Consider the following 123,560-nt stretch of genomic DNA (forward strand, 5'->3'; position numbering starts at 1 on the left):
TCCGATTTTGAGTCGCTTCCTTTACTATAACCCAAAATCAACAGGACGTGAACCGTAAATGCCCCGAACGATTTTGTTGGAATATTAATGGCAGGTTTTGTATCAAAATTTGATCAAAAATGTGTCTGTTTTTGAGTTATTTGCTTTTCGGATAACCCTAAAGCAACAGGAAGTAAACCCTAAATGCCCTGAACGATTCCATTAGAGTAGCAAGGGCAAGTTTTTGGGCATAAAAATAAATAAATAAATAAAAAGACCACCAATGGGAATGCGTTCTTTTTGGTCAAAAATGTGTCCGATTTTGGGTCGCTTCCTTTTCAGTAACTCATAATCAACAGGGAGTGAACCGTAAATACCCTGAACGATTCCGTTGTAATATTAATGGCAGCCTTTTGGGCAAAAACAACGACCACAAATTGGAATGTGTTCTTTTTGGTAAAAAAAAACAGTGACCGTTTGGTCAAGAATGTGTCCGTTTTTTTAGTCGCTTCCTTTTCAATAACCCAAAATCAACAAGAAGTGAACCGTAGTGGCTCTGAATGATTCTGTTGGAATATTAATGGCAGGTTTTCGATCAAAATTTGATCAAAAATGTGTCTGTTTTTGATTCCTTTCTTTTTCGAATAACCCAAAATCAACAGGAAGAAAACCATAAATTCCCTGAACGATTACATTGGACTAGTAAGGACAGGTTTTTGGGCAAAAAAAATTAGAATGCCTCCTTTTTGGTAAAAAAAAACAGTGACCGTTTGGTCAAGAATGTGTCCGATTTTGAGTCGCTTCCTTTTCAACAATCCAAAATCAACAGGACACGAACCGTAAATTCCCTGAACGATTCGGTTGGAATATCAGTGGCAGATTTTAGATCAAAATTTGATCAAAAATGCATCTGTTTTTGAGTCATTTGGTTTTCGAATAACCCAAAATCAACAGGAAGTAAACCGCAAATGCCCTGAACGTTTCCATTAGAATAATAATGGCAGGTTTTGGGACAAAATCAATGACCGCCAGTTGGAATATGTGCTTTTTGGTCAAAAAAATAGTGACTGTTTGGTCAAAAATGCGCCCGTTTTTGAGTTGGAAAATATTTGGCAGGTTTTTGGACAGAAAATTGACCGCCAATTGGAATATGTGCTTTTTGAGTTGCTTCAACAGTTATTTTCAACCAGATTTTGTTCAAAATTTGATCAAAAATGCATCTGTTTTTGAGTCATTTCCTTTTTGAATAACCCAAAATCAACAGGAAGCAAACCTTAAATGCCCTGAACATTTCCATTAGAATAATAATGGCAGGTTTTTGGGCAAAAAAAACGACCACCAATTGGCACGCACGCTTTTTGGTCAAAAAAATACTGACCGTTTGGTCAAAAATTTGTCCGATTTGAAGTCTCTTACTTTTCAATAACCTAAAATAAACAGGAGGTGAACCTTAAATGCCCTGAACGAATATTAATGGCAGGTTTTTGATCAAAATTTGATTAAAAATGTGTCCATTTTTGAGTCATTTCCTTTTCGAATAACCTAAAATCAACAGGAAGTAATCCATAAATGACCTAAACGATTCCATTGGACTAGTAAGGGCAGTTTTTTTGGCAAAAAAAAAACCCACCACCAATTGGAATGTGTTCTTTTTGGTCAAAAATTTGTCCAATTTTGAGTCGCTTCCTATTCAATAACCCAAAATCAACAGGGAGTGAACTGTAAATGCCCTGAACGATTCCGTTGGACTATTAATGGCAGGTTTTTGATCAAAATTTGAAAAAAATAGTAACCGTTTGGTCAAAAATTTGCCCGTTTTTTAATCATTTCCTTTTCGAATAACCTAAAATCAACAGGAAGTAATCCATAAATGACCTAAACGATTCCATTGGACTAGTAAGGGCAGTTTTTTTGGCAAAAAAAAACCCCACCACCAATTGGAATGTGTTCTTTTTGGTCAAAAATTTGTCCAATTTTGAGTCGCTTCCTATTCAATAACCCAAAATCAACAGGGAGTGAACTGTAAATGCCCTGAACGATTCCGTTGGACTATTAATGGCAGGTTTTTGATCAAAATTTGAAAAAAATAGTGACCGTTTGGTCAAAAATTTGCCCGTTTTTTAATCATTTCCTTTTCGAATAACCTAAAATCAACAGGAAGTAATCCATAAATGACCTAAACGATTCCATTGGACTAGTAAGGGCAGTTTTTTGGCAAAAAAACCCCACCACCAATTGGAATGTGTTCTTTTTGGTCAAAAATGTGTCTGATTTTGAGTTGCTTCCTATTCAATAACCCAAAATCAACAGGGAGTGAACTGTAAATAACCTGAACGATTCCATTTGTATAGTTATGTCAGGTTTTGGGGCAAAAACAATGACCGCCAATTGGAATATGTTTTTTGGTCAAAAAAAATAGTGACCGTTTGGTCAAAAATGTGCCCGTTTTTGAGTTTCTTCCTTTTCAACAACCCAAATTCAACAGTACATGAACCGTAAATGCCCTGAACGATTGCTGAAATATGAATGGCAGGTTTTTGATCAAAATTTGATTAAAAATGTGTTTTTGAGCCATTTTCTTTTCGAATAACCCAAAATCAACAGGAAGTAAATTGTAAATGCCCTGAATGTTTTCATTAAAATAATAATGGCAGGTTTTGGGGCAAAAACAACGACCGCCAATTGGCTTGCGTGCCTTTTGGTCAACAACAACAAAAAAGTGACAATTTAATCAAAAATGTGCCTTTTTTTTTTAACACTTCCTTTTCAATAACTCAAAATCAACAGGCTAAAGTAAACCATAAATGTGCTGAATGATTCCATTGGACTAGTAAGGGCAGGTTTTTGGGCAAAACGCTAAAGTACCATGTAAAAAAACGCTCGTTTTAAAAGCAACTCTGCTCCGTCTACCGTCAATGGCGAGCCAACGTGTAACAAAAGAAGTGATGACCGTGCAGGAGGGAAAGTCAACCGAGCGGAATGATCTTGCGCTTCAACAAGTGGCCGACTAAAACTCATTCAAGGATGCGGTTTGGGGAAGAAAACCGGAGAAGTTGTAAAACCAGACCCTAGAAAATAAACTACTCCGATTGAGGCCGAGTTAATGTCAAATGCTATATTTTCCGGATTTTCACCGAACGACAACCGAGGCCGTCACCGAAGGCTTTCCCGCTGTAGTCAGCCGAGTCGACGTGAAAAGAAACTGCATGTGATTGGAGACAACAGGGCCGTTGTACGCGAGCCTGTCACTCCAACTGAGGTTAATCAAGTTGCTTCCGAAGCGAAGAGGCGGCTTAAAAGGACACACAAACATAAAGTGCTTTCAACGTGGGGACCGAGTCGGAGATGGATGGGAAATCACCGTGCGCTTGACGCCGAAATAACAAAAACATCCAGGGGAGGAAGCTTCGCATCCCTCCACATGCGTTCCTGGCTAAATCTAACTCATTCACTGCGATTGACAGCGATAGACGTCGAATTGAACGAGTGTGTTTCAGCTCTGTTGACGGGGATAGTCAAAACCAAGGGCGTAGGTTTGGACTTAATATTGGTAGGGACGATATAAAGGTGTAACCTGAATGTACACTTTTTGCTCAGGATAGGACATTAACAAGGGTCAAGGCTACATTTTTCACCAATTTGAACCTAATTAATTGATATGCTAAATAAGGGGTGCTCGTTAGGTCAATCACGATCGACCATTCGACTGCAACGCTAGTGTGAGTAGCTCGCGGCATCCCCAAAAATAAACAAAAAAAAAACACAAAAAATGTTTAAAGTACATAGTAGGGCTGTAGTTATCAATTATTTTAGTAGTCAATTAATCAATCAACTAATTAGTTTGAATAATCGAGTAATCGGATAAGGAACGTGGAAAATTGAAATACCTGAACAGAGCCTCAAACGGTATAAAAAAAAATAATAAATGAGGATATAAGTACAACAAAAGACCAATTGGCTAACTTACATAGCAAAGGTCCGCTAGCTTAAACGCTATAAAATGCTAACGTGGTTTAAACACATATTCCAGCAAAAAATGGCAAAATATACCAATAAACTAAATTATGAATGCATTAAAAAAATATCAGCTCAAACAAAAACTCAGCTTATGTTGGTCTTAACAGGGAGCAGCTGGATTCAGCCATGTGAAATAAAACGAGCCACTGGACTTATCCACTCAACTCAATAAATAAATGAGGATCTAAGTACAGTACATCAAAAGAACAATTGGCTAACTTACATTGCAAAGGTCCGCTAGCTTAAATGCTATAAAATGCTAACGTGGTTTAAACACATATTCCACCAAAAAACAGCAAAATATACCAATGAACTAAATTACGAATGCATTAAAAATAAATTAGCTCAAACAAAAACTTATGTTGGTCTTAACAGGGAGCAGCTGGATTCAGCCATATGAAATGAACTCAAAACTAAATGAAAACACTTTCAAACTATTACAACGCCACTTTAATTAAACCAATACTCCAAGCAGCAAAATTTAATTTGAATCTTTTATCTAATCGAATTACTCGAGTTAATCGATTAATCGTCGCAGCACTAGTACATAGTTAATTATGATTATATTGTGTGAAAAACTTATATTTTCCTAGTTCTATAGTTTCCAGGAGTGTTTACTACGTTTCTCACAGTTTAATGAACCTTAACAGCAGAAAACACAAACAGAAGGTCACTTCTAAGAAGCTTCCTACTCGAGTTTTGCAGGTTAGCAAGTTAATGCAGTTTAATGTTATGCTAACTCTGATGCAGGTCGGACATTCAGTTGCAAAATTAGTAGTGTGTTTACCCTCCTCCACAGCATTGCTGTATTTTTTAAATTACCGTAATTTTCAGACTATAAGCTGTTACTTTTTTCCTTCATTTTGAATCCTGCGGCCTACAGTCCAGTGTGGCTTATTTGTTGATTTATTTGGGTTAATACGTAACACTTCATTTGACAACGGCGTCATAAGACTGTCATAAGACTGTTATAATTATGACATGACACTATCATGGGCATTACTGAATGCTTATGACAGATGTTATTTCGCGTTATCCGGCAAGTTATGTCACTAACTCCATTTATGTCCAGCTCGGCTCTTTTACATCCATTCAAAAGTGAGATAATTTAAATATATATTTATATATATGATTCGAACATAGGGCCTAAAAGATAGACGATGCCTTCTTATCACGGAAGCCTAACGTGTGCGTCATGAGAAAGATTGACGCACCAACTCTCGCAATCAGTTCTCCCGGCAGGACGCTCTGTACCAAAACAAGGAGCACCGGAGAACACCCGATATCCAACTGACAACACGACTGACAAGACTCCAAGAGCCCCTTTGACGCTGAGGTGGCAAAATCCACAACCCTCGTTGCCCGGACAACAGGAACTCCCGAATCCTCCTGTCCAAACCCCAAACAGACAATAATCCCAAACACACCCTTCTTCCTGCCCACGGCCCGCCCCACGAGAACCTTCAAAAGACTGAATTTTTAATCAAGCGTCATTTTTTTGCCGTATGATATGGTGACCTTAGAACAATTTTGCCACCTCGCCTGAGTCTGTTTCGCTGTCTGTCTGTTAGTGCTCAGACCATACGCCGCACTCTACATCAAATTGGTGTGCATGGCTGTCACCCCAGGAGGAAGCCTCTTCTGAAGACGGTACACAAGAAGATACCATAACTAGTAATTAATGAAACAACTGGAACAGTAACTGAAGAATTACCACAGAACATGGATTTTCATTATTTACATCCGTAGCGCTGCAATGCATGCTAGGAGGCATGTTGGACAGCAACAGTGTTGACAGCAGAGGTTGAAAACAGGGCTGGCCAAATGAAGCTTCTTGAAGTAATAAAGCTTTGTAGTTAATTGGTTCAAATCTTCATGGTGGTTCATTTGGTCTTATGACAGTCATATGATGCCGCTCTCAAATAGTGTTACCGTTTAATATCTTTCGGTGTAAATATCCCATAATACAATTAGGACAGCTATGGCTCATTGTCCAGTGAAGCTTATCTATGAACAAATGCCGTTTTCGTGCCAAATTTGGTGGGTGGCGGCTTATAGTCAGATGCAAATTACGGTATATTTTAGTCCTGACTTTCGACAGCCATTCCTGATAGCTAGCTAACAATGTTCTTCAGAGCATTGCAACATGAGTTGCTGGTAATGATGTGGCTTAATTCTAAACATTAACCGTATTTTCTAATTAACCTTTCAGTTACGACATACAGTATTGTCCAACGTTGCGCCCTTCGGTATACTTGAGTGGCATGTCCCCGACTGGAAGTACCCCCTCCGCCATTTCCTGAGGTGTGCCGCCTGCAGCAAACAACCAGCAGCAGCTAACATTACTGTTTACATTAAATGCCGCTGGGCTGCTACTGAGGCGTATAAACCCAGTACAGTGTATCACAAAAGTGAGTACACCCCTCGCATATCTGCAGATATTTACAGATATCTTTTCATGGGACAACACTGACAAAATGACACTTTGACACAATGAAAAGTAGTCAGTGTCCAGCTTATATAATAGACGATTTATTTACCCCTCAAAATAACTAGAAATCTAGCCATTAATATCTAAACCCCTGGCAACAAAAGTGAGTACACTCCTTATAAACTACATCCCTAAATGTCCAAATTGAGTACTGCTTGTGATTTTTCCTCCGAAATGTCATATCGCTCGTTACAGGAGTGCTGTCAGCATTGCTGCAGATATTGAAGAGGTGGGGGGTCAGCCTGTTAGTCCTCATACCATACGCCGCACTCTACATCAAATTGATGTGCATGGCTGTCACCCCAGGAGGAAGCCTTTTCTGAAGACGGTACACAAGAAAGCCCGCCCGTCTCATCAGACCATAGGACAGGGGTGGGCAACCAGTCCTCGAGGACCGCAGTGGGTCCTGGTCTTTGTTCAAACTAATTAAGCACAGATAGTTTAACCAATGAGGTTTCAGCGGAAACAAGAAGCACTACAATGAACTGATTGCATTTGTAAAAAATCAGATTGGTGAAAGGCTGTCCTCATGATGGGTATGAACAACAACCTGCACCCACTGCGACCGTTTGTGGAATAGTTTGCCCAACCCTGCCATAGGACATGGTTCCAGTAATCCATGTGCTTTGTTGACATGTCTTCAGCAAACTGTTTGCGGGCTTTCTTGTGTACCGTCTTCAGAAGAGGCTTCCTCCTGGGGTGACAGCCATGCACACCAATTTGATGTAGAGTGCGGCGTATGGTCTGAGCAATAACAGACTGACCCCCCACCTCTTCAATCTCCGCAGAAATGCTGACAGCACTCCTGTAACGAGTCTAGTGCTGCAACGATTAATCGATTAACTCGAGTATTCGATTAGAAAAAAAGATTCGAATTAAATTTTGCTGCTTCGAGTATTCGTTTAATTAAAGTGGCGTTGTAATGGTTTATTTTGAAAGTGTTTGCATTTAGTTTTATTGATTTGGGTGGATACACTGCCCTCTAATCTGCCTAATTTCAGATGGTTTTATCCATCTGCTCCCTGTTAAGACCAACATAAGCTAAGATTTTGTTCGACCCTGTCTTTTTTTCATGCATTTGTAATTTATTTTATAGGTATATTTAGCCGTTTTTTGTGGGAATATGTTTCTGAACCATTTGTTAAGAGCATTGTTAAAAAAAAAAAAAAAAGCATTTAATAGCATTTAAGCTAGCAGAATTTTGCTAAGTTAGCCAATTGTTCTTTTGTTATACATAGATCCATACATAGTATTTTAATTTTTCATGTTCCTTATCCGATTACTCAATTATTCGAACTAACTAGTTCATCGATTAATCGACTACTAAAATAATCGATAGCTGCAGCCCTACACGAGTCACATGACATTTTGGAGGGAAAATGACAAGCATTACTCAATTTGGACATTGAGGGATGTAGTTTCTAAGGGGTATACTGTACTCTCTTTTGTTGCCAGGGGTTTAGATATTAATGGCTATATTTTGAGTTATTTTGAGGGGAAAATAAATTAAGCTCCACACAGACTGCTTTTCATTGTGTCATTTTGTCAGTGTTGTCTCACTTTTGTGATTCACTGTCAATGGCATAAAACTCGGATTAGTCAATATGTATTAAGGAACAACTCATCAGCAAGCTATCCAATAGCCTGATAATGATTCCAGTTATTTGATTTAGGTGTGTTGGAGGAGGGAGACTTGGAAACCAGACTGCCCTCGAGGACTGGAGTTGGTGACCCCTGCTCCCGGAAGTCTTTTCTGCTGATAATAATGTATTTCATTTACATTTGTTTCTTAAATGTGCACCCCAATTTCATGAAACTATTTTGCACTGTAGTTCATCATGCTACAACATAGCACTCCTGGAAAATGGACCGGCACATTCAGCAAGTGAAAAGGGGTAAATGTACAACTAAGTTTGAATATAATATAAATAATTTACTTAATAATGATATGGTCAATTCTATCCTTACATCATATGACCTAAATATGCTTTGCTTAAAGGTTAGCGGGGACAATTTGAGCATCCTGAAAAGTTGCTAGTGTTATGTCCCTACCATCCCTATGCAAACCTACGCCCTTAGTCAAAACGTCTATCCCCGTCAATGGCGGGAAATGTGTCATTTATGAAATATCATCCATTATAACAGTAGAAAGGTTGACGTTTCAGCGTTTTAACTGTAAACGACCTAAAGTTACTGCAAAGTCTAAAAACAGCAAATTTTTCGAGTGACTCTGGTCCGTCTATCGCCGCCGCTAGGAGCCAACGAGCTAAAAAGTCACGAATTCACTTAAGGAAAACTGGATTTTTCCCCAAATCTCTGAGTATTTTTTTGGCGAATTTACAGGCCGGAGACCGGAAGCGTTGAGTCGGGCGGCCGTAAAGAAACTATCAGAGCTAGAGCTACCACAGAATTAGTTCACGCACAAACACGGGCAAATCAAGAACCACAAACATATTTAAATAACATATTTAAATGCTACACGTTTTTTTTTTTCTAGCGCGGGCTGCGTTCGGAATCATTCGCAAATTCACAACTCTTTTCATAAAATCGTGTGTTTTTATACGCTAGCTTGATAAAATAAGCTAGGAATTCATTGTTTATGATTTGCCACCGGCTAGTAGTTCGCCTCTGAATTTTTTTTTTTTTTCATTTTCTCGACAATATCAACGATTTCGGACACAGCCCGGGTGTTTCGCAGCACGAGAAGCACTGTTCTGGCTCTCATTCGGACACTCACCTCACACGCAAAGGACAAAAGCATATAAAAACGGCAGTCTTTTACGCGCGATACCCGCGGTATCGATTTTAGGAAACCGTTTTCTTGCCGCCGAGGTCGGCCTCCTTCCGGTCCATCCTCATGTACGGCTCGAAGGCCGAGGAGCCGCAACCGTAGGCCGAGGTCAGCTCGTGGTGCGCGCCGCCCAGCAGAGGCACGGAGAAGCAGAGGGAGTGCGGCGGCGGAACGGCCAGCCGGGGGGACGTCGGAGTGCCGCCTAACGCGGGCAGAGGCAGCCCGAACGCGGCCCCGGACAGAGAGCCGGGAGGGGTGACGCCGCCGCCCAGACCGGGGGAGCCGGAGGAGCCGCCCCCGGGGCTGCTCAGCGGCGGAGGGGCCAGGAGGGGGTTCGGGGCAGGGGGCGCCGGGCCGGACAGGAGCCGTCCCTGCTCCAGGAGACGCAGGATGTTGCAGGTGGCCAAAGACTCCGAAGACGATGACGTACGCTTATCTGAATCCTTGCTGGTGTCCTTCTTCTGTTTGGTTCGACGGTTTTGGAACCATACCTTCACCTGCGGTAACAGACAAACAAACGGGTGGTGGTGAACACACGCTACAGTGTTAGTCTCTGGTTTGATTCCGGCTTCTATTGGACTGTGTTCGCCATGTGAGTCAAACTCTAAAGACAAACTGACCATTTGTCCTTTATGGATCGCAGCTGTATCTCAAGCCCCTTATGGACTTATATCCCTCTAAATTCCTTTGTAAGATGATGCGGGATTTACCCATGTCATGGCTTTCAGACATGGGAAGATGTACCAGGAATTACCCGGGTTGGAAACTTTCAGACTTGTGTTGGGGACTCGGTGCTCTCTGTGCGAGGAGATTTTATAAATCTCTAAAACCTTTGTCCTATTTCTACCTAAATCCGGCGTTAGAACCCAGCGTGTTTGAGTTTGTCACAGTGAATAGTGAAAGCCACCTCAACGCTCCAGGAAGACTTGGCGCAAAGTCTCTCAGTCTTGTCAATTGATGGTGGAGTCTATGCAGCTTGCTACACAAGTTTTACAGGTTAGCAAGTTCACACAGTTTAATTTTATGCCAACTCTGATGCAGGTCGGACTTTTAGTAGCAAAATTAGTAGTGTGTTTCCCACCTCCACAACATTGGCGTCTTTTTAAATTACTCACAGTGGCTGCTGCTGGCCGGAAAAAAAACGGCATCAGCAACAAATTAACCACACATTTCCATAGAAATAACAGACTGTCTCTTCCTCGGTTCTAAGATCCAGTAGCAACTTAATTTCGTGATATTTCCAGTTTAATTTGCGCTGCGACCCGGGAATTAAACGGCTGCTTTCACACATGCCACATCCCGAGTAAATCCCGGACATTACACTACGACGCAACCCGGTGTCATCGCTAAAACCTTCGTCCTATTTCCACCTAAATCCGGCGTTAGAACACAGCATGTTTGAGTTTATCACAGTGAATAGTGAAAGCCACCGCAACGCTCGATAGGTCGGCCCCCTAAGGGAAAGCGTGGCGCAAACTCTGTGGGATTTGTCTTGTCAACTCATGGTTGGGTCTATGCAGCTTCCTACTCGAGTTTTACAGGTTAGCAAGTTCACACAGTTTAATGTTATGCCAACTCTGATGCAGGTCGGACTTTCATTAGTGTGTTTCCCACCTCCACAACATTGCATCTTTTTAAATTACTTACAGTGGCTGCTGCTGGCCGAAAAAAAAACATCTAATATCCCCTTCTTCGAAGAGGGCGGAGGACAACAAATTTCCATAGATGTAAGATGGACTGTCTCCTTCTCAGTTCTAAGATCCAGTAGCAACTGGCTACTATTTATACTACAACGCTACCCAGTGTCATCTCTAAAACCTATGTCCTATTTCAACCTAAATCTGGCGTTAGAACGCAGCGTGTTTGAGTTCTATCACAGCGAATAGCCAAAGCCACCTCAAACCTCTATAGGTCAGTCCCCTACGGGAAGGCGTGGCGCAAAGTCTGTGGGAGTTGTCTTGTCAACTCATAGTGGAGTCTATGCAGCTTCCTACTCGAGTTTTGCAGGTTAGCAAGTTCACACAGTTTAATGTTATGCCAATTCTGATGCAGGTCAGACTTTCAGTAGCAAAATTAGTAGTGTGTTTCCCACCTCCACAACACTGGCGTCTTTTTGAATTACTTACAGTGGCTGCTGCTGGCCGAAAAAAAGGCATCGGCAACAAATTAACCACACATTTCCATAGATGTACAATAGACTGTTTTCCGAAATTTCCAGGTGAGTGGGAAGCCGGCAACACTCCGGCAGAGCGGCAAAGGAACAAAGCCAGGCGATCTGTACGTGACCCCTGGCGGACTTCCTTTGCCGCTCTGCCGGAGTGTTGCTGGCTTCCCACTCATTTGTCACGGTAAGCGATTTTCATTGCTAGGGGACACTTGGTTGTGCTGTAACGTAGCGCGGGGATTCTGGGGTTGACAAACTCAAATCTAGCGTCATCGTTGACATTTGTTATGCTTGTTTTTGATACTTGTTGCTTGCTCTTGTGGGATTGTAATCAATGAATATCATTTATTCTACATTTTCTAATCAATAAACATCGTCTATTGATCAAAAGTGTGCCTGTTACTGATTCAGCGCGAACCTGGAAATTTCAGAAAACAGACTGTCTCGTCCTCGGTTCTTAGATCGAGTAGCAACTTAATTTCGTTATGTTTCCAGTTTAATTTGTGCTGTGACCCGGTAAATAAACGGCTGCTTTCACACATGCCACGTTCCGAGGAAATCCCAGACATTATACTGCAACGATGGGAGCAGAACATGTTGATGACCCTGAAACGCAGTGTCAGCAAAAAAATTAACTTACAGGAATATTTATAATAATAATTTGACAATGACCGTTTTTTTTTGTTTCCCGTCATTCTTGAGGGAAATTCTAAATCAGGCTGCTTAGGCAATACTTTTGGCCAAGATCGTCATCCACTGAATATGATACGTCCGCCGGTGTCGTGCCAATGTAGTTACCCCAGTCAAAAATTGTATCCCCTGGGCGGAGCCATATGGAGGTAGATTTGTGTCTTTATGATTCAATCCAAAAAAAAAGTTGCTTCAATGAAAAAAATGTGTTTGAATGCAAAAATAAATTTGAAACTAAAAAAAAAATGCATGTGAAGGCTATTTTTCTTTGATTTTTTTTTTTTTTTTTCTGATTGGAGTCAAGTTTTTTTCGATTGAAGCAACTTTTTTGATTGAAGTAATGTTGATTTGCGTTTGGGCCAAATTCTGGCTGGGACATTTTTTTCTTTATCATTCAATCAAAAAATAAGTTGCTTCAAAAAATAATTTATATTTTCAAAAAGAAAAATCAATAAAAAAAAAAGAAAAAATCAATCGTAGAAAACGTTTTTGATTGCGGAAAAATTGAGATTTTTTTGAAATTTGCATTTGAACACTTAATTTTTCTTTGAAAAAGTTTTCTTTGATTGAAGTAATCCTTTTTGTGTTTGGGCCATATTACGGGTAGGATGTTTATGTCTTTTTTATTAAATTAAAAAATAAGTTGCTTCAAAAATATATATTTTCAAAAAGAAAAATCACTTCATTCAAAAAAATAAAAAATAAAGAAAAAATTCAATCGTAAAAAACGTTTTTGAATACGAAAAAATATTTGAGATTTTTAAAATTTGCATTTGAACACTTAATTTTCCATTAAAAAAGTTTTTTTTTGATTGAAGCAATCTTTTTTGAGTTTGGGCCATATTATGCATAGGACATTTGTGTCTAAATCATTCAATCCCCCCAAAAATTTGATTCAATCAAAAAAAATATTTTCAATCAAAGAAAAAATCTCATTTGAAAAATAAAATTGCCCTACCCTAATTTTTTTTTTTTTTAATATGCAGAGCAAATGACATCTAAGGTGCTAGTCATGATCTATTTGAAAAATAATTTTGACCCATTATAAAAATATATTTTTTTTACAACATATATATAAATATGCAGCTTCCTACTCAAGTTTTGCAGTTTAGCAAGTTCACACACTTTAATCGGGGGTTAATTTGTACCGGATCTTATCGGAACAAGATCTGGCACCTCTTGATTTTGGCCTCCCTGTGTTCCGGGACTTATTTGGGCAGATCCGGCACCTCTCGTGTATAGCATTTTTAGAAAAATGTATTGTAATAGCCCCGAATGGGGGGGGTATAAGGAGAGGAGTTGTTTGAGATTTGTTGATCCACTGAAAAGCTGGACCAACAAATCACGCCTCTGACATACAAAAAAAAAAAAAAACTTGAAATTTGTGGCATCTGGGGAGCAAGCAGCCAGGATCAAACGCTATTTCAACATGGCAAAAAGACAGTTGCATTTACTGTCTTTTTTCAATAGGAAGACAAAAACAAGTCAGAAAAGCATAAATAAAGGGGAAAAAAGCCCCACAGCATGGCTAGTGGGCATTTGCGTGTTGTTTTCAGCGCCATTTTCTGCGTATGTTCCGGGACCTGTGCCCGTTTCGTCATCCCCTGCGCTGTCATATGTACTTTGCGTTCCGGCATCTTATGATTTAGAAATTAAGCACTGAGTTTAATGTTATGCTAACTCTGATGCAGGTTGGACTTCCAGTAGCAAAATTAGTAGTGTGTTCCCCACCTCCACAACATTGGAGTCTTTTTAAATTACTTACAGTGGCTGCTGCTGGCTGAAAAAAAACCTTCTAATATCCCCTTCTTCGAAGAGGTCGGAGGAGGCAGCATGTTGTCGACATGTATTTCTGTCGGGGGTGTTTGAGTGTGAGCGTGTGTGTTGGGTCAAGTCATCGGCCAATCAAACTGATTTTATAACCTGGACATATCGTCATTTTTGGTCGGCATCGGTAACAAATTAACCACACATTTACATAGATGTACGACGGATTGCCTCTTCTTCGGTTCTAAGATCCAGTAGCAACTAGATACTACTTATACTACGACGCTACTCAGTGTCATCTCTAAAACCTTTGTCCTATTTCCACCTAAATCTGGCGTTAGAACCCAGCATGTTTCAGTTTATCACAGTGAACAGTGAAAGCCACCTCAACGCTTGATAGGTCGGCCCCCTACGGGAAGGCGTGAAGCAAACAATTGAAATTTGTCTTGTCAATTGATGGTGGAGTCTATGCAGCTTCCTACACGAGTTTTACAGGTTAGCAAGTTCGCACAGTTTAATGTTATGCTAGCTCTGATGCAGGTCCGACTTTCAGTAGCAAAATTAATTGTGTGTTTCCCACCTCAACAACATTGGCGTCTTTTTAAATTACTTAAAGAGGCTGCTGGCCAAAAAAAAAAAAACCAGCATCGGCAACAAATTAACCACATATTTCCATAGATGTACGATAGAAGTCTCTTCCTCGGTTCTAAGATCCAGTAGCAATTTAATTTCAAAATGTTTCCACTTAAATTGCACTGTGACCCGGGAATTAAACAGCTGCTTTCACACATGCCACGTCCCGAGTAAATCCCAGACATTACACTACGACGCTACCCGGTGTCATCTCTAAAACCTCAATGCTCGATAGGTCGGCCCCCTACGGGATGGCGTGGAGCAAACTGTGGGATTTGTCTTGTCAATTGATGATGGAGCCTTTGCAGCTTCCTACATGAGTTTTACAGGTTATCAAGTTCACACAGTTTAATGTTATGCTAGCTATGATGCAGGTCGGACTTTCAGTAGCAAAATTAGTAGTGTGTTTCCCACCTCCACAACATTGGCGTCTTTTTAAATTACTTACAGTGGCTGCTGCTGGCCGGAAAAAAACGGCATCGGCAACAAATTAACCACACATTTCCATAGATGTACGATAGACTGTCTCTTCCTCGGTTCTTAGATTGAGTGAACTTAATTTCGTTATGTTTCCAGTTTAATTTGCGCTGTGATCCGGGAATTAAACAGCTGCTTTCACACATGCCTGTCCCGAGTAAATCCCGGACTTTATTCTAGGACGCTACCTGGTGTCATCTCTGTGTCAGTCTACCTGGGAAATTGCTTTCAGAGATAATGGCTATCCATGATTTAACCGGAATTTAGCGTATGTCTGAAAGGGGCCTTAGATTTCCTGGATGTGACATCCATTTTGCATTCATACACATTTGTGAGAGAAACTTTTGTGAACTAGTTTACCACCCGAGTTTTCCATTAGGTGGCCCATACTTGGATAATCAGCGTGATAGCTGGATGTCGAGATCTAATCTGGAGGATCTCTTTCCGCTTTCGCCTGCCATGTTTAATTCATCGCGTATAGCGTGTTGCGCGCGAAGAGGAGGGCGCGGCGAGGTCACCGGAGAGGCCGCGCATACGAAAAGCCGATCCCTAGCGACCGGAGCGCCGATCCCTACCCGCGAGCGGATAAAACGTTTACGTGAGACGGTATCAATTCACTCCGGGGGCGGAGTCACCGGGATGCTTGCGAACGAGCTCATGAGTCAGCTGGTGGCCATGACACGTATAATGGGATCGCAAACCCGTGCCAGGGAAAAGTCCGCGACACCCAACGCTACGTTTAAAGCTCGAGCGGGGCGGGGCCTCCGCTCCTTTCCGTGGCGAAGGATTTGATTGGAGGGAAATTGATGAGAGGAGAAGAAAGCAAAGCTGCCTTCGCTACATCTACACTATTGCATGTAAATCCTTTTTAATGGGATCCAGGGTTCAGCGCTGGGGCAGAGATTAACGAGGAGATCTGGATATGGTGTGACCTGTATTTTGCCCGCCGCGCTCACAAACCACAAGTTTGCTTCAATAGCAGCGCAGAAGCAAATTGCCGGAGCTAGCAAAGTACAAATTTTGGCTACGACGAGTCAGCTAAAGTGTCTCGTAGCGCTACCGAATAAAACAGAAGGGGCGGCAATGGGGGTTAAAATCAAGGGCGTACCAGCCTGTCAGTCGGGCAGAGGTCAGCCAATCAGCTGCTGTGAATACGCACAGCCGCAAAAAAAATAATAAAACGGCAAGCCACATCAAGACGGCGAAGTGGTTCACCGAGAGCGATTGCGTCGATGGTTAGAAGCTAGATGACGACTCGGTTTCCTAAAAAACTGTCCATGAACTTAACCGTGTCAGGTGACATTTTAGTCCAAAAACCTGTACCGGGGGTAGTCAACCCGTGTTTTGAGAATAGCACTGCCCTAGTGGCTCCCTGGAGCATTTTCAAAAATTGTTTTGATATAGTTTCTGTAGGAGAAGTGGACTGCATCGCCAAACTCCACTACTGCTGCATGTTTTGTTGCAACCCGGGAGATAGTAAAGCATGGAAAACCTTTCAAAGATGGTGAGTACATGAAAGAGACATTAATCGACATATCAGAACACCGGTTTGAGGGAATATTTTTTGTTTTGATATGGTTTCTATTAGAGATGTCCGATCACGTCATTTTCAAAGTATCGGAATCGGCAAAAAAATATCGGCCATGCCTTTTTTTAATATATATGTATTTTTAATTAATTCGTTTTCTAATTGTATTTAACGTTACAGACATAATATGTTACACTTATCCAGAGTCTTTAGTTTAGGCTTAAGGTAGGGTTATCAAATTTATCCCAATAACGGCAGTAATTAATTTTTTAAAAAATGTATCACGTTTAAATATGTAATTAATTAATGCATGCGCTGCACGACCCACTCACGCATTGTCGCGCTCCACCTGTAATGGCGCCGTTTTGCCTATATAGAGAGCTAAAAGGCAGCGTAAAATGAGTAGAGTGAATTTTGGCAGCCTTTGGAGCCTTATTTTAATTGGCTAGAGCCTTACAATCCCTCTCCCTACGATTAGAAATATCATGGGAAGCAAGGTAGCAATTGATCTTTTTCTTAACACCTTATGTTGTTTCTTTTTTATGTATGTTGTTGCTTCAGTATCATTTACTGAAAGCTCAACAAATACACTAGATGGCAATATTTAGTCACAATATACAAAGTCACAAGTATTTCTATCTGTGGATCCCTCTCACAGAAAGAATGTTAATAATGTAAATGCCATCTTGAGGATTTATTGTCATAATAAACAAATACAGTACTTATGTACTGTATGTTGAATGTATATATTTGTCTGAGTTTTATCCATTTTTTTCTTAATGCATTGCCAAAATGTATATGATTGGGAAAAATTATCGGGAATGATTGGAATTGAATCGGGAGCAAAAAAAAGCAATCGGATCGGGAAATATCGGGATCGGCAGATACTCAAACTAAAACGATCGGATCGGGAGCAAAAAAACATGATCGGGACAACCCTAGTTTCTGTAGGAGGACAAAAATGAAACATTCTTAACATTTTGCAATGCTTTAAAAATGTGTAGAATGAATATTAAATTTCAACATTTCTGTCAACGAAGATTTGCGTCATTGCCTGCGACACACGTTTCAATCAGTCGGGCTAGATGCCAGGCTCTCCCATTATTTCTGTACAACTTAGAGGAGCGCAAAAATACATTTAAGATGTGGATTGCATCGCCAAACTCCACTATTGCTGCATGTTTTGTTGCAACCCGGGAGATAATAAAGCATGGAAAACCATTTACTACATGACTACATGAAGGAGACATTAATCTCCATATCAGAACACCGGTTTGAGGGAAATATATTTGTTTTGTTTTGATTATGGTTTCTGTAGGAGGACAAAAACGAGACAAAGATTCTTAACGTTTTCCAATGCTTTAAAAATGTGTAGAAGAAATATTAAATTTCAACATTTTTGTCAACGAAGATTTGCGTCATAGCCTGCGACACACGTTTCAATCAGCAGGGCTAGATGCCACGCTCTCTCAGTCGGGAGTGAGACAAAAAGTGCGAATCCATTACTTCTGAAGAACTTTAAGAAGTGGATTCATCGCCAAACTCCACTACTGCTGCATGTTTTGTTGCAACCCGGGAGATAGTAAAGCATGGAAAACTGTTTACAGATGGTGAGTACATGAAGGAAACATAAATCAGCAGACTTCAAAAACAAAACCGAGATAATAAAGAAAATCAAAGACATGCCCAGATAAGGGACATGTTATGCAAGTTCCATTTTGTTGTTTTTCGAAACCTCAAAATAAAAATGACATTAAAAACTGATTTCTTTATTGCATTTCATAAAAGCAATGAAACAGATCATTAATATTGTAATGAAGTTAAACTTGAGGTAACATCATATAACAGAGTAGTCATATGGATGCACTGCAGGTAAAATTAATATTAAATTTTAAGCTGACTTAGTCATTTTGATTGAAGGCTAATATAGCTAACACATATACTTACAGCATGTGTTGCTTTCATTATTAGGTTTAGGCTTTTAATTTTTTCGGCTCCAGACATATTCGTTTTTTTTTTTTTTTTTTGGTCCAATGCGGCTGACATTGACCTGGACCAATATCTGCCAATAGCGCTTTAGCTAGTTTAGTTAAGCTAGTTTAATGCTAGTTTTAGCACAAGAGACTTTAGAACTGACAATATGATTTACAGATCTTAGATTTACTGGTACGCACAATAATTTACCGGCGCGGGGCCTGGACTCTGGTTGAACGGGAGTCTACGAATCAGTTGGTTAGCGTCGAATCATCGTGAAGTCAACCGAAAAACTTCAGAAAGCACCATTCTAGTCGTGTTTTTTTGCCTTTGGTACGAGAACCGTCAGGTTCCTCGGAAAACTATAGCGACCTTTCGAGACCTCACCGGACCGGTCGCCATCGGAGCCGGCAGGTTCAGCCAGGGGTTAACCCGCTCTTATAGATATGGCTGCCCTAATCCCTCCTTAGCACAAAAGCACTTGGGACAGTTATGAGGCCCGTTGCGCCTCCCCCTCATAGTACTAAAGACCAACCAAATGCTATGCTAATGTCGTCGATGCTAGCCATTGAGTTAAGTCTTCAGTGCCATTTGCTTCCAGTTTAAATGAATTGGACGTCTATCCCAGTCAATGATAGCCACTCCGTTAATATGTAGCGAAAAGGTTGCTATAAGGATTTGTTGCTGTTTTCAGACAATTTTTTTTACAGTGCAGCAAATTCAATTTAATTGGCAATTTTTGGTTCTGTGGTGGAAAATCTGCACCAAAATTTGATTTATTGATTAAAATACTGTATTACATCTAAAAAAAATTGGCCGATATTTGGTTAGCTCTATTTTTTTATTAATTATTATTTCAAATTCAATCAAGTGTTGCGACGCACAACACATTTTTAAAGGTCTTACACTCATTTTAATTACTCAAAAATGGATTTGAACGTCTATCACCGTCAATGGCAGCCGATGTAGGATTTATAAAATACTATTGTTCAAACAAAAGAAATAATTGATGATGAAATTTCACCATTTTAAGTCGTAATATGACAAAGTTTAACATTTAACGTGATGAAGGACTTTTTTTAGACGACTATTACCGTCCATGGTGTTGCAATAGTTGTAATATTTGTATATGGCGGAAAACCCAGACAAGACTGAAAAAAGCAGTTTCTGCTCTTGCACCCCTCTTTAAAATAAACTGCTGTATTTTAAGCTAAAAAAAAAACAGTTTTGTTTGATAGAAAAATATGTCTATATGCTGCCATAGCAGATTCATGGCGCATTAAACCCCCGAACTGTTTTTAATTTGTCCGTTTTACCCTGGAAACCCCTGTTTACAGACATCGCGCAACCCAGCCAATAAAACAAGGTAAGCAATTATATTTATTATTCAAAATATCTGTCATTTTTAGCTTAGAATCATTCATGTCTAATATATCGTTAAAAACAAAAACCTTAAAAAATTATTCACTCGCATATTTTAAACTTTTAAACAAATTACGCCACAATGAAAAAAAATGGTGTCTGTAAATAAGTCAAGGATATCTACCTCATAACTATCGCGTAATTTAATTTTTTTGTGACTGTCGCATTTTCCCCGATATGTTAGATGATAAATAATCGATCCAAACAAAGAAAAATTGAAGAAGAAAAAAACTATCAAAATGGTAAATATATTTTTTAAAATTCTCAACCACTCCTTGACGTCTGCGATTTCTGCATCGCAACCCTTGTTATATTACCATGTTTCAACCATAAAATCCCGAAAAATCCGGCTGTGGCTATTCACAGCTGTGTCCTTACACTCGGTGATATACGCTAAATGGAGTTTTTAAGATCGAAACAAGGTAAGTATGCGACAATATCGCATTAAAATCGTGGCATCTTTAATTGTGCTCGTTCATGCTCTTACCGCCAGTTAGGGTTTTGCTGTATTTTTTTTTTTTTCGGACAATTTTGAAATTTGGCCAAATTGGAGTTCTCAGAGAAGAACTTCAAGTCACCTGAATGTTTTCCACCCATAACATATATGGCGGAAAACACTCAGCTGACTTGATGTTCCGCTATGAGACCCCTTATTTGGCCAAATTTCAAAATTGTCCAATATGCATGTGTGATGCATCATTAGAAATCTTAAAATCTCAATTTTCTGTGGGAAGAAAATTTTTGAACAAAAGGGCATTTAAAAAAAAAATGTTTTTTCTTCAAACAGCAAAACCCTATCTGGAGGTGAGAGCACGCGAGAGCAGAATTACAGACGCCATGACTTTAACGAAATATTATTGCGTACTCACCTCTTTTCGATCCAAAAACTCCATGTAGCATGTATCACCGAGCGTCAAGACATAGCTGTGAATGGCCACAGCTGGATTTGGGGGATTTTACGGGTGAAATACATTAATATAACAAGGGTTGCGATGCAGAAATCACAGACATCAAGTAGTGGTTGAGATTTTCTTTTTCATATATTTATCCTTTTAAATGTTTTTTAAATTTTTCTTTGTTTGGAGTGATTATTTATCATCTAAAATATTGGGGAAAATGCAACTGTCACAAAAAAAAAATACAATTTCGCGATAGTTATGTGGTAGATAGTTGTGACATTTTTACAGACACCATTTTTTTCATTGTGAGGTAATTTGTTAAAAAGTTTAAAATATGTGCATCATTGGATTGCTTAAAATCCCAATTTTCTGGGGGATCAAACAATTTTGAACAGGAGCGCATTTAAAAAAAAATTTTTTATTTTTTATTTTTTTTTTTAAACAGCAAAACAAACTGGAGGTGAGAGCATGAGAGAGAAAGAATAAAGACGCGATGATTTTAACGAAATATTATCGCATACTCAGCTCTTTTTGATCCAAAAACTCCATGTAGCATGTATCACCGAGCGTCAAGACATAGCTGTGAATGGCCACAGCTGGATTTTTTGGGGGGATTTTATGGGTGAAACATGGTAATATAACAAGGCTCGCGTTGCAGAAATCGCAGACATCAAGGAGTGGTTGAGATTTTCTTTTTCATATATTTAACCTTTTAAATCTTTTTATTAAATTTTTCCTTGTTTGGATCGTTTATTTATCATCTAAAATATTGTTGGAAATGCAACAGTCACAAAAAAAATACAATTAAGCGATAGTTATGAGGTAAATATCCGTGACTTTTTTACAGACGCTAATTATTTCATTGTGACGTAATTTGTTTCAAAGTTATAAATATGCGAGTGAATATTTCTTTTTTTTAACTAAATATTAGACATCAATTAATAATTCTAAGCTAAAAATGACCGACATTTCGAATAATAAATACGATTCCTCATAAAAATGTCGGGTCCGATCACGTCATTTTCAAAGTATCGGAATCGGCAAAAAAATATTGGACATGCCTTTTTTTTTTAAAATATATATATATATATATATATATATTAATATATATTTTTTTTTTTATTAAATCGTTTTCTAATTGTATTTAACGTTACAAACACTCATCCAGAGTCTTTAGTTTTGGCTTAAAGTATGACTATCAATTTAACGCGTTAACGGCGGTAATTAAATTTTTTTAAATTATTCACCTTACAATATTTGACGCAATTAACGCTTGCGCTGCACGACCCACTCACGCATTGTCGCGTTCAATCTATAATGGCGCCGTTTTACCTATATATAGAGCTAAAAGGCAGCGTAAAATGAGTACAGTGGATTTTGGCAGTCTTTGGAGCCTTTTTTTAATTGACTAAAGCCTTACAATCCCTCTCTCAACATTAAGAAATATCGTGGGAAACAATGTGGGGAAGAAAGGTAGTAGTTGATCTTTATCTTAACACCTTATGTTATTTCCCAACGCAGAGAAGATATATCAATTGGTGCCACTACGCACAGTCATGGTTGCACTTCCCATCATGCATTTAGGCATGGCTACTTTATCATTTACTGAAAGCTCAACAAATACACTAGATGGCAATATTTAGTCACAATATACAAAGTCACATTTATCCTTTAAGAATTACAAGTCTTTCTATCCGTGGATCCCTCTCACAGAAAGAATGTTAATAATGTAAATGCCATCTTGATTTATTGTCATAATAAACAAATACGTACTGTATGTTGAATGTATATATTCGTCCGAGTTTTATTCATTTTTTTCTTAATGCATTGCCAAAATGTATATGATCGCGAAAAATTATCGGGAATGATTGGAATTGAATCGGGAGCACAAAAAAAAGCAATCGGATCGGGAAATATCGGGATCGGCAGATACTCAAACTAAAACGATCGGGAGCAAAATAACATGATCGGAACAACCCTAACTACTTACCTTCTGTTTTATGGCTAGGTCGAAACAAAAGCAGTTGCGCGACATCTGTAAACGGAGGTCTCCAGGGTAAAACAGACAAATTAAAAATAGTTTAGGGACTTAAAGTGCCATGAATCTACTATGGCAGCATACGAAAAAAATTAAACAGCAAAACCCTAACTGGAGGTGAGAGCCATGATTTCAACAAGATATTATCGCGTACTTACCTCGTTTCGATCCAAAAATTTCATGTAGCATGTACCGAGTGTCAAGACACAGCTGTGAATGGGGGATTTTTCGGGGATTTTATGGTTGAAACACGGTAATATAACAAGGCTCACGATGCAGAAATCAAGACATCAAGGAGTGGTTGAGATTTTCTTTTTCATATATTTACCCTTTTAAACGTTTTTTTTTTTCTCAATTTTTCTTTGTTTGGATCGATTAATTATCAACTAACATATCTAGATGGAATTTTTGGATCGAAACAAGACATGTATGCGACAATATCTCGTTAAAATCATGGCGTCTTTAATTGTGCTCTTTCATGCTCCAGTTCAGGTTTTGCTGTTTAATTTTACTTTTAAATACCCTCAAGTGCAAAATTTTTCTTCCCCCAGAAAATTGAGATTTTAAGCTTTCCAATGATGTATCAAATATGCATATCGGAAAATTTTGAAATTTGGCCAAATTAGGGGGTCTCAGAGCAGAATCTGAGTGTTTTCCGCTTTATCTCTATTTATTTGGGTGGTCATTTTACATTTAATCCGTCAAAATAATAAAGTGAGACGAAGGAAACAGCCAAGTGTCGCGGACAGCGAGGCCTCTGTTGTCTCGGACAACACGAGAGCTTGACGTCATGTCGCGTCCGGGCCCGGAACACAAGGCCGCCATACACGTCTGGCGTGTTCTGGGACGTCACCGACAAACACTCGAGACTGGTCGCCAGCCAAAAATCAACTCGAGAAATAACCATTCGGGATAGTGGGCGTGTCTTTTGTGCTCACCTGGGTCTCGGACAGGTTGAGCTGCCGGGCCAGCTCGGTTCGTTCCCGGCCCACCACGTACTGGCAACGCTGGAACTCCACCTCCAGGCGGTACAGCTGCTCGGCCGTGAAGGAGGTTCGGGTGCGCTTGGGCCGATCCAGGTCCAGCCCTTTGGGAAGCACAATCTCCCGGATGGTGCCTTTGGCGTCTAATTTTTTTTTCAAAAAAATCCCAAAATAAATGGATTCAATGACACTACACTTGGACTGGGGCATCTAATAATAAATTGAATACATATGTAATAATAATGAAGATGAATGTTGCATGTATATAAATAATGTAGATTTTGGAATTGATGATAAATATAATATAATATATAGTTTTCTTTTGTTGTAGTATGTTTGGATTTACATGGTTGCAATAAAAGTACTGTATTTATGTTATGTAAATGATATTGTTGTATATGTCTAAGTATTTTTTAAATTTAATTGTGATGCAATAGTTTAAAATGTTTTTATTTTTTTTTAAAAGTGGTGCAACTACAAATAATTCATACAAACATAGAATAAAAATTTTGTCTCATTGAATTCGTTTGCTGCCATTGACGGTGCTCGACGTCAATAGCACTGAAAGATAGCCACAGCCAGTATTCCCAGTTTAAATGAATTTGACTGTTTTTTTTTGTTTGTTTTTGTTTTTTTTTTTTTGTTTTTTTTTAATAATCAACTTTAAAGTCTAATTAGAGGCCATATGTCATTAAAAAAATAATTCTAATTCAATCAAATCAATTAAAGTCCTGGCGTCCTGATTTGACATTACGCCAGGTCTTTTAAGTTTTATGCTTTTTTTTAATTAGCAAAAAAAAAAAAAAATCTTTAGTCCTAAAGGGTTAAATGTATCATTGATAACTACGAACTAAACGCGAATAATATATGTATATTTAACAAGAGGTGGCATATTGTAACTAAATGGTGGATTTACTTGATAAAATCATTGTAACAATTTGCACTAACTTTTATTAAGTAAATTTTTACTGCTTGTGAACTGAACTTAATATTGCAAGCAGTACTTACTTACTGTTATTAAGTAAATTTTACTGCTGCTTACTTTTATTAAGTAATTGCAATAGTAAATGTACTTTTCTTAAGTAAATAAATTAATAAATTTTACTGCTGCTTGCAATATTAAGTTCAGTTCACAAGCAGTAAAATTCACTTAAACCCTTTATTGCCAAGTGTATCACATTTGATACATCTAAAATTTCATAATTTTGAGACTAATTCAGAATTTTGACATTTCTTTTTGGGGGAAAAAAATGGATGCAAGTCAACACATGCATCTGCAGGTTCCATGAGGAAAAGAAACAGAATTTAGCAATATTAGAGCGCTTATAACACCTATTTATTTTGACTTTCCTTTTTACAAATTTGAAAAAAAAGTTTCATTAGGATCTTATTTGTCAAATTTTGGGATTCTCTGAGAATTGCATCATGTTGCAGGTATTTAAGGGTTAAAAAAAGTTAGTGCAAATGGTTACAATGATTTTTTCAAGTAAATCCGCGAAATTTTACTGCTTGTGAAGTGAACTTTATATTGCAATTAGTAAAATTGACTTCATAAAAGTGCAAATTGTTACAGTGATTCTATCAAGTAAATCCACTATTTTTTTCAGTGAACACACTAATATTGTTAATATTATTTGTTTTGATTATTATAACTATAAAGTGATGATATAATATTACTACTACTAAGTATTATTGTTAGTATTATTATAGCATACTGTAGTAATTATTATGTTTTTTTTTTAAATGACCAAAAAATAATCTTTAGCCTTAAAGGGTTAAATGTATTGTTGATAACTACGAATTAAACTGCGACTAATATATACATTTAAAAAGAGTAAGCATGGTGCAACTTTATATATTCACACTAATATTGTTAATATTTGTATACTACTACTACTACTACTATTGTAACATACTGTATAGTGATTTTTTTTTTTTTTGTAACTTTGTCAAAAAAATTATATATTTTTTGCAAAGAATAATTTTGTGAACTTCCAATCATATTTTTAGTTTTCTAACAAGTTATTTTCTTATAGTTTTTTTTTTACCAACCCATTTTCTTAATAAATATTTCAGATTTTTTATGACGATATTTTCTGCTGCTTTTTTTCTTCTTGATTTTTTTTTTTTTTTTTTTTTTTATCGTTGCCTCCATCGAAGAATTATTCCAAGTGCAAGTGTGTGTGTGAGTGGGTGTGTGTGCACGAGTGGCTATTTGTTGCTATCGGTCAAACAGAGGTGCTCTTTGTCCACAGCTTTGAAATCATGAAATATGGAAGTGTGCACTCAAAAAAAATCAACAGCCGCCCCTGAATTAAATATGATTGAAGCCAATAAGCCAGCAACACAGTACAGTTGCACAAATAAATACACACGCACATAAATTTTCTTCGTTTTTCCAACTTTAAACGCAAAAGTTAGATTTTTTTTTTCAAATGTTTTGTTATTTTTGCGTTGGCAGAAAATTGCAAGGGGGAAAAAACAACGAATGCGAGTGCGCAGAAGGTCGCTGAACTCTGCGTGACCTTAATAAGAAGTAAAGGGGAAAAAATAGCATGCACCCGAGGCCATGTACACACGATAATAACATCAATTTATGATTATTTATTTTTTTGTGAGCACAATAAATGCAGCAGGACTTTAAAGTGGAGATTTGTGATGATTATATTCTGTTTGGTTGATATTAAATACAAAAAAGGTGTTAGAATTGTTGGATTTTTCAAATGTTTTTGCAAAATTTAGATGAAAATTTCATTTTATTGGATTGATTTTGTAGTGATTTCGTTTTAAATCCACTTTGCATGCGCTCTAGGAGGGCGTGACTGAAATGAAAATTGAATATTTATTAACATCTCGACGCTCGCACACAAAGAGCATGAGAATAAACCCTGAGTTTTTTTTTTTAGGTGTTTGTTTCTTGGAAGAAAACCAACAAAAAAATGCAAAAAAACTCACCCCTGACTAGGATTCTCCGGCAGTACTCGGGGTCCACTCCTAAAAGTTTGTCGTGTCCGTCCTCGCTGGACGACGTCGGCGTGGACGACGACGTCCCCGGGGTGTCGGAGGAACTGTGAGCCGGCGAGCGGCACTTGGGCTCCGGAACATCCGGACAGAGCGGCTTGCTTCCGCAGCGGTGGCGGTGATTCGAGTCGCCCACGGCGGCCTGATCGAACATCATCTACGGCTTGTCTTCTGCTTTCCTTCTTACTTCTTCTCCTCCTGGAGGGGCTCGGGGGGCATGCCCTCCTCTTCTTCTGTCCTCTTGGGAACCAAAAAAAAAAAAAAAACTCACACCTGCCTGGCAATGAGAACGGTTTTCAGGTGTGTCCCCGGCATGACCGAACCCGGAGTACGGAAGCCGGGAAGAGGTTGAGGAAGTCGGGCAAGGTGCCGGAGTGGGGGTCAGGAGGATTTTGGCGGGAGGGGAGGTGCCCCCCCGACACAAACCGACACACACAGAATCCGAGTGGGACTCAAGTGAGTCAACTTTGGAAAGGGAAACGCGCTCCCTCACTAATTTGTTTTAATGTCCAGCGTTTTCCTTTTCGCCTGGCAAAGGCCACTTGGCCGGCTCGCTGACGTCACATCCGCCGAGGATCTGATTGGCTCTCAATCGGCTATACGGGACACCTCAGTGGCTCGAAGACGGAAATCCAAATAGGGGCCGAGCGGGATTCCCCCAAGGAACCCACCCCCTTAAGGCACGTATGTCGAAACCGTCGTAAGGCGAGGAAAAATGCTTCAATCTTATAGTGTTGCCAAATCAGTGTCAATGGCATCCACGTTTTTAAACTGTATTAAAGCCATTCTAACAAATATGAAAGTTTTATAATTTCTTTTAATTTCCATAATATAAGTACAGGGCCGGCTCAGCCTGTACGCAGACTATGCAGCTGCTTAGGGCCCCTGACCACTAGGGGGCCCCAATCTGGCAATTGTTTAATTTGTGTTCTATTTTGTTTACTACTTTGCTTTATTTGATTTTTGTGAGTTTTGAGACTTGATTATAAGCTTAAAAAATAAAAGTTCTTCCTTAACTTCTTTCTTTCCTCTTTTAGAAAAAGGTTTGGCGCTATCTACTGTAAGTACTGACAATCATTTGGGGTGAGAAGTTTGAAGTGTGGCAACAAAATCTGATTAATATACAAAATATGGATGTATGGGTTTCACAGTACACTGTGACGGAATGGTGGGCCAAAAATATGGGCCCCTTTGCATTATTTTGCTTAGGGCCCCCAAATGGCCTGGGCCGGCCCTGTATAAGTGGAAAAAATAGTGGATTTACTTGATAAAATCATAGTAACAATTTGCACTTACTTTTTTTAAAGTAAATTTTACTGCTTTTACTGCTTTTAGCAATTTACTAGAAGCAGCAAAATTAGCGTCTATAAAAGTCTACCTCATAACTATCGCTTAATTATATTTTTTTTGTGACTGTCGCATTTCCCCCGATACGTTAGATGATAAATAATCGATCCAAACAAAGAAAAAAATGAAAAAATAAGCTTTAAAGGGGTAAATATATGAAAAAAAATGTCTGCGATTTCTGCATCGCCACCCTTGTTATATGACCGTGTTTCACCCATAAAATCTGGGTAAATGGGTGATACATCACTGGAAAGCTTAAAATCTCTATTTTCTGGAGAAAGAAAAATTTTGAACGGGAGGGCATTTTAAAATAAAATCAAACTGCAAAACCCTAACTGGAAGAGCACAATTAAAGACGCCATGATTTTAACGAGATATTGTCGTACACTTGTCTTGTTTTGATCCAAAAACTCCATGTAGATATGTTAGATGATAATTAATCGATCCAAACAAAAAAAACGTTTAAAAGGGTAAATATAAAAAAAAAATCTCAACCACTCCTTGATGTCTGCGATTTCTGCATCGCGACCCTTGTTATATGACCGTGTTTCACCCATAAAATCCCCCAAAAATCCAGCTGTGGCCATTCACAGCTGTGTCTTGACACTCGGTGATAAATGCTACATGAAGTTTTTAGATCGAAACAAGGTAAGTACGCGATAATATCTCGTTAAAATCGTGGCGTCTGTAATTCTGCTCTGTCATGCTCTCACCTCCAGTTAGGGTTTTGCTGTTTAATTTTTTTTTTATAAATTGGCATAGCAGATTCATGGCGCATAAAGTCCCCGAGCTATTTTTAATTTGCCCGTTTTACCCTGGAAACCCCCGTTTACAGACGTCATGTAACTGCTTTTGTTAATCATTAATTGATGTGTAATATTTAGTTTAAAAAAAAAAAAAAAAAAGACTTTGAATATTTTAAACTTTTAAACAAATTACGTCACAAAAATAGCGTCTGTAAAAAAAAAAGTCACGGATATCTACCTCATGACTATCACTTAATTGTATTTATTTTTCGTTACTGTCGCATTTTCCCCGATATTTTAGATGATAAATAATCGATCCAAACAGAAAAATTTGAAAAAAAAAAAAAAAAACGTTTGAAAAGGTAAATATATGAAAACGAAAATCTCGACCAGTCCTTGACGTCTGCGATTTCTGCATCATGACACTTGTTATATTACCATGTTTCACCCATAAAATCCGCCCAAAATCCGGCTGTGACCATTCACAGCTGTGTCTTGACACTCGGTGATACATACTACTTTGAGTTTTTGGATCGAAAAGAGGTAAGTACACGATAATATCTCGTTAAAATCATGGTGTCTTTAATTATGCTCTCGCGTGTTCTCACCTCCAGTTAGGGCTTTGCTGTTTGACAATTTTTTTTTTTGTGTTTTTTTTTTAAATGCCCTCCTGTTCTACAAGCAGTAAAATTTACTCAATAAAACTAAGTGGAAATTGTTACAATGATTTTATGAAGTAAATCCACCAAATATTTGTTTTCAGTGTGATTAAGAGGTCAATAGAATAAAACCAGCTCGTTTTTAAAGCAATTCTGGCAGTTAATAGCGTTTCATAACCAAAAAACATTAATAGCTAGAATGCAACTTTTACACTAAATAATGGCAAAATATACCAGTTTACAACTACGTTTTTTATTAATATATATGCTGATTTATTATCCCGCTTCAAAATGCATTGGGCGGAGTTCCGCTCTGAGACCCCCAATTTGGCCAGATTTCAAAACTGCACTATAAGCATGTGTAATACATCTTTGGAAAGCTTAAAATCTCAATTTTCTGGGGGAAGAAAAATTTTCAACTGGAGGGCATTTTGAAAAAAAAAAATTTTTTTAAACAGCAAAATTCTAACTGGAGATGACAGCACGCGAGAGCATAATTAAAGACGCCACGATTTTAACGAGATATTATCGCGTACTTACCTTTTTTCGATCCAAAAACTCCATGTAGCATTTATCACCGAGTGTCAAGACACAGCTGTGAATGGCCACAGTTGGATTTTTCGGGGATTTTATGGGTGAAATATGGTCATATAACAAGGGTCACGATGCAGAAATCGCAGACATCAAGAAATGGTTGATTTCCATTTTCATATTTTCACCATTTTAAACGTTTTTTTAAACCAATTTTTCTTTGTTTGAATTGATTATTTATCATCTAAAATATCAAGGAAAATGCGACAGTAACGACAAAAATACAATTAAGCGATAATTATGAGGTAGATATCCGTGACTTATTTACAGACGCTAATTTTTTCATTGTGACGTAATTTGTTCAAAGTTTAAAATATGCGAGTAATTTTTTTTTTTTTTAAGAAATATTAGACATCAATTAATGATTCTAAGCTAAAAATAACAGACATTTCCAATAATAAATATAATTACTTACTTTTTTATGGCTAGGTTGAAACAAAAGCAGTTACGCGACGTCTGTAAACGGGGGTTTCCAGGGTAAAACGGACAAATTAAAAATAGTTCGGGGGCTTAATGCGCCATGAATCTGCTATGCAAACACAACAGTTCTAATGGCTTAAAATACAGCAGTTTATTTTAAAGAGGGGTGCTAGAGCAGAAACTGCTTTTTCAGCCTTGTCAGACGTCTATCGCGGTCAATAGAGTTGAAAAACATAAAAATGCCGAGTACAACTTTTCCTCCGATTGGATTTTTGCATAAAAACAAATGCAAATATGTTAAGTTGAAGAAATAAATAATCAATACTGTTTTATGAATACGTTTTTTTAATATCTGTACTGATTTAATCTCATAATCTGTTAAGAACACACGTTAGATATTTGCACCTAACGAATGCTTTTTTTTTGCATGGGGTAAAAAAAAACTATTAAATTCACTATTTATGATGAGGAATATTAAACGCTTGATTCCAATATTATCGCTAATAGTGTTAAACAAACGTCGCACTCAAGTCAAATTTGATGTGTTTTTTAAACAACGCATATTTTCTTCACTGACGAAAATAATGATACAATCATTGTAACAATTTTTACTTAGTTTTATTAAGTAAATGTTACTGTAATATTAAGTTCACAAGCAGTAAAATGTACTTAATAGAAGTAAGTGTAAATTGTTACAATGATTTTTTTTTTTCTGTGTATGGAAACGGAGATATAATTTTTGAAAAATCAGTTTTGGATTAATTTCGCACCCAAAAATGAATTAAAAAACGCACCAAAGCAAAAATAAATCGAACATCTAAACGCGCAATTTATCATAATTCCGCCACTAATTTCTCATGAATTTATATTTCTACTTCTTAAAACTCATTTGATTTTTTCATAGATAAAATCCCAGCTCGTAGGACAATATTATCGCTGCATGAAAACATAAATAAGTGGTCGTTTTGTGCTTTTTTTTTTTGCTTTGTTGTGACGCTTCCCCAGCAAACAAATGCTTTTGTGCACGATCCTCTAATGATAGTTTTGCAGCGCGTGCGTGCGTGTGTGTTCTTTTTCTCTTCCAAGGTCGTAATTACGGCGTTCCGCCTTTCCTGGTCTAATCTCAGCCTCCATCAATAGCGGCTGTCAATCACCCACGGCGGAGACAAGAGGAGGCTGATTGCCGCACAAATATTTGACTTTTGTCAAGATGCTCGCACTTATTTGGGCTAGTCGGGGTGTTTCCACGGCGTCAATTGCTTATTTGCAGGCCGAATCAGCGCCAGAAAATCATAATCCAACCACAAAATTAAATAAAATTTAACATTACTCGTTTTTTAAACTCAACACACACACACAAACGCGGAAAAAACTAAAATAAAGATGACGCATTTGAATCAAGTTTCAGCACTTTTAAATATGTCTAAATCAAATTTAGTCATCTAAATATACTCATTCAAAAAAATATAATTGCAAAAAAACAATTTCAAATGAAGCCAACGTGTCTTTCTTCCATTTCCGCCTTTAAAAGGCAAATAAGGACCACGCGTAATTGATATAATTATTAAAAATAACAATCCGTTATTGGAGCATTATGCCGCCATCGAAACCATCACAAGTAATTATTTTGTGGAACGTCAACGTGTCCTAATAAGCAGTTATGGGAATGAAAATACTTTTAAGAGGGCGACAATGCCACCTAGTGTGCGTTTTAAGAACTGCAATATAAGCTTTTTTTTCTTTTTTTTTTTCTTTATTGAACACAAATACAAAAACAAGTTCTTTTTTTCAGAAGGCACTTGGTAATACATACAGAGCCCTTAAAGGGATATCGTCAGAAATTAAATAAATTTAGACCATTGACGTCTATACCCGTCAATGGTAGCGAATTAGTTAATGTTGCAAAATATGAAACCATGTTTGTTTTTACGGACATTAACAGAAAGAAAATGTAAACCATCTGGTGCGCACCAAATAGTATGTGGTGCGCACTAGAAACTATTTGGTGTGCACGAGAAACAGAAATAAAATACATTTAAACTATCTGGTGCCCACCAGCAAGTTTCTAGTGCACACCACATACTATCTGGTGCGCACCAGATAGTTTCAAGTGCGCACCACATATTTGATGTGCACCAGCTAGTTTCTAGTGCACACCACACTATCTAGTGCGCAACATTGTTTCTCGTGCTGACCAGTTTCTAGTGCACACCACATACTATCTGGTGCGCACTAGTTTCTAGTGCAAACCACATACTATCTGGTGCGCACCTGATTGTTTCTCGTGCGCACCAGCTAGTTTCGAGAGCGCACCCCATACTATCTAGGGTGCAACAGATTATTTCTCGTGCGCACTAGATTTTTTCTCATGCGCACCAAATAGTTTCTCATGCGCATCACATACAGTACTATCTGGGGTGCACCAGCTAGTTTCTAGTGCACAGCACATACTATCTGGTGCGCAACAGATTATTCTCGTGCGCACCACATACTATCTGGTGCGGACCAGATAGTTTATAGTGCACACCAGAGTTTATAGTGTGCATTACATACCATCTGGTGCGCATCAGATAGTTTATAATGTGCACCAGATTGTTTCTCGTGCGCATCACATGCTATCTGGTGTGCACCAGCTAGTTGCTAGTGCGGACCAGATTATTTCTCGTGCGCACCAGATTGTTTCACGTGCGCGCCACATACTATCTGGAGCACACCATTTATTTTATACTTTAAACTATCTGGTGCGCACAGGAAACTAACTGGTGCACATGAGAAACAATCTGGTGCGCACTAAATAGTATGGGATGTTCACTAGAAACTAGCTGGTGCACACCAGATTGTTTCTCGAGGGCACCGCATTATTTCTCGTGCGCACCGGATAGTTTCTCGTGTGCACCAGATAGTTTCTAGAGCGCACCACATACTATCTGGTGCGCACCAGTTTCTAGTGCAAACCACATACCATCTGGTGCGCACCATAGTTTTTAGTGTGAAACAGATCCTTTTTCATGCGCACCAGATTGTTTCTCGTGTGCACCACATATTGGATGTGCATCAGCTAGTTTCTAGTGCACACCACATACTATGTAGTGTGCAACAGATTATTTCTAGTGCGCACCACATACTATCTGGAGCACACCATTTACTTTATACTATAAACTATCTGGTTCACACAAGAAACTATCTGGTGCGCATGAGAAACAATCTGGTGCGCACTAGATAGTATGGGATGTTCACTAGAAACTAGCTAGTGCGCACCAGATTGTTTCTCGAGCACACCAGAGTTTCTAGTGCGCACCACATTCTATCTGATGTGCAGCAGCTATTTTCTAGTTAATAAAAATAACTAATATTAAAAAATTCAACTAATTAAATAATAAATATTTCTCGTGCCCACCGGATAGTTTCTCGAGCGCACCAGATTGTTTCTCATGCGCACCACATACTATCTTTTGCGCATCAGATAGTTTATAGTGCAGACCAGTTTCTAGTTTGCATCACATTATCTGCTGCACACCAGCTAGTTTCTAGTGCACACCACATACTATCTAGTGCGCAACAGATTGTTTCTTGTGCTCACCACATACTATCTGGTGCACACCATTTATACTAGAAACTATCTGCAGCGCACAAGAAACTATCTGGTACGCACTAGATAGTATGCGATGTTCACTAGAAACTAGCTGGTGCGCACCAGATTATTTCTCGTGCGCACCAGATGTGTTTCTCGTGCGCACCACATACTATCTGGAGCACACCATTTATTTTATACTATAAACTATCTGGTGTGCACAAGAAACTATGTGGTGCGCATGCGAAACAATCTGATGCGCACTAGACAGTATGGGATGTTCACTAGAAACTAGCTGGTGTGTACCAGACTGTTTCTCGAGCACACCAGATTATTTCTCGTGAGCACCGGATAGTTTGTCGTGTGCACCAGATAGTTTCTAGAGGGCACCACATACTATCTGGTACAGACCAGTTTCTAGTGCACACCACATACCATCTGGTGCGCACCATAGTTTTTAGTGTGCAACAGATTCTTTTTCATGCTCACCAGATTGTTTCTCGTGCGCACCACATATCTGATGTGCATCAGCCAGTTTCTAGTGCACACCTAATACTATGTAGTGGGCAACAGATTATTTCTTGTGCGCACCAGATTGTTTCTCATGCACACCACATACTATCTGGTGCACACAATTTAATTTATTTTATACTAGAAACTATCTGGTGTGCACAAAAAACTATCTGGTGTGCATGAAAAACAATCTGGTGCACACTAGCTAGTATGGGATGTTCACTAGAAACTAGCTGGTGCGCACCAGATTTTTTCTCGAGCGCACCACATTACGCACCGGATAGTTTCTCGTGTGCACCAGATAGTTTCTAGAGAGCACCACATACTATCTGGTGCGCACCATAGTTTTTAGCGTGCAACAGATTCTTTATCATGAGCACCAGATTGTTTCTCGTGCGCACCACATATCTGATGTGCATCAGCTAGTTTCTTGTGCACACCACATACTATGTAGTGCACAACAGATTATTTCTTGTGCGCACCAGATTGTTTCTCGTGCACACCACATATTATCTGGTGCACACCCTAGAAACTATCTGGTGCGCACAAGATAGTATAGGATGTTCACTAGAAACTAGCTGGTGCGCACCAGATTGTTTCTCAAGCGCACCAGTTTATAGTGCGCCCCACACACTATCTGGTGTGCAGCAGCTAGTTTCTAGTGAACACCACATACTATGTAGTGTGCAACAGATTATTTCTTTTGCGCACCAGATACTATCTGGTGTGCACCACAGTTTGTAGTTTACACCAGATACCATCTGGTTCGCACCAGATAGTTTTTAGTGTGCAATAGATTTTCTCGTGTGCACCATATTGTTTCTCGTGCGCACCGCATATCTGATGTGCACCAGCTAGTTTGTAGTGCACACCACATACGATACAGTGCGCAACAGATTATTTCTTGTGCGCATCATACTATCTGGTGTGCACCACACAGATTCTATGGTGTATAGTGTGCACCAGATTGTTTCTCCTGCTGACCTGATAGTTTTTAGTGCGCACCACATACTATCTGGTGTGTACTAGCTAGTTTCTAGTACACACCACCCATTATCTGGTGCGCACCAGATTGTTTCTCGTGCACACCACATACTATCTAGTGCACAACAGATTTATTTCTGGTGCGCACTAGAGTGTTTCTCGTGTGCACCACATACTACCTGGTGCGCACCAGACAGTTTATAGTCCGCACCAGATTGTTTTTCGTGCGGCCCTGATAGTTTTTAGTGCGCATCACATACTATCTGGTGTGCATCAGATAGTTTGTAGTGCGCACCATATACCCTCTGGTGCGCACCAGATGGTTTAAATGTATTTTATTTCTGTCAATGTCCCTTTAGTGGCTCCGTAGACGTCCAATCCCACCAATGTTCATTAACAAAATATCAATAAAGCTGTTTTAATAGTAGGAAAGTTGTTGATTTGTTTTATAAACCAAAGTTACAGTGACGTCAATGTTCAGTCGAAGCCCTGCCAGTCGCTCTGTTCCGAGTCGTACTCCAGTTCCGCGCCGATGCATCGGACGCCTTCCAGCAGCATGGGCGTGCCGTGATCGCGTTCTACGAGGGACAAACACAATTATCGCGGTTGTCGTCGTGAGCCTGGAACACGGATAGGTGCTAGCAAACACCCAATATTACCCATGACTCTAGCGTGAACTTTAACTGTGACGCCGATCTCATCGTCGAGCTCGCTCAGCAACCGTATGCGCTCGCACAGCACCCCCGCATGTTGAGCTAGGTACTCGCACGTCAACCGTAGACCTCCTGCGAGTGAGAAAGTGGTCCACGGGAAATCGCCCAAAAACAGGAATTGAGATTAACCATCACCTTCAGGGGTGGGCGAGATGTCAACCACACGCAGGTGGGGGCTGGGGACGGGCGCCAAGCACACGTTCTTGCCCAGAGACGGGACCTCGGGTAGGGTGAAAGCCATTTCGTAGCGGTGCTGTAGCTTCAGGAAGCCTACCTGGATGGATGGTTCGTGAAAGTTAGCTCACAGAAAGTCAAGTCTTATCTGTTTAGCTTGTCCTTTAGAGGGGGCATAAAACTAATTCTTAGAAATCAGATTTTTGGAAGACGGACTGACCATGTTCAGACTGCAGGCACATGGGATTCCTCCTCAAATCTGATTATGACTGTTCACACAATTTTTAGCAACTGTCCAAATCAGATCTGGGTCCCTTCACATTATTGACCCACCATCCAGTGTGACATCACGGACAGTCAAAAGCCATTGGGCAGTTCAGACTGAGAAGGATCATGTATGAAACTACCTCCAGTATGTGGTTTCAATCCAATTTCTGCTTTGTTACTGTTCAGACTGCAAAACAGCCATCCAGTTTGAATCTCAAATTTTGGCTGCCAGTCTGAACAAGGCTTAAGCATCATGTAAGGTAGCAAGGAAAAACTCCAGACCTTGACCAGGAAGCTGCCGTCATCCTCCGCCGCGACCGTGATGACAGAGTCGTGCAGCTTGTCGTCAAAGTGCACGTGTGACGAGGCGCGGTCCGCCAAAGCCTCTTGTGCAAAACGAACCCCTCCCGCCTTCGCAGAGTCTAAGGAACCGAAAAACACGACAGCTATTCGCGAGTGGATCTCCACGGTTTACTGACCGACTGATCGCAACTCACTTTTCTTCTTCACCGCGGAGGCGTCAGCCATCACTCCGTGCTCGCTCTATCGCAGCCTGATTGTCACCATGATGGATGTCTTTCAATACACCTAGCTAGCGAACGTGGAGCGGATTCACGGATGCTCTGCGAGTGGAGCAAAACAAGTCCGTAAGAGGATTAGCGGGACGGCGGTTGCATCCCGTACCGGCATCATCATCGCTGCTCTCGCATGCGCTCTCATTGGATCAGTGATTTCTGACCGAATGACCCAATTTCCAAGATAGAAAGCGCCCGGAATGGCTGTCCTGTTACCCTCCTTCTTCTTCTTTCACTGTGGTCGTGTCAACCTTCTCCATATCAAGCTGTCTTCTCTTTCTTTCTCTCTAATAAGAATCGGCCTCATGTATTCCTTTAGCACAACGGTTTCTTTTGTCTCTTGCCTAGTTGCTCACAGGTTACAAGACTGGATCTGCCATAGTCAAACCTAAACTTTGCCCTTTATTCCAATAGGGCTGGGAACCTCTGGATACCTCACGATACGATACAATTTGCGATACAAGGCTCACGATAGGGAACAATGGAGGACGGAGAATCGGGGCGGCAGGAGCGGTATTGCAGTTGCAACAAAGAGGGAGCTGAGCAGAGAGACAAAGCTATCCATCTACCGTTCGATCTTCATTCCTACCCTCACCAATGGTCATGAGCGGTGGGTTATGAAACAAAGAACAAGATCGCGGGTGGAATGAAATGGGTATTCTCAGGCGGATAGCTGGTGTCTCCCTTGGAGACAGGGGGAGCAACACTGCTATTCGGATGAGGCTCAGAGTCGAGTTGCTGCTCCTTCGCATAGAGAGTTGAGGTGGTTTCGGGCATCTGGTGCGGATGCCACCAGAGTGCCTCCCTAGGGAGGGGTTTTTGACACATCCAGCTGGGAGGAGACCTCGGGGCAGGCCAAGACCAGGAGGAGGGATTATATCTCGATACTGGCATGGGAGCGCCTCGGGATCCCCCATTAAGAGCTAGTTAATGTGGCCAGGGAAAGTTTGGCTTCAGATAAGCGAAGCGGTTGAGGGAGGATGGATGGATGGATGCATGGATGCATGGATGCATGGATGGATGGATGGATGGATGGATGGATGGATGGAGGTGTGCAAAATTTCCGATTCTTAGATTATTCGCGATTCGGCCTTGGAAGATTCGAGAACGATTCACAAACATCCAAATTCCGATTATTGAAATATGCCAAGTAAAGCGGAAGTACAACACACTCAGCGCGCCGCGCGGTCTTCGGGACGGGACGGAACGGAGCGGGAGTAGCTAAACATCATGCTTCTCATTACCCGGCCCCTCGGGTAATGCCAACGCTCAACTCACGGCTCTAGCTCAACTCATGCCACGAGATAAAAAAACACAACAACATACCTGACTGCTGCCAAAAAGCTGCTACATGTACAGCTACATAATGTTACGGTAGATATCATATATAGGACTAGATGCAATATAGACTCGGTAGCGGTAGCAGCACATCTGCAAAAAGCTAGATGTGGGCGTTAGAAACGGCCGCCATCTTAAAGCAGTAAACTTCCCTGCAAGGCTGTTGTAGCGAACCTTCCAAGCAAACCTAATTAACTTTTTATCTAAAATACTCCTAAATCGGTAAAATATTTACTTGAATCTATCTTTAAAATAGTTTTAAAACTTTCACATGTCAAAAGTAGACAAAAGGGAAATTATGGAATAACGGGAGCAACTTTAACAACTTTAACGGTTGATTCACAACATTTAATTAATTGAATGTAGTTTAAAGCTGCTGATACAGAATGGGGACTGGAGTTTTTTTATTTAATGTTATTTTTGTATATTTGTTTACTGCTATATGTTAACTTGATACTGAAATAGTAGTTTGGTTTAGCCTGAGAGTAATTTTGAACAATTTTGGAACTAATGTACAAAACTTTAAAAAAATAAATAAATTGAAAAAAAAAAAAAAAAAGGAGGGGGGTGCATCAATAATCGTTTTATAATCGAATCTGAGCCTCTGAATCGTAATCGAATCGTTAGGTGCCCAAAGATTCCCAGCTCTAGTAGTTGGGGTGCAACGGTTCAGTTAGCCCACGGTTCGGTTTGAACCTCGGTTTTGGGATCACGGTTTCGGTTCAGTTATGCTTTTTTTTTTTTTTTAAACTGCCTTTATTTTGCTTTTTAAAAAATGAAATAAACACTTAAAATGTAAACATTTTCGACTGTTAAAATTAGAGATGTCCCGATCGATCGGGATGCCGCTAAATATACCAATTAACTAAATTCCGAATGCCTAAAAAAAATTAGCTCAAACAAAAACTTATGTTGGTCTTAACAGGGAGCGGCTGGATTCAGCCATGTGAAATCAGTTACATCACATTCACTGTCGCCACTAGAGGGCAGTGTATCCATCCAAATCAATAAAACTAAACGCAGACTTTCAAAACACAACATTACAGTGCCACTTTAATTAAACGAATACTCAAAGCGGCAAAATTGAATTTGAATCTTTTTTCTAAATGATTTACTCGAGTTAGTCGAGTAATCCTTGCAGGATTAAGCAACTCCATATACTGTCACACTCCCAACATTTCAACAGAAACTCTTGCCACCACTATCAGCTCCAGTTTAAGTGTTTATACTTGTCGCAAATCCACAATTTTCGTCCTAAAAAGAAAAGATCAGCTTATATTAGATAACAGACGTCCAAGATCTTCAAATAGATTGGATGTACATCATCATCAATGGCAACCAACGAGTTAAGCTAAAATTGCTCCATTTACACGATCGCAAGCAAACTGAATGATTATGAAGTAATTTCTACTTTCTACTCATTTCCTGGTTATAAAGTTATTCATAAAAGAAATTACAGCATAATGCAAAATTCAAGAATTCAAACATGTTGCCATACCAAAGCGCGTCTCGCCTCCTGCGCACGCCCCTCGCCACTTCACTTCCGCATTGGGTCAGGTGGCATCTTGACGTCATACGAGGCACGGTGGCGTCACCTGCTGGTGGTTTTTTGTCATTGAATTAAAAAAAATATACATGACAGTGCCATAGACGAAACAGAACATTTTAATTAACAAATTGTCCTGATTTCAATTTGAAGCAAGGGCGTAGGATTGGTCTGAAATCTGCATTGACTTTATTAACTTTCAAGTGTATTGGTTCAGGTTCGATTTGCACTTTTGTTTAAAAAATAATAATTTTTTTTAACCTGTCTTGTTCACCTGTTTGACACGTAGAATGGAAGTCTAAGTGTCCGGTTGGTCTGAACTGTTTTAATGTTTCACATTGACAGTGTGACATACTCCCATTGTGATCATTCAACATACCTCGTTTATTATGACAAAGCAGCGAACAGGAAGGGATTATGGGGGAACAAAAGAAAAGAAACTCAAACAACAACAAGAAATACATTGAACACCTATAGTACACTAACTATGAATATGTTGGTGCTATTGTCAGCTAGATGTATTTCCGGTCGACACCATGTGGGGGGGCTGTTGACCAGGGAAAGAAGGGGAGGGGGCTGGGGGAGTCTGTAAGCTAAGTGATTGGGAGGGGGGGAGTATACACAAATCAGCTCTGTGATCTAGAAACCAGTTATCATGCGAATCCCTTGTGAATGTAAACTCGTCGGCAACCGACCGTACGCCGCCCCATCGCCAATCCTGGCACCTGGGCCCCCCACCCGAGCGCGCCTAATCACATTTATCGGCGTGCGAGCTCCACCAAGCAGGCAACAGCCACGCAGACGAGTGGAGGGTGCCACCCCAGGGCCATGGCCCCCACCCAGCCAGCCTGGGGGAGGGCCGCGCAGCCAATCCCTCCTCCCACAGCCCAGCAAAGGCGCCATCGTCATTATTACGCCCCCCTCCTCCGGGATCCAGGGTGGTCTCCCAAGCCACCCACGCCCCTATCAACCGGCCTTCTGGGATGGGAGGAAGAGGGAAAGCACCACCAACCCCAGTACGCCCACCCGGCCCACGAGTCACAGCCGCAGCCCCCAAACTGGCACAGCACCCCACGGGACACCCAACGGCCCACCAAGCCCAGGGTAGGGTATTTCACTCAACGCAGCTTCCTCCTTAAATTCAAGAAATTCACTCAGATTAATGTTATGCTAACTCGGATGCAGGTTGGTGTTAGGAGGTGTCCTACACCTTGTGCAGGTGTGCGTGTTTTTAGCCTAATTTCGGGCTGGACGTCAGATGGGTGAGGCGGCCACAGGTGCTTGAAATGACAATCACCAGTCTTCAAAAGCCATTGGACGTTGCCACCTTGTCACCCAATCAACTAGTCTGTTTACTACACTAGTTGCTTCTCGCGTACTGGATTTTTTATCTGATCCCGAGCTCATGACGTTTATGTTCTCGCCCCAGATCTTGACTTAACGCGCCTCTCGTTGGATTCCACGCCTGCCTCCTTCCCAGCTACCCCTAGCAGAGCGATCTACACCTGCCACGTTCTCGCTTGTGCTTGCAAATATAACTTCCTCACCACACTCTGTCTGCTCTGGGGTACCCTGCTGCTCACGCACCCCTAATAGTCGGACATTCATTAGCTAAATTAGTGGTGTGTTCCCCACTTCCACAACATTGATGTCTTTTTACAATACTTACAGTGGCTGCTGCTGGCAGAAAAAAATTGTAATAACTGTAATTCACTTAATAATGGTCGGGTCAATTATATCCTTACAACATTTAGGAAGACAAGCTAAATTACTGTACACATATAATTGAAATCATTATATAATGCAAATAAGGTTCTTAAAAGTTGGAGACAATTTCAGCATGCTTGAAAGTTGGTAGTGTTATGTCCCTACCGTCCCTATGCAAACCTACGCCCTTGATTTGAATAGAATGTTCCATGAGAAAAATTGGACGTCTATCGCTGTCAATGGCACTGGAAGAGTTAAAAAAAAAAAACAACAACGCATTTTTTTATTCTCAATGTAATTGCAGGTTACCTGGCACGATTACAGTGAAAAGGAATAGTGAGGTCAAACAAACACATGCACACCACATTCGCAGAGCCTTTAAATAAAATAAGTTTTAAAAAAACAAAACAAAACAAAACAAAAACATGCATTTATGCTCAAACACATCGTCGTCACTTGCTGGTAAAGCTTGCACAAATCCAACCCGGAAGCCGAACAATCAAAGGTAGTTTTTAAATACAAGACGAAGTTGAACAATCAGCGGGGTTCTGTTCCGGTCTCATCCGCTTTGACTGCTAATACTGTCGTGGTATGGCGACTCCTGGAAAATTCACTTGTACGCACGTGAATTTTCACATATTGGCAGTTTGACTCTGTGTCCGGATTCACACTGGTGTCACCTCACGACGATTGTAGGAGAGAAACAGCCAAAACAAAGAAAATCGGTTTCATAAAGAGCAGCGTACTAGTATTCCTTTTGTCATAGCCAGCTTTATGCAACCAGTATTATTAGTAAAGGTCGACCAATATATCGATCGGCCGATATATCGGGCCGATATATGGACATTTTTCAAACTCTGCCAATATAATAGGATAGTTAATTGTGATTTTGCACGATCTAGTGGCCAGTGTTGCAAAGGTAAGCATTAGAAGACAAAAATCTACTATGCATTTACCATATTGGCCCGAATATAAGACGACCCTGATTGTAAGACGACCCCCTCTTTTTCAAGACTCAAGTTTGAAAAAAGACTTTTTGAACCCCAAATTAATTTTTATACAGAAAATAATTACAGTACATCTGAAAAAAAAATTATTACAACAATATATTTGACAGAAAAAGCATGGTATTTTGCCTCATTCAAATCTTAATATCTGAACATTTGCAATCACATTCGTAAATGAATGGCTTCTGGTTTTTGAAATGTAAATAAACTAGGGGTGTCAAACGATTAAAATTTTTAATCGAGTTAATTACAGCTTAAAAATTAATCGCAATTCAAACCATCTGAAAAATATGCCATATTTTTCTGTCAATTATAGTTAGAATGGAACGATAAGACGCAAGATGGATATATACATTCAACATACGGTATATAAGTACTGTATTTCTTTATAATAACAATAAATCAACAAGATGGCATTACCATTAATAACATTCTGTTAAAGCGGTCCATAGATAGAAAGACTTGTAGTTCTTAAAAGATTAACGTTAGTACAAGTTATAGAAATTTTATATTAAAACCCCTCTTCATGTTTTCGCTTTAATAAAATTTGTAAAATTTTCAATCAAAAAATAAACTAGTAGTCCGCCATTGTTGATGTCAGTAATTACTTACACAATGCTCATGGGTGCTGAAGTCTATAAAATCAGTCGCACCCAAGCGCCAGCAGAGGGCGCCAAAACTCCAAAAAACACAACAAGTACACATTTGACTGTGCTGTCATTTTAATCTGTTTGAGCAGGGCATTTGTGCGTTAATTGCGTCAAATATTTTAACGTGATTAATTTTAAAAATTAATTACCGCCCGTTAACGCGATAATTTTGACAGCCCTAAAATAAACCAATCTATTGTGATAAAACAACAAAATTGCAATAACTGCAATAACCATCAAAGTGAGTTCTAATTATAACTGTAATCCTGAAACAAATCTGAATAAGGAAAAACATTGCAATAAAATAATGCAAACTGGTTAAACTTGAGAGTAGCTGAGCTATGTCATGACAGAACATCGCTTCAATGATATCTGGCGCCATCTAGCGTCGTGAATGGGTATAATGTCTAGACACTAATATAAGACGACCCTCACTTTTTCAGTCTTATTTCAATGCAAAAAACACCTCTTATATTCGGGCCAATACGGTACATAATGATTGCTTCAATTGCCTTTCATAATTACAAAATCGGCTTTAGACATCGGCAATCAGTTGATTTTAAACACAAAAAAATCGGCATCAGCCTTTGAAAATCCAATATTGGTCGACCTCTAATTGTTAGGGACTTCTGGTCAAGAACAAAAAGCGTACTAGTACATGGACTTTGAGCTGGACATCCAAAAACTGCTCATATGTCCACGGACGTCCGACTTCTCCTTTGTCAAACTTTGGCACAGAGGTTTTTTTGGTGACCTCATTCCTCCACGGCAGAACCGGAATTCTCCTCCTCCCGGTCCGTTTGACGCAAATTTCTGCCCCACGCCCCCCCGCGGACGTCGATCCCGCTCACTCCTCGCACACCGACTCACTCAGGTCCACGGCGCCACCTCGGGTGAGCCGCCGCATCTTGCTGAAGTCATGGTCGGTCCTCAGGTAGGAGAGGGAGGGTCCTCCCTCGCTGTGACCCGCCAGGTCCTGGGGCTGGGCCTGCGCCGGTAGGGCGCGCATTTCGCCGCCGCTGCGCCAGTATAGCGTGTACTGCTGCGGGTCAGACACGCCGAAGGTGTCGGCGCACAGCTGCGCCAGGGCTTGGCTGCTCTCTCCCACTCGCCACTGCAAGGTCCGTACGGCGCTCCGTTCCCCGTCCTGGAATAGTATCCGAACGCACCTCTAGAGAGAGCAGAAACAACACACTTAAATACTGGGAAGTCCTCCCAGTCAACATGGATTGAACGTCTATCCCCGTCAATGGCAACCAATGTTAAGGACTATCATAAGTGCTACTGAGTCAACGTAAAAACAGCTCATTTCTAAAGTGCTTTACCTCTTCTTCATGGTCTTAATCCTCTCTCTACACCTAGTAGTGCCGGCTGGCATCCTGTGGCAAAGCGTGGTACTACACTAAACTTATTTCAGACGTGTATGAACTGTAAAAATAATTTCCTGAGTATCAGTGATATTTCAAGAAGACTCCAAAAACAGTGTACTTACACAACCATAAAAATTTTGCAAGAGACCCATAAAGACGCGCAAGGCAACCACAAATATCAACAGGTCCAACTTACAGAGTCACCGAGCTCCTCGCTGTCCGTGTGCATATTGTTTTCCCGCTTGGATGAGTAGATGCAGCTCAGTAAATTTCATGTTATCTGACCGCCCACTTCCTCATCGCACTCGCCTCACGGATCGCCCGCCTGTGTCGGAGCAGAATCTGGCTCCCGGCTCACTTGGACTGGCTATTTGAAGCCCGGCGAGGCACCACGTGACTGCAAGCTTGACAATGCCTCTTTTGATTTTTTTTCTCTCTCTCTCTCGCAACTGCTCGGACCAATCCGAACCTGGCGGCACGATAGCAGGTGAAAGTGCTTGTGTATGTGTACATGGCCCACATCTGAGGATTACCTACCTTTCAAATGTAATCCCTGCAAATTAATTTCAAAGGTGTTTACAAAATCTGGACAGGGACAACCCGGGTTTTTACGGGAACTCTGCCTCCATCTCAACCTGCCCTACCTAAGGGATGGGTTTCCTTGTATTGATTAGTAAATCTGTGTTCCAGAGAAAAGGCCCCAAGAACAGGACAGGAACTGAAGATTGTTAGGAGAACTGCTTTTTGTAACAACCTCTGGTGTTTAGAATTGCTTTCACCCTGAAAGAGTTCTTTACAACCATCACAGTATCAATCCCAAAGCAATTGAGTTGAAAATCTGATGAGTAGCAACACCGTGGACTTTCCTGTCCAGAACTACCTGGCTCTGCAGGTTCTCCTTCTGCCTCTGAGCCTCACGGCTTCGCCGACAACGCCATTGCTTCAGAGCTTCCCGGGCCTCGGATGTCACGCAGCCTGATACGGGTTTGTCCGGGTCCAGACTCTGGATCAGATGCAAGCTGGCAAACACGCTGGTCAAGTAGGAGCCACCTGGAAAGCAGAGTCTGTACATGTTAGGCTTTTTGATGTTCAAGTGAGCACTAACCTTCACCGCTGAGCCAGGATGGCTCCAGGAGCTCCATCATGTATTCCACCTCCATCAGGACGTGAGGCCTGTTGGCCTCAACGATCACGTAGGAGAGTACCGGCAGGAAGTCCTCCCAGCTCACTACCTGCCCTGCTGAGAACCAAAAAGTTTGAGGGTTTCGACAAGGGATGCCTAAGTTGCGGCTCGGAAATGGTCCCACCTTGGACGGCACCCGAGGCCTTCTGCACGCACTTGCAGACCTGCAGCAGCAGCAACACCTTGTCGACAGGTGAGTGTGTGCGCCGCATTAGAGCCAACTTCTGCTTCACCTTGTCCACCTGCCGACCGTCGGGGACCCCGGTGCGCAAGCCCAAGCGCTCTGCGGCGCCCTGATCTTTCACGCGCATGAGGTTTCGGCTGAAGCGCTGGCTGAAGGTGTCCCGCTGGTGGAGCGCTGTCAAGGCTTTGTCCAGGTGAGATTTCAGAGGACGGAGCACACAGGAAAACATGGCACGCTCCAGGGCCAGATCTGCCAAACCAAGAGAACCATTGCAATTCTACCTCTACTATAATGGCGTATTTGGATTTAGTTACTTCCCAGTATAGTTCTATCTCTATCTCGCCTGTGTCCATCATGCTCACGTGCAAATAAGTGAAGTGACTCCATGTTTCTACCGTGCCCCTCGCTTCCCCAGCCCTCCCCCCTGCACCCTTCTTTGAATCGTGCGCTCTCCATGCGTGCGTGGGCCTGTGAGATCTTTTTATGATAAACGAGAGTGAGGGAAAAAAATGCAAATGGCTCCCACCGACGCAAAGGCAGATAAATCAGAGTGCAGGAAGGAAGGAAGGCGAGCGGCCCAGCGATCCCCCCAGAAGCCCGCGCACTGCCAGGCAACGCACGTGAACGAGTATGCGCACAAACACAGCAGCCTACGCAAGTTTGTGTGAGTTTTATATTTTGTACTAACTTGCGTACATCAAAACAATACGTGTGTTGTTGGTTCGAATTCAGTTTCCGCATTCACCTTTCTCATTTTCCGGCACCAATGTTTCAATGGGAGGTTCTAGCTCGCCGCTTTCCAGTAAACAACACTTGGCCTGGGAAAGGAAGAGGCGCACGCCCTGCAAGAGTTCCACAGAGGTCGCACACGACGAAGAGGCGGCGTGAGATTTGAGCAGCTCCCTCTGAGCCTGCAGGAAATCCTGCACCATCCCTCCGAAGATGGAGCGCCTGTCCCGGGACAGCTCCTCCACCAGTCTTGCCAGCCGCTTGTCCGGAGCGAAGAAACATACAAATGCCTCGCTCATACGGTGCAGGCCGCCGCGACCTCGCGAGCGCACCAGAGGTGGCCGCCGCGAACCCCCGACTCGACTTTGGACACCACTCTCAGACTCCGGATCCGAATCATTTTCCTCGTCCAGACTGCTGAAGGAGCTGTTGCTGTCCAGCTCAGCCAGAGACGGAGCCGGCTGGCGCTGCGGGGCCAGGAGAGCGACTTCGAAGACTGGCATCTCTGCCGGCGGTGACTGCTGGACATCAGGAAGCCGGTCCACCTTAAACGGCATACACAATTTTATTTCCCACACTCGTCTTTCAAGTAAAGAAGACCCGCTTACTTGACGTGCCGACAAAGCCATCATATCCTCTTCCTCGGAACCTGCAGACCCTGTCAACACAGCAGGGGTTCTCCTTAGGACCCCCGCTCCAGCATGAACTCTCCTCTGGGAATTGGAGTCGTGCAGCCTATCGGCCCCACTGGGTCTCTCTACCGACGGTGGTGGCGAGTAGGAGCCCACCCCTTCAAGGGACAGGTTCATGGAGGACTCTGAGAGGCGGAGCCGCATACTACGCTTGAAACGGTGTCGCTTGTTTGAGGCACTGTGGTTCTGGAGTTCCGATTGCTGCAAGCCCAAAAAAATCGGTGACTAGAATGATATTATTTTAGATTTTTAGATGGACTGAAAGTGAAACCCACCTTGCAGACTTCCAGCTGCAGGAACAGCGGGTTAATAAAGCACAGCTTGCCTTGAACACTCCTTCGGTCTGAGGCCACCGCAACCTGAATCGGGCTTCCGCCGGATGATGTCAGCGGTCCGTTTTGAAGTTCCGACGCGCTTGGCGAATTCCAGAAGTCTGCACAGAGACCAGACAAGACGGAGGACAGCGAAAAGTTGGGTTTTCCGATTTAACGTTAACGCACAACCGTACTTTGGCCTGTACCTTGGCCCATGTGCGAGATAGCTTCCAGCTGCCTGTGCGTCGTGGCCTTGGCAATGGCGTCGGGCAGCTGTAGAGGGAAAGGCAGGACATCCCTGCGGACAAAAATCATCAAAAAACGCTTGCAAATGCTTTTGTGCTGGAATTCATGTAAATTCTAGGAAACCGGACCTGCTGACGCAATAGAAGGCCACTAGGCGACACAAGTCCGGGAAGCTGAGTGCTGAGCTCTCCAAGGCGAACGCTAGCAGAAAAGGAACCAGAGTTTGAGTAACGACCTTATTGGCGTCGGCCACAGTGCCAGCGACGTTGAGCTCACTGTAGTCTTCCTCGCAGATGAAGCACTCCTTTACCGAGGAAGAACCCCTGTCGGCCGTCACCCTCACACTTAGAACCTTCCTCTGGCTGGAGCTGCACTTGCGCACCAAGAATGTCTGCGAGTAGACCATTGCCATCATCAGCTAAGAGCTAGCCTAGCATTGGATCTTAGCTCATTCGCAAAGGCCCTTCGCCACGCACATCCCTTGCCATTTAGAAGGCAGCTCACCCCGACAGGCTCTCGAAGCAGAATGTAGATGGCGGAGTCCTGCTTGAGTGACAGCTGCAGCCACACCGGGTGTGTCAACAGCAGACGATCCAGGACGCTGAAGGCCCTCTGGGATCCCGGCTGAGTGTCACCGGCCTCCTGCATCTAAAACACAGTAAAAATTGGACCAGGTTTCATCCCTTAACATGGGATTTTGACAGTTCTGTCCCGTACCAGCCCCGAATCTTTTACTGGAACGACCATTCCTCAGTAATGCAATGTCTCTGTCTCAATTCCTAAAAGTTTTGGTCTTGTCTTTGTAAGGCCTTTTTACTTTTGCAGTTTTCTTGTACCCCTTACTCTTTACTGTTTTCTACATCCACAGATAACGATTAACCAGAAATGGTTTGAAGCTAACAGTTGCCAACAACAGGCTAAATAAGTAGCCCGTGTCATCCAGTGTCCGAAGGGTCAGCAGTACGATCAAGGCTACGTCAGCGGAACCGTTGGTGCGTGAACCTGAGCATGAATGGATGAATGCAAGCCAATATAAAGCACATTTGTACTATATGCATACAGGGGGGCAAATAAGTATATAGTCAACCACCAATTGTGCAAGTTCTTCTACTTGAAAAGATTAGAAAGGCCTGTAATTGTCAACATGGGTAAACCTCAAGCATGAGAGACAGAATGTGGGGGAAAAAAAACAGAAAATCACATTGTTTGATTTTTAAAGAATTTATTTCCAAATTAGAGTGGAAAATAAATATTTGGTCACATACAAACAAGCAAGATTTCTGGCTGTCAAAGAGGTCTAACTTCTTCTAACGACGTCTAACAAGGCTCCACTCGTTACCTGTATTAATGGCACCTGTTTTAACTCATTATCGGTATAAAAGACACCTGTCCACAACTCAATCAGTCACACTCCAAACTCTGCTATGGCCGAGACCAAAGAGCTGTCCAAGGACACCAGAGACAAAATTGTAGACCTGCACCAGGCTGGGAAGACTGAATCTGCAATAGGTTAAAAGCTTGGTGTAAAGAAATCAACTGCGGGAGCAATTATTAGAAAATGGAAGACATACAAGACCAATGATAATCTCCCTCAGTCCGGGGCTCCATGCAAGATCTCACCCCGTGGCGTCAAAATGATAACAAGAACGGTGAGCGAAAATCCCAGAACCACACGGGGCGACCTAGTAAATGACCTACAGAGAGCTGGGACCACAGTAACAAAGGCTACTATCAGTAACACAATGCGCCGCCAGGGACTCAAATCCTGCACTGCCAGACGTGTACCCCTGCTGAAGAAAGTACACGTCCAGGCCCGTCTGCGGTTCGCTACATAGCATTTGGGTGATCCAGAAGAGGACTGTGAGAATGTGTTATGGTCAGATGAAACCAAAATACAACTTTTTGGTAGAAACATAGGTTCTCGTGTTTGGAGGAGAATTGCATCCGAAGAACACCATACCCACTGTGAAACATGGGCGTGGAAAAATCATGCTTTGGGGCTGTTTTTCTGCAAAGGGACCAGGACGACTGATCTGTGTAAAAGAAAGAATGAATGGGGCGATGTGTCGAGAGATTTTGAGTGAAAATCTCCTTCCATCAGCAAGGGCATTGAAGATGAGAAGTGGCTGGGTTCTTCAGCATGACAATGATCCCAAACACACAGTCAGGGCAACAAAGGAGTGGCTTCGTAAGAAGCAATTCAAACTCCTTGAGTGGCCTAACCAGTCTCCAGATCTCAACCCCATAGAAAATCTGTGGAGGGAGTTGAAAGTCCGTGTTGCCAGACGACAGCCCCAAAACATCACTGCTCTAGAGGAAATCTGCATGGAGGAATGGGCCAAAACACCAGCAACAGTGTGTGAAAAGCTTGTGAAGAGTTACAGAAAACATTTTTCCTCCATTATTGCCAAAAAAGGGTACATAACAAAGTATTGAGATGAACTTTTGGTATTGACCAAATACTTATTTTCCACCATGGTTTGCCAACAAATTCTTTAAAAATCAAACAATGTGATTGTCTGGGGTTTTTTTCACATTCTGTCTCTCATGGTTGAGGTTTACCCATGTTGACAATTCCTCTCTCATATTTTCAAGTTTGAGAACTTGCACAATTACTGGTTGACTAAGTACTTATATACCACACTATTTGAGATTGAACCTGTGACCAGAATTCACCAAAACCATTGGAGTGGAGACCGAAACAAGCCTCCAGACGAACACCGGTCTTGAGAGTTAAGGTCTGAAAAGTGGCGCTCGCTCTACTCACTCGGATCGGCGTGCTGCTGGATGTCACTCTGTGTGGGTTGCCGGCGAGCGCTCGCCAGAGGAGCAGCAGATGGTTGCTATGGCAACCCTGGCCTACACGTTCTACCAGGCATTCCCACTCAGTGAAACACCTTTTCCCTGATAAGCGAGGCTGCGCGCGCGCACACACCAACGCTAAAGTGGCTAAGAGTTCATTTTCATGAAATGCTTCAAGAAAAAAAAAAACCTTGTTTACACCACGTGTAATTCTATTTTTTTTACTTGACGCTTTTTTGGAGAAACCATGTGCTTGGATGACATTCAAGCTTTTGTTTCCAATGATTTGACACATCAGCGCTCACCTCCTGACACCTGTTACGTAACTCCTCCCCCTCCGGTTGAGCGCGCGCCGCTTCGCAATGGTCATGACGAGTGTAAGTTGGCGAAAAATAGCCCGAGAGTGCTCATTTGTCACGTCCGGGATAATTGTTTTCATCATTTGGTCCTGCTCCTCCACAGCGCGGTCGCTAGGACCACCCGAGCGCGCGCACGAGACGTTCAGGGAGCACGACCCTACAGCGTTTCCTTATGTAAAACCAACGCAACTGCGCCCACACAAACACAAGTAGTGGGTAGGAATCAAGTCCTAGTACTTTTTCAGGCATCTGTACTTTAGTATTTCCTTTTCTGATCAATTTTAATTCCAACTCCTGACAGTTGAAGACAAAAAAAAAGCGTATATTCGATTGTTTCGTGTAATTGTGAAATTCAAATATTTTCGGCAAAAACTGAACAGAAAAACTTTGTTTTCATTCTTCTTTCTGAACCAAATGAGCAAAGTGAAACTGCTGCCATCTGGTGGTTGATCATGGATTTACTTCCGCAATAAACAAGATAGGGCGAGTGACAATTTCAGGTTGTTAAAAACATACTCCGGTAAAAAAAAAAAAGGATCTGAACCTTTTGGAATTTCTCACATTTCTTCATAAAATCACCATCCAATGCGATCTGATCATTGTCAAAATCACACCGATGGAAAAAGTGTCTGCTTTAACTAAAACCACCCAAACATTTATAGGTTTTAATATTTTAACTCATTTGCTCCCAAAAACGTATACATACGTTCTATTATTAATTGTTTCAGTGTCCCAAAGAGTATTTATACGTCTTTTATGTTGTTGTGTTTTTTTTTTTTTTTTGTCAAAAAAGATATCTCTGGGTCATGATTCAATTTAGCTCCAAAGCACAAAGCTGAAAATCCATTTTAAAGCAATAAAACTGGCCACTGGAGGGCAGTAGTGCATTTGGTAAGACCCGCAATCCGATTCAACGGCAAAAAACGGCCAAGCCGCACGGCCGGGCGTCGGCGGAAGACAACCGAATGGATGCCAGGCGGCGTACGACCGAGCAGAACAACCGGTAGGATGCCCGGGATGCCAAGCGCTAGACGACCAAACAGAATGACCGGGACCACTAGTGCAGTGGACAATGCCTATGAGCAGAGCCCGCAGAGACTCAAAAAAAAATTCATCTTTAAGAGATAGATGGCGATGAGGGAAAAGTTTAACCGACTGTCGCAGCCAGAACAGCATCATCTTTCAGTTTGTTATGTGTAAATAAATTGTTATTTTGCAATCAAAAGCTCTATTTGTCTTGTTGTTTATCTTATTTGTAAAAGGAATCCTGATAAACTTTTGAATTCATTCTTCCATTAATGATTGCAAGTTGTCCAGGCCCCAAGACAGCAAAACAGCCCCAAATCATGATGCTCCCTCTACCATGCTTCACGGTGGGGATGAGGTGTTCATGTTGGTGAGCTGTTCCATTTTTCCTCCATACATAACCTTGTGTGCTACTCCCAAACCATGCCCAAACAATTCACCGTTGGTTTCATCAGTCCACAAAATATTTTGCCAAAACTTCTGTGGAGTGTCCAAGTGCGTTTTTGCGAACATTAAACGAGCAACAATGTTTTTTTTAGACAGAAGTGGCTTCCTTCGTGGTTCCTTCGTAGTTGATGTGTGCACAGAGATATTGGACTGTGCCAGTGATTTCTGTAAGTATCTAGCAGACAATCTAGGGTTATTTTTTACCTCTCTGAGTATTCTGCGCTGAACTCTTGGCATCATGTTTGGTGGACAGACACTCCTAATAGAGAGAAGCAACATGTGCCAAATTCTCTCCATTTGTAGACAACTTCTCTGACTGTCGATTGGTGAACATCCAGACTTTTAGAGATGGTTTTGTAACCGTTGTATCCTTTCCCAGCTTTAGGGGTGGCCGTGGCACAGTTGGTGGCTGGAGTTGTCCTTGGACCGAAGGGTCAGCAGTTCAATTCCCTGCTACAAAGCTACTGTTGAAGTGCCGTTGGGCAAGGCACTGAACCGTAATTTGCCCCCAATGGGTTGGCAGCACCTTGCATGGCAGCAGCACCATTGGTGTGTAAATGTGTGTGTGTGAAAGGGTGAATGTGTGCTAATGCAAAGCGTTTTTGGCATATTAGCTATGTAGATAAATGCGCTATATACTGTAAGTATTTACTATTTACTTAATACAAATCAACAATCCTTGATCGCAGGTCTTCATACATCTCCAAGCCTTGATGCACATCAGAAAATGCTTTTAATTAAGACAATTCTAACCGGGTGTGTGTTTTATAGTGGGTAAGGCGACTTTAAACCACTCATCAGTGATTGGGCACACACTTGACTTAATTTTTTTGGTAAAAATTGATTTCAATTGTTCTTTAAGTTTCCTTGGGCAGACGGTTCACTTCCTTCTGTCATTGTTTGCATGCTATCCTCATTAAAACATGAAAACCTATAAACATTTGCGTGGTTTTAGTTAAGGCAGACACTGTTTTTTCATCTGTGTGATTTTGACCAAGATCACATTTGATGGAGATTTTATGCAGAAATATGAGAAATTTCAAAAGGGTGAGATACTTTTTCGTACCATTGTACGGCAACATCACATTTAGGGTCATGTTGACCTCAATATTAACATTTTTGGTGCACAAGTGTGGCCTACATGACCCAAAATGCGATGAGGCGTAGGTCATCTTGGTCTTATAGGTCTGGATGAGTCCTGGTTTCTTGCAAGTCTTGAGTCTTGAATTCACTCATATTTTGTCCCCGAATATGCGGTTGGTGCTTTGACGCAAAAAAAAAAAAAGTTTGCCAAACGCCCGCAACGCAATCTCAGCCCCACCGTGAAGCATGGTGGAGGAAGCGTCATGATTTAGGGCTGTTTTGCTGCCTTGGGGCCTGGACAACTTGCAATCATTAATGGAGGAATGAATTCAAAAGTTTATCAGGATGTTTTGCAGGAAAACCTGAGGCCGTCTGTCAGACAGTTGAAGATGCATGCTTTAACAAGACAATGATCCAAAACACAGAAGTAAATCAACTTCAGAATGGTTTCAGAAGAACAATATACACGTTCTGGAGTGGCCAAGTCAAAGTCCAAACTTGAACCCCATTGAGACGCTGTGGCATGACCTAAAGATTCATGCCAGACATCCCAGGAATCTGACTGAACTACAGCAGTTTTGTATAAAAGAATGGGCCAAGATTAGTCCTGATCGATGTGCCAGACTGATCTGCACCTACATGAAGAGTCTGGTTGAAGCTATGGCTACCAAAGGGGGGGCCACAAAATATTGAATGTGATTGTTCACATACTTATTTTCCCCACTTCTGTCATTGTTTGCATGCCATCCTCATTAAAATATGAAAACCTATAAACGTTTGGGTGGTTTTAGTTAAGGCAGACACTGTTTTTTCATCTGTGTAATTTTGACAAAAATCACATTTGATGGTGATTTTATGCAGAAATATGAGAAATTCCAAAAGGGTCATATACTTTTTCATACCACTGTATGTCGACATCACATTTAGGGTCACGTGGACCTTGATATGAACATTTTGGTCCACAAGTGTGGCCTTCGTGACCCAAAATGCGATGAGGCGTAGGCCGTCTTGGTCTTATAGGTCTGCATGAGTCCTGGTCTCTGGCAAGTCTTAAGTCTTGAAATTTCTCATATTTGGTCCTCAAATACGCGGTTGGTGCTTTGACGCAAAAAAAAAAAACAGTTTGCCAACCGCCCGCAACGCATCTGTGTGGCCGTGATGGCGGCTAAGTTTAGCCTGATGACTAATGGGACAACTAAAGCGTCTGTGAGGGGTTGGAAATAACCGATTATGTTTCAGCGCCATTAACGGTGATGGACGTCCAATCAATTTGAACTAGGAGAGTCTAACAGTGATCATTAATAGTTAATAAGGAATGAATTGACTATAATAATAATTACAGGAATCCACCAAGTGGTGCTCAGGTCAAACTCCAGCTTTAAAAACAGCAGTTTTTCACCCCTAAAAACTGCGATGATGTTTGGGTTCAGAGGTCAAATCTTATTTTGGAGTTGCAAACACACGCGACGACTTGACGAGCAACAAGAGGCGAGGAAGGCGCGAAGCATCCACTCCCACGCTGACAGGATGGCGCTTAGTTTTCACTCTCGCCCATTATGTAACGTTCCGCCCACTTGGGGGCGCTTTCACCTGTTTGACCTTTCTCTCATTAAAAAAAAACTCTTAACACTTTCTTCAAGTGTCCGCTAAGGAAGTCAGGTGACTTACCTTTGAGATTCGACAAGCCCCTCCCCCTGGCCAAACTGGACGAGTGCGCTTCAAAGGCGTCAGCGACGCGTCCTGGTGCGGCGCCGGCGGCGGCTGCTTGACGATCGGGCGGTCAGCGAGAATACTTCAGCGACAAGGTGGAGGAGTAGACTGATGAGCGCATCTCGAGCGGATGCCTGCCCTGCCCAGCCTCCGTGCAAGCGAGCGAGTGCATGCGCGCAACTTCCAGCAAGTCGCGGCCACTCCTGAAAAGCCCCCCGAAAAATCTCAGGCGTGGCCATGGGAACGCGTCGGCGCGTCATTCCGCCGGAAATGGACTTTGTCGCACGTCAGCGCGCTCTATTTGGGGCACTTTGACGGGCATAGACGTCCGAGCCATTTTAACTGGGAGAGGCATGGTCAAAATAGATTAGGCGTCAGTGACGCCTCCAGAAATTTTTCATAGGGGTGGCCAGATGGGGCCACTTAAAATCTTGGGGTGGCCAAAACTAAAACCCATAATTTCAGGTTTTCATTATATTATTTCAGTAAAAAGGTCAGGGGAAAACTATCAGAAAGACTTAAGGACACGTCTACTGATATACTTTGTGTGATATTTGATGTTACTAATGATTTAATGTGCATAGTCCATAACTGTCCAGTCAACATTTTGAATTCCACAACAATTCTGTTTTTATTGTGTTATGTATATATTAGGCATAAGGTGTACATTTAACGAGGGCTGTCAAACGATTAAGATTTTTAATCGAGTTAATCACAGCTTAAAAATTAATTAATCGCATTTCAAGCTATCTCTGAAATATGCCATATTTTTCTGTAAATTATTGTCGGAATGGAAAGATAAGACAAGACGGATATATACATTCATCATAATGTACATAAGTACTGTATTTGTTTATTATAACAATAAATCCACAAGATGACATTAACATTATTAACATTCTTTCTGTGAAAGTGATCCACGGCACGGATTGAAAGACTTGTGATTCTTAAAGGATAAATGTGAGTTTGTTTTGTATATTGTGACTAAATATTGCCATCTAGTCTATTTGTTGACCTTTCAGTAAATGATACTGTAGCGACTAAACTGTTCTGCCCAAATGCACGATGGGAAGTGGTGCAACCATGACTGTGTGTGGTGGCTGCAAATGCTGTATCTTTTCTGCGTTGGGTACACTACAGGGTGTTCAGAAAAAGATCAGCTCCTGTCATTCATCCCCACGTCGCTTCCCACAATATTTATAGTTACTGTGGGAGAGATGACGAAGCTTTTGCCAATTAAAAGCACGGCCCCAATGAATGCTTGTATCTACTCCACTCACTTGACACTGCCTCTTATCTCTGTATATAAGTAAAACGGCACCATTGTAGGCTGTTTGCGTCAATGCGTGAGTGAGTCGTACCGCGAATGCGTTAATTGCGATAAATATTTTCACGTGATTAAAAAAATTAATTACCGCCCGTTAACGCAGTAAATTCGACAGCCCTATACTGTATTTAACAAAAGAAAATAAATGCATTCATTTGGGATACAATACATAACTGATGCTACAACAATCTAACGATATAATGGCAAGCGGGGTGGCCAGTGGGGTGGCCAACCAATTTATAGGGGTGACAGTGGCCACCCCTGGCCACCCCCTGGTAGCGCCACTGTTGGGCGTTTATCAACGTCAATAGCAGCCAACAGCTAATTAAAGCCGTTAGAAAAGTCAGAAGCATGCAAATGTTTTTCCTAATTGTCTAACTCAGGGGTCGGCAACCTAAATTGTTGAAAGAGCCAAATTGGAGCAAAAAAACAAATACAGTGGGGCAAAAAAGTATTTAGTCAACCACTAATTGTGCAAGTTCTCCCACTTGAAAATATTAGAGAGGCCTGTAATTGTCACTATGGGTAAATCTCAACCATGAGAGACAGAATGTGGGGAAAAAAAACAGAAATCACATTGTTTGATTTTGAAAGAATTTATTTGCATATCATGGTGGAGTTAGCTTTTGTAGCCGGGGGTCGGACCGCCAAGGCCCCCGCCTTTGGCTGCCGCCCAAATTGCTACGCACCCGACCCCTTTGGCCCTTCCCACAGGTGGTGAGCCCATGGGAAGGCGGACCCACGTTGCCTTTTCGGGCTGTGCCCGGCCGGACCCCATGGGAAAAGGCCCGGCCACCAGACGCTTGCCTTCGAGCCCCACCCCCAGGCCTGGCTCCAGGGGGGGGCCCCGGTAACCCGCGTCCGGGCAAGGGAAACTTGGATCCTGTAATTTTCTCCATCATAAGGGGTCTTGTGAGCCATTCTTTGTCTGGCCCCTCACCTAGGACCTGTTTGCCATGGGTGACCCTGCCAGGGGCTTAAAGCCCCCAGACAACATAGCTCCTAGGATCATTGGGACACGCAAACCCCTCCACCACGATAAGGTGATGACTCAAGGAGCACCTCCAAATCCGAGACGATGGTCCTCAGCCGGAAAAGGGTGGCATGCCCTCTCCGGGTCGGGGATGAGATCCTGCCCCAAGTGGAGGATTCAAGTATCTTGGGGTCTTGTTCACGAGTGAGGGTAGGAGGGAGCGGGAGATTGATAGGCGGATCGGGGCAGCGTCTGCAGTGATGCGGACTCTGCACTGGTCCGTTGTGGTGAAGAAGGAGCTGAGCCAAAAGGCGAAGCTCTCGATTTACCAGTCGATCTACGTTCCTACCCTCACCTATGGTCACGAGCTGTGGGTCGTGACCGAAAGAACAAGATCACGGATACAAGCAGCCGAAATGAGTTTCCTCCGCAGGGTGTCCGGGCTCTCCCTTAAAGATCGGGTGAGAAGCTCGGTCATCCGGGAGGGGCTTGGTGTCGAGCCGCTACTCCTCCGCCTTGAGAGGAGCCAGTTGAGGTGGCTCGGGCATCTGGTTCGGATGCCTCCTGGACGCCTCCCTGGAGAGGTGTTCCGGGCATGTCCCACCGGCGGGAGGCCCCGGGGTCGACCCAGGACACGCTGGAGAGACTATGTCGCTCGGCTGGCCTGGGAATGCCTTGGAATCCCGCCGGAGGAGCTGGCTGAAGTGGCTGGGGAGAGGGAAGTCTGGGCTTCCCTGCTGAAGCTGCTGCCCCCGCGACCCGACCCCGGAATAAGCGGAAGATAATGGATGGATGGATGGATGGATGGATGGATCATGGTGGAAAATAAGAATTGGGTCAATACCAAAAGTTCATCTCAATACTTTGTTATGTACCCTTTGTTGGCAATAACGGAGGCCAAACAAGCTTTTCACACACTGTTGCTGGTATTTTGGCCCATTCCTCCATGCAGATCTCCTCTAGAGCAGTGATGTTTTGGGGCTGTCGTTTGGCAACACAGACTTTTAACTCCCTCCACAGATTTTCTATGGGGTTGAGATCTGGAGACTGGCTAGGCCACTCCAGGACCTTGAAATGCTTCTTACAAAGCCACTCCTTTGTTGCCTTGGCTGTGTGTTTGGGCTGAAAGACCCAGTCACGTCTCATCTTCAATGCCCTTACTGATGGAAGGAGATTTTCACTCAAAATCTCTCGATACATGGCCCCATTCCTTCTTTCTGAATGGTTGTATGTCTCCTTGTGCCTTGCGATTGGCTGGCAACCAGTTCAGGGTGTACCCTGCCTCCTGCCCGTAGTTAGCTGGGATAGGCTCCAGCACCTCTGCAACCCTCGTGAGGAAAAGCGGCATGGAAAATGAATGAATGAATGTATTCTATCAGAGAATGAATGTATTCTATCAGAGATGCTTTATGATGTATATGTTCAGCTTTATTTGTATGTGTGTGGCGTAATTATACATATGGCGGAAAACACTCAGGTGACTGCCAAATTTCAAAATTGTCCTATATGCATGTGTAATACATCATTGGAAAGCTTAAAATCTCTATTTTCTGGGGGAAGAAATTTTTTGAACAGGAGGGCATTTTAAAAAAAAAAAGTTTTTTAAACAGCGACCTTAACTGGAGGCGAGAGCATGCGAGAGCAGAATTAAAGACGCCATGATTTTAACGAGATATTATCGCATACTTACCTTGTTTCGATTCAAAAACTCCATGTAGCATGTATCATCGGGTGTCAAGACACAGATGTGATTTAGGGACATCTTGGGGACATGTCCTGTTGATTTGGGAATTTTTAGGGACACGTCCTGTTGATATCAGGTCACTCCTGGTTGATTTGGGGACATTTTGGGGACACGTTAAATTGAATTCCTGGGGTGGCGTGGCTCAATGGTAGAGTAGTTGTCCCCCCATCCAGAGGTTGTGGGTTCGATTCTGCGCCCTGATGAACTCGTCTTAGTGTCCTTGAGCAAGATATTGAACCCCATGTTGCTTCTGGTGCTGTGTCACAAGTAGGTGGACGGCGAGACAGTGTAAAGCGCTCTGGGGGCCTTGAAAGGTGGAAAGGCGCTATACAAGTATGACACCATTTACTTCCTGTTTATTTGGGGACATTTCAGGGACACCTCCTGTTGATATCAGGTCACTCCTGGTTGATTTGGGAACATTTTGGGGACACGTTCAAATGATATCAGGTCACTTCCTGTTGATTTGGAGACATTTGGGGGACGCATAATGTTGATATCAGGTCATTTCTTGTTGATTTTGGGACATTTTGGGGACATGTCCTGTTGATATCAGGTCACTTCCTGTTGATTTGGAGACATTTCGGTGACACGTCCTGCTGATATCAGGTCACTTCTTGTTGATTTGGGGACATTTCGGGGACACGTCCTGTTGATTTGGGGAATTTTCAGGGAAACGTTCAATTGATATCAGGTCACTTCCTGTTGATCTAGGGACGTTTCGGGGACACATCCTACTGATTTCAGGTCACTTCTTGTTGATTTAGGGACATTTCGGGGACACGTCCTGTTGATTTGGGGAATTTTCAGGGAAACGTTCAATTGATATCAGGTCACTTCCTGATGATTTGGAGACATTTCGGTGACACGTCCTGCTGATATCAGGTACCTCTTGTTGATTTAGGGACATTTCGGGGACACGTCCTGTTGATTTGGGGAATTTTCAGGGAAACGTTCAATTGATATCAGGTCACTTCCTGTTGATCTAGGGACGTTTAGGGGACACATCCTGCTGATATCAGGTCACTTCTTACTGATTTGGGGACATCTGAGGGACGCATAATGTTGATATCAGGTCACCTCCTGTTGATTTGGAGACATTTCGGTGACACGTCCTGCTGATATCAGGTACCTCTTGTTGATTTAGGGACATTTCGGGGACACGTCCTGTTGATTTGGGGAATTTTCAGAGAAACGTTCAATTGATATCAGGTCACTTCCTCTTGATCTGGGGACGTTTCGGGGACACATCCTGCTGATATCAGGTCACTTCTTGTTGATTTAGGGACATTTCACTTGTTGTTTTAGGGACATTTCAGGTACAAGTCCTGTTGATTTCTGGAATTTTCAGGGACACGTCCTGTTGATTTCAGGTCACTTCCCGTTGATTTGGGGACTCTTCGGGGACACGTTCTCTTGATATCAGGCCACTTGCTGTTGATTTAAGGACATTTGGGGGACACCTTCTCTTCTCTCTTGGGATGAGTTGTCCTGGAACTGAAGGGTGAGCGGTTCGATTCCCGGCTGCGACTGCCCACCTTCGAAGTCCCCTTGGGCAAGGCACTGAACCCTAATTTGCCCCCAATGGGTTGGCGCATGGCAGAAGCACCGTTGGTGTGTTAATGTGTGCTAATGTAAAGTGCTTTGAGCATTGAAACAATGTAGATACAGTGCCCTCCATAATTATTGGCACCCCTGGTTAAGATGTGTTTTTTAGCTAATATTTTTTTTATTCAAATAATATGGGACCTTAATGGAAAAAAAAGAGAAAAATCTAACCTTCAGTACAAGTGCATTTATTCAGTGGGCGAAAAAATCCCACATAAAGAAATAATTATTTAACTTCAAATAATGTGCGTCACAATTATTAGCACCCCTGGTGTTAATACTTTGTACAACCCCCTTTTGCCAACAAAAAAGCACCTAATCTTCTCCTATAATGTTTCACAAGCTTGATTTTGTGTCTGGTGAATCCTTTCTGTGTAGATTTGGGTCATTGTCTTGCTGAAAGACCCAGCGACGACCCATCTTCAGCTTTCGGGCAGAGGGCAACAGATCTTGATTTAAAATGTCTTAGTATTTCAAAGCATTCATGGTGCCATGCACCCTAACAAGGTTCCCAGGGCCTTTGGAAGCGAAACAGCCCCAAAGCATCACTGACACACCCCCATACTTCACAGTGGGTATGAGGTGCTTTCCAGCATGCGCATCTTTCGTGGCATGCCAGACCCACTGATGTGGGAAAATATTACATTATGCTTTTGTGATGTATGATTGCTTCTGTGACATACAGTAGATTGTAACAACTTCTATTGTTTTTCACCTTGTTCCCATAGTTAGGAGACGCGCTTGAGAATCTCACGAGATAACTTGTTTTGCACCATACTATTGTTTTACTAAACGCCTGGGTCCTATAGTTACACGCCTGGGCCCCATAGAGATAACTTGTTTTGTACCCATAATATTTACCATTTGTTGGCATCTGTTGCAGCACAGCTCATTTGTCCCATGTGAAAAGCCCTTTTTCAAGGGGGCTGAACCAAAAGTAGCTTAAATGTTTGTGATTGGACGGGCCGCGCCACTCGGGAGCGGAAGTTGGCCTCTCCGCCTCTGAGGAGTGCGTACTTACAAAACCGGACATTTCCGGGCGACCCGTGAAGTCCGCCAGCGGGTCACGTACGGATAGCCTGGCATCGTCCTTTTGCCGCTTTACTGGAGTGTTGTTGGCTTCCCACTCGTTTGTCACGGTAAGCGATTTTCATTTCTAAGGGACAACTAGTTGTGCTGTAACGTAACACGGGGATTCTGAGATTGACAAACTCAAATCTAGCATCACGTTACCATTTGTTTGCTTGTTTTTGATATCTGTTTGCTTGCTTTTGTGGGATTGTAATCAATAAATCTCATTTATTCTGCATTTTCTAATCAATTAACATCGTCTATCTACTCAATAAAAACAGTGAGGCGTCTCTTTGTCATCGCATTTGATTGTTTTATCGGACACAGGACAGCTCATTACAGTGCTTATTATACCTGAGAAAATGCAGCCTTCAACAACAAAGTTTGACTTGCCATCAAGTTTCATCCATACATCAAAATAGAATGGTCACATCTAGACTGTGTTTATGTATTTGTGTGCTTCACTTTTGTTATCGCAATATTACTTCACTGGTGTTTAGTATGCAACCTCTTGTGCTCGAAAACGCTGTAAGGTTCATGTTCATTTAGGTTTTAGTCCTGTATTAGGAGTTAAGAGTGCATCAGGTTCCTGGTGTACGATATCTCTGGTGTGATGAGCTTCAGGCAGAGTTGTTGAGTCACATTGTCGGGGAGTTCGTAGCCCACGATGCCAACTTTCGGGTTTGGCTGCCACGGCCGCAGCTCCTTGTTTCGGATCCGCTCAGCCAGTCGCGGACGGGGCAGTCGACCGCCGAAACAGCTCCGCAACATCCTTTCCCTGGTGGCCTGCAGGACGCTGATGTCCCGACGGACGTAATCCAGGCCTAGAGCCGAGAGCCGTCGCCAGAGCGAGGCGTTGAAATGATCGTAGAGGTGCGCGTCGATCCAGTTCCACGCGCGGATTTTGTCCGCCTGGCCCGGAGTCAGGCGGCGCTTAGATTTGGGCGTGCGCATGTTGAGATTTAGGTAGACCAGGTCATCCGGGTCCCAGGAGAGTAGATGACGTAAGAGAACCAAAGACTCGTCAAAGTGCTCGGCGATCATCACTAAGGAGAAGATTCGCTCCACTTCAGCAGCAAACGACCGGGCGTACTCTGCGTCGGTTTGAGGGCGGTCCTTGTCGCCTCCTAGGTCAAAAGTCAGCGTGTTCCGGGCATAGTTGGACCACGAGTTCCGCGGTCGATAGTAGCGCCAAGGCTGCTCCAAGAACGCATCCAACGAGCCGTCAGGGACTCTGGCGAATGCCGCTCTGTAGTAGCTGAACAAGGACTCGAACATGGCCGTCGGCTCCCTCAAGATGGTGACGTAGCACGTGTCGTTGGGCATGAGTCGGCGCAGCTCGGCAGCGTTGAAGCGCATGTGGTTGCCGATGATGTTGGGCGACGCCGCGCGCGGGTGAACGAAGCGGTCGTTGAAGGGTTTGGGGTAGCAGAACTGGTGGCCGCACTGGCGCACCGGCAACGCCACCGTCAGGTTGTTACGCTCGGCGAAACGGAACAAGATGTTCTGGACGGTGCTGCTGGCTGTCTTGTGAGTCTTCAGAAAGGCCACGTTGGTATGCTTGGCCTTTGGCCGGGACCGAAGATGCTGCGCGATCCTAGAGAAGGACACGAGGGATGATTCGCCGTCAAGCTCATCACGTCGCAAACTCACCAGCTCCAACGGCCGCTGCAGTGCACCAGCAGAGTCACCGCGATGACAGCGATGAAGACCACCGCCGTCTTCTTCCGCCACATCTTCATTCTGCTTTTGGCTACTCCCACTATTCCTGACTCTTAAAACATCTATTCAGTAGTAGAAGTGTTCAACAGGCAGACAGCTGAACTTACCGAGACCGCGACAAGACAAGGACGTTGACCCCATAGTTGAATTTCCTCGTTCTCCGTTGCTCATTCAATCAATCAACTAGAGACCGGTCGGTCTCAATATTATAATTTCCCGACGATTCATAGTCTTCAAAACAAAACATCATTTTTAAATCAAAATTCACGACCACAACATCATGCTTCAGATATTCCTAATGCAAAGATACCAAATCTTACCAAGCCTAGCAGGTGAATTCCGCATCCATCGGGTCCAGTCTAGTCACGTTATGTGCTTGCTGCCTTCATGTCAGGACCTAATCTCCACCCGTTTAATCTGTGGGACATGACAAGAATTCTGGAATGCGGCCCAAATGACACTCAATCTGTCCGTCTGGATCCGGCAGCCCTTTGACGACACGCAAAGACCGCGCTGACTCCCACCTTTGTCATCCCGTCCTCCAGATGCTGAGGGGACCCTCCAGACGCCCCCCTGCCCATCTCAAACGCCTCCTCCTCCCTTTGTGACAGTACTAATCCGGAACAGAAAGACTAAATCTGATCAATTCTGAACGAAACGAGTCCTAGCAGCAAACGGACTAAAAACGCTGATGGAAAACATTTGCAGTAGCGTGTCATGAACAGCAGATGGCAGTAACGACCGCTTGACAAATTACGTGATTTGACCACATTGAGAAAGCAGCACATGCTGAAAATTATGACATTTTCTCACATTTAGCGCCACACAGTGTTAAAAACGTGGTGTGAAATATTTACAGTCCCTTTTTTATGCACACTTACAACATTATTTAGCAACTTAAATATTTATTTTTAAATAATAAGTATTGGACTTGAATGTGTAAATCCAGGACTAAATATTTATTTAAATCGTGAATGTAAATGTTAAATGTATTTCCGAAATGTAAATCCGATATGTATATCCTAAATATTTGTCTGAAATTTATATCCGAAATATTTATTTTAAATCAGAATTTTATATTTATATGCTAAATCGTAAATATAAATATAAATAATTAATATAAATCCAAATACTAAATTTAAATGTTATATCTGGAAACGGTTGCAACTAAATATTAAGCGTAATATGCAAATTCACATGACTGGAGACCGGAAGTAACAAAATAAAAGCTGGAGCAGCTCAGACTATTTGTTTACGTTGCTTGAAAATGAATAAAACTGACTCAGCGGTGGCAGTCGGCTCTTAGACATGACTTATCGTGATAATAACAATATTTAGGTAAAATACACATTTAGGAGAAACCATTTGAGGAGTATTTTGTGCTTTTAGTGTCACTTTTTCGCACGAGCCCTGTAAAGTTACTAAGAATAGGTCACGAGGGGTCTGTGTTGGACTGGACTGGAGAGCAAGGTTGACTTTTTTATCTTCATCTGCAAAAATCCCGCGTTTCTCACAGTCGGCGAAGGTGGGCTGTCAGAAAATATGTCAGGCGAGTCAAATTTACCCGAGACTATCGGAAGAGCTATTTTGACTGCAATACAAAGGTTTCCCAGTGAGAAACGCGGGATTTTTGCAGTTCATTAATCATGTCCAAGAGCCGACTGCCACCGTTGAGTAGGTTTTATTCCTTTTCAAGCAACGTAAACAGTCTGAGCTGCTCCAGCTTCTATTTTGTTACTTCCGGTCTCCAGTCATGTGAATTTGCATGTTACGCTAAATATTTAATTTCAACTGTTTCCAGATTTAAGATTTGAATATAACATATACATTTAGGATTTAATATAAAATTCAGATTTAGGATATATATATATTTCGGATGTAAATTTCATATATATATTTAGGATATAAATTTAAAATATATCTATATAATATAATTTTAAGATTAACATTCAAGATTTAAATAAATAATTAGTTCTGGATTTAAACATTTAAGTCCAATACTGATTATTTAAAAATAAATATTTAAATTGCTAAATAATGTTGTAAATGTGCAAAAAAAAAGTGACTGCAAACATTTCACACCACATTTTTAACACTGCATGGCGCTAAAATGTAGTCGTAATTTTCGGCATGTGCTGCTTTCACAAACCGCGCCCCATAGCAATGTACCAGTGGGCATCGAGTCTGCCGGAAATCAACAGAAGAAGAAGAAGACCGCTTGACAATGCGTCGTATGCCCTTCCCAACATGGCGGCGCGCGGAACAGTGACGACTTCCGCTTACGAAACTAGTAAAGATAAGTTTGTTTTTCGGCTTCTCTCCATGTTCCGGTGAAATGTCATATCTTCAGCGCCTGACTCGAAGACGCCATGGAGACGGAAAAGCTAGCGAAGGTTCGTCAAGCGCGCATTTTATTGTCAGCGAGCGTTGAAATTTCTCGTTTTGTTAGCTAGCGCGTTAGCCGAGCAGCTAAAAACACAGCGTTTCATTTTGTGTGCTTCAGCTGGAGTTTGCGGTGCAGATGACGTGTGAAGGTTGTGGAGATCAAGTCAAAGCTGCTCTTGAGCAAAAAGCAGGTTGGGAAGCAGTTTTTTCTGATGTGTTTCCTTAGTTTGAGTGTTGTAAATCGTAATATGTTAAAGTTGCTGTGTAATTAATGTATGGACAGTACATTTTTCAAGCAACTCTGGCGCATGTGACACCATCATGACTGCTGATCATGATAATGTGTAGTGATCATGGGCGTCACTAGGTTTTAAGAACAGGGGGGGCTTAGCCCCCAGGAGTTACACAGGATGTAAGTGAACAGAGTGTAAAAACACAAAACTTCACAAACAGCTAACAAAGACTGATCATTAATGTGTAAATATATGTATATATAATATACAACCCCTAGCAAAAAGTATGGAATCACCTAGGGCTGCAGCTATCGATTATTTTAGTGGTCGATTAATCGATGAACTATTTATTTCGAATAATCAAGTAATCGGATAAGGAACATAAAAAAATTTAAATACCCCAGCTGAACCTCAAATGGTATAAAAAAAAAATCATAAAATAAGGATCTAGGTACAACAAAAGAAGAGTTGGCTAACTTACATAGCAAAAGTCTGCTAGCTCAAATGCTAAAAAATGCTAACTTTTTTGTACAATGCTGTTAACAAATGGTTCAGACTAAAGATGTCCCGATCGATCGGGTCTGATCACGTCATTTTCAAAAAAAAATATCGGACATGCCTTTTTTTAATATATATATATATATATATTAAATCGTTTTCTAATTGTTTTTAACGTTACAGACAAAAATGTCTTACATTCATACAGAGTCTTTAGTTTTGGCTTAAAGTAGGGCTATCAAATTTGTCGCGTAAACGGCGGTAAATGCAATTAACGCATGCGCTGCACGACCCACTCACGCATTGTCGCGTTCAAACTATAATGGCGCCGTTTTACCTATATATAGAGCTAACAGGTAGTGTAAAATGAGTAGAGAGAATTTTGGCAGTCTTTGGAACCTCTTTTTAATTGGCAAAAGCCTTAAAATCCCTCTCTCAACAATTAGAAATATCGTGGGAAGCAATGTGGGGAAGAACGAGTGGTTGATCTTTTCCTTAACACCCTATGTTACTTCCCAACGCAGACAAGATATATCAATTGGTGCCACTACGCACAGTCATGGTTGAACTTCCCATCATGCATTTGGGCAGAACAGTTAAATGGCTACAGTATCATTTACTGAAAGCTCAACAAATACACGAGATGGGAATATTTAGTCACAATATACAAAGTCACATTTATCCTTTAAGAATTACAAGTCTTTCTGTCCGTGGTTCCCTCTCACAGAAAGAATGTTAATAATGTAAATGCCATCTTGAGGACTTATTGTCATAATAAACAAATACAGTACTTATGTACTGTATGTTGAATGTATAAATTCGTCCGAGTTTTATTCATTTTTTTCTTAATGCATTGCCAAAATGTATATGATTGGAATTGAATCGGGAGCAAAAAAAAGCAATCGGATCGGGAAATATCGGGATCGGCAGATACTCAAACTAAAACGATCGGGATCGGATCGGGAGCAAAAAAACATGATCGGAACAACCCTAATTCCATTATTTCCCACTGTCAGGCGTGCACTCGGTGAGCGTGGATGTCGGCGAAGGACGGGTCCTGGTGGAAACGAGTCTGAGCAGCGGCGAGGTGCAGGGCCTGATCGAGAGCACCCACCGTCTTGCCGTGCTGAAAGGCATGGGGAGCTCAGAGACACAAGGTGACAACTCATTGCCTGCCATCGCAGACATTAGCAAGATGATTTATGTCGTGTTATCGACAGATCTGGGCGCAGCTGTAGCGATGCTGTCCGGAAAGGACCGGCAGGTGCAAGGCGTTGTGCGCTTCCTGCAAATGTCCCCCGATCGTTGCTTGATCGACGGGACTGTCGACGGCTTGGAACCCGGAGCGCACGGCCTCCACGTGCACGCGTTGGGTGACCTCACGGAGGACTGCCTCAGGTAGCCTTGTCCGAGCTAGCTAGCTAGCTAAGACTCCTATCTCCTCCTGTACATGGAATGGATTTACACCGCAGACAATGATGTGTGTGCAGCTGTGGTGAGCACTTCAACCCTTTTGGAAGACATCATGGTGGTCCACAAGATGCTGAGCGGGTAGGGTCCGGAAAGAACTAATTGCCGGTGTCGTTCACGTTATCACAAAGAGTGTTTTTTTCTCTCCGCAGCATGTTGGCGATCTGGGAAATATTCTAGCTGGGCCAGATGGCAGAGCATCATTCAGACTGGAGGACACTCAGCTCAAAGTACTGAACGCGCAAGCTAGCACTCACGCACGTATTGGAGTCTCACTTAAAATGTGTGCCTGACCCCGCTGCAGGTCTGGGACGTGATCGGACGGTCTCTGGTGGTGGACGCAGAGCCGGACGACCTGGGCCAAGGTGGCCATCCGCTCTCCAGACTGACAGGAAACTCGGGCGCCCGGTACGTGAGGAAGGAGACTCGTCCGAGTTCGTAGCTCACGCTGTGTGTTTATTTTTCGCCACAGGCTAGCGTGCGGGATCATTGCCAGGTCGGCGGGCCTTTTCCAGAACCCCAAGCGAGTGTGCGCTTGTGACGGGCTCACGCTTTGGGAGGAGCGGGAACGGCCCATCGCCGGCAAGGGAAGGAGCAACCTCTGACTGAAGCGATAGAAAATGTTGTGAATGTAAAATATATATTTTTGCAAATAATTTCATTTCAATCCTCTGAATCTTTTATCACTGTCTGTATACCTTGTCATTTCCTGCTGCATTTCTAATATATATCACGAAATAAACAAACATGGAAGATGACTTTTAACTTTATTTGTGATGTAGAAGGAGTGTTCATGGTTTGCAACATCATCTGATATCTGCTGACTACGTGTTGTGGTAATTAGTAAAAAATGGCAATCTATATTACATCTATACATATATATTATATTATTGGTAAATCTGTCACTGACCATGATAAAAATAAAACATATTTGATCTGAAATGGCTGGTACAGAATTATCATATTTCCATGCCATAGAAAGGCATAAACGTCCTGAAAACCGATTGGACCAATGGCAGTCCTAGGATTTTTCTGAAACGGGCCAAGAGGGGGCAGCGTGTAACCCTCAGGCGCCAAGTGTCGCTGCCATCTTTGTTCAGTGTTAGTTTTGGTCAAAAAGGCAATCGGTACACAGATGATCCTACATGTAGCGGTAAAAAACAATAAAGATCAACAATATGTATTAAATTGTTGATACTAGTAAGTATACAATACATCGGACAATAATTTTAATCACTTTTTTAAAAGCCATTTTAAATAAGAAAATACGCCATAGACTTCATAATGATTGACAGGTCAGATTCTACCTTCACCGCCAACGCCTTTAAGTTGGGGCCGCCGGAAAGTCCGCTTCAGTTATCCGCAGTCGGTCCCATAGTCAACACATGCAGTGATCCGACACCTGATTTAGGATTGAAAAAGTACGAAGGCTGTACCGCATACAAACAGGAAGGATTGTCTCAGGAGTGATTTGTTCGAGGATTCAAGGTAATTATTATATTTTTCGTACCATTCATGCATTTTGAAAGGTTGTGAAAAAAATCAATAGGAGAAATTAACCGCTACGGACTAGCATAATTCTGCGACATATTTACGTAAATTCAATGCAAACTGCCCCGTTTTTATGCTTTTAACCAAGAATCGAGACTGTTTTACATCCATGTCTATAAAGAATTCAGGGATTTAAGCATTTATCTGCAAGAATTTTCAACGTAAAAAGCTCTTTGTGGTGATAAGAAGGCGCCACAGTGGCTAAGGGACTAGCAACACATTCGACACATTTACGTTAAATAAATGCTAACTGCCCAGTTCCTTGCTCTTTTAACAAAGAATCGAGACTGTGTTGTACGTCCATATCTATAAAGAATTCAGGGATTTAAGCATTTATTTAGTGTGTGATGATCATTCAGCACAGAGCGTTTAAGAGGACGCCCGCTGTTACCAATAGCCTGATGCTAACACGAACATGAATGCTATGCTAACAGTACAAGTTACATTTAGTGTGAGATGATCACTCAGCACCAACCTCTTCTTGCCAAGAAAATTAGATTAATCTTTGTGTGTGTATCTCAAAACAGGCAATGGGAAGACTGGAGAGGACAGTAGCGGGTGAATTGGGGGGAGTGCAGCACATCACATGAGTGACACATGTTCACACATTGTGAACATGTGACAAAAACTATGATGCATTTTCGTCTTGTTCTCGTCTCGTCAGACAAAAACAGGCATTCGTGTCGTTGTGTTTTAGTCTCCAATTAAACGTTTGTAGCTCGTTATCATCTCGTCATCGTCATGAACAAATTGCTCGTCGACAAAATATTTTCGTTATAGTCGTCGTCAGGGGTGAAAGTGGTTAGAATTTCTTGCCGGAACTCCCCAACGTGAAGGTTGCCATGGAGCCCGAAAAGTTATTTATTTGTTGTTGTTGTTGTTTTTTTGGGGGGGTCAAAACTACTGAAATGCAAAGCAAACTGTTTTGGTCAGTTATTTCTATAACACATACAAAAACTGATTTTCATTCAAAATTGTAGTTTTTCGATGATTTGCAAAATAAAAGTTCACAAAAACAGCTATAACCCCAACCTCCATCTCCTAATTTTTATTTTCCCCACATACTAAATGCCAAATCTCAATTTTAACTACTTAAGAACATAGGACATATATTAAAATTGAAGTTAATGTAAACATTTACTTTTTGCTGTGTTTTTTAATAATAAAGATAAAAGTAAACATATATTCAGAAAAATAAGTCAGAGCTATCTCTGGTGATCACATGTCAGTATGTCAGCCAATTGAACGGATAAACGAGTCCAGGCATTTTGCTTTGCTGCGTGCATTCGCACATTGACATGACTCGTCATCGTCAGACTCCGATAACTGCAGGAGCTGGTGAAACCTCCATGCCGTCCGTGTAATAAAGTAAATAATAAATATCGGTGGAAACGGATTACGCTACACAAGCACTTTATTATGCTTGTTGTTAACACTTGTGAATGTAAATCTGATGTTGATAGATTGTTTTCTCCTTGGAGATGAAATGCATGTGTGGCACCTTTGTATTTATTTTTTTTACATACTGTCTTGACAGTTGCCGTCATATTTTCGGAATCAAAGCACCGTATACCGGAACAGCATTCCGGCACTGAATCTTATACCGGAACTGCGTTCCGGCCCTGAATCTTATACCAGAACTGCGTTCCTGACCGTTCCCGCCCACTTTCACCCCTGGTCATCGTTGACGAAAACAACACTGCTTAAGTAATATTATTTTGAAGTAACGCTGCTCTTGTCTTGAGTAAAATTTTTGGGGACTCTACCCACCTCTGGCTGATTGCCATGTTTAGTGCTAAAATGTAACAGGCCCCATACAAATTAGAGGTGGAGCCCCAGTGGCCCCACCCCTAAAACCGCCGCTGTCTATCCCCGTCAATGGCCGTTAATGTGTGATTTCTGAAAAGTTATCAAAGCTGTTTAAACCGTAGGAAGTTTGCTCATCTGTTTCCATTGTTTCACAGCGTTGTAAGCGGTAAAATGGCAAAATTACACGAAGTCAGAGAAAAACAGGTTCGTCCATCGCCGTTCAGGGAGTGAATTGAACACTTAAAGGTCAAGGCTCGACTGTATTTTGTTTTCAATTTTGGTTCCACTCCCATCCATAATTAATATTTAAATAATATTTAAAAAAATACTTGTTATCGAATGAGTGGATTTATGACCCCTCCACCTCCTCTTCGTCATGTCCGCCCAACCCCCTTCAATGCCGGGCAGTCAAGCGGAAGCAGCCGCGACCATTTTGAAAAACAGGACCAGCGCAGCGCCAAGGTAAGATGGTCGATGCTAATCTTTATTTTTTTCGTTTTTTCTGGTTATTCTCTTCTCCGGAGGGGTCAAAACCGAAACCGTAACTCGACCGTATACCGACGTTGTGTTTCGTTGTTTGCCGTTGCGCGCTCCCTTTAGCCGTATGCTAACCCGTTAGCAGCCTCATTGTGTGACTTTGTTGGCGCTATCTGTTGGATTATTCGACGGCGTGGTTGTTGTTTTTTTCCCCTCCACCCTTTCGTCCTTATTTCGTTGCGTGTTGCTGTTACATGTACGCGCTTTGCTTATGAACCGAGCGCCAATTAGCTCTTTGTTGCCCTTTGTTCCCCCGTTTTGTTAACAGTTAAAAGTCTGCGTCGAATGTGATGACTCAGCGTCCGGTGACGTCATCAACAAGCAGCTCTAGTCGGCCTCCGAAGAAGCTGATGGGGAGACGCTCGGTCCTCCGGCAAACCGTCTCCTCGGTATTTTGTAATTCTGTGAGCGATCGGAGCGCTAGCCGAGTCTGTGTTGTATTTCTATCCACTAATCTGGTCTATGTGCTGGAATTCCTAGCAAAAGAAGCCGAAGCAGGGCCAGTTGTCTCAACCGCAGGATAGAAACGAGGTGTCCTGTTCCGTTCGGCTTTGATTGACAAGTAAATGAGGCTAAGCTAACGTGTTATTCTTCCCCTCACAGCACCATGGACAAGGGCCTCACGGTGAAACTGTTTGTGGGCAACCTGTCGTTGGACGCCACCCAGGAGGAGTTATCGTCCATCTTTGAGCCTTTCGGTCATGTGGTCAGCTGCAGCGTGCTGCGACAGTTCGCCTTCGTGCACATACAGGGCGAGGGGGCCGCCGAGCGCGCCATCCGCGAGCTCAATGGGCGCGAGTTCCACGGACGCAACCTGGTGGTGGAGGAGTCCCGGGGGCGGCCTCTGCACTCCACCAAAGTATTTGTCGGGAACCTGAGCGGCATGTGCACCACCGAGGACCTTCAGCAGCTATTTCAGACCTTTGGGAAAGTTCTGGAATGCGACAAAGTCAAAGGTGAGTCCGGAGGACAATGGGGAGTTAACGGTACTGGGCTCTGTATTCGAAAATTGAGTCCATTCCTGGCAGGGACGATGCACGCAGCTACAGTGGGGCCAATGAGTATTTAGTCAACCACCAATTGTGCAAGTTCTCCTACTTGAAAAGATTAGAGATGCCTGTAATTGTCAACATAGGTAAACCTCAACCATGAGAGACAGAATGTGGGGGAAAAAATCACATTGTTTTATTTTTAAAGAATTTATTTCCAAATTAGAGTGGAAAATACATATTTGGTCACCTACAAACAAGCAAGATTTCTGACTGTCAAACGAGGCTCCACTCGTTACCTGTATTAATGGCACCTGTTTTAACTCATTATCGGTATAAAAGACACCTGTCCACAACCTCAGTCAGTCACACTCCAAACTCCACTGTGGCCAAGACCAAAGAGCTGTCGAAGGACACCAGAGACAAAATTGTAGGCCTGCACCAGGCTGGGTAGACTGAATCTGCCATAGGTAAAACGTCTGGTGTATAGAAATCAACTGTGGGAGTAATTATTAGAAAATGGAACACTTACAAGACCACTAATAATCTCCCTCAATCTGGGGCTCCATGCAAGATCTCACCCCGTGGCGTCAAAATGATCACAAGAACGGTGAGCTAAAATCCCAGAACCACACAGGGGGGACTTAGTGAATGACCTACAGAGAGCTGGGACCACAGTAACAAAGGCTACTATCAGTAACACAATCCGCCGCCATGGACTCAATTCCTGCACTGCCAGACGTGTCCCCCTGCTGAAGAAAGTACGCGTCCAAGCCCGTCTGCGGTTCGCAAGAGAGCATTTGAATGATCCAGAAGAGGACTGGGAGAATGTGTTATGATCAGATGAAACCAAAATAGAATTTTTGGGTAGAAACACAGGTTCTCGTGTTTGGAGGAGACGGAATACTGAATTGCATCCGAAGAACACCATACCCGCTGTGAAGCATGGGGGCTGTGTTTCTGCAAAGGGGCCAGGACCAATGATCTAGTGATCTGTGTAAAGGAAAGAATGAATGGGGCCACGTATCGAGAGATTTTGAGTGAAAATCTCCTTCCATCAGCAAGGGCATTGAAGATGAGACGTGGCTTGGTCTTTCAGCATGACAATGATAGCAAACACACAGCCAGGGCAACAAAGGAGTGGCTTCGTAAGAAGCATTTCATGGTCCTGGAGTGGTATAGCCAGTCTCCAGATCTCCACCCCATAGAAAATCTGTGGAGGGAGTTGAAAGTCAGTGTTGCCCAACGACAGCCCCAAAACATCACTGCTCTGGAGGAGATCTGCTTGGAGGAATGGGCCAAAATACCAGCAACAGTGTTTGAAAAGCTTGTGAAGAGTTACAGAAAACGTTTGGCCTCTGAAGGGAAAAGCTACCGTCATCGCACACGCCATATGATTGTTTGCATTAGTCTAACACATTAATCTAACTATTGTTTAAGCAGACTCCACTACACGCCCTTTGACACAGTAAAGTGAATCTCCTTTTCCGGGCTAATGAGGGGGAGATGAGAAAAATGGTAGTTTCTCGTAGGCACCGTCTAACTGTTTGCATTACTCTAACACACGTAATATAATTAATCAGGAAATATTATCATTTTCATATTTACGGTAGGACTGAACTACTAATATAAAATAAATAGCACACCATAGTTTAATGAGAAGAAATAGAAGAGATACACAATGCCGTCTTATCACAGAACCCCAACGCGTGCGTCACGAGGTTTACCCATGTTGACAATTACAGGCCTCGATAATATTTTCAAGTGGGAGAACTTGCACAATTAGTGGTTGACTAAATACTTATTTGTCCCACTGTAAGTGTTAGCCACCATGCTGCGTTCAATGACAACTAGGCATTCTTCTTCCCCAGGTTACGCCTTCGTGCACATGGAGAACAAGGAAGACGCACTCCAGGCCATCGAGGCGCTTCATGGCACCTCCTTCAAGGGGCGGCCGCTTTCTGTAGAGCTCTCCAAAGTTCAACCCAGCAAGCAGGCACCCACCGGGAAGATACCGTGCGTCAACTGCGGAAAGCAAGGCCACTACGCCGGCGAGTGTCCTGTGGGGAAACCCACTTTGGAGCAGTATCAGAGCCAAGCTGCTGTCTTGGCGGCCGCGGCAGCCGCTGCCGCCGGCCTGCCCCTGCAAGTCCAGCAGAGTGTGCACAACTCCGTGTACAACACTTCAACGTTTGACCCCACGTACGCCGCCCTCACTGGCATCACCACGGGCACGCGCACCGACGGCAACCCCGTCAACCCGGCAGTCTACGGCGCCCTCGCTAGCCAAGTGTACGGCGCCAACGTGGCCAATCAGCTCTATGGATCTGTGGCCAACCAGGCGGCGCTAACATCAGGAACCGCTCAAGTTTACAGCTCGGTCACCACCAACCTGTACGGGCAGGTGGCGGCCAATCCCGCCGCGGCGTCTGCTTACACCACACCCGTTTATACACCCGCCATGGCCAACCCCATCTACCTGACCGCCACCCCCGGTTTAGATATGCAGTCGGCCGCTGCCGCCGCAGCGGTCAACTCCTCCTACGCGGTGGCCCCGGCAATCTCCCCCGCTTACGCTCACATTACCGCCATGGGTGCCGCCGACCCCGCCACCGCCATCTTTGAAGCTGCCAGACAGGCTCACTATTTTGCTCAAGGTCAGCAGGTGGTGGCCGAGCAGCAGCAGACGGCGGCCGCGACTGCCAAGTCTGGCGAACGGGACCGCAGCCCGCTCCGAAGGACTGCCCCACTCCTGCCGGACCCCATCATGAAGCCCTTTATTTACCAGCGGGCCAAACCGCGGCGCTCCCTGCTCCCAACGCCTGCCGGCCGCGCCGCAGAGGAGGCGGCGTCGGAGGCGGCTGAGGACCACGTGGCAAGGTAGGACGACCTCCGCCTGCCGACCACGGGGTCTTGATAGCATTGCGTTTTGATAACCAGTCTGTATCATTTGCTCTTCCCAATTGGCTGTTGAAAATACCTAAAACAAAAAGATGACTGATTATTTTGTTATTTGATTTTGTTTTGTAAAGTTGACACACAAAAAAAACGAGGAGGGGAAAGAATTCTAGTCTCAGACCAAAAACACCAATGGTGTTTGGTATGTTATACAGAATAAAGGACTGCATTTGTTCCAAAGCAAGATGAAGGGGGTTGGGAATAAGTGGCAAAGAAAATTAATTAGCAGTCGTGTCAAATTATATTCACAACTATATGCTGCATGTACGCGGTAACTCATATTAGCGATAGTTATAACTGTATGTATCCTCTTTCAAATTTAAAGAAACGGTCAACTTTGTTTATTGGCCCAAAACGAGAAATGCTAACTCTTAGCTTGGGTCAGAATTTGCTCTCGAAGAACTGTGGTTTTATAGTCATCGTCCGTAAAGACATGGTTCTGCCCTGAAGTTTTCACATTCAAGTTTTTTGGTCTTGGTGTTTTCTCCTAAACATTCGTTCTTGAAACCATAAGGAGCTGTGGTTCCGTTCCAATGCTAGCTTGGAATTTTTGTGCTACGCTAGCTACACACTTCAATAGTAACGACACATCTCAGGAAATGTAAAATATATACATACACAAGACAGAACAGACGTACAGTGATAGATTAAAACCTGGTTTGGTGTCGTTTGAAAATTTTGGGTAAAATTTATATAACTGGCGCCCAAAAAACTGACATTTTCACAAAAAGGGACATTCTGTAGTTGGGCAAACCCTTTACAAAGATCCGAATCTCAGCGTTAGCTTCTTCTGAACTCCCATTTAAACACCTTAAAACCGCAGACTAAGGCTGAATGTGTGTTGTATTTTTGTTCATGTTTCAAGGATGAAAATGTAAGTTGGAATTGGAAGAACATGTCATGTATATATGCTTTTTCATTCTCTGTGGGGCAGACGTGGTCTGGCTGGTCAAAAGCATATTGGAAAAAGGGGGATTTGTATTTTCTGTGCTTTTTATTCAAATAAATACTCTTTGAGTGACCCCATGATGGCGGTTCTACCAGTTGTTTTTCATTTTATTTTCTTTTTACTATACATTCTAGTCTTCAGTGTGATCAAGTACTCTAATAACAGCATTTGGTCATCTTAAACGTTGGGACCTGGATCGGACTGAACCAATCCAAGCGGGAAATAAGTTGGATCCACCCAAAGATCACATCTGATTAACTGGTTTGGTGGTATTGTGATATTTTCAACACATGACACCACACATATGAAGGTTCTGTTGTGAAAACCACAGTCCAGAAATGTTCTAAGGGGTTCAGGTCGGGGGAATTTGCTGGCCAATCAAGCACAGTAACACCACGGTCATTTTGGTACCTTGACTTGAGAAAAGACAGTGGAGCAACAGCAGAAGATGAACCTCGCCCCAAGTCTTCAAGCAAACTTCCAAGAAATGTGGGTACTGTGCTTCTCTTATCCCTTGGAGACCTTTGAGTCCTGTTGTTTTACTCGTTAGCACAGGTAAGACGCTTGTGACGTGGTCTCATGTTGAGGTTGTTCCTCCGAATTCTTGAGTGGATTTCGCTTGACAATCCTCTCAAGGCCGCGGTTATCCGTTTTGCAACTTTTCCTGCCTCACGTTTCCCTTCCAGTCATTCGATACGCTCGGAAAGTGAAGCTTCTTCAGCAAAGATCCTTCTGGAAAACTTTCCCAAGATTGTGTAGCCTTTAGACCCTGAGCAAGAGACTGTTGAAACCTTTCCAGTAGAGTTCACTCGCTGATTAGGGCAATTGGACAAGCCAAGGCCTCTTAACGACTCATGGCCAATTGCTCTTGAGTTCCTTTCAAACACAAATAACAAAATCAGTCACTTTATTTTTCGCGCAGGTGGTTTCCGGATCGGATTCTAACGCTGTCCTGTTCCTAACCCTCTGCAGATACTATGCTGACTACTACCAGCAGCTGCAGCAGTACCCTCACTTCCAGTACGCCTACCCCTCCCCCGGGGCCATGTCCGCCATCCCCGGCATGCAGGCGGTGCCCGCCATGTCCGCCCAGCCCGTTGCCGCGCTGGACTCCCTCAGGCCAGTGGTACCCGCCGCGGCCGTGGCAGCAGCCATCGCTGCGCCCAGGGTGTATGAGCCGCCGTTGCCGCCGACCACACGCAAGGAGTCCATCCTCCGCCGCCCCGAACTTTCCCTTCACACGCCTGAGCCCCCCTTTCGATAGTCCGCCCCTTTCACCCCCACCCCTCCTTCGCTCGATTGCGCCTCAAACGGGCTGTTTTGTGTGCGTTTGTCCGGGGAGGGGGCTCCTATTAACCTGCTTGACCAGTCATTCTGTTCGTCATGCAGTGCAGCCCCTTACCTGTCGGCCATTTTTGACCTCTTCATCGTGCCAGTCGTGAGGGCGTACACTACACTCAAAACCGTTGGGGACATTGGCCGAACCAGGTGGTCCTGAAATGTACTCAGATTTAATGTGACATCTAAACCTTTGTATGGAGTTACCAACTGAGTCGATCTTTCGGTAGTTGTTTTCTCCAACAAGGACCTGAATGGCAAAATTCACTACGATGAACCTAGCAAAAAGTAAGGAATCCCCAGTTTCGGACGAGGACTCACATTTTATCATGTTGAACAAACTCAAGATAAAAAGGATAATTAATTAGTTCAAAAGTGCAACTGTTTAGCATTCAGAAACACTAAAATGAATAAAAAAAACATTGTGTTGGTCAGTAAATATTACTTTTATAGAGCAAGTGCAGAGAAATATATATGGACTCACTCCATTCTGAGGAAAAAAAATATGCAATCATGAGAAACATAACAAAACACATCGAGTATTTAGTAGCACCACCTCTGGATTTTATGACAGCTTTCAGTCTCTAAGGCAGGGGTGAGCAAACTATTCCACAAAGGGCCGCAGTGGGTGCGGGTTTTTGTTCATACCCATCATGAGGACAGCCTTTCACCAATCCGGTTTCCAACAAGTGCAATCAGTAGATTTCAGTCAGGTGCTTCTTGTTTCCACTTAATACCTCATTGGCTAAACTGTCTGTGCTGAATAAGTTTGAACAAAGACCAGGACCCACTGTTGCCCTCGAGGACCGGTTTGCCCACCCCTGCTCTAAGGCATGGACTTGATGAGTATTCTTCATCAATTTGGTGCCAACTCTCTTTGATTGCAGTTGCCAGATCATCCTTGCAGGTTGGAGCCTTGCTGTGGACCTTTTTTTTGTTTCAATTTCCACCACGTGTTTTCAATAGGGTTGAGGTCTGGGCTATTTGCAGGCCATGACATTGACTGGATGAGTCTTTCTCCATGGAATGCTTTAACAGTTTTAGCTCTGTGGCATGATGCACTGTCATCTTGGAAAATGACATATTTTCAATTGAAGGGATAAGAAAGCTGTCTAAAATTTATTGAAGATTTAACCACAGCCATCCCCCAGTTCTTTTGCCTGACATGCAGCACCATATCATTAAGGACTGAGGGGAATTTTGTTTTCTTCAGGTAGTAATCTTTGTAAATCTCACTGTAACAGCACCAAATCAAAGTTCCAGCATCATCACCTTGTCCAATGCATATTCTTGACTCCTGACAAGGTGATGATGCTGGAACTTTTGTTTGGTGCTGTTCCAGTGAGAGTTACAAAGTGATAAGCATACTCAAGTTCATGCCTCAGAGACTGCAAGCTGTCCCAAAAGCCAGAGGTGGTGCTACTAAATACTAGAGATGTGTTTTGATGGTTATTTCTTTGTTTTTCACGATTCCATATTTTTTCTGAATGCTAAAGAGTTGCACTTTTGAACTAATTCATTATTTTTTCAAGGTTTTGAGACTGACTGGCGATTCCATACTTTTTGCGAGGGGTTGTACTTCTATGCCTTTCTGTGAGCAGTTCCCGCATTGAAGTGGGCATCCTGGGACATTTTCTCATATCTAGCACCAGGTTTAGCTCCTTGTTGGAAAACAGCAAGTTGGTTACCGCTAGCATCGGGCGGAACCTTAAAGGGAACCACGGACAGAAAGACTTGTAGTTCTTAAAAGATAAATGTATGAGTTATCGTTTTTGGAAAATTAGTGTAACTTATAGGTCGCCATTGTTGTTGACAACGCAATGCGTTCTGGGCGCTGCCGTACTTCCACAGTGTCACTCATTAACTACATAAACATGTCAGTTCTTCCCTTCCAATTTGAACCCGATCGGCAAAGTGATGAGCAGGAATGCACTGTCGATATTTCAAAAAACGAACAGCCAAAGTCAGGTCTCCAGCGGGATTCGAACCCACTTTCCTGTGCGACAGACGTGCGCGTAGACCAGAAGACTACTGTCCGCATGACGTTTGTCATAATTTTCCTTATAGAGGAATCACAACCAGGGCTGCAGCTATTGATTATTTTAGTAGTCGATTTATCGATAAACTAGTTAGTTCGAATAATCAGGTAAAAGGATAAGGAAAATAGAAGATTAAAATACCTGAGCTGAGCCTCAAACGGTTTCAAAAAAAACAATTAGGATCCAAGTACAACAACAAAAAAATTGGCTAATTTACACAGCAAAAGTCAGCTAGCTTAAATGCTATTTTTATTTTATTTTTTTAAATATAATGCTCTTAAATGGTTCAAACATATTCCCACAAAAAGGGCTAAACATACCAATAAATGTGCAAATGCATTAAAATATTTCAGACAAAAAATTAGCTTATGTTGGTCTTAACAGGTATCAGCTAGATTCAGCCATGTGAAATGAGTTATGTCACATTCACTGTCACCACTAGAGGGAAGTGTATCCACCCAAATCAATAAAACTAAATGCAAAACACTTTCAAAACAATCCATCACCACGCCACTTCAATTAAATTTTGCTGCTTCGAGTATTTGATTCAATTTTTTTTTTTTTTTTTCTAATCAAACTACTCGAGTTAATCGATTAATTGTTGCTCACTTCAAACAGCAAACAGACAACAATAACATAAGGCAGGGGTCAGCAACCTGCGGCTCTGGAGCCACATGCGGCTCTTTAGTGCTGCCCAAGTGGCTCCCTGCGCTTTTTCAAAAATATTTGAAAATGGAAAAATATGAGGGATGGAAATATATTTTTTGTTTTAAACATTCTTCAAATTAATATTGTAATTAAGTTAAACTTGAGGCGGCATCGTACAGCAGAGTAGTCACGTGGTGCGTCATTCTCTATAGGATGCACTGCAGGCAAAATATTTAATCATGGAGGCTCATTATGTATTTGTATATAGCTGCAGCCGTCGATTATTTAAGTAATCGATTAAACTATCCGTTCGAGGAATCTGATTGGGAACATTTAATGCATTGCAGAATCAATTTTTGGAGAGTTAAAACAAAGGCTAACTGAAATTTGCTGTTTCGAAAGAGCATTAAATGCGAATACAAAATAAAATTCCCGAGTGTATTTTCAAACTTTGCAGAATTGGACTTTCATTCCACAAGAGCAATGAATGCAAATTGAAATACCTTAGCCGCAAACGGTCTAAAAAAAATTAATGAGGATCAAAGTACAACAAAAGAACAATTGGCTTGCTAGCCAAAGTCAGCTAGCTTAAATGCTAAAAAAATTACAATGCTCTTAAATTGTTCAAACACATATTTCCATGAAAAACTCCTAAATATACTTATAAACTAACTCATATTAGCTCAAACAAAAACTTTACAACCTTATGTTGGTCTTAACAGGGAGCGGCTGGATCCAGCCATGTTAAATGAGTTTTGTCAAATTGACTGTTGCCACTAGAGGGCAGTGTATCCACCCAAATCAATAAAACTAAATGCAAACACTTTAAAAACAAACCTTTACAACGCCACTCTAATTAAACGAATCCTCGAGGCATCAAAACTTTCAAAAATCGAAGCTTTTTTCGACTCAAATTACTCAAGTTAATTGATTAATCGTTGCATCACTATACTTGTAGCCAGCTTAGTCATTTTGATAGTAGGCTAATATAGCTAATATAGATACATATAGGGCGTCGGCTATCGATTATTTTAGTAGTCGATTAATCGATTAACTAGTTTGTTCGAATAATCGAGTAATCGGTAAAGGAACATGAAAAATTGAAATACCTTAGCTGAGCCTCAGATAGTATAAAAAATAAATAAGGATCTATGTACAACAAAAGAACAATTGGCTAACTTAAATAGCAAAAGTCCGCTAGCTTAAATGCTATTAAAACACAATTTTTAAAATTTTTTTTTTACAATGCTCTTAACAAATGGTTCAGACACATATTTCCACAAAAAACTGCTAAATATACCAATAAACTAAATTACAAATGCATTAAAAAAAAACATTAGCTTAGACAAAAACTTAGCTTATGTTGGTCTTAACATGGAGCATCTGGATTCAGCCATGTGAAATGAGGCAGACTAGAAGGCAGTGTATCCACCCAAATCAATAAAACTAAATGCAAACACTTTCGAAGTAAACCATTACAACGCCACTTTAAACGAATACTCGAAGCAGCAAAATTGATTCGAATCTTTTTTTCTAATCGAATACTCGAGTTAATGGATTAATCGTTGCAGCACTTTATACAGACAGCATGTGTTGCCTCCCATTATAAGGCTTATATAGGGCTTTGAATTTTTTTTTTTTTTTTTTTGTGTGGCTCCAGACATTTTTTTTTGTCCAATATGGCTCCTTCAATATTTTGGGTCGCCGACCCCTAACATAGGGATTGCGTAAAAGGGTTTATTGAACACAAAAAAAACTCGAAGAGACACAAAAGGATCCGTGATGGTAGGTCGGGATCAATAAAACATTTTTTAAAAACAGAGGAAAAAATGCTGTGAGAGGCAGACAAATGAAAAAAACCAAGGCAATGCTGCAGCGAAGGGATATACAAATTCAAATGGCAGCAAGTCAATATCTTGGCAAGCCGCCTAGGATCGGTTCAAAGACATTGCTGATGAGCTGGAATTGGATGCAGGTACTATGTTGGGAACTCATCCCACAGCCCTGGAATAAAAAAAATCACCCCCAGCGTGCATTGCTCGCATAAAACGTGCTAAATATTATAGATTTTTTTAAATCAATGCCAATAATGTTTCATATAACATATTTTATTAAAATGAGAACAATTGTGGCTTATTAGAGCCTACAAGTCTTTAAGTCCGAGGTTCCTTTTAAACAGTCACAACCTCTAAGAGAGCCATTCATTTTCATGACTTTAAATTTATCAATTGTGGAGTGACCAAAAGTAAAAATTCGTGAAAGAAACTGATATGGGAGGTGTTGGCATTCAAAAGTTCAGAGTAGGTCAAATTTAGAGTGCATTTTAGTGACCTCATTTTCTGAGTAGTGTACTTTGACCTTCTTTTTTTCGTTGTGCCAGTCGTAAGTCGTTCCTGAGGGCGACACCTGTGACAAGACGTTTTGTTCTGTGCCACTCTATAAAAATGTTCGTATTGCCTTACGTCGTGTAGTGACGGGGTCAGAGAAGCACAAGTTGCTTGGTGGCTGCATTATGATGGACAGAACCGAGCGCATACTGGGAGGGTGCGTACGTAAAGCACACGAGCTGTACTCAAAAAAATTTTGGGCCCCCGCCCAACTCCCTGCTGCCGTCACAGCAAAGCAGGAAGCCACTGCCTGACCTCTCCCGTGTTTTTATACAGTTGCCTACCTCTTGTCCTTCATTTCACCCCCTCCCAAAATATTTAGAGGCCTTTTTGTTTTTTGTTTCTGCGCTGCATGTTGACTCGTGAATGAGAAGTTGGACTCTGTGCCTTTTGACGTTTGTCATTGGGGGTGGGGGTTAAGTTCATTTTAAAGTGCCTATGACAGCAAATTTCATATTTAACGTGGTTATTTTATACTCCTGAATTAAATTGACCGCTTGGATGTGTGTGGAAGCGATCGATTTATATATAAAAAATTTTAAATCCCGCTCCATGAAAATGAGTGACTTCCTGGATTGAGGAAGAATGCGAATGTGACGTCACCCTGGTCAGCATCTCACAGATGGACTCAGCTGATTTTTGTGGATTAATTCATTTATTTTTCGCATCACGCCAGCCCAATGTGCTGCAGGTTTTTGTTGCTGCACCAGGGAGACGCGTGTGAGCTTTTTTGGGTTTCAAAAAGTTCCCGTTGACCGCGGAAATTGGCCAAAACAAGTCTGACAACTGTGGGACCATTGCGAGGAAGTGGGTAAACTAGGTGATTTGTTTTATGTCAAATACTGGGATCATGGCACACGTTTTAATAAGGAGGTGGCTTGCATTTTGTGGCTGACAATGCCCCTTGTCCACCAAAAGGCCACTTGACCGGCGGCTTGTCGCACACCGCCCTCAGTCCTCTTTTCGTGCCCGCCGAGCGCTATACTCGGCTTATGCTCGAGCAGCCCCCTGCTCTCTTCTGCGGTTCTCCATATCGTCCAGACTTCCAGCCCCCTCTGGCCACTTCATGTGCCCAGCAGTAGAGCACTATCATCGGGTTGGGCTCGGGCAGCCACGCGCTCCTCTGACGTCGGCCGGTTTGTCTGGCGGTCATTCTCCAACTCCCCAGGCAACGAGCACTCCTGGCCGCAGCAGGGGAACGACGAGCCGAAACTTGCTCGCGGCCCGAGGTTGGCCGATCGGTGAAGGCTGTCACCCTCGCCGCTGTGTGTGACATGAGTTGGGATAGTTTTGTGCTATTTTTCATTTTCAAAAGGCGAAAAAGATTGGAACACCCGCTCGGCGGTCAATCTCCAGCGCTGTAACTTGCTCGCCGCCATGGGGTTGGCTGATCGGTGAAAACAATCAACCCCGCCGCCATGTGGCATGATCCAGGGTAGTTTTGTGTGATTTTTCGTTTTTGCAAGGCGAGAACAAGACTTGGAAACGCCACTAGGTTCACATTAGCATGTCGGCTAGCTGTCGCGCGTCCTGTTTTGTTTGTTCCTCAGTCTCCGAATCCGGGGCAGGGAAATGACAAAAGCCGGACTAACTCCGGTGGCATAAAATACCGTTTGGGAGGTGCAAGAAGTCGACAGTTCTGACCATTATGCAGTAATTTTGCCCTGTCGTACCAAATAAATGCATTTTTAATATTTCATATTCCATTTAGCACAAGATTTGTCATTTATTTAGCAATGGGGGAAAAATACTAATAAATAATATCCTGTAAAAATATTGAAGAGATCAAAACAATGACGTTTTGCTGCTCTCTATTGCATTTTTCTTGTTCTGAATCTTCCCCCTCAATGGGCTGAATTCTAAATCAGATGAAATCGTGACCCTGCCGACGTCATCCTCCAGCTGGGGGCGCTAGAGCGCTATAATGACAGGCGGGGCTAAACGGCTGATTAAAAGACTAATTTCTCGTCATTGCACTTTGCCAAATTGTTGGATATAGTCGAATCGTCTCAAAATATGATTCTAATTCACATAATTATGCTATTTAACGTTTTTTTATGCTGTCATAGGCACTTTAAATACCGTGGTGAGCAAGTAAGAGCACAATTGTCAAGTAGATGCGGTCAGGATGGGGGAACACGGTATCTTGCTATACCCCCAGATGCCATTTTTTTTTTTTCAGTTCTCTTACAAAGAAAACCTTGCCAATTTTGTGTATTTTTCTTCAAACAACCATGCCAGCTGCAAATAGACACGTCGCCCCTTGCCCCACACCTGACTGCCTTGCTGCTCCTCCCCATCCCGTCCCCCTTCCTGTGGTGGTCACATTGTAATCTTGTGGTTGCATCCTTTATTGGACTTTGTGTCAACTTTTTGTGTCTTGTTGTTTTCTGGAGGGCATGCTCTGACGCGTGTATCCAAACTTGAATAAACGCTCTCTGGATGTTTAGTGCTGACTAAAGGACCACAAAGCTTGGGCCATGTCTGCTTCTTCTTCTTCATGCAGGGTGGGGGGGCTGGCTTGGGTGGGTGTGTCGCCACGTTCGCCCTGCGTGTTTTGTGTGTTGACTGTGCATGACGCCACCGGACCGTCACGACGCCCCACTAACTATCTCAACTGATTAGGTCACCTGGACGGCGGCGTGGGCGTGGATGACTTTTTAGCGTGACGTCAGTCGCCACCGAGGTAAATGAATAGAGCTTTACCCTACTCCCGCCTTCCCTTCAACTCCGCCACCCCCACCGGGCCTGAACCCACCTGAAGTCTTAAGCTCACATCTGCAAGCGCTCTGGTGTGAGATTGAGTGAGTGAGAGAGTGATGTAATCGTAAGGACACAGACCCGCTCCCCGCCTTGCCCAAAAGTCGATCCCCTTCCGCCGCATTCGCCGCCCTCACACCTTCCCGTGACCCTACCCCTTCAAGCCGCCGTTCACAAAGCCGTGCTTTTTTTCTCGCCGCTACCGCCGCCGCCATCGGATGGGAGCTCTGGCTCAGGTCTCCTGGATCATCATCTTACCTGGGACGCCAGGGAATGCGGACGAAAGCTTGGTGTACAGTGAAACCCTGTTTGGTGTGGAGGAATTCAGTAGAAACTCCATAATTAGAAGAACAAAATGACCAGTCTACACAGACATGGAATTCCTTAAAAAGCCACTTATCTTCATAAAAACCTGGCATCCCCATTCATGGACATCATATTTAGGGCATGTAGGCCACAACAGTGATGTCCACGTATGGGGACGCCGGGTCTTTACGAGATTAAAGCTATTTTAAACAGTACAATTAGACTGTTACTATTTGTGCACCACATGTTTTTTATGTGTGGTGATTTATCACACGCTGGTTTGCTTGCTTTAAGGACATCTAGTGAGAAAAACTATAGTTTTACAATATAATTCAAGCGGGGGTTCACTGTACTCTGAGAATTACTCTACCGCCTTGCTGTGTTTGTGGTTTGGGGGCGGAGTTTGAGGCGGTATCACCTGCCGAAGGTCATTTTAAGTTCTTCTAGGATGCTTATGGACTTTGATGAAGACGGAAGCCGGCCACCTGGACCAGGTGAGTGACTTTGGAGGTCACGTGTTCTCTTGGGCGCTTTGTATGTATATCTGCATGAACGATTATACCAACTCTTCAAAATTCAATGTACAAATGTGCATCACTCATGGGTTTAAGTAGTGTTTTTTTTTTAATTTCCTTTTCTTGACCAGCATCTGTAACCATGGTGATGGGACTTTATATTTGAATGTCACAGTGGGGGAAGGAAAATGTACTAAGATGTATTTGAACATAAATAAAACGTTCTTGTTTAAAAAGGAAAACAACCTGCCTGTGTCCTGTCTTTCATAGTTGGGTCGATAGCTCCTCTGTAGAAATATTTTTGGGGTCCATTTTGGTCAAAATACCAAGCAAACAAACAAAAAAATGTATATGGCGGAAAACACTCAGGTGACTTGAAGTTCCGCTTTGAGACCCCCAATTTGGCCAAATTTCAGAATTGTCCGATATGCATGTGTGATACATCATTGGAAAGCTTAAAATCTCAATTTTCTGGGGGGAACAAAATTTGAACAGGAGGGCATTTAAAAAAAAAAAAAAACAGCAAAACCCTATCTGGAGGTGAGAGCATGCGAGAGCAGAATTACAGACGCCATGACTTTAACGAGATATTATCGCATACTTACCTTGTTTCGATCCAAAAACTCTGTGTAGCATGTATCACTGAGTGTCAAGACAAAGCTGTGAATAGCCACAGCTGGATTTTTTGGGGATTTTATGGGTGAAACATGGTAATATAACAATGGTTGCGATGCAGAAATCGCAGACATCAAGCAGGGCCGGCCCAGCCTATACGCAGACTATGCAGCCGCTTAGGGCCCCTGACCACTAGGGGCCCCCAATCAGGCAATTGTTTAATTTGTATTCTATTTTGTTTACTACAGTCTGTTTTATTTGACTTTTGTCAGTTTTGATACTTGATTGCAAGCTTAAAAAATAAAAGTTCTTCTTTAATTTTGTTCTTTTCCTCTTTTAGAAAAAGGTTTGGCGCTATCTACTGTAAGTACTGACAATTATTTGGGGTGAGAAGTTTGAAGAATGCAGTGCAACAAATCTGATTAATATAAAAAATATGGACACATGGGTTGGATTGCATGTATGGGTTTCACAGTACACTGTGATGGAATAGTGGGCCAAAAATATGGGCCCCTTGGCATTATTTTGCTTAGGGCCCCCAAATGGCCTGGGCCGGCCCTGACATCAAGGAGTGGTCGAGATGTTCTTTTTCCATATATTTACCCTTTTAAATGTTCTTTTTCATATATTTACCCTTTTAAATGTTTTTTTCCCGTTTTTCTTTGGATCGATTATCTAACATATTGGAGAAAATGCAACAGTAACAACAACAAAAAAATACAAATAAGCAATAGCTTTGAGGTAAATATCCGTCACATTTTTGCAGACGCCATTTTTTTCATTGTGACGTAATTTGTTTAAAAGTTTAAAATATGCGAATGAATAATTTTTTTGTCGTTTTATTTTTTACACTAACTATTAGATATTAATTTTGAATAATATAATTTAGTTTTATGGCTGGGTTGAAACAAAAGCGGTTGAGTGACGTCTGTAAACGGGGGTTTCCAGGGTAAAACGGACAAATTAAAAATAGTTGGGCTTAATGCGCCATGAATCTGCTAACGCAGCATATAGACATTGTTCTATCAAACACAATGGTTGTTTTGGCTTAAAATACAGTAGTTTCTTTTAAAGAGGAGTGCAAAAGCAGGAACTGCTTTTTCAGTCTTGTCTTTGTTTTCCGCCATATGGCAATTTTACCCTGGAGACCCCCGTTTACAGACACCGCGCTACGGCTTTTTGTTTCAACCCAGCCACAAAAAGAAGGTAATTATATCTAATATTCAAAAACGTCTATCATTTTTAGCTTAGAATCATTGAGTTCTAATATTTAGTTTAAAAATAAAAAGTACTTTTAAATAAGCAAGTGAATAATTTTATAAACTTTTAAACAAATTACGTCACAATGAAAAAAAGTGTAAATAGGTCACTGACATCTACCTCATAACTATCGCTGAATTGTATTTATTTTTTTCTTTTGTTACTGTTGTATTTTCCACAATATTTTAGATGATGAATAATCGATCCAAACAAAGAAAATTGAAAGTAAAATGTTTAAAAGGGTAAATATTTGAAAAAATCCCGACCACTCCTTGATGTCTATGATTTCTGCATTGTGACCCTTGTTATATTTCCGTGTTTCACCCATAAAATCCCCCGAAAGTCCGGCTGCGGCCATTTACAGCTGTGTCTTGACACTCAGCTCTTGCAATCAGTTCTCCCGACCACTCCAAGGACAAAAAGCAGGGCGCTCTGTCCTAAAACAAGTAGCGTCTCGCCCAGCCAGGATAACAAAGTTGATAGCGGGCGCTTGGGACGTCGAGACCAGCGTCGATTTCTGTGGCAACCACGTCCCATCCACGCACGAACCTAACCGCCCAAAACTGGCCACAGGGGGATGATCCCGAAACACCACCCTTCGGCCCGGCCCGGCCCACTCCACTGCAGCCTTCAAAAACACTGGACTCAGATAAACAGATTCGCTGACAGATTGTCGACGAATAAATTGTCAACCTGTTTTCGGTGAGCCTTCTTCAAACTTTTGGAACATGGAGTCAGTGCAAAGGGTTAACACAAGAGGTGAACACGCGGAATGTCAGCCCTCCCGGTTGACTCGCGCGAAGGCGACATCGGCAGAGTCTCACTTTGTTCGGCTGTCGCCGTTTCCGTACGGCTTGGCCGGGGGGGGGCGAATTCCTTCATTACGTGATAATATCTCGTTAAAATCATGGTGTCTTTAATTATGCTTTCATGCTCTCCCCTCAAATTAGGTTTTAGGGCTTTATTTTATTTTTTAAATGCCCTCCTGTTCAAAATGTGTCTTCCCCCTGAAAATGGAAATGTTAAGCTTTCCAGTGATTTATCACACATTCATATAGGACGATTTTGAAATTTGGGCAAATTGGGGGTCTCAGAGCAGAACTTCAAGTCACCTGAGTGTTTTCCGCCAAGTACTTTGAGTGAGCAAGTAACAACATTTAGCTAATTTTACTTCCTGCCACCCGGAAGACGGTATGACATCCCCCGTAGATCGCCGACCCCGCTTCCAGTCCCTCGCTGGGGCTTCATTAGCAGCAACAGGTGCACATCTGAGAGAGGAGGGTGAGGGGTGTGTCCTGAGGCGGCCGCTGACCCAGGCTCCACCCCCGATGGGCACCTTTTTTGGGCCACAACCCTGACACTCACCCCTGGCTTCACGGCCGAGCGGCAGTCAGTCCGGCAGAGTGGAGCACGGCGTGACCCCCCCTGGACCAGAGCTCGTGTCCCCCTCTTGTTGATCTCTTTCAGCCGCCACCATGACGACGCTCGAGAGCCACATGACGTACACCATCCACCACGAGCAGACCTACATGACCCAGGAGGATGACTGGGACCGAGACCTGCTGCTCGACCCGGCCTGGGAGAAGCAGCAGAGGAAGGTACACACCTCCACCTGTCTTCGTATCTATGCGTGTGCCATGACAAGAGTTTCTTTTAAAATCACCTTATATTTTTTTGAACATGTTCACCACTGACAAATCTCTTTAGCGCTCCTGGCGTCAAGCCTGTACTGTGGAGATATTTTCGGCCTTGGAACTTTCTCAGTGTTGTCTTTCACTTGCCCCCCCTCCCATTCCTTCCCCCCAATCCACGACCCCCCGCCTTGCCAGGAGTGTCTAAATATAATCACGCCTTCAGTCTCTAGTTCTAAAACTTGACTCAACTTTGATTTGTTGTCTAATTTGTGACGTCACGCGCCGAGCTATTAAGTGTCCCAAATCGCAGAAATTGGGGGTGGTCGTGTGTTGTGGTGCCCGAGCTTATCCGACGTAGCTAAGAGACACCGACAGATGGTTGAATTTCCTCCTAAAAATACTCGCCATCCTTCATGTCCACTTAAAAACTTGGAATGAATTGGACAGGAAGTGAAGTTTTCAGCAATGTTTGTTTGCTTTTGAAGGGGATGTGGGCAGGGGTTGATCACAGGTGGTCTGTCAGGAGTCCGGGACGCCCCCCTTCCTTTCTCAAGTGACATCATTAGGAGGTGTCGGTAGTGGCTGACCTCATAACAAGACTTGAGAAAGCGACAGGTGTGACTGGGCTCGGGGTATGACTTCATACGGCTATTAGCAATTAGCTTGCTAGCAGGAGTGTTTGTGCAAACTCGTCATCCTCCCCGATCCATTCCTTCCTCTTGGAGCTGGCCTAAGGAATCTCGCCTTCTCAGCTGTCCGCCGGTGTCCCATGGCAACCCGATTTAGCCTCCGCGCACCTTGTCCACGCTCCACACACACACAACTTGGCCTAGTGGCCTGAGAGGGCTGGATTAGGAGCCTGTCTAAATTTGGTCATGCGAGGCAAAAGGAGCCCCGCACCTGCCAGGACCCCCGGCTGGCCCCCCTCCAGGGAGAGCACATCAAATGCGAGCGAGACTCTACGAGTGACCTCCATTCGGTGTCGTGTGACGCACTGGAATTGAGACGTAGATCGAGCCCCTTTCACTTCATCTGATGATGCGTCATCACCTATAGGACATTGTGCGCAAAAATAGTTTACTTGATTTCATCACTTGTTGCTCTATGATTCTCAAGTGATGGGTCATAGGGTTTTGATGGCACTAACGGGCAGCCAATGCCCCTTTTTAATGGATGTCCCCAAAAGTTTGAGATCATTCCATAACTGACATCACCAAAGAACAACATTATGGTTTTTACAGCAACTGACAATTTCTTGTGCGTCAGACGTTCACAGCCTGGTGTAACTCCCACCTGAGGAAAGCCGGCACACAGATTGAGAACATTGAGGAGGATTTCCGAAATGGCCTGAAGTTGATGTTGCTTCTAGAGGTCATATCAGGTAGGATTCGGCCAATCCAGGGCTCTTTAGTTTAGCCCCAAGTATACGCTGACCTGGTGCGTGTTCACGGGCAGGCGAGAGGCTCCCCAAGCCAGACAAAGGAAAGATGCGCTTCCACAAGATCGCCAATGTCAATAAAGCTCTTGACTTCATCTGTAGCAAAGGCGTCAAGCTGGTGTCCATCGGCGCAGAGGGTGAGCAGGCTGACGTTTCGTTGTCTCCGTCGTCGTGACACTTGTTGATAACATACGGTTGCCCACAGAAATCGTTGACGGCAATGTGAAAATGACCCTCGGAATGATCTGGACCATCATCTTGCGCTTCGCTATCCAGGACATCTCTGTCGAGGGTGTGTGTCATTTTCACTCCAGAAAATATTTTCATTCCGTTTGCTTGAAATGCATGTGTTGATGAGAATACTCTGCTCTGGTGCAGAAACGTCCGCCAAGGAGGGTCTGCTTCTGTGGTGCCAGAGGAAGACCGCCCCGTACAGGAACGTTAACGTGCAGAACTTCCACATCAGGTGAGTTCTCCAAATTGAGAAAGACAGCACCCTCTCAGTTTCTGATCTTGATGGCGATCTTCTGCTGTCTCAGTTGGAAGGACGGCCTGGCTCTGTGCGCCCTCATTCATAGACACAGACCCGACCTCATCGACTACTCCAAACTGAGAAAGGTTCTTTCTTCTTTCTCGCCTTCATGGATCTCCTCCCTACTGACAGGGAGTCACTTGTCACATATCATGTTTGTTGCCCATAGGATGATCCCATCGGCAACCTGAACACAGCCTTCGAGGTGGCTGAGAAATACCTGGATATCCCAAAGATGTTGGATGCTGAAGGTTAGATAGTCCGTTTTGGCTTGAGTACAGTAGAAGCTAGCATATTCTTGCAAACAAATTAGTGTCTTTCCACCAAGCAGACATCTGTTTGTACCTATTGTTTGAAAACATTATAAAAATATCTTCAGACTAACTGTGGTTGTGACCCTTAGACATCGTCAACACCCCCAAACCTGACGAGAAGGCCATCATGACCTACGTGTCCTGCTTCTACCACGCCTTCGCTGGTGCCGAGCAGGTACGTTTTGATCACAGGAGCAGGTTATGTACGTGCAACCTCGACTTCTGACAGCCTGGGAATTAATGTATTTGATGGACAGGCTGAGACGGCCGCCAACCGGATCTGTAAGGTCCTGGCGGTCAACCAGGAGAACGAGAAGCTGATGGAAGAGTATGAGAAACTGGCCAGTGAGGTGAGAAACGTCCATTGTCCTGCTTTTTGTTCGGAGCTATCCTTGCAAGCAAATGTCTCGTGGGCCAAGCGCAGCTCCTGGAGTGGATCCGCCGCACCATCCCCTGGCTGGAGAACCGTGTTGCCGAGCAGACAATGCGGGCCATGCAGCAGAAGCTGGAGGACTTCCGCGACTACCGCCGTGTGCACAAGCCACCCCGTGTGCAGGAAAAGTGTCAGCTGGAGATCAACTTCAACACCCTGCAGACCAAACTGAGGCTCAGCAACAGGCCTGCCTTCATGCCCTCTGAGGGCAAGATGGTGTCGGTGAGCACGCGCCTCCGTGAGCATGTCAAAAGTGAGCGACGCACGAGTCACCGGATGGCGGCGCCTTCCTCTCGCAGGACATTGCCAATGCCTGGAAGGGCCTGGAGCAAGTGGAGAAGGGCTATGAGGAGTGGCTGCTTACAGAGATCCGCCGCCTAGAGAGGCTGGACCACCTGGCAGAGAAGTTCAAGCAGAAGTGTAATATGCACGAGTCGTGGACCGCAGGTTGGTCTTCGGTCATTGCACGTGGCAACTAGTGCTTACACGAAGTACGCATTTCGACTTAAGCTAACGCTTATCCAATGTGGTTCAGGTAAGGAAGACCTGCTCTCCAAGAAGGATTACGAGTCTGCGTCTCTGATGGAGATCCGAGCACTGATGAGGAAACACGAGGCCTTCGAGAGCGACCTGGCTGCTCACCAAGACCGCGTGGAGCAGATTGCTGCCATCGCACAGGAACTCAAGTAAAACAAATGGCTCCTGTCGTCGACTTTTAAACGTTCACGGCCTCATTCTCCGTGTCGCATTCCAGCGAGCTGGACTACCACGATGCCGCTAGTGTCAACGCCCGCTGTCAGGGCATTTGTGACCAGTGGGACAACCTGGGCACTCTGACCCAGAAGAGGCGGGATGCTCTGGAGGTACAAAAAGGCAACCGAGGTTGATAGCGGCCGTTTTATGTCGTAACATGAGCAATACCTGTCCATAGCGTGTGGAGAAGCTGTGGGAGACCATCGACCAGCTGTACCTGGAGTTTGCCAAAAGGGCAGCGCCCTTTAACAACTGGATGGATGGAGCTATGGAGGACCTGCAGGACATGTTCATCGTCCACAGCATTGAGGAGATCCAGGTGCAAAACACTTGAGGTCTTTGTCTAGCCACAAAAGTTGGTAAAAAAAGAGTAATACATTTCCACATCTGCAGAGTCTGATCACGGCCCACGACCAGTTCAAAGCCACCTTGCCCGAGGCCGACAAAGAGCGCATGGCGACATTGGGCATCCACACGGAGATCTTGAAAATCGCTCAGACATACGGAATCAAGCTGTCCGGTATCAACCCCTACACCAACCTTACGCCCCAGGACATCGGCACCAAGTGGGACACGGTGAGTTAACGGACAAGTGTCATCCGGTCACATAACCCTCCTTTTTGTTGACGGTGTGACGTGGCTGTACCAGGTAAAACACCTGGTGCCCCTCAGAGACCAAATGCTTCAGGAGGAAGTTGCCCGACAGCAGGCCAACGAGCGGCTCAGGCGCCAGTTTGCCGCCCAGGCCAACATCATCGGACCTTGGATCCAAACCAAAATGGAGGTGAGATGTTGATAAATACCTTCATTCTTGGCAGAAACAAAACGGTTGCTCGCCTGTCACTTGTTGCAGGAGATTAGCCACGTGTCTGTGGACATCGCCGGCTCTCTCGAGGAACAGATGAACAGTCTGAAGCAGTACGAGCAGAACATCATCAACTACAAGTCCAACATCGACAAGCTGGAGGGCGACCACCAGTTGAGTCAGGAGTCGCTCATTTTCGACAACAAGCACACCAACTACACCATGGAGGTAACGTCGAAGTCGAGGCGTAGTCAGGGCTTTCCCTGTTCCAGTGCGCTCACGTCCCTCTCTATTCTTCGCAGCACATCCGAGTGGGCTGGGAGCAACTTCTTACCACAATTGCCAGAACCATCAATGAGGTGGAGAACCAGATCCTGACCCGTGACGCCAAGGGCATCAGTCAGGAACAGCTTAATGAATTCAGGGCCTCCTTCAACCACTTTGACAGGGTAAGTGATTGACTTTTACAACTTGCATACAGATTAAATGAAGAACTAACCTCAATTTGTCTTTGCAGAAGAGAAACGGCATGATGGACCCAGACGACTTCCGTGCCTGCTTGATCTCCATGGGCTACGACCTGGTGCGCCTCAGCTAGCACGCAAGACTTGTATTAGTGTAGGTCTTCTCAACAGTGTCTTTGTTAACAGGGAGAGGTTGAGTTTGCCCGCATCATGACCCTGGTGGACCCCAACAACACTGGCGTCGTCACCTTCCAGGCCTTCATCGACTTCATGACCCGAGAAACCGCAGAAACCGACACGGCCGAGCAAGTCATGGCTTCCTTCAAGATTCTGGCCTCAGACAAAGTAGGCATTTATTACATTTGATTAAAGCGTGGTTCAATCAGAGCAAGGAATGAGAAATTTCTCCCTCCCACAACTTAGAACTACATCACAGTGGAGGAGCTCCGCCGGGAGCTGCCACCCGAGCAGGCCGAGTACTGCATTAGCCGCATGACGCGCTACGTCGGTGCCGACTGTCCCGCCGGCGCCCTCGACTACATCTCCTTCTCCAGCGCCCTCTACGGCGAGAGTGACCTCTAAGTGGGCGTTGGGGAGGTGTGGCCACCCCCAGCAACTTGTGTTTGTTGTACTCGTGCAGCCGCTTGTTTACACACACACACACACTTACACACACACTATGCTGCACAGCGGGTCTGGAGGAGGGATCATAGCCGCGACATGATCAGAAGTAAAGCATTGTGGGTAGGTGTAAATAAAGCGGCAGAAGGAATAACGAGAAGTGGATCCTCTTATTTTTTCGGGAGTCTTAAGATGCGGCAGGAAGGTGTCTGACGGGCTGATGCGTGACCTTCGTCTGTGCTCCCTCCTCCGCCCAACCCCCAAACCAAAGCTTTTGGAAACGACAAAACTTGAAATAAAAACTTGTCACATTGTCACGTTTATTCACTGAAGCGTCTTCAAGCACGTATGATTTGCTGAGAGTGGCGAGAAGTACCGATACAATCCGACTCAATTGTGCGACATTCATTAAGGTGCTACATCTGTACACGAACAAGCGCTTCCTGTATTGTTTCGAAGCGGCGGCCGCTTTCTAAACAAGCTAGTGCTAATCGTAGCGGCGCGGTGGATGACACGTCAAGGTGGCGACGTGTTTTCATGCTGAGTGGGAATGTCATTCAAAAAAAGAGAACTGGAAGTGTCCCGGCTCCTGGCTGCATCTAGCCAATTAGGGAGTTGCGTCTCGTCAGGTCCACGTTGCTAGCGCTGAGGCCCCGGCAGTCCGAAAGGCCTGAGTTTGCATCCTGTATAACCGCAGCAAAATTTTACATTCAGCAGTATTTGAGGGAAAATCTTTGTCCTAAAAACCTTACCTGCGCCGCCTCCTCGGTACTCTTGTTAAGGAAATTAAGGGAGCTCGCTCTCTTCATCCTGGGAAACAAAAACATCATCAAGCCTCGTCTTGTCGTCGCACTTACAGTGGGGCAAATAAGTGTTTAGTCAACCACTAATTGTGCAAGTTCTCCCACTTAAAAATATTAGAGAGGCTTGTAATTGTCAACATGGGTAAACCTCAACCATGAAAGACAGAATGTGGAAAAAAAAAACTGAAAATTGCATTGTTTGATTTTTAAAGAATTTAATTGCAAATCATGGTGGAAAATAAGTATTTGGTCTAGGGCTGCAGCTATCGATGATTTTAGTAGTCGATTAATCGATGAGCTAGTTTGTTCGATTATTCGAGTAATCGGATAAGGAACATAAAAAATTTAAAATACCTGAGCTGAGCCTCAAACGGTATAAAAAACAAAAAAATGAGGTTCTATGTACAACAAAAGAACATTTGGCTAACTTACTTAGCAAAAGGCCGCTAGCTTAAATGCTATAAAACGCTAATGTTTTTTTTATTATTTACACAATGCTCTTAACAAATGGTTCAGACACATATTCCCACGAAAAATGGCTAAATATACCCATAAACTACTTTACGAATGCTTTAAAAAAACATTAGCGCAAACTAAAACTTAGCTTATGTTGGTCTTAACAAGGAGCAGCTGGATTTAGTCACGTGAAATGAGGCAGACTAGAGGGCAGTGTATCCACCCAAATCAAACTAAACGCAAACACTTTCGAAACAAACCATTACAACACCACTTTAATTAAACGAATACTCGAAGCAGCAAAATTCAATTCGAATATTTTTTTCTAATCGAATACTCGACTTAATCGATTAATCGTTGCAGCACTAATTTGGTCAATACCAAAAGTTAATCTCAATACTTTGTTATGTACCTTTTTTGGCAATAACTGAGGCCAAATGTTTTCTGTAACTCTTCACAAGCTTTTCACACACTGTTGCTGGTATTTTGGCCCATTCCTCCATGCAGATCTCCTCTAGAACGGTGATGTTTTGGGGCTGTCGACGGACTTTCAACTCCCTCCACAGATTTTCTATGGGGTTGAGATCTGGAGACTTACTAGGCCACTCCAGAACCTTGAGATGCTTCTTACGAAGCCACTCCTTTGTTGCCCTGGCTGTGTGTTTGGGATCATTGTCATACTGAAAGACCCAGCCACGTCTCATCTTCAATGCCCTTGCTGATGGAAGGAGATTTTCACTCAAAATCTCTCGAAACATGGCCCCATTCATTCTTTCCTATACACAGATCAGTCGTCCTGGTCCCTTTGCAGAAAAACAGCCCCAAAGCATGATGTTTCCACCCCCATGCTTCACAGGGGGTATGGTGTTCTTCGGATGCAATTCAGTATTCTTTCTCCTCCAAACTTGAGAACCTGTGTTTCTACCAAAAAGTTCTATTTTGGTTTCATCTGACCATAACACATTCTCCAAGTCCTCTTCTGGATCATCCAAATGCCCTCTAGCGAACCGCAGACGGGCCTGGACGTGTACTTTTTTCAGCAGAGGGACACGTCTGGCAGTGCAGGATTTGAGTCCCTGGCGGCGCATTGTTTTACTGATAGTAGCCTTTGTTACTGTTATCCCAGCTCTCTGTAGGTCGTTCACTAGGTCTCCCCGTGTGGTTCTGGGATTTTTGCTCACCGTTGTTATCATTTTGACGCCACGGGGTGAGATCTTGCATGGAGCCCCAGATCGTGGGAGATTATCAGTGGTCTTGTATGTCTTCCATTTTCTAATAATTGCACCCACAGTTGATTTCTTTACACCAAGCGTTTTACCTATTGCAGATTCAGTCTTCCCACCTTGGTGCAGGTCTACAATTTTGTCTCTGGTGTCCTTCAACAGCAGGTCTTGGCCATAGTGGAGTTTGGAGTGTGACTGTGGACAGGTGTCTTTTATACCGATAATGAGTTAAAACAGGTGCCATTAATACAGGTAACGAGTGGAGCCTCGTTAGGCCTCGTTAGAAGAAGTTAGACCTCTTTGACAGCCAGAAATCTTGCTTGTTTGTAGGTGACCAAATACTTATTTTCCACTCTAATTTGGAAATAAATTCTTTAAAACTCAAACAATGTGATTTTTTGGTTTTTTTCGTTCCACATTCTGTCTCTCATGGTTGAGGTTTACCCATGTTTACAATTACAGGCCTCTCTAATCTTTTCAAATAGGAGAACCTGCACAATTGGTGGTTGACTAAATACTTATTTGCCCCACTGTATGCCGGACGTAGGCACCTGCCCACCCTGGGTTGCGCGCATCCTGCGGTCCGCTGCCTTGCAGCTTCTTCACCAGCATCTCGCTGCTCCTTCTAAGGGCGTCGCGGATCTTCCCGAAGGAGCCGCTGCGGCGAAGGGAGCCGCTTCCGTCCTGCGACCACCCATACAGTCAACCAGTGCGCTTCGGGTTTAGCTAGAGCAATTCCAGGACTGACCCCGTTCCACTCTGCAGAGTCGTCGGCCTCGCCGTCCCCCCTCGGCGCGCCGGAATTGCTCCCCCCTTCCCTGCTGTGTCGGCCTCGCTCTCCTCCTCCGTCCTTCAGGAGCTCCACCACCTTGCTTTGGTTGATGGCGTCAAAGCCCTGAAGAAGCAAACACAGTGGGTCAAGGCTGTCCGAGACCTTCTCCATCAACTGTACTGTCACGCCACCTGCTTGCGGGACTTGCTAGCGCACTCTTCCAACGTCTCTGCTGCCTCTAGTTTGCCCTGTCGACGGTAGAGGGCACCTAAACTCTTGAGGGTGGTGTTGACCGTGGGGCTGTGACAAGAAGAACAGTTTTTTTTCCAAATACCTTGGCTTGCAACAGTTTTTCTCTACCCGCTCACCTGTCCACCTTGCATGCCTTGTACCAGCTCCCGTACTCCACATACGGCCCCGGCTCCTTGCGCTTGCCCTAGCGGAAAGGAAATGTGACTCGCGGTTTTCAATTTGACAAGTCGTGCCACATCAAGCTCACCTTGCTCTCCTCTCGCTCTTCTGCGTGCATCCAAATGGGCTTGTTGTCATCTGCGAGTAGACAATTTTCAAGCGCTTGCATAGCAGTTTAATCGAGGTTTTTTAGGTGGCACGCGACTCACTGTTGACGGAACCAAAGTCCCGCTCGTGCGCTCGGGTCAAGATGTCCTTGTAAAGCGTTTCCGCATCCTTGAACTTGCCCTGCTTCAAGTAGCACGTCGCCTGCAAGCAACACGCGTAAGGCTGACGCACATATCCGAAACCAAAGGACAAAGCGGAATAGCACTCCCACCAGGTTGTTTTTGGTCTTGGCCACATTGGGGTCGTCAGCGCCCAACTTGGATTGGTAGATCTCCAGCGCGCGGCGGTAGTAGTACTCCACCTCTGTGTACTTGGCCTGGTTCTGGCACAGCAGCGCCAGGTTGTTCAGCTGCTTGGCCACGTCAGGGTGGTACTTGCCCAACACCTGGAAGCAAAGAGTGACTCTATCACAGACACTGTTAAGTTCCCAAGAGACGAACTGTCCTACCTTCTCTCGGATCTCCAGCGCTCGTTTGCACAAAGGCTCGGCCTCCTTGTACTTGCCCCTCTTGCCATAGAGGACGGCCAGGTTGTTGAGGGTGGCAGCTACCGCCGGATGGTCCTTGCCTAGCGTCTTTTCTCTGATGGCGAGGGCATCGTTGAGGAGGTGCGCCGCTTCTTTGTATTTGTTCTGGTCCCTGAACACATGTAATATTTGGAAATCAATAAACCTGAGAGAGCTATTCCTAGTTAGCATCTAAGCTAGCTGAGTATCATGGGGCACCTGTAGACTAGAGCCAAGATATTAAGCATCGTAGCTACGTCGGGGTGATCGTGCCCTGATGTCTTCTCAAGGTCCTCCAAGGCCTGCTTACAAAGCGGCACGGCCACTTCGTAGCGGCCCTGAGAGGCATACTGGATCACCAGATTGTGGAGAGTCCTGAGGCGGGCCGGGATCTCGTAACCGCCCTGCTGCGCCGCCGCTTCGCCGCTCGGCTGAGCTGCTTGGAAATCATTCCAAACAGTTGTCTGAGTGAGAGCTTTTCAAACGCAGGCGGATTTTCTCGTACCTGCCCCGTGTTCGTCGTCGTTGGGGAACAAGTCGTCTAGGCTGTCCTTAGAAGTGTCTCCACCCGAGCTTTGGTTCTTGTCCTCAGAGGGCGAGGCGGCTACAGAGTCGTCGTCGTCCAGCTTCTTGATCTGGTTCATGAACTCTAGGTGCTTCTTCTCCTCCTCCAGCTGCGCCACGCTCTGCTCACTGCACTGCAGCTTATGTTGCGTGGCCGCCAGCTCGTCACGAAGCCACTGGTTTTCTTGACAAAGACGCCGCACCTGAGCTCGGAGCTTCTGCTTCTCGGACTCCACGGCGCTCAGGTGCCCCGACAGCGCGATGATCACCTGCACGCCGGACGCCAGCTCAGCTGATTCCAGAAATCCGGGCATACCTCCCGACGGTCACTTACCTGCGCTTCTCCCAATCCCAACTCGATGGCTTCCATGCTCTTCCGCAGCACGCCGGACTTTTCCTGCACGGCGTGTGGCTGGGCGCAGTCCAGGAGCGAGTTGAGAAGCTGGGCGTGCTCGCCACGTAGTGTCTCCAAGCCTTGCATGACGGCCTTGGTGTTAACCACGATCTCGTCCTGGCTAAGACGCTCCAGGGCTTCTTCTCGAGGGTACACCATGGTGGACATGGCCAGCTGGCATCAACACTTTCCAAAAAATAGAACCAACAGCTTCCATTCAGACAAAAACAAAGCCTTTTTATCATCTTGTGTCATCGCAGTGTCCCAAAACTATGTCAAAGTGACTTGAGGGACTCCGAGATGGCTCCTAGTCCTGAATTGGAGTCAGGTCTTAGGTGAATCACCTGCTAATAAGGACCAGTTATATGCATGCGTGAAATGACTCCTAGAAAAGATCACTACCGCGCTACGTCACCCCGTACAGCCGCAATGCACCACTCGCTTCACCGACACGCACAACACAACCAGCTGATGACATGACGGACGTCACTGAGCCGGAGTCGGCCGCCATTTCATTATTGCACCGACTCCATCCTCTCAGTACAAGGTCTGATGACAAGTCCACATGCACGAAACGACTATTTCCTCCGAAAATCTCTGCTAACCTTTTGAATTGGTATCAAAATACAGAATTTACGAACCTGCATGGAAGAATCCCGAGCGAACAAAGCCGCGATGTTGTGATGAGCCGCACTGAATACACCAGAGCCGCGTCAACGCTACACTCGTCACGCGCAAGCTACTTCCGGTTTCCTTCAACAATAAAAGAAACGACGGCGATTAAAGTTGCCATTGACGGTGACAGACGGTTTGTTCATTCGCTGCTAGCCATCCAACTTCAAATGACTTGGACGCGCACGAGTGACAAACTCAATGAAACGCATGTAGTTTTTTTTTTTTTTTTTTAAAGTTTGCTTTGATTTTCTTCAACCTGAATACATTTTTATAGGGCTGCAGATATCGAATATTTTAGTAATCGAGTATTCGACTGACAATTCTATCGAGTAATGGGATTAAAAAACTTTTTTAGGTAATGAGCAATTATAAATATACCAGGGCTGTCAAACGATTAAAATTTTTAATCGAGTTAGTTACAGCTTAAAAATTTATTAATCGGAATTAATCGGAATTCAAACCATCTATAAAATATGCCATATTTTTCTGTAAATTATTGTTGGAATGAAAAGATAAAACACATATATATATACATTCAACATACGGTACATAAGTACTGTGTTTATTATAACAATAAATCAACAAGATGGCATTAACATTATTAACATTCTCTTAAAGCGATCCATGGATAGAAAAACTTGTAGTTCTTAAAAGATAAATGTTAGTACAAGTTATAGAAATTTTATATTAAAACCCCTCTTAATGTTTTCGTTTTATTAAAATTTGTTAAATTTTCAATCAAAAAATAAACTAGTAGCTCGCCATTGTTGATGTCATTACACCATGCTCACTCCCCAGAGCAGAGGGCGCCAAATAACAAAAAACAAGTAACAAGCGGACATTACACATCTGTCATTTTAATCTGAGCGGGGCATGTGCGTTAATTGCGTCAAATATTTTAACGTGATTAATTTAAAAATTTATTACCGCCCGTTAACGCGATAATTTTGACAGCCCTGAAATATACACAAAAAAACAAGACATTTCATGTAATATTGAACCATTTTCAGTCAATCAATGTCTTTATTTTCGATGTACATTGTTGAAAACAGCCAACAATCGCATCTCAGAAGTGACTAGGAAAAAAAACTTTTTTTTAACTGTTTTCACTCAAAAACTTCTAGATCTTATAAGAAAATCTTATTTCTTACCTAAAAAATTCATTACGCTTGATAAGACACTAGGGCTGCAGCTATCGCTTATTTTAGTAGTTGATTAATCGATGAACTAGTTAGTTCGAAGGATCGAGTAATCGGATACATATGAAAAAAATTAAAATACCTGAGCTGGGCCTCAAACGGTATATATTTAAATAAATAATAAATAAGGATCTACATGTGTACAACAAAAGAACAATTGGCTGAGTTACATAGCAAATGTCCACTATCTTAAATGCTATAAAATACTTTTTATTTTTACAATGCTCTTAACAAATGGTTCCAACACATATTCACACAAAAATTGGCTAAATATACCTTTAAACTAAAATACGAATGCATTAAAATACATTAGCTTAAACAAAAACCTAGCTTATGTTGGTCTTAACAGGGAGCAGCTGGATTTGGCCATGTAAAATGAGGCAGACTAGAAGGCAGTGTATCCACCCAAATAAACATTTTTTTAGGTAAGGAGCAATTATAAATATACACAAAAAAACAAGACATTTCATCTAATATTGAACCATTTTCAGTCAATCGATGTCTTTATTTTCGATGTACATTGTTGAAAACAGCCAACAATTGCATCTCAGAAGTGACTAGGAAAAACTTTTTTTTTTACTGTTTTCACTCAAAAACTTCTAGATCTTATTAAAAAAAAATCTTATTTCATTACGCTTGATAACACACTAGGGCTGCAGCTATCGCTTATTTTAGTAGTCGATTAATCGATGAACTAGTTAGTTTGAATAATCGAGTAATCGGATAAACATGAAAAAATTTAAATGCCTGAGCTGGGCTTCAAACGGTATAAAAAAATAAATAAAAAATAAGGATCTACATATGTACAGCAAAAGAACAATTGGCTAACTTACATAGCAAAAGTCCACTAGCTTAAATGCTATGAAATACTAACTTTTTTTTTTTTTACAATGCTCTCAACAAATAGTTCCGACACATATTCCCACAAAAATTGGCTAAATATAGCTTTAAACTAAATTACGAATGCATTAAAATTAGGGGTGTCAAACGATTAAAAATTTTAATTGAGTTAATTACAGCTTAAAAATTAATTAATCACAATTAATCGAAATTCAAACCTTCTATAAAATATGCCATATTTTTCTGTAAATTATTGTTGGAATGGAAAGATAAGACACAAGATGGATATATACATTCAACATACGGTACATAAGTACTGTATTTCTTTATTATAACAATAAATCAACAAGATGGCATTACCATTATTAACATTCTGTTAAAGCGATGCATGGATAGAAAGACTTGTAGTACTTAAAAAATAAACGTTAGTTCACGTTATAGAAATTTTATATTGAAACCCCACTTCATGATTTCGTTTTAATAGAATTTGTAAAATTTTCAATCAAAAAATAAACTAATAGCCCGCCATTGTTGATGTCAATAATTACTTACACAAAGCTCATGGGTGCTGAAGCCCATAAAATCAGCCGCACCCAAGCACCAGCAGAGGGCGGCAAAACTCCGAAAAACAGAACAAGTACACCTTTCACTCTGCTGTCATTTTAATCTGTTTGAGCGGGGCATTTGTGCGTTAATTGCGTCAAATATTTTAACGGGATTAATTTAAAAAATTAATTACCGCTCGTTAACGCGATAATTTTGACAGCCCTAATTAAAATACATTAGCTTAAAAAAAAAAAAAAAAAGCTTATGTTGGTCTTAACAGGGAGCAGCTGGATTTGGGCATGTAAAATGAGGCAGACTAGAGGGCAGTGTATCCACCCAAATAAATTAAACTAAATGCAAACACCTCCAAAAACAAAGCATTACAGCGCCACTTTAATTAAACAAATGCTCGAAGCAGCAAAATTTAATTCGAATACTCGAGTAAATATGATATTTAATCAAAACGATTGAAAATAGAATCCATCCTCCAATGCGATTCGAACTTCATACCCATAGGTGGCAGTAATGCGCTAATTATTATCCAGCCTCCTGAGAACTAGAAGAAGAAACTAAAAGTAAAGAAAACAACATGGCGGCCTCCATGGAGCACGCCGATATACCGTCAACTTCCCAAACGGATGCAAACGGGGACCTCGCAAGTTCCGATTCGGTTTCGGAAGACGAAGCGGCCGAGCCCAGGATTCTGGACGCTCCCCAGGACATCCATTTGGAGGCGGTCGCCAACACGGTGGCCGTCCACCCTAGCCGAGACATGCTGGTTTGCGGGGACGTCGACGGGGACGTGTACGCTTTCTCCTATTCTTGTACGGAGGGCGAGAACCGCGAGCTGTGGTCCTCCGGACACCACCTCAAGTCCTGCCGACAGGTGCGCTTCTCCCAGGACGGCGAGAAGCTCTTCAGCGTCTCCAGGGACAAGGCTGTTCACGTGCTGGACGTGGAGCGAGGTCGGCTGGTCACCAGGATCCGCGGCGCCCATGGAGTTCCCATCAATAGTCTGCTTCTGGTGGACTCCAACATCGTGGCCACTGGAGATGACGGCGGCACGCTTAAGGTCAGAGTCGTGGTAAACTAAAACTTTAGTTGAAAGGCGCTAGGCATGTGCCGGTATGATTACCTTAAGCAAAAATACCGCGGTTTCACTTTATCACGGTATTGCAATTATACAGTGGTTGAAAAAGTATCTGAACCTTTTGGAATTTCTCACCTTTCTGCATAGAATCACCATAAAATGTGATCTGATCTTTGTCAAAATCACACAGATGAAAAAACTGTCTGCTTTAACTAAAATCACCCAAACATTTATAGGTTTTCATATTTTAATGAGGATAGTATGCCAAAAAATGACAGGGGGGGGGGGGTAAGTAGGTGAACAATCGCATTTAATATTTTGTGCCCCCCCCCCCCCTTTGCCAGCAATAACTTGCTTGTGACCCGCCCCCTTTACCCCCTTGTCCAGTAGCTCTACCAATACAACGCGGGCAGTGAGGATGGGAGGGTTCATTTATTATTTTCTGTAAGTCTTAAACAGACACTCTTGGGTTCTTTTTTTACTTCTCTGAGTATTCTGCGCTGAACTCTTGGCGTCATCTTTGGTGGACGGCCACTCCTTGGGAGAGAAGCAACAGTGCCTAACTCTCACCATCTGTAGACAACTTCTCTGACTGTCACATCTAGACTTTTAGAGATGGTTTTGTATCCTTTCTCAGCTTTATACAAATTAAAAATACAATGCTTCTCAAGACAATTTTTACCAGGTGTGTGTTTTATAGTGGGCAGGGAAGCTTCAAACCACTCATCAGGGATTGGGCACACACCTGACTTAAATTGTTTGGTAAAATTTGGTTTCAATTGCTCTTTAAGTGTCCTTAAGCCGAGGTTTCACTTTCTTATTTTTCCCTTTCTGTCATTGTTTGCATGCTACTCTCATTAAAATATGAAAACCTATCAATGTTTGGGTGGTTTTAGTTAAAGCAGACACTGTTACATCTGTGTGATTTTGACAAAGATCACATCACATTTGATGGTGATTTCATGCAGAAATGTGGGAAATTCCAAAAGGTTCAGATACTTTTTCATACCAGTGTAGCTCTAAAATGTGTTATTTTGAGATGTATGGGTTAAAAAAAAATCGAACAAGATTTTTTTTGTTTTTCACAACATATTTGCAAATTGGAACATCAACATGAATATAATGTTAAAATAAAAAATAACTGAAATATTTTAAATTTAAATACATTGAACCTATAGACACTAAACCCACAACCACAGCTCAAGTTGCTAAACATTAGGACAAAAATAATTATTTCCATATAAAAGTAAAAACACTCCTAAATAAAATTCAACATGTATACTAGGGTTTCAGCTATCTATGAACTAGCTAGTTTGATCAAAAGAACAATTGGCTATCTTACATAGCAAAAGTCTGCTATAAAATGTTTTGTTTTTTGTTTTTTACAATGCTCTAGAATAAACTAAATTATGAATGCATTAAAAAAGCATTAGCGCAACCAAAAACTTAGCTTATGTTGGTCTTAACAGGAAGCAGCTGCATTCAGCCATGTAAAATTAGTTATGTCATATTCACTGTCGCCACTAGATGGCAGTGTATCCACCCAAATCAATAAAACTAAATGCAAACACTTTCAAAACAAACCTTCTACATAGACAGAGCACGTGTGTATGACTCGTGTCATTATTTACACATTGTATTAGTGCTGCAACGATTAATCCATTAACTCGAGTGTGCGATTAGAAAAAAATATTCGAATTCAATTTTGCTGCTTCGAGTATTCGTTTAATTAAAGTGGGTTTATAATGGTTTATTTTGGAAGTGTTTGCATTTAGTTTTAATGATTTGGGTGGATATACTGCCCTCTGGTCTGCCTCATTTCACATAGATGAATCCAGCTGCTCCCTGTTAAGACCAACATAAGTTGTTGTTTGAGCTAATGTTTTTTAATGTGTATTATAGTAAAAGTATATTTAGCCGTTCTTTGAGGGAATATGTGTCGGAACAATTTAAGAGTTGTAAAAAAAAAAGTTAGCATTTAAGCTAGCCGACTTTTGCTATGTAAGTTAGCCAATTGTTCTTTTGTTGTACATAGATTCTCATTTATTTATTTGTTTTATACCGTTTGAGGCTGAGCCCAGTTGTTGTAATTCTTCATTTTCCTTATCCGATTACTCGATTATTCGAACTAATTAGTTCATCGATTAATCGACTACTAAAATAATCGATAGCTGCACCCCTACATTATATACACACACATACACTCTCTCAACACAGAAAGTCGCCAGAAAGAAAAAACACTGTATTATGAAAATTTTATTTTGAACAGATTTTTACACTGGCGGAAGACTTTACAGAAGTACTCTGAGGAAACTAGTTAGCCGTCTTGGCATGCTAACTAGCCACGTTAACAAGCTTACATTAAAGTATTTCTTTTACCATTGCTAGACATACGAACCACGCTGCAGTGAACTCCCGTAACAGGTGGGAAACGTTCATGACAGCGTTTACTTACCTTGAATTTTGTGTGAAGAGACTGACGATGGTCACGTAAATGTGAAATCATGTTGGAGGTGTTGCGGCTGTCCTTCCTCCTCTAAGCCGCGGGCGACAGAGCAAAACCAGAGGGGGGTTCAAGCCATTTCTCAATGCATTTTTGGGAAATAAAAAATAGCTAATACCTTATTACGGTATGAAGGAAAATTTTAGTGGTATTGATTGAAACCGTGATGTTTTCATACCACGGTAAACCTTGAAACTGGTAGCCAGCACAACCTTACTGTATTTGCTATGTTTTGGTTGTGGTCTTGGCTGGGCTTTAAGGTAACCCGTGTTGTATGATAAAGTAACATCTTCTGTAACTTCTTGTCCGAAGCTCTGGGACATGAGGAAAGGTACAGCTTTCATGGATCTGAAGCACCACGATGACTACATCAGCGACATAGCCGTGGACGAAGCTAAGAAGATCCTGCTTACTACCAGGTGAGATCCGACGTCACACTCCGGCACGCTTTTGCTGAAGCGCCTCTGCTCTCAAGTGGCGACGGCACCATGGGCGTCTTCAACATCAAGAGGCGGCGCTTCGAGTTGCTGTCTGAGTACCAAAGCGGCGATCTGACATCGGTGACCCTGATGAAGCGAGGCAAGAAGGTAGTCTGCGGTTCTTGCGAAGGCACCATCTACATTTTTAACTGGAACGGATTTGGCGCTACCAGCGATCGCTTTGCCCTGCGAGCCGAGTCAGTGGACTGCATGGTCCCGATTAACGACAATATACTATGCGCCGCCTCCATGGACGGCTACATTCGGTCAGTTGAAACCCATCGAGCGTCGCGTCCGAATAGATCCTACTTTTAACGGTTTTTCTCTCCCGTCAGCGCCATCAACATCCTCCCCAACCGCGTCATAGGCTGCATCGGGCAGCACGTCGGCGAACCTGTCGAGGAGTTAGCCAAAAGCTGGGACTCGCGCTTCCTGGTTAGCTGCGCCCACGACCAACGCATCAAGTTCTGGGACATTTCCTCATTAGCGTCGACCACCGTCGACGAGTACCGCAAGAGGAAGAAGAAGGACGGAGGCATGAAATCTCTTTCCAAGAAAGCTTTGGGAGACAGCGACTTCTTTTCGGGGCTTGTCGAGGAGCCGCAGAAGACTGAGGACGGTGAAAAGGATGAAGAACATGAAGAAGGAGAAGACAGTGATAGCGACAGTGGCAGTGATTGAAATCATGTACTGATACTTGCAAAGCTAATCAAGATATTCCTCATCCATGCTTATATTTCAGTGAATTGTTTGATATTTTTGGCTCAATGAATACCGAAATTTTCGGACTATCAGTCGCTTCATTTTGAATCCTGCGGTTTATATTCCAGTGTGGCTTATTTTTTTATTTATTTGAGTTAATAGATAACACTTCATTTGACAGCGGCATCATGAGACTGTCATAAGACCGTCATAATTATGACATAACATAATCATGGGCATTACTGAATGCTTATGACAGATGTCATTAATAAGAGTCATCCGGCAAATTATGTCAGTAATTTATGTCCAGCTCAGATCTTTTACATCCATTCAAAAGGGAGATAATTTGCTGTTTGCTGTTATAAGCATTCATTAATTCTAGCAATTAATGAAACAACTAGAACAGTGACTGAATAAATAATTCGGACATAACCTCAATTTTGATTGTTAATTACATCTGTAGTGCTGCAATGCATGCTAGGAGGCACGTTGGACATCAACAGTGTTGACAGCAGATAGCAGAAGAGGTTGACTGTCTCCCCCAAGGGAGCAGTGATGGGTGAATGAAGCTTCTTGAAGCAATGAAGCTGTGCACCAATTAGTTCAAAGCTTCATGGTGATTCATTTGGTCTTATGACAGTCTGATGGCACTATTTTCAAATAACATAACTAGCAATTAATGAAACAAGTGGAAAAGTAACTGAAGAAATATGCACAGAGCATGAATTTTGATTGTTATTTACATCTGTTGCATGCTAGGAGGCATGTTGGGGCGACAAAAGTGGTGGCAGCAGAGGTTGACTGTCTCCCCCAAAGGAGCATTGATGGCCAAATGAAGTTTCTTGCAGCAGTGAAGCTTTGCAGACAATTCAAAGCTTCATTGTGATTCATTTGGTCTTATGACAGTCTTATGGTGCTACTGTAATGAAACTGGTACAGTAACTGAATAAATAATTAGGACATGCAATTTGTTATTTACATCTGCAGCGCTACAATGCATGCTAGGAGGCATGCTGGACACCAGTGTTGACAGCAGGTGGCAGAAGAGGTTGACTATCTCCCCCAAGGGAACAGTGATGGCCAAATGAAGCTTCTTGAAACAATGGTGGTTCATTTGGTCTTATGACAGTCGTATGATGTCGCTGTCAAATAAAGTGTTACCGGTTAATATCTTTTGGTGTAAATACAGTGAGGACAGTTGCGGCTTATTGTCCAGTGCGGCTGATCTATGAACAAATGCCATTTTGTGTCAAATTTGGTGAGTAGTGGCTTGTAGTTAGGTGCGCCTTATAGTCCAAAAATTACGGTAATTTATTTTGCTATGAATTTCGTTCAGTTGTTTGCATTTTGTTGCTCACTTCACAACATAGGCAAAAACTGACAAACTGTTTTGTTTAAAAAAATGTTTTGTCTTTACAATACAACGTTATAATGTTAGCTAAAACTGCCATTGCTCAAAATAGTTTGTACTGTACAAGCACTTTATAATAAATGTGGAGTTTTCATCAAAATGGACATTTTGGAGGCCTATAACTGGCTGTATAAAAAACTTTTATACTTTTTTATTTCAATACATGTAAGAGTTTTGAAGTTTTAAGCTTAAAATGTGACATTTTGCTCGTGTTCATTAAACACTTCTCAAGCTAGCACGACTTGCTTATCTGCATTCACCTTTGACCCCTTGCGAATTCCCGCTTCGTTTGTCACGTGACGCGGGGTAGTTCCGCTCTAGTCACGTCACGTGACAGGTAGCATAGTAACCAGCAAGCTTCCGGTGGCGCGCAGGTGTTGTACTCGTTCCCCGGCGATTATATTCGTAAAAATACGAATAGTAATCCGAGTAACCGGTGAGTAAACTCTTCATCTTCTTGCCACACGTCCGACGACTAAACGCGACGTGCACTCGTAAATCCTCCCGTAGAAGCAAGTCGCACCTAGTTAGCATGTAAACAATGTCCTAGCTTGCTGCTAATGTGCATTTCACGCTAAATGAATCACTTAGCTACAACTTGAAGCACTTAGTTCACACAATATTGGCGCTTTTATTTCTTCTAAGTATCTACTGTGCACTAACGTCACGTTTTATTTCCCTCCCTAATTTTTGTGTTATTGAACTGCGCAGAACATTATTGAGGCAGCGAGATGCCGGGAAAACAGTGTCAACAGTTCAAAACGGGGGACCTCGTGTTTGCCAAAATGAAGGGATTCCCCCATTGGCCTGCGAGGGTAAAACACAGACACACATTTGGACATTAAAAGCAATTTCTGGCCTTATTTGTTCATTTGTCTTCTTGTACTTTGACGCAGGTCTGTAAGTTAGACGAGAGCCACAAGAAGAGAGTTCCTGTTTTCTTTTTTGGGACCCATCAAATGTACGTTTGTGTCAACAATAGTGTAACACAGGAATGGTTGTCGAGGTTTCTTCTAATAGATTGAACCTTGTTTTAGAGGTCATATCGCTCCGGAACACATCGTCCCGTTCGCCGGGAACAAGATGAAGTACGGCAGCGGCGTTCGCCTGAAAGGTTTCTCCGAGGGCATGTGGGAGATCCAGAACACGCCTGGAGTCGGGAAGAAAGCCAAAGTTTGTTGCTATCTACTCTACAGATGACATTAATGAAGTAACCAATTCCTTACTGGCTCTGTAACTACAATTTTATCGTCCTACCTCAGTTTGCAGCTAAAAGTACACCGTCAAAATCAACCACCCCGTCTAAAGCAACCCCATCCGCCAAAGTTTCATCCGCAAAACCGGTTTCCGGCTCTGAAACAAAAACCGCTGCAACCAAAAGCACACCAGCTAAACCGACTCCATCTACAAAAAGAGGCAGAGCCGCGAAACTAAAGACAGACGTCGACGTCACGCCGGTCCAGTTGACTTCAGATGCGGATGGCTCATCTACAGAGACGAGCGCAATGCGCTTGAAACGCTGTGCGGTCAAACGTGTCCCGTCGACGACCCCCGATAGCCAGCTCGTAACCGCTTGCACGCCAGAAACCGCTCTGACTGCGTTTGACGGTGAGACAAAAAGTGTGCAGGCGACAGAAATCCAGAGAACATCTTCAGTGGAGGACATTAAAATGGAAATCCAGAGCACGCGGGTAGCTTCCACGCCTGAAAGTGACGCCGCCGCGCAGTCGTTGACGTCTCCGGCGCAGAGGCGACGAGGGCGGCCGAGTAAAGCCTCGGCGATGGAAAAGAAACCAGAAACACGACAGGTTGGCATGTACTTTTAGTATACCACTACTAGTATTAGTATTAATTAGCCGATTATTACCGGAGACGATGTGCGTGTGTATGACTCGTATTATTATTTACACATTATATACACACCTTCTCTCAACAGAGAAAGTCATCAGAGAGAAAAAATACCACAGGCTGTGTTATTAAAATGTTGTTTTGAACAGATTTTTACAATGGCGGAAGACTTTACAATAGTAGGCTTATAGTGAGGAAACAAAATAGCTGTCTTGGTATGCTAACTAGCCTCGTTAACAAGGGTCAGTGCAATGTAAACCCCTGCAACAAAAGTGAGTACACCCCTTAGAAACTACATCCCTAAATGTCCAAATTGAGTACTGCTTGTCATTTTCCCTCCAAAATTTCACATGACTCGTTTGTGTTACTAGGTCCAGGTGTGCATAGGGAGCAGGTGTGTTCAAATTTGTAGTGCAGCTCTCACACTCTCATACTGGTCACTGAAAGTTCCAACAATGCACCACTACTAGTATTAGTATTAATTAGCTGAATATTACCGGCACACTCTCTCATACTGGTCACTGAAAGTTCCAACAATGCACCATTACTAGTATTAGTATTAATTAGCTGAATATTACCAGAGACGGCGTGCGTGTGTATGACTCGTATTATTATTTACACATTATATCCACACCTCCTCTCAACACAGAAATTCATCAGAGAGAAAAAATACCATAGGCCGTGTTATGAAAATGTTTTGAACAGATATTTACAATGGCGGAAGACTTTACAATATTATGCTTATAGTGGGGAAACAAAATAGCTGTCTTGGCATGCTAACTAGCTTTGTTAACAAGGGTTAGTGCAATGTAAACCTCGGCAACAAAAATGAGTACTGCTTGTCATTTTCCCTCCAAAATGTCATGTAACTCATTTGTGTTACTAGGTCCAGGTGTGCATAGGGAGCAGGTGTGTTCAAATTTGTAGTGCAGCTTTCACACTCTCTCATACTGGTCACTGAAAGTTCCAACATGGCAAATAACTCTCTGAGGATCTTAACTCATTCACTCCCAGCCATTTTCACCAGAGCAAGGCCCTTCGCTCCCGGCCGTTTTTTCCGGATTTTGACTGATTTTGCAAGGCCCACAGAAAATTCTGTTCCATTGCGATATAAACATGGAACCCACCAAAAGAAAGATTACTCTCCTCTTTCAGCAGAAAAAAATTAAGTTCATTTCTTTTTCCATTCTTTAGAAATCAGCATTAGAAAATAGCTTAGTTTGAGCAATTTTCCAATTTCTGATGAAAAAACGGAGAAAATGAGCTTTTTGTAAACGCATACATTTCAAACATAAGTTTGACTTTAACACGGCTATTTTTTGCTTCAGTGACATCCCAAACATCTGAATAATGTTTTCCTTTTACAAAATAACATGAACAACCAGCCAAATAGAGCTTTTGATAGCAAAGCAGCAATTTATTCACACATGACTACTGAGAGATGGCGGTTTGTCGCCGAGATGACGCCGTTGTCGCCACGTCAGCCGTGTAAACTTTTCCCTCACCGTTGTCTGTCTCCCAAAGATGGATTATTTTTGCGTTTCTGCAGGGTCTGCTTGGCGAGCCGCTTTACTAAGGGTCTCACTCGTTTTGCGTAGTCGTCCAACGCCTGGCCTTCCAGGCATCCTCTCGTTGTTTTGTTCGGTCGGAGCCGCCAGAGCTCCGACCTTGCTGCATGGCCGTTCACTGCTGTTGAATTGGGTTGCTTGGTCTTGCAAAGTGCGCTACTGCCCTCCAGTGGCCAGTTTTATTGCTTTAAAATGGGCTTGGAGTGTTGTTCTTTGTTTCTCAGATACAGCGGAAGGTATATATCCTTCTTATTGAAAAAAAACGCAAAAGATGTATAAATACGTTTTTGGGACAGTGAAGCATTTAAAAATAGAACGTATTTATACGTTTCCGGGAGCAAATGAGTTCAATATCTGCAGAAATGCGAGGGCTGTACTCACTTTTGTGATACACTGTATCTACACGCGCCAAGCCATTTCTCGCTGCAATTTTGGGACATAAAAAATAGCTAATATCGTACTACGGTATGACGGACAATTTTAGTGGTTTTTGCATGTAATATTTCTAGAATTGCCAAAATTATCAGAGTAACTGGGAATGCTCAAAGGAACCATAACTGATTTAATGAGCCATTTGCAGTTTCACTGTACTGGCTGTCTGTACTTAGACTTGCATGGCTTAATCTCTTGAAACCGTGACGTTTTCATACTACGGTAAATGTTGAAACTGGTACCCGGCACATGCCTAACTTGTTGAGTGTCTTTTCAAATTGTCTTCACAATTCGTCTCCACTAGACTGAAGTTGAGCAGATCGCGCAGAGCAGCACAAAAGGGTCCGTCAGAACTCGGCGACAGAAGTCGGGAACGATCACGAATCCTGACTGTTCCGATGCAAGCGAGCCAAAAGATGAGCGCACCGCTCCGCAGGAAGCTTCCACTCCAGAAAATGCTCCCACTTCAACGCAAATGGCGAAGAGGGTACGAGGCCGGTTGATAAAAACGGCGAATCAGATGAACAGCGAGGTACGGAAGGTCTTGGAATTTGTCGGATGGCAGTTGAAATTGTGTCAAAAATTCCGGAAAAAGAAAAACTAATTCTTAATTTTGTCTTTTCAGGTTGAAATCACACAACCTGACCCCACTGCCTCCAAATTAGTTGATCAGGAGACCCGACCCGCTTCGACGCTAACCTCCAGCGTTAGTGAGGGCAAACCGAACGAGGAGCAGAAGGCAGCGGAGATGATGGAGGAGTCGAGACCTTGCCCAGAAGCAGAAGAAGAGGAAGGGAAAACGGACAAGAAGGAAGGAAAGGTGGATTCGACGCTTAATGAAGGAAGGAAGAAGAAGAGAAAAGAAGGTGAAAGGACCAAAACCGTGCAAGAAGGTAAGACAAACCTGATAATAGAGGAGTCGAAACTCGCCCAGGAAAGTAAGCTGTTAAGTAAAGAGGAGGAGAACAAAAAAGGAGGAACAACAGCAGTGACGGTAGAGCAGACAACACTTGTCCGAGGAGAGATGAAGCTAAATGATGGAGAAAAAGAGGAGACCAAACAGGAAGGAGTTGAGGAAGGGACAGTAGAACAGTCCGCAGCTCTCCAAGGAGAGAAGACAAAGACGACAGAAGAAGAAAAGGCTGGGTCGACGCCTAGTGAAGGAAGGAAGAGAAAAGGAGAAAATAGCCAACCCGTGCAAGAAGGAAAGACAAAGTTGATCGAGGAGTCGACACTCACTCAGGAAAGAAAGCGGCCAAGAAAAGAGAAGAGCAAAGAAGGAGGAAAACCGGTAGAGCAGACAACACTTGTCCGAGGAGAGACAAAGCTAAACGATGGAGAAAAAGAGGTGACCAAACCAGGAGAAGTTGAGGAAGGGAGAATAGAACAATCCACAGCTCTCCAAGGAGAGAAGACAAAGACGACAGAAGAAGAAAAGGCTGGGTCGACGCCTAGTGAAGGAAGGAAGAGAAAAGGAGAAAATAGCCAACCCGTGCAAGAAGGAAAGACAAAGTTAATAGAGGAGTCGACACTCGCTCAGGAAACAAAGCAGCTAAGAAAAGAGGAGGAGAGCACAGAGGGAGGAAAAACAACAGTAACGGTACAGCAAGCAACACTTGTCCTAAGAGAGAGGAAGCTAAATGATGGCGAAAACCAGGAGACCAAACAGGGAGGAGTTGAGGAAGGGAAAACCGCAGCAACGGTAGAACAGTCCGCAGGTGTCCAAAGAGAGAAGACAAAGACGACAGAAGAAGAAAAGGCTGGGTCGATGCCGAGTGAAAGAGGGAAGAGAAAGAGCAAACCTGTGCAAGAAGGAAAGACAAAGCTGATGGTAGAGGAGTCGACACTTGCTCAGGAAAGAAAGCTGATAAGAAAAGAAGGGGAGAGCAAAGAAGGAGGAAAAACGATAGAGACTGTAGAGCAGGCAACACTTGTCCAAGGAGAGGTGAAGCTAAATGATGGAGAAAAAGAGGAGACCAAACCGGGAGAAGTTGAGAAAGGGACAGTAGAACAGTCCACAGCTCTTCAAGGAGAGAAGACAAAGACAACACAAGAAGAAAAGGGCGAGACCCAACAAGCAGGAACGATAGAAGGAAAGACGGAAATGACGACTCTTAGCCGAGGGGAGAAGACGGAAACAAATGTAGTGGAAAAAAAGACAAAGCTCAGTGATAGCAAAGAAGAAAAAGTGGAGGCGAGGACGGAGGAGACTACAGTTGTTCCAGAAGAGAAGTCTAAGCGAAAAGAAGACAAGGAGACCCAGCAAGAGGAAGCTGGGAAAGGAAAAACGGATGTGCCACCTAAGGAGTCGACACTTAGTCAAGGAGGGAAGAGGCAGAAAAAAGAAGAGCCTGAGCAGGAGGGAGGGAAGGAAGGAACAATAAAGCGGGAGAAGAGAAAGAGAAAAGAAGTTGAAGAGGAAAAGACCAAGCTGGAAGGAGGTGAGAAGGACAAGAGGGTGACGACAGAGGAGTTGACAGCTGCCAGAGAAGGGAAGACCAAGAAAAAACAAGAAAAAGAAGATGGGGAGAAAGGAAAGACGCAGGTGTCAACACAGGAGTCGGCGCTTAGTCAAGAAAGGAAAAGGCAGAGAAAGGAAGAGAAAAGAAACCTGGAGAAGTCAACTTCTGCCCAAGAGGAGAAAAGCAAGGGTAAGGAGGACCCCAAGCAGGAAAGAGGTGAGAAAGCAAAGACACAGGTGACAACTGAGGAGTCGACTCTTAGTCAAGGAGGGAAGAGGCAGAAAAAGGAGGAGACCAAGCAGGAAGAAAAAGGCTTGAAGACAAAAGAAGTCGGGAAAAAACTCGCAGGCAAGGAGCAAGGGATGAAAACGACGAGAGGAGATTCGCAAGGAGAGGGCAGGCGAGAAAGCCGGACAAGTGACAGGAAGGACGAGGGAGCCAAGAGAAAGGAGGTGACGGGGGACAGAAGAGATGAGAAGAGGAGCTCCAGGAAAGAGAAGGACTCAAGGGAGAGAAGAAGGCTACCCAAGGAGGCCAAAGTCCGACCCAAGGAGGGAAGCGACATGGAAGAGGTAAGGTTTGTCCTTCTTCTCTGCTTCTCGGTGCTCTTCTGACCCCGTACCGGCGACTCCCATAGCAGCAACAGCGGCGACTGGCGGCCAAGAGGGAGAGTGTGCTGAAATCCCTACGAGGTCTGCTCAAATCCTCCCGAGGCAACAAGCGGAGGGACGCGGGTGCCAAGGGCGTTACGTGAGACCAACCGAGCTCTCGCAGAGGCCCCGTTAGCATTTTTAAAACATCTACTTCCTGTCTCCACAGGAAGTCCACCTTCCGATCCACGACCAAGCGCGCCAGGGGCCACAATTTGCTCAAAGAATCCAACATTCGAAAGAAAAGTACAGGAAGTCCTTCAGTCGAGAAAGTCAAAGAGAAGAATCCCCCCGCGGCTGGATCACAAAGTGACGCCAAAGCTCAAGAGGGTTTGGAAAAAGACGGCAGGAAGTTGATCGGTAAAATTGTCAAAGCCACCACTAAGGTTCAGGTCAAGACCATGATGGGCGGAGCCTCGCTTCCACCGCCGCCGCAAGAAGAGGACGAGAAGAAGAGGGCGGCCGCGGACAAGAGTGCGCCGGAGGAAAAAAAGCCCGACCGGACTTTGACGGACGACGAGAAGGCCGCAACTAAGCGCCGCGATGAGACGCGGAAGGACAAAGACGCGGGAAAGAAGACAGAAAAAAATGTATCGCAGAAGGACGGCGGTGCCAAACAGCAAAGCGCCGAGAAGAGTCGCAAGCCCTCTACCGAGGAGGACAAGAACCACCAGCAGAAGAAGAATAACCACAACCTGACGGCCACTGACTCCACCCTGCACAGGATCCATGGAGACATCCGCATCTCACTCAAGAATGACAAACCGGTAAGAAACGACAGTTAAAAAAAAACGCGTCAGTCGAGGGTGCCGACTGTCGAGCTAATAGCCTGGCCTAGCTCGCATACCGTAAGTGCGAGAAAAATGTAGTAGTACACGTACATGCAAGTACCAGAGACCACTGGTAAACGTATTTAAAACACAACTAAACGCAAATACAAGTACATGTAGTACTTTTTGGTCTCTTATCATAAGGATTTTGCCAAGTGCCTGGCGGCGTTGGATCAGCTCAGCGGCGTCTACGTAACCTCGCAGCACGTAGAGAGGCACAGCGAGCTGATCTCCACCCTGAGGAAGGTACACGCATCAGTCAAGTCCGAGCGGTTTTTAAAAAAGCGCCTGAACATCTGAGCTCCCTTCCCGCAGATGCGCTTCTACCGCGCCAACCAAGACATTATGGACAAGGCGGCCATGTTGTACAACCGCTTCAAGAACGCCTTCATCCTAGGCGAGGGCGAGGAGGTGGTAAGCGCCGCCTTCCTCCGATCGCTGCTTGAGGAGAAGGAACGCGAGGAGGCAGAGCGCTGCAAAAAGCCCCCAGGCACACCTTCAGGTTAGCTGCTACTAGCTAGGAAACCACTCTCGCATCCTGACGTCATCTGCGTGTCTTTTTTTTTTTTTTTTTGCAGTGGACTAGAAGTCAATGGAACTGATCCAGGTCCACGCAGTTCCCATGGAAACTTGAACTGAAGCAAGATTTTAGTCTTGACCCGGACATTTTGTATTTATTCATGTTTAACAGCCTTGTGAAGTGTGACGGATATTTTTATTCAGTAGATTTGTTTTTTTTTTTTTTTTTTTTTTTTTCGTTTTTAATCGGTCTATTTTGCTGTACAGGAACTTTCAGTCAGTCTATCAATTAAAAAAAAAAAGCTGCTTTTAATGTGTTTATTTATGACAGCTGATTTTTTTCCTTACAGATTACCTTTAAAAATTAGATGGTTTTATTTTACTACATCATAATTTTGCCACATTGCCCTCCCGTTCTGTCCGCCTCTCCGGGGGTGTGGCCGCAGCCCTTCTGTCGGCAGGGCCTCCTGGGGCCTGGGGTGGGGCTTGTTGTCCCCTGCTGGAGCGGTGGGTATACCCTGGTCTTTGGTGCTTGGTTTGGCGCCTGTCCGGGGGGCGCTAGGGGTGGTCTGGGTCAGGGCCCTGGTGCTTCTCTCGCCCTGCAGCTGGTGGTTCTCGCAGACGGGGCCCCGCCTGTGGGAGCCTGCATCTTAACCCACGCACTTTTCACTTTGCACTGTAAATATCTTTCACCTTGGCACCTACAGACTCATTCATACCTCCGGGGAGAGTTGGAACCGGGCCGTACAGTCCCCATTATTTAAATGCATCACACACCAAGGTTGTGGGATGGATGGTACCTGTTGGTGGGGATGACGTCGCATTTGCCTCCTAACAACAGGCCCTGCCATTCCTGCACCTCTTTAATGCATGGCTTACATCATACTCCACGGGGAAGCTTCGGCAAGGGGCAGCTAGGAAGAGCTTCCTTGCGGCAGTCCCGCTGGCCCTATGGGCTCTCCTATTTTAATGCATACTCTGCACTACCCTCCCCTCACAAATCTCATCACGGTGATGGCTGCCAGCCAGGGATCTGTGGGGTGCTGGCGCGTACCCTCATCCAATCCCTGAAGGCCGGTTGATGGCTGCGCGAAGGACCACCTTGGACCCCGGGGGGATGACGGCGAGCCCCTTGCTAGGCTGCGGGAGGAGGGATGGGCAGTAGACACACTCAAGTAGAAAAAACTTGATGTCAGGATTAGCGATCAGGCAGCATAGAATAGGATGCCAACATACACTCACAAGGGATTCACACACATTGGTTTCTACACCACACATGGCTGATTTGTGTACACTCAACCTCTCCCAATCACTTATCTTTCTGACCCCCCCATCCTCTCCTCTTGGTCATCAGGCCCCCCTCATTGTGTCAACTGGAAATACAACTAGCTAACGATAGCACTATCATATTCTTAGTGTAGGCGTTCAATGTATTTCTCGGGAGTAAGTCATACTACCATGCAAGCCCGTCGACTGGGGGGCAACCGTGTATGTTGTCCCAGGCCTCAGGACAATAGGGGCCCCTGAATGACCCTTAATTTATTTTACTTTACATTCACATATTTCTATTTTAATTAAATCATTGATTGAATATTATGTTCTACTCGATATATACTTAAAAACATATTTTTTCCATTTTTTTTTTTTTTTTTTTTGCACAACCCCCCCACCCCCTTTGTCTTAGCAGAGAATGGTTTGACCCCGCTGTCTGGCGCACTCAAGGCTACACTACGTACAGTACGTGCCCTAAAGCGGGAAATTAAAATCTGTCATTGTTATAAACTCGAAACATGGCGAGTCGTCATAAATCGGGTGTGCAGAAAAGAAATAGAGATAAAGATCATAGAGGTGAACGACCCACTGTGTATTATAGCAAACGCTAATACGAAGCACACTGTTACACACGTAGCACACTGCTACGCATTTTCTTGTCTTTGCCAGTGACTGTAGCTGGAGGAGAGTGAGCCTTCAGTAAAATGAAAATAATAAAAAAACTACCTACGCTCCACCATATCACAGGGCAGGCTTAACAACCTAGGCATGCTCTCCATTGAGCGTGAGCTTGCTCAAAAACTGGATTTCACTGATGTTATAAATGACTTTGCTGTCAAAAAGTCTAGGTGCATCACTGAGGGCTTGATAACCCAAGGGATGTGGAGGGGGCAGGCACAGAATGTTTAGTTATACTGTTTTGTTGCTTAGTAGGCAGGCATAGCACTCTCAGTTGTATTGTACTGTAGCCTTCACGGGACAATAGAACGAAATTGTTTGTTTATATAGTGTAACATCACATTACGGTCTGTTAAATTTAGATTGAAAATTTACACTGTCATTGCTTGTTGTCGTGACAAGCCGGTGGCAGGGGTGGGGGGGGCCCTATGATGACCTCTTGTCCCCGAGCCCCTGCAACTCAGGCCACCACGGGGTGGCCACCACCCCTATAAATTGGTTGGCCACCCCACTGGCCACCCCGCTTGCCCCTATATCGTTAGATTGTTGTAGCGTCAGTTATACATTTCATCCCAAATTAATGCATTTATTTTGTTTTGTTAAATGTAGGGCTGTCAAATTTATCGCATTAACGGGCGGTAATTTTTTTTTTTTTATTACGTGAAAATATTTATCGCAATTAACACATTCGCGGTACGACACATTCACGCATTGCCGCAAACAGCCTACAATGGCGCCGTTTTACTTATATACAGCGATAAGAGGCCGTATCAAGTGAGTGGAGTAGATACAAGTATTCATTGGGGCCGTGCTTTTAATTGGCAAAAGCTTTGTCATCGAGTTGAACTTTTTCTTTACACCCTGTAGTGTACCCAACGCAGAGAAGATATAGCATTTGCAGCCACCACACACAGTCATGGTTGCACCACTACCCATCATGCATTTGGGCAGAACAGTTAAGTCGCTATAGTATCATTTACTGAAAGCTCAACAAATACACTAGATGGCAATATTTAGTCACAATATACAAACTCACATTTATCCTTTAAGAATTACAAGTCTTTCTATCCGTGGATCCCTTTGACAGAAAGAATGTTAATCATGTTAATGCCATCTTGTGGATTTATTGTTATAGTCAACAAATACGGTACTTATATACCGTATGTTGAATGTTAATATTAGGGCTGTCAAACGATTAAAATTTTTAATCGAGTTAATTACAGCTTAAAAATTAATTAATCGTAATTAATCGCAATTCAAACCATCTATAAAATATGCCATATTTTTCTGTAAATTATTGTTGGAATGGAAAGATAAGACACAAGATGGATATATACATTCAACATACGGTACATAAGGACTATGTTAGTACAAGTTCTAGAAATTTTATGTTAAAACCCCTCAATGTTTTCGTTTTAATAAAATTTGTAAAATTTTTAATCAAAAAATAAACTCGTAGCCTGCCATTGTTGATGTCAGTAATTACTTACACAATGCTCATGGGTGCTGAAGCCTATAAAATCAGTCGCACTCAAGCGCCAGCAGAGGGCGGCAAAACTCCATAAAACACAAGTGAGCATTTCACTGTACTGTCATTTAAATCTGTCTGAGCAGGCATGTGCGTTAATTGCGTCAAATATTTTAACGTGACTAATTTAAAAAATTAACGCCCGTTAACGCGATAATTTTGACAGCCCTAGTATATATCCGTCTTGTGTCTTATCTTTCCATTCCAACAGTAATTTACAGAAAAATATGGCACATTTTAGAGATGGTTTGAATTGCGATTAATTACGATTAATTAATTTTTAAGCTGTGATTAACTTGATTAAAAATTATAATCATTTGACAGCCCTAGTTAAATGTACACCTTATGCTTAATATATACATAACACAATAAAACAGAATTGTTGTGGAAGTCAAAATGTTGACTGGACAGTTATGAACTATGCACATTAAATCATTAGTAACATCAAATATTACACAATACAAAAAAGTATATGAGTAGCCGTGTCCTTTAGTCTTTCTGATAGTTTTCCCCTGACCT

At 43.1% G+C, this 123,560-nt stretch overlaps 10 protein-coding genes across 15 annotated transcripts; 5 read left to right on the plus strand and 5 right to left on the minus strand.

Moving 5' to 3' along the window:
• Positions 1 to 7,156: 7,156 nt before the first annotated feature.
• Positions 7,157 to 27,392, minus strand: vax2 (ventral anterior homeobox 2). The gene is made up of 3 exons (XM_057853599.1): positions 26,809 to 27,392; positions 23,809 to 23,996; positions 7,157 to 9,775 (listed from the first exon to the last, which is right to left on the minus strand). Exons 1-3 carry the CDS (start codon positions 27,029 to 27,031, stop codon positions 9,293 to 9,295), a joined length of 894 nt encoding a protein of 297 aa, XP_057709582.1. The 5' UTR covers positions 27,032 to 27,392; the 3' UTR covers positions 7,157 to 9,292.
• Positions 27,393 to 32,331: 4,939 nt separating this feature from the next.
• Positions 32,332 to 40,331, minus strand: adissp (adipose secreted signaling protein). The gene is made up of 6 exons (XM_057853676.1): positions 40,271 to 40,331; positions 37,357 to 37,482; positions 37,142 to 37,281; positions 36,554 to 36,692; positions 36,365 to 36,490; positions 32,332 to 36,283 (listed from the first exon to the last, which is right to left on the minus strand). The coding sequence occupies exons 2-6, from the start codon at positions 37,385 to 37,387 to the stop codon at positions 36,183 to 36,185; spliced, it is 537 nt and encodes a 178-aa protein (XP_057709659.1). The 5' UTR covers positions 37,388 to 37,482; positions 40,271 to 40,331; the 3' UTR covers positions 32,332 to 36,182.
• A 244-nt stretch (positions 40,332 to 40,575) lies between these two features.
• Positions 40,576 to 55,974, minus strand: rin1b (Ras and Rab interactor 1b). 2 transcript variants are annotated; one of them, XM_057853730.1, is made up of 12 exons: positions 55,786 to 55,974; positions 48,905 to 49,048; positions 48,677 to 48,791; positions 48,529 to 48,601; positions 48,361 to 48,452; positions 48,116 to 48,273; positions 47,757 to 48,041; positions 47,165 to 47,693; positions 46,360 to 46,668; positions 46,158 to 46,292; positions 45,933 to 46,102; positions 40,577 to 44,853 (listed from the first exon to the last, which is right to left on the minus strand). In XM_057853730.1, the coding sequence occupies exons 2-12, from the start codon at positions 49,046 to 49,048 to the stop codon at positions 44,530 to 44,532; spliced, it is 2,334 nt and encodes a 777-aa protein (XP_057709713.1). In that variant the 5' UTR covers positions 55,786 to 55,974; the 3' UTR covers positions 40,577 to 44,529. The 2 variants fall into 2 exon arrangements, with proteins under 2 accessions (XP_057709712.1, XP_057709713.1); XM_057853729.1 differs by having other exon boundaries at positions 40,576 to 44,853; positions 46,158 to 46,289; positions 47,165 to 48,041.
• Positions 55,975 to 62,831: 6,857 nt separating this feature from the next.
• gal3st3 (galactose-3-O-sulfotransferase 3) lies at positions 62,832 to 64,966 on the minus strand. Its single transcript, XM_057855752.1, has 5 exons — positions 64,797 to 64,966; positions 64,593 to 64,689; positions 64,380 to 64,503; positions 64,204 to 64,324; positions 62,832 to 64,147 (listed from the first exon to the last, which is right to left on the minus strand). The coding sequence occupies exons 3-5, from the start codon at positions 64,441 to 64,443 to the stop codon at positions 63,121 to 63,123; spliced, it is 1,212 nt and encodes a 403-aa protein (XP_057711735.1). The 5' UTR covers positions 64,444 to 64,503; positions 64,593 to 64,689; positions 64,797 to 64,966; the 3' UTR covers positions 62,832 to 63,120.
• Positions 64,967 to 66,510: 1,544 nt separating this feature from the next.
• Positions 66,511 to 69,777, plus strand: LOC130928822 (copper chaperone for superoxide dismutase-like). The gene is made up of 8 exons (XM_057855586.1): positions 66,511 to 66,665; positions 66,776 to 66,848; positions 68,405 to 68,545; positions 68,609 to 68,786; positions 68,879 to 68,939; positions 69,011 to 69,088; positions 69,163 to 69,266; positions 69,331 to 69,777. Exons 1-8 carry the CDS (start codon positions 66,642 to 66,644, stop codon positions 69,461 to 69,463), a joined length of 792 nt encoding a protein of 263 aa, XP_057711569.1. The 5' UTR covers positions 66,511 to 66,641; the 3' UTR covers positions 69,464 to 69,777.
• Positions 69,778 to 72,256: 2,479 nt separating this feature from the next.
• rbm14b (RNA binding motif protein 14b) lies at positions 72,257 to 90,526 on the plus strand. Of its 4 annotated transcripts, XM_057854942.1 has the most exons (7): positions 72,290 to 72,422; positions 72,627 to 72,680; positions 73,024 to 73,159; positions 73,236 to 73,286; positions 73,359 to 73,711; positions 75,616 to 76,624; positions 78,624 to 90,526. In XM_057854942.1, the coding sequence occupies exons 5-7, from the start codon at positions 73,363 to 73,365 to the stop codon at positions 78,913 to 78,915; spliced, it is 1,650 nt and encodes a 549-aa protein (XP_057710925.1). In that variant the 5' UTR covers positions 72,290 to 72,422; positions 72,627 to 72,680; positions 73,024 to 73,159; positions 73,236 to 73,286; positions 73,359 to 73,362; the 3' UTR covers positions 78,916 to 90,526. The 4 variants fall into 4 exon arrangements, with proteins under 4 accessions (XP_057710923.1, XP_057710924.1, XP_057710926.1 ...); XM_057854941.1 differs by having other exon boundaries at positions 72,258 to 72,680; XM_057854943.1 differs by having other exon boundaries at positions 72,258 to 72,680; positions 73,024 to 73,144.
• Positions 90,527 to 90,671: 145 nt separating this feature from the next.
• Positions 90,672 to 96,837, plus strand: LOC130928381 (alpha-actinin-3). The gene is made up of 21 exons (XM_057854937.1): positions 90,672 to 91,117; positions 92,420 to 92,534; positions 92,609 to 92,728; positions 92,797 to 92,883; positions 92,970 to 93,057; positions 93,131 to 93,209; positions 93,293 to 93,374; positions 93,527 to 93,612; positions 93,695 to 93,787; positions 93,862 to 94,092; positions 94,170 to 94,317; positions 94,406 to 94,556; positions 94,625 to 94,733; positions 94,802 to 94,942; positions 95,017 to 95,199; positions 95,273 to 95,407; positions 95,477 to 95,656; positions 95,731 to 95,877; positions 95,946 to 96,011; positions 96,079 to 96,237; positions 96,316 to 96,837. Exons 1-21 carry the CDS (start codon positions 90,995 to 90,997, stop codon positions 96,472 to 96,474), a joined length of 2,682 nt encoding a protein of 893 aa, XP_057710920.1. The 5' UTR covers positions 90,672 to 90,994; the 3' UTR covers positions 96,475 to 96,837.
• klc2 (kinesin light chain 2) lies at positions 96,817 to 102,559 on the minus strand. 2 transcript variants are annotated; one of them, XM_057854939.1, is made up of 14 exons: positions 102,451 to 102,559; positions 101,750 to 101,995; positions 101,357 to 101,684; positions 101,071 to 101,287; positions 100,795 to 100,984; positions 100,558 to 100,731; positions 100,388 to 100,487; positions 100,267 to 100,316; positions 100,136 to 100,203; positions 99,959 to 100,067; positions 99,744 to 99,890; positions 99,555 to 99,679; positions 97,266 to 97,323; positions 96,817 to 97,196 (listed from the first exon to the last, which is right to left on the minus strand). In XM_057854939.1, exons 2-14 carry the CDS (start codon positions 101,975 to 101,977, stop codon positions 97,113 to 97,115), a joined length of 1,878 nt encoding a protein of 625 aa, XP_057710922.1. In that variant the 5' UTR covers positions 101,978 to 101,995; positions 102,451 to 102,559; the 3' UTR covers positions 96,817 to 97,112. The 2 variants fall into 2 exon arrangements, with proteins under 2 accessions (XP_057710922.1, XP_057710921.1); XM_057854938.1 differs by having other exon boundaries at positions 101,071 to 101,290.
• A 3,077-nt stretch (positions 102,560 to 105,636) lies between these two features.
• Positions 105,637 to 111,489, plus strand: wdr55 (WD repeat domain 55). Its single transcript, XM_057855612.1, has 4 exons — positions 105,637 to 106,141; positions 108,975 to 109,081; positions 109,138 to 109,407; positions 109,477 to 111,489. Exons 1-4 carry the CDS (start codon positions 105,659 to 105,661, stop codon positions 109,820 to 109,822), a joined length of 1,206 nt encoding a protein of 401 aa, XP_057711595.1. The 5' UTR covers positions 105,637 to 105,658; the 3' UTR covers positions 109,823 to 111,489.
• An 85-nt stretch (positions 111,490 to 111,574) lies between these two features.
• Positions 111,575 to 119,838, plus strand: LOC130929300 (trichohyalin-like). The gene is made up of 12 exons (XM_057856402.1): positions 111,575 to 111,690; positions 111,966 to 112,069; positions 112,151 to 112,215; positions 112,292 to 112,427; positions 112,517 to 113,062; positions 115,407 to 115,634; positions 115,728 to 118,136; positions 118,202 to 118,314; positions 118,384 to 118,981; positions 119,189 to 119,290; positions 119,360 to 119,546; positions 119,623 to 119,838. The coding sequence occupies exons 2-12, from the start codon at positions 111,986 to 111,988 to the stop codon at positions 119,628 to 119,630; spliced, it is 4,476 nt and encodes a 1,491-aa protein (XP_057712385.1). The 5' UTR covers positions 111,575 to 111,690; positions 111,966 to 111,985; the 3' UTR covers positions 119,631 to 119,838.
• The last annotated feature ends 3,722 nt before the right edge of the window (positions 119,839 to 123,560 follow it).

Source organism: Corythoichthys intestinalis, chromosome 13 (genome assembly GCF_030265065.1).
Source record: "Corythoichthys intestinalis isolate RoL2023-P3 chromosome 13, ASM3026506v1, whole genome shotgun sequence".
Taxonomy (NCBI): Eukaryota; Metazoa; Chordata; class Actinopteri; order Syngnathiformes; family Syngnathidae; genus Corythoichthys; species Corythoichthys intestinalis.

Excerpts from the sequence above, each read along its gene's own strand:
- rin1b (XM_057853729.1), bottom strand. The coding sequence starts at position 49,048 with ATGCAGGAGGCCGGTGACACTCAGCCGGGATCCCAGAGGGCCTTCAGC. Across the intron at positions 46,669-47,164 it reads GGTGCCGGAAAATGAGAAAG|ATCTGGCCCTGGAGCGTGCC; the intron begins GTGAATGCGGAA and ends TTGGTTTGGCAG. Across the intron at positions 44,854-45,932 it reads AGGAGAACCTGCAGAGCCAG|AGGTGCGTTCGGATACTATT; the intron begins GTAGTTCTGGAC and ends TGCTCTCTCTAG.
- wdr55 (XM_057855612.1), top strand. The coding sequence starts at position 105,659 with ATGGCGGCCTCCATGGAGCACGCCGATATACCGTCAACTTCCCAAACG. Across the intron at positions 106,142-108,974 it reads ATGACGGCGGCACGCTTAAG|CTCTGGGACATGAGGAAAGG; the intron begins GTCAGAGTCGTG and ends TCTTGTCCGAAG. Across the intron at positions 109,082-109,137 it reads AAGATCCTGCTTACTACCAG|TGGCGACGGCACCATGGGCG; the intron begins GTGAGATCCGAC and ends TCTGCTCTCAAG.
- LOC130928822 (XM_057855586.1), top strand. The coding sequence starts at position 66,642 with ATGGAGACGGAAAAGCTAGCGAAG. Across the intron at positions 66,666-66,775 it reads AGACGGAAAAGCTAGCGAAG|CTGGAGTTTGCGGTGCAGAT; the intron begins GTTCGTCAAGCG and ends TGTGTGCTTCAG. Across the intron at positions 68,546-68,608 it reads GGGGAGCTCAGAGACACAAG|ATCTGGGCGCAGCTGTAGCG; the intron begins GTGACAACTCAT and ends TGTTATCGACAG.
- adissp (XM_057853676.1), bottom strand. The coding sequence starts at position 37,387 with ATGGCTGACGCCTCCGCGGTGAAGAAGAAAA. Across the intron at positions 36,693-37,141 it reads ACGGCAGCTTCCTGGTCAAG|GTAGGCTTCCTGAAGCTACA; the intron begins GTCTGGAGTTTT and ends CCATCCATCCAG. Across the intron at positions 36,491-36,553 it reads CATCTCGCCCACCCCTGAAG|GAGGTCTACGGTTGACGTGC; the intron begins GTGATGGTTAAT and ends TCTCACTCGCAG.
- gal3st3 (XM_057855752.1), bottom strand. The coding sequence starts at position 64,443 with ATGAGCAACGGAGAACGAGGAAATTCAACTATGGGGTCAACGTCCTTG. Across the intron at positions 64,325-64,379 it reads CTTGTCTTGTCGCGGTCTCG|AGTCAGGAATAGTGGGAGTA; the intron begins GTAAGTTCAGCT and ends AGATGTTTTAAG. Across the intron at positions 64,148-64,203 it reads TGCAGCGGCCGTTGGAGCTG|GATCGCGCAGCATCTTCGGT; the intron begins GTGAGTTTGCGA and ends GTCCTTCTCTAG.
- LOC130929300 (XM_057856402.1), top strand. The coding sequence starts at position 111,986 with ATGCCGGGAAAACAGTGTCAACAGTTCAAAACGGGGGACCTCGTGTTT. Across the intron at positions 112,070-112,150 it reads TCCCCCATTGGCCTGCGAGG|GTCTGTAAGTTAGACGAGAG; the intron begins GTAAAACACAGA and ends ACTTTGACGCAG. Across the intron at positions 112,428-112,516 it reads GAGTCGGGAAGAAAGCCAAA|TTTGCAGCTAAAAGTACACC; the intron begins GTTTGTTGCTAT and ends GTCCTACCTCAG.
- klc2 (XM_057854938.1), bottom strand. The coding sequence starts at position 101,977 with ATGTCCACCATGGTGTACCCTCGAGAAGAAGCCCTGGAGCGTCTTAGC. Across the intron at positions 101,291-101,356 it reads CGACGACGAACACGGGGCAG|CAGCTCAGCCGAGCGGCGAA; the intron begins GTACGAGAAAAT and ends ATGATTTCCAAG. Across the intron at positions 97,324-99,554 it reads CAGGATGCGCGCAACCCAGG|GATGAAGAGAGCGAGCTCCC; the intron begins GTGGGCAGGTGC and ends TTTGTTTCCCAG.
- vax2 (XM_057853599.1), bottom strand. The coding sequence starts at position 27,031 with ATGATGTTCGATCAGGCCGCCGTGGGCGACTCGAATCACCGCCACCGC. Across the intron at positions 23,997-26,808 it reads CCGGAGAATCCTAGTCAGGG|ACGCCAAAGGCACCATCCGG; the intron begins GTGAGTTTTTTT and ends AAAAAAAATTAG. Across the intron at positions 9,776-23,808 it reads TCAACCTGTCCGAGACCCAG|GTGAAGGTATGGTTCCAAAA; the intron begins GTGAGCACAAAA and ends CTGTTACCGCAG.
- LOC130928381 (XM_057854937.1), top strand. The coding sequence starts at position 90,995 with ATGACGACGCTCGAGAGCCACATGACGTACACCATCCACCACGAGCAG. Across the intron at positions 93,058-93,130 it reads GTGCAGAACTTCCACATCAG|TTGGAAGGACGGCCTGGCTC; the intron begins GTGAGTTCTCCA and ends CTGCTGTCTCAG. Across the intron at positions 96,012-96,078 it reads TCTCCATGGGCTACGACCTG|GGAGAGGTTGAGTTTGCCCG; the intron begins GTGCGCCTCAGC and ends CTTTGTTAACAG.
- rbm14b (XM_057854940.1), top strand. The coding sequence starts at position 72,595 with ATGTCCGCCCAACCCCCTTCAATGCCGGGCAGTCAAGCGGAAGCAGCC. Across the intron at positions 73,712-75,615 it reads GGAATGCGACAAAGTCAAAG|GTTACGCCTTCGTGCACATG; the intron begins GTGAGTCCGGAG and ends CTTCTTCCCCAG. Across the intron at positions 76,625-78,623 it reads GCTGAGGACCACGTGGCAAG|ATACTATGCTGACTACTACC; the intron begins GTAGGACGACCT and ends AACCCTCTGCAG.